This window comes from Pseudorasbora parva, chromosome 2 (assembly GCF_024679245.1).
Source record: "Pseudorasbora parva isolate DD20220531a chromosome 2, ASM2467924v1, whole genome shotgun sequence".
NCBI classification, from domain to species: Eukaryota; Metazoa; Chordata; class Actinopteri; order Cypriniformes; family Gobionidae; genus Pseudorasbora; species Pseudorasbora parva.
In genome coordinates, this window is record NC_090173.1 from 6,717,561 (window position 1) to 6,861,739 (window position 144,179).

The 144,179-nt window shown below is 39.8% G+C and overlaps 8 protein-coding genes across 11 annotated transcripts; 4 read left to right on the plus strand and 4 right to left on the minus strand.

Annotated features, from left to right (window-relative positions):
• Window positions 1–2,948: 2,948 nt before the first annotated feature.
• Window positions 2,949–32,946, minus strand: LOC137048363 (uncharacterized). The gene is made up of 12 exons (XM_067426502.1): window positions 32,766–32,946; window positions 29,661–29,790; window positions 27,209–27,273; window positions 26,012–27,136; window positions 15,281–16,234; window positions 14,765–14,914; window positions 8,711–8,816; window positions 8,381–8,443; window positions 7,321–7,959; window positions 7,127–7,159; window positions 5,139–5,192; window positions 2,949–4,977 (listed from the first exon to the last, which is right to left on the minus strand). The coding sequence occupies exons 3-12, from the start codon at window positions 27,251–27,253 to the stop codon at window positions 3,563–3,565; spliced, it is 4,584 nt and encodes a 1,527-aa protein (XP_067282603.1). The 5' UTR covers window positions 27,254–27,273; window positions 29,661–29,790; window positions 32,766–32,946; the 3' UTR covers window positions 2,949–3,562.
• A 5,232-nt stretch (window positions 32,947–38,178) lies between these two features.
• Window positions 38,179–46,207, plus strand: LOC137090973 (GTPase IMAP family member 8-like). The gene is made up of 3 exons (XM_067455008.1): window positions 38,179–38,340; window positions 43,180–43,767; window positions 43,876–46,207. Exons 2-3 carry the CDS (start codon window positions 43,188–43,190, stop codon window positions 45,174–45,176), a joined length of 1,881 nt encoding a protein of 626 aa, XP_067311109.1. The 5' UTR covers window positions 38,179–38,340; window positions 43,180–43,187; the 3' UTR covers window positions 45,177–46,207.
• Window positions 46,208–49,747: 3,540 nt separating this feature from the next.
• LOC137091107 (GTPase IMAP family member 3-like) lies at window positions 49,748–57,346 on the minus strand. 2 transcript variants are annotated; one of them, XM_067455273.1, is made up of 2 exons: window positions 57,193–57,346; window positions 49,748–51,293 (listed from the first exon to the last, which is right to left on the minus strand). In XM_067455273.1, the coding sequence occupies exon 2, from the start codon at window positions 51,156–51,158 to the stop codon at window positions 50,421–50,423; it is 738 nt and encodes a 245-aa protein (XP_067311374.1). In that variant the 5' UTR covers window positions 51,159–51,293; window positions 57,193–57,346; the 3' UTR covers window positions 49,748–50,420. The 2 variants fall into 2 exon arrangements, with proteins under 2 accessions (XP_067311374.1, XP_067311366.1); XM_067455265.1 differs by lacking the exon at window positions 57,193–57,346 and adding an exon at window positions 52,090–52,138.
• LOC137091101 (GTPase IMAP family member 9-like) lies at window positions 53,292–61,336 on the plus strand. The gene is made up of 2 exons (XM_067455252.1): window positions 53,292–53,354; window positions 59,518–61,336. Exons 1-2 carry the CDS (start codon window positions 53,342–53,344, stop codon window positions 60,408–60,410), a joined length of 906 nt encoding a protein of 301 aa, XP_067311353.1. The 5' UTR covers window positions 53,292–53,341; the 3' UTR covers window positions 60,411–61,336.
• Window positions 61,337–61,896: 560 nt separating this feature from the next.
• Window positions 61,897–73,704, minus strand: LOC137091009 (GTPase IMAP family member 4-like). Its single transcript, XM_067455078.1, has 3 exons — window positions 72,896–73,704; window positions 71,167–71,739; window positions 61,897–65,563 (listed from the first exon to the last, which is right to left on the minus strand). Exons 2-3 carry the CDS (start codon window positions 71,735–71,737, stop codon window positions 64,446–64,448), a joined length of 1,689 nt encoding a protein of 562 aa, XP_067311179.1. The 5' UTR covers window positions 71,738–71,739; window positions 72,896–73,704; the 3' UTR covers window positions 61,897–64,445.
• A 5,445-nt stretch (window positions 73,705–79,149) lies between these two features.
• Window positions 79,150–89,343, minus strand: LOC137090986 (GTPase IMAP family member 8-like). Of its 2 annotated transcripts, none has more exons than XM_067455036.1 (3): window positions 89,257–89,343; window positions 80,428–81,021; window positions 79,150–80,312 (listed from the first exon to the last, which is right to left on the minus strand). In XM_067455036.1, exons 1-3 carry the CDS (start codon window positions 89,264–89,266, stop codon window positions 79,153–79,155), a joined length of 1,764 nt encoding a protein of 587 aa, XP_067311137.1. In that variant the 5' UTR covers window positions 89,267–89,343; the 3' UTR covers window positions 79,150–79,152. The 2 variants fall into 2 exon arrangements, with proteins under 2 accessions (XP_067311137.1, XP_067311145.1); XM_067455044.1 differs by lacking the exon at window positions 89,257–89,343 and adding an exon at window positions 89,063–89,186.
• A 4,300-nt stretch (window positions 89,344–93,643) lies between these two features.
• On the plus strand, window positions 93,644–104,235 carry LOC137090998 (uncharacterized). Of its 2 annotated transcripts, none has more exons than XM_067455056.1 (3): window positions 93,644–93,713; window positions 102,400–103,011; window positions 103,120–104,235. In XM_067455056.1, the coding sequence occupies exons 2-3, from the start codon at window positions 102,420–102,422 to the stop codon at window positions 104,232–104,234; spliced, it is 1,707 nt and encodes a 568-aa protein (XP_067311157.1). In that variant the 5' UTR covers window positions 93,644–93,713; window positions 102,400–102,419; the 3' UTR covers window position 104,235. The 2 variants fall into 2 exon arrangements, with proteins under 2 accessions (XP_067311157.1, XP_067311166.1); XM_067455065.1 differs by having other exon boundaries at window positions 93,673–93,703.
• Window positions 104,236–125,304: 21,069 nt separating this feature from the next.
• Window positions 125,305–127,153, plus strand: LOC137089345 (GTPase IMAP family member 4-like). The gene is made up of 3 exons (XM_067452918.1): window positions 125,305–125,896; window positions 125,996–126,877; window positions 127,050–127,153. The coding sequence occupies exons 1-3, from the start codon at window positions 125,305–125,307 to the stop codon at window positions 127,151–127,153; spliced, it is 1,578 nt and encodes a 525-aa protein (XP_067309019.1).
• Window positions 127,154–144,179: the final 17,026 nt, after the last annotated feature.

The window sequence follows — 144,179 nt, forward strand, 5'->3', positions numbered from 1 at the left end:
TTCTTGAACTCATTTCTATGATTCAACAGCTCTCTAAGGCTCGCAGTTTTTGCAGAGAGGTTTCAAATTAATTTACCAATGAAGTTTACCATTCCCATTATCCTTAGTACACTTTTTTTATCCACTGGACTCGGCATATCCAGAATTGCCTGAATTTTGCTTGTCACCTAAAAAAGTTATTTCAGTGACACCAAACAGACATTTTGCTCTGTTTAACTTTAGTCCATATTTCCGAACTCATTGAAGTAGCTGGAAAAGTCTCTGATTGTGTTCCTGCAATGATGATCCCCAAACCACAATGTCATCAACATATGCATGCACTCCCTCCAGTCCTTCTATGATATGCTCCATGGCAGGATGAAAGATGTCTGAGGCTGAAATTATACCAAAAGGTAAGCACAGAAATTATTACAGTCCGAATGGTGTACTGTCTTCATGAAGCTTCAATTGCCAGAATCCCTGTGAAGCATCCAACTTACTGAAGTACCGTGCACCCGTCATTTCACTTGTGATTTCCTCACGCTTCTGGTAGTGCTCTCTTTTTATGTTTGCATTCAAGTCTTGAGGATCCATGCATACTCTCAGATCACCATTTTTCTTTTTAACACAGACCATTGAATTTCCCCAGTCTGTAGGCTCCTTCACTTTCTTAATTACTCCTTGAGCTGTCATTTTATCCAGTTCTTTTTTTAGCTTCTCTTTCAGAGGTGCGAAAACCCTTCTTGGAGCATGGACTATGGGGTGAGCATCTTCTTTGAGCTGAATTTTGTGTGTAGAGCTCCCAGTTCTTTGAAAACATCACCAAATTTGCAAACAACGTCATTTGTTGTTTCTTTTTGAGTTGCTGTTATATCATGACCTTTTATGCAGTAAACTCTTTTTACCAGTCCTAATTCCTCACAGGCTTTGTCACCAAGAAGAGACTGATGATCATCTGGGACAACAACAAAGAGCAGGCGATGAGTTTTGTTCTTGACACTTTGAGTCTGCACGCACTTTGAGTCTTTATGTTCTGTCCGTTGTAGGTTTTGAGCGACACAGGGTTTCTTTTTATCTTTGGCTTTATTTTCAGCTCCTTTATGTCACTTATGCTTATGAGATTGGCCTTCGCTCCTGTATCAAGTTTAAGCGGGACAATGATTCCATTGACTTGTAGTGACACGATCCATTTGTCCTTAGACACAGTTTACATCAGAGTCCTTTCTTCCATCTGCTTCATATTCTTGCTAAATACTTTGTGTCACTACTGATCATGCCCACAAAGAACAAATCTGACAACTACGTCTCTTCAACAACATTTACATTTGTCGATGCTTTTGTTTTATTCTTTGAAAAACCCTGCTTAGCAAAATGGTTCATGCCTTTGCTTTCCATATGCTTGGCATTGTTCTGGTTGATGCTTCAAGCCACATCTTTTACAGCTGAATGAATCTGTGCCTATCTTTGGTGCAGCTTTTTGACTCTGTCTTTTCATTTTGTGTGTAACAGCGCCAACTACTGGACTTTCAGTAACAGTGTTTCCTTCATCACTGAAAGTTCTAGAGTGCAACAAAGCAAGTTCGCTTGCATGGCAAATCTTGACAGCACCATCTAACGTTAGCTCTAATGTCAGCATTCTCTTATTTTCTTGACATGAATTCCAAAGATGATCTGATCTCTGATCATTGATTCTGTCAAGATTCCGAAGTTGCATGTTTTTGCCTTTAGTTTCAAATCCGTCAAAAATAAGTCAAAACTTTCTCCCTGTGATTGAATGCGTGAGAGAAACACATACCTCTCATATGTTTCATTTTTCTTGGGTGAGCAGTGCTCATCAAATTTCTTCATGACCTCGTCATATTTTTCTCTGTCCGCAGCATCAGCGAACGTGAAAGTATTGTATACTTCAATTGCTTGAGGTCCAGCAACTGTCAAAAGCAGCGCTATTTTCCGTGAATCCGGCTTGCTATCCAGCTTGCATGTATAGCGTGAACTGCTGCTTGAATGTCTGCCAGGTGCTATCAACATTAACCGGTGGTTTAACAGCATCTATCTTCGTTGTATCACGGGACTGTGCACTCCTGGTACCATGTGGTGTTCGTTGAATAAACACTCTCAAGAGCCATTTGTATGAACTGGCGTGTAGCCTCTTTATTTATCCACACTCAACCTTCAACTCCCTTTTAGCTCTATCTTACTTTGTTATCCGCCCATATCTTTTGTATCTTACTGCCATCTAGTGGACAACGATAGGAACAACTAATCACCACAAACACAAGTCGACTTTGCAAACATGAATTGTGTAGCATGAATGGTGTAGCCTAGTTCAATAAACAAGTAGCCTAATTAATATTAAGTTACTTCAATTTTAGACCCAAAATACTTGTCTTGTTCATGATTTCACCCATGATTTCACAGATGAAAATAGTTCCAAAGGAAAGCAACACTCAACTTAGTGTTTTGTTACTGAATGATTCAGCGTTTTGAATGAATCATTTGAATGAACGACTCAATGACTCACTCATTAAGACGATGACTTGCTGCCCCCATTGGCGGTTTAGTTTCATGTTTAAAAGTATGATTGCATATTTTTATTTATAACATCAATCTTATAACATTATTTATTGCAGCTGTATTTGTTACAGTTTAAATTATTTAATTTGATTGGTAACAGCCCTATAGTGTCTTTACTATTATATCTGAATTTATTAATCAAATGTAAGAATTTAACATGAAAGATGATGCATACATTTAATACAATTTGAAAAAATGGCCTTTATAAAATTAAATAACACCCTGGGGTGAATATCACAAATATGCAGATTTAAGTCGGCCTATGTTAAAGCTGACAGAACACTGATGAGAATATTACTTCAGAATCAATATATGTATACCACAAAAATCCCCCCCCCCCCCATATATTGTACAGTACATAAAATTTGCTGTACAATATTGTGACATTTGTGACAATGCCCAGTGCTTTAGTGTAAATGTTTTGTTTTTCCTTGAAGCAAATGTTAACTTTACCTTTATTTTCTTGTCAGAGTGCACCAAGATGTTATGTTATAATGTTAGGATTGAGGCTCTAGACATAACCTGTTATTTTATACCAAACCAAACAAAAGGTTAATGCCCTGGCATTGGCAAATAGGTTTGGTTTTATATTTAATTTGATTAAATTAATGTTTAAGTTGATATTTACAAGAAATATTGTAACTGTTACTAAATTTTAACTGCTGTAAAAAGTACCTTATTTGTTTAAAGTGTTTGCAATGCCAGCACATCATAAAAAATATTGTGTGAAAACATAAAAAATACTGTGTGCAACCTTATTAAATGTCATAATTGAATTAGTTTAATGCAAATGTCCTCTCAGGAAATATAAACAATTTGAAGATGTAGTCCTGTTAGCATTTCCCATGCAGTACTTTTGGCTGAGATTCAGCATTAGCATGTATTATCTGAGTCCAGTGTGAGACAGAGCGCAGCAAAATGAAACAACTTCATTCAGAGATGAACGGATATTAATTTAGCAGTGTCTTATGAAGGAAAATGTAAATTGAATCGAATCATGTATTATCAGTTATTGAAGCACACAGGCTTTCCCATGGCTCTTCTTCAAGCTGTCCGTGATTTGAGCATTTCTGTCTTCTATTTTCTTGAGTTCTGCAGCATACATATCAGCGGTCTCTTTGTATGTCCTCATGGCCTCCTCCAACCTCTGTCTGCATTCTTCCATTTCTTTATAATGCTGAAGCAGATGTTCTTTCTCTGCGTCTCTCTCCTCTTCAGATATTTTAGGTAAATCCTCGCTGATCTGTTGACCCGTGGCTGTATCTTTTATATTTTCTGCATTGTCTTCTCCACTTGCTGTTTCTTGTGTTTCACATTCTTCTGGCCTCTCAATCTTTTTCCTTTGCTTTTTGCCTATTTTAATTTTTTTCCATGTTCTAACATTCCATTTTTTAACATGTTTCTTATGATGTTCATCAGGTTCTCTTCTTGTTTCTGGTTTATCTCTCTCCAGAACTGTTGTTCCTGAAAGCTGATTTTCCAGCTTTTCAATCTGATCATCATCCTTTCTCTCATCATGGGACTTAGATTCACAATGATCTTGCGTTTGTTCAGCGCCTGTTGTTGCTGTGTCTTCTCTCTTTAGTCTCAACTTTTGTTCAGTGTCTTCTCTCTTTAGTCTCAACAGTGTGTTCCCTCTCCCCAGGATAATAAATTCTCTAACCTTTCCTTTTCCCTTTTCTTCCTCTAATTTCTCTTTCATGTCTTTGATTTCAGACTCATATTTGGCTTTAATGGCCTCTATCTCTCGTCTGACCTCCTCCTCTCTCTCTCTGTTGAACTGCATGAGTCTGAAGGCTCTCTCGGCCTCCTGAAACATTTTATCATTGTAGGAACTGGCGTTATTATCCCACATCATCTTATCGATCTTCTTTAACAGACTCACGACTTGACCAGGATCCTTCTGTTTATTATTGAACACATGAAATCGTCCTCCACAGTCATGTATCAGTTTCTGGACATGTGGATCTCCTTCTTTAATGTAGTCTTCGATACTTTGATCTGTGAGATTGTCTCCTCGTGTGAACAGAACCATAGTGTAGGTCTCTGCTTTCTGTCCGAAGGTCATCTTGATGAGCTGAAGGGTTTCCCTCTCTTCTTGTGTGATGGGGCCGATGGCGATGACCAGCAGAAACACGTGCGGTCCAGGAGCCGACAGTTCAATGCATCTCATGATCTCCTGCTGGATCTCTTCATTGCTGAGGCTTGTGTCGAAGAGCCCTGGTGTGTCCACCACAGTCACAGGTCGTCCACAGGCAACTCCAGTCTCTCTTTGGCATGTATTGGTAACAGATTTCATGCTTGGCCTTGATTTAAATACATTGCATCCGAGTATGGTGTTCCCGGTCGCACTCTTTCCCACTCCAGTTTTTCCAACCAGGACGATTCTTATACACTCCAAGGTTCTCTCAGTGCCAGCTGTGGCTGTGAATCATAAACACAAATGTCAAGATTTGTATTTATTTTATTATAAAGATGAAGTGTGTCATTTTAATGAGTTATGCGTATAAAAAAATACAGTAATCATCTATGAAAAGCCAACAATAATAATAAATACTCAATATGTTATTTTGTGTAATACTCACATTTTGATCGCACTAATTTTCTGGGATTTGGCTGAAACTTCTGTGTCTTGGGCTCTAAAGATGAAGAACATTATTAACCAATAATAATGCAATGCTTGCCTATTGTAAAATGTTTGTTGTTTTGATTTCCTGTCGGTTTTTAGAGTTCACCACCTAGAAAGGTATACATTTTGACAATTTTGACTATTTTAAATTATCTTTTGAATAAATGAAATGTAACTGATTTAAGAACTTTTGTAGATATACACTATATTGCCAAAAGTTTTGGGACGTCTGCCTTTACATGCACATTAATTTTAATGCCATCCCATTCTTAATCCGTAGGGTTTATATGGAGTTGGCCCACCCTTTGCTCTTCTGGGAAGGCTTTGTATGTGTGAGGTCAGGCACTGAGGTTGGACGAGAAGACCTGGCTCTCAGTCTCCGCTCTAATTTATCCTAATGAAACTCATCATCCACGTCTTTATGGACTTGTTGGAACAGGAAGATGCCATCCCCAAACTATTCCCACATAGGCACTGAGGTTGGACGAGAAGACCTGGCTCTCAGTCGCCGCTCTAATTTATCCTAATGAACCGACGCTTTGTGCACTGGTGCGCAGTCATGTCCATCCCCAAAATATTCCCACATAGTTGGGAGTATGAAATGTCAAAGATTTCTTGTTATGCTGAAGTCAAGTCATTTATATTGCGCATTTTACAATGCTGATTGTTTCAAAGCAGTTTACAGTGTTACTATTACAATAATGCAACATTTTTTGAAGCATTTTTTTTCCCTTTAACTGGGCCACCAAGAAAAAAACCACCTAGCATCATAATCCCCCCCTACACCAAACTTTGCACAATGCAGTCAGGCAAGTACTGTTCTCCTTGCAACCGCCAAACTCAGACTCGTCCATGGGATTGTCAGACAGAGAAGCGTGATTGGTCACTCCAGAGAACACGTCTCACTGAGTCCAGTGGCAGCTGCTTTACTTCACTGCATCCCACGCTTTGTGGGTGCACCATTGTGCACCATTGCTCTTGGTGATGTAAGGCTTGGATGAACTGCTCGGCCATGGAAAGCCAGTCCATGAAGCTCTCTACACTGTCCTTGAGCTCATCTGAAGGTCACAGAAGTCTGGAGGTCTATCCTTCAGTTATTTTGCTTGTTATCATCATGTGTTCATCATTAATGCTCAATCATCATTTATCTCATTAACTTCAACACTACGTTGGTTACTTTTAACACTGTAATGTGGACATGTATACCTTGTCATTTAACACTAAGTAATGTTGTAATGTGAGTTTTGTGGGTCACTATTGTGCTGAAGAGTAGGGCCTGTGCTTTAGTCCAGCAGAAGACCAAGAAACACTGGTGATATGCTGTATGTTGCTTTATCTAAAAGCCGTTGCTAATACAATGATAAAAATGCTTTGCTTAGTACATGCATGCATGCTATTGTTAGCTAATGGCACACTGCATGTGATTTGAGCTAAAGTCATGTTTTTATTTCACTATTACATAAGTGTATGAGAAATATTCATTTTAAATGTACTCCAATTAAATCAATTCCCAGCACTGACAGTTTTTTTTTTTTTTTTTTACTCAAATGGTCCAAAGAGATCGTTTTCCCAAAATGTAATTAACTTCAATAGTATCATGGTAAGATGCAGTAAAAAAAGAGCTGTAAATTAACAGTAGATTACTGGAAATCACAGCTGCCAGTAAATTAAAACATTTTTACAGCCCTTTTTTTTTGCAGCATGTTATTTACTAATTTGTTATTACTTTATATTGTTGCATGCCTTACTCACCCAAATGATTTTGAAATGCAGTGGTCATAATGTACTGCACGGACCACATGCAACATGGACCTTACATGAAATAATGTACTGGAATTTGATTAATTTAATCAGGATGTTGTAAAATAGTGGGAAATTGACTAATGTCAAAATAAAAGAAGAAAGTTCACTCTAATTTGATGGAAATATTCAATTCATACTTACTTTGATTCACGCTACATGCCTTTCTACTTAAATCTGGAAAGACAACATTAAAAAAAGAGCAGGAAAATATGTTATTTCATCTACAGATCTTAAAAGCAGTTTGTTCTAATGTGTCATGAAAAGAAAATCTTACAAATATATGTATTAATAAACCCTCTGTTCATATTTCAGATGAACTGAAGGTAAAGGTTTACCCTTATGTATCTTATTTGATGTTTGACAAACTGTGTCTTTTTTCATCAGGAAAGGCCTTGGAGCATCAGGAATCCTCAAACAATTGCCTCTGTTTTTCTCCACCATCTTCTCGATGCTCTCCAGGAGTTTCTGCAGCTGTGCTTGGTCTCCATTCTTCTGTAGATGATAGTGTGGATGTCTGGAGGTCTGCAGTAAATACTTCACTGATCTGTTGTCAGTGTCAGAATCTTTAACACTCACATACTCCATCTTCTCCTCGTGCATTAAGACCACAATCACATACTCAGATGCGCCTGCACCAAAAATGATGTTAATGAGTTTGAGAGCTTCTTTCTCCTGCTCTGTAAATGTGCCAGACTGCAGGACTAGTAACAGGGCATGAGGTTCAGCACAAGACAGATGGAAGCATCTCTTCAGGTCTTCTTCTTCAGGAGAGAGAGCAGGATTGAGCAGGTCAGGAGTGTTGATGACCACCACATGTCTCTCCAGCACCATCCCATCATGCCTCTCAAACAAATTCAGGGAGGACGGTGACTCTGAGAACACCGTTCGTCCAAAGATTGTGTTCCCACAGGAGGCTTTAACATCTGCATTTGACCCCAGCAGAACTATTCTTAACTCTTCTTTTATCACAGACACTGAAATGACACAAACAGTTTTACAGCTCCTTAAAGTTTTGTTAATTCCTTCTCTTAATCTAAAGTTTTGAGTAGATGATCGGTTTTTCACAATCTGAACTAATTAATGTGAATGAATGCTGTGTGCTGAGACAGCCGCTGTAATGACTGAAGATGGTAAAATGATTATTGCTGTTAGCCTAATGTAAATGAAAAAATAAACTAAATACACAAAATACATAGGTATATGTCTTGTACATGCAGGAGATTTTATTCAGTTCTGACTGAAGAAAAAAATCTGCTATTTATTAAATTCCAAGATAGTTATAAATATCCCCTGGAACCATTAAGTGGATTTGAAAAACCCTTATTCTAAAGGCATCAGTTTAATATCACATCTTGAATTACAACACATATTATTTTATGTAAATGCAAAACTCACTGTTTAGAGGTTGACGTTTACTTCCTCTTCTGTTGAATATTCCTGAACTTCCCTGATCGTCACCTGTTACAATAAAACAATTATCATTTAACGATTAAATAAGACATTTAAATGTATTATATTTTTTTTTATTGGTGAGTCTTTTCATTCCTGTTCATAATGTCTTTCCAATAATTATCATTAAAGATTAAATAATAAATTGAAATGTCTTATTGTAACAAGGAATCTCTCAATACAACATTTAGGTTTTGAATCCACAGGTCTTGTGGTCGCAATATCAAATCACTGCATTATTTTAAAGAACTTATGAACAGGAATGAAAATACTCACCAGGTTGTGTGGATGGTCCGCTCCAATGGTCCATCTTCACATAATTGTCACTTGTGTACAGTGAAGCACCAAAGACATTAAGAAACAACCTGTTCCAGCCACCTTTGCATTACTGTAAGTGTGTACTGTAAGTTATGCACTCACCACAAGTCAGAAACTGGTTGGACTACATAGTTGGCATACATTTTATACAACTCCCTGCCACATGAAACTGTCAGAGGACTGCCATATCATATCATATCTAGTCATATCCGAACAGCATGCTAAATTGCAGTGGCTTTAACTTTTTTCACTGCCAGCATTTTTTTTTTAAAGTTGCCAGCCACCCCCAGCATTTAAAAAAATATAATTGTCACAAAAGTTTCATGGACCCCAGAATATTTTGTTGCATGAATATCTGAATATGCAAAATATAAAAAGAAATTAAAGAGCATCTGCTTTTAAACAACAACAAAACTTCAAAGCTTCAAGTATTTTTATTTATCAAATCTTAAATGCTGGTAAGTTTCATAAAAAAGTAACATTTTGAGCAAAAAGCTGAGAAAACCGTGTTATTGTCAAAGGCTTCATCTGGATCTGATTCAGAACGATGATCAAACACAGATGGAGTCCATTAACACCCCCATAACCCCACAGTCCTGTAGCTCATCCTGGGTCGACATTTCATTCAGTAACATTAGGCAGTATTCATGTATATGCTGTTTAATGTTGATGATTACGTTATTTTACATATTCTATCACTTGGTTCTGCTTCTTCTTTACCTCTGTCCCCTCCACCATCTCAATCTGCAGATGAGTTTGCCCATTTCTTCACTGATATATATATATATTTTTTTATTTAACCTTTATTTAACCAGGTTAGTCTCATTGAGATATAGAATCTCTTTTTAAAGAGAGACCTGGCCAAGATAGTAGAAATTAAATCACACAATCACAAAAACACAGCAATAAAGCAAAAGCCATCAGCAGTTAATTCCCCACCCAATGCTGAACACCATCTCTCCTCCTTCTCTACACTCACTGAGGCGGAAGTGTCTAAACTTCTCCTCTCCAACCATCCCACTACCTGTCCTCTAGATCCCATCCCCTCAACCTCCTACAGACCATTCTGCTCAAAAATGTAGTTTCTGTAAAATACATATCTGTCAGATCAATTAACCTAAAATATGTGATCGAACAAAAAAAGTAAAAAAAAAAAAAAATGCATGCAAACTATATGATTTAATTTAAAATAAATTAAATATATTATAAGCATCTGGCAGTAATTGTAACATGCAATAAAGCCCCATCTTCTAGTCATGTAACTAGAAAACGTTACAGACACGTTATATCGCTTGTTCTCTGTGGATTGTCTTTAGCGACAAATGACATGCTGACACAGAAACAAACATGCCACTAGGGTCTGTGTAGTTCTTACGGATAATAGTCTGGTTGGAACAGTCCTTTCCTCATGGGTCATTTGTTGACCTAACAGGTTTCCGAATCATTAAGAATTATCTTCAGTCAACTGCTGTAATCATGAATGTCTTGGTGGTCAAGAACTCTTGAAAAAAAACCAACATGTTTGATTACACAAGTGAGTTCTGGAATGCAGCCATCTTCTTTTGTTAGGAGCTGAATTGTGTAGATGTAGAGAGCTTGTGGTGGAGTGTGTGTCTTCTTTGATAGCCTGTAGAACATAAACCAGGGTGCACCTGGTTGAATTGGCTGGGTAAGATGTTTTAGACATAAGTTCCACAAAACCAAATGGTGCTAGTTGCTGGAGGAATCATACTCCAATGATTCATTGCAAAGAGTTGAAAAAAGATGGCATCCATCCTTCCTGTGAAGGTGCTGCTCTTCTCTTAGTAATTTGGCACATAGTCTTAGAGCTAAACCTTGACTAACTAGACCCAGGTCAGGAAACAGACAAACTGGCTTGACCAACTGTTTGCTAGCTGTCTCACATCACAGAAGTCAAATAAATCCCAGCACATAGCGACTCTTTCACCTAGATATTATCACATAAAGACTATGTCTATTCCACGAATTAGTAAATACAAAAAAAAAAATCAAAATCATTCAACGGTAAAAAAGTAATTAATGTCCAACAAATATGCAACAGATATAATACTAATAGTTTGGCCGTGGTGATAAAAAATTGCCACCGTCACAGCATCTGAATATTTTGCACAAGTTTTTAGCACTATTAGAATACCAGGATTAAAACATTACTGACAGAAATACAAAAACAAACTAGCAAAATACTAATTCTGCGGATCAATCGCTGTCTGTAAAGTGGATTGTAGTTCTTAATTTACCTGTTAATGGGACGACATTACGGAAATGTAGTCTCCACAGAGAGCGAGCACAGGCCGCGAGCGATGCTGCGGAGCAAGCAGGAAAACACAAAGCAGATTAGCAGAATTACTGTATTTTTAGCATGACAGGGTGCTTTTATGGGAATCTTCTGGGAGTAAGGTAAGGGAAGGGAAGGGAAAGGGGCAGTTCAGCTGATGAAGAGGCAGTTGTGCTGTGCACGGCTCTGATAATCAATGCTTCTCATGACATAAGCAAACACAGAATATACTACATGATGATTACATCTGTATCATCAACAAGTAGAAAAACAAATCATCTGATCATGCTTTCTCTTGCTGCTCTCACCATATCAAACACAGCTACAGCATCAGAGAAAGTCTGATGTTAAACAGTCAAGGGTCAAGAGCCCAAATAAAGCAAACACTGATCTCCATAATGGTGACTATTTATTTCAATAAAACATCAACATCTAAACCTCTGATGATTCTCAATAAGAGCTTCTCTAGTCATTCCAACAGAAATAAAGTCAGTCTGGTTAGTAATGTGTGAAGCTGGTAAAGCTGTTTGTGGAGTTGTTTAATCCTCCTCTGATGAGATCTTGTGATTGTCAGTGTCTCCAGTTGTCCAGCACAGGTCAGCAGAGACTTTGAAATGTGATCAGAGGTGGAAAGTCCAGGTTCAGAAGATAAAAAGTCCTGCTCTGTATTTTGTTTCAAACACCTGGATTTGCTTAGTAGTTCAGTTTTTCAGCCAGGAGGTAGAATTAATGAGTGAAATCAGCTGAATGAGTTCATGAGTGGAATAAACATATGGAAAGACTTTAAAACACTTCATTAAACACTTTTTATTCATGGATGCTAGTATTCAAAAACACACAGATAACAGCGTACCTTGGCAAATACAATGGTGTACATTTCACAAGAATCCATTATGTGCATCTTTAATTCAATGGAAATACATTTAGGAAATAATGTTCAGTATCATCTGTTGGGTCCCACTTTATATTAGTTGGCCTTAACTACTGTGTACTTACAATCCAAAAATAAGTACAGTGTACTTATTGTGTTCATATTGTATCGGAATACACTTTTGCTGATATTGAGGTGGAAACGGGTAAAGTTAGGGACAGGTGTGGTGGTGTGTGTGAGTTTAAGGCTAGGGTTAGCTGTAAGGGATGCGTCAACTGTGTAATTATAAACTCAACTACAGAAATTAATTACAGACGTAATTACATGCAGGTCATTTTTTAAATGTAAGTACAATATAAGTGCATTGTATCAAATTATGAATTTAAATGTAAGTACATAGTAATTAAGGCCACCTAATATAAAGTGGGTCCATTTATTGTTTTAATATATGATGAATATCTTCTGTACTTTTAATTACATCAATAATTATTTATTATACTCTAACAATACTGATAATATAATAATACATAATACTGATGAAATAATACATTTTAGCAACAAAAAAATCTATAAACGATATATTTACAATTACATTTTTAAGATAGTAAACAGTTATGCCTAGTTCACACTGCAGATTTTAGCCCCGATTTTGCGTCGCCGACAGGTTTTGCGAAATCGCCGACAAATGCCCGAGATCATAAGCAAATCGGTGCTCGTGCATGCGAGTGACAATCACGCAGTTTGAACGATCAATGACTCGATCAGAGAGAGTCGCCGACGCCGGTGAGATATTTGGCATGCTAAATATCTGGAGCTGTCGGCGATTGAAACTCCTAAAAATTACATCGGCGATGACCGACAGCCAATGAGAGAGCAAGATACAAGGCAGCGGGAGGTTCAGGGAGGAGTTATAGACAGAATATCAGTATTTTAATAGATATACATTTACAATTCTATCAAGCAGAAACAAAGGCCAAACATTTGCACATCCAGCCACAGCAGCAGCGCATTACACAATGATTTATTTCCCTCAAACTCTCTTTGCAGAACACAATCCTGGCTCCCTCTGTCTCTCCAACAATTTTCTCCGCAATATACTTTTTTCTTTTTCTTGGAGCACAAACTTTATGGAGTTTTCATTTTAATAACAATTCCAGTTTCACACGAGAACAACAGTCTGACACACGTGTGATCTCGCATTGTTTACTGGTCACGTCACACGTTTGGTTGGAAACGTGCGGAAGCGTAGTTCGTGCACCAGAGAGAGAGAGAGTTGTCGGTGATTGTTCCTCCTGTAAAGTCATGCGGTGTGAACCCCTCTGTCCTGATCCACCGATCAGTGTGAACACAGCAGGGACTGAATGATACCGCAGATAGTCATGCAGTGTGAAAAGAGCAGGGTTTGAAAATCGTGCAGTCTGAACTCGGCATTAACGGAACATCAATAATAAAAAGCAGGTATGAAATTGACTCTTAAGTCTTAGTAAATAATACTGTGAATGGAGCAGATGAGTGAGAACACCAGATATCAGTGTTGCCAAATGGGCGGTTTTGAATTTGATTGTGAGGGTAAAAACGGGCTTGGGCGGGTGAATAAAATGTGTGCTAGTTTGGGGTGCGTTTTTTTAAACATCTAAATGTTATAGTCTAATTGGTTAATAACAAACTCAAGATTGCATGTACCCTGTTGGCCCTGTCCCAAAGGGCACCCTAAACCCTCACGGTCTTCTGCTGAGTCCGCACTTTCACAACGTAATGCCGCTATGACTGCTGGTTAGAAGTCCGCTGTGTAACCCGCACCAGTGTGGACTCGGCAGAAGTGCACATCGAGGGCACATAACGGCCTCAAATGGGGGCGCTCGAGAGCTGCCTTCTGGGACCTAAAATGACAAATAGGACACCCTGCGGCCTCGTGGACTTAACGGAAAAGAGCACACAGCGGCCAATGTAAGTCCACTAGACCAGAAGTGCACATGAAGTGTGCCATTTGGGACAGGGCCCATAAAATCAGGTATCATGACACACACTGGCCCAGAATAGAGTCAGCTGGCGTTGACGTCACAGACGAGCGCGCACTTTCGGCCAATCAGCGATCAGTAGAGTGACACGCTCATTAAAGGGGGGGTGAAATGCTGTTTCATGCATACTGATCTTTTTACACTGTTAAAGACTTGGAATCCCATACTAAACATAGACAAAGTTTCAAAAGTTAAGGTGGACGTTTGATGGGAGTATTTCTTTGTCAAAAATACTACTTCCGGTTAGTCATAAGTTTCGGCAAGTTTTTTGCGATCATGCGTCCACTTGACGTTAATGGGGGCGGAATTTCCTTGTATGGGCCTTACGGACAATTCTACCGGAAGCGCGTGAGAGAGAGAGAGAGGGAGAGAGCGAAAGTAACAGGCTACGCTCATCAAAGCGCTGGCTTGTAGGATGCGACGTCACAGACAAGCGCGCACTTTCGGCCAATCAGCCATCAGTAGAGTGACACGCTCATTAATGAATTCAGGGCGAAATTGTAGTTGGATATCAAGTGATCGCTATGCCAAAGTGACATAATATACAGAGAGTGATCTTCAGTAGTAAGTGGGAGAGTGAAGCAACTCTCAAAATGTGGATTACACCTGTGACTCGAAGACTCTTTATAAATATAACTAACTCTAAGAGAACAGTTGAATGACTTGAACTGTAATCGAATGTGTGACTCCTGTCCATCATCGTGTGAACACTGGCCTGATCAGGACATCTGCAATTTTTAAAACCCTCTAGACCAGTGTTCCTCAAATCTTGAGGAATCCAATATTCCTTAAATCCAATATCTCTGACCCTGATCAAACACACCCACCTGTGACTTTCTAGTGATCCTGAAGACATTGATTAGCATGTTCAGGTGAGTTTGATTAGGGTTGGAGCTAAACTCTGCAGGAAAGTGGATCTTGTGGGCCAGATTTGAGGATGCCTGTTCTAGACTGTGCTGTACTCGTCCTGTCAGCTGCTGAAAGAGGTGTGAGTCAAAGATTTATCCATTTTGACTGTGTTAAGGTCTGTGTTATATTCTACAAATATGTACTTCACGAAAGACATTACTGTAGTTCTGTCTGAAGGTATAAGCCCAACACAAAGGTAAACTCATTCTTGTCGTTGATTCGATCATTATTTTTGTATAATATGTATCAGGGATTGACACGTTTTGACAGTGGTGTTTGCATTAACGTATGTCACTTATATAGGGAAAATTTTGCTTTTTTAAAAAAAAATTTGGGTGGGTTTGAGTGAGCTTTTGGGCTGGAAATAGTCAATCCAATCTGGCAACACTGCCAGCTATTACTGCATTCGGTAAAGGCTGAATTCAGGAAGAAAGTCTTATAGCAAGAACAATTAATATGATCACTGCACATACAACTACACATACTCCTATTCCTGCCAGAATGTTCTTGTGCTGTTTTACAAAGTGTTTGAATCCACTGGCCTCTCTCTCTGCACATTGTTCCTCATATTCTCTCACAGGCATCTCTGTCTCTCTTCTGTCTCTCTCTCTCCTGTCTTTCTCCAGGTTCCCCTGTTCAATTTCTCTCCTCACTCGTGCCTCTGTCTCTTCTCTGGCTCTCTCTAATGTCTCCAGACGTTCTCTCTCTTTCTCCTCCTCTGCTCTCTTCTTCTCCTCCTCTATCCTCCTCTCGTTCCCCTTCATCATGTCTAGTGTGTAGCAGGAGTTTGTGTTCTCAGTCATGAGTCTGTCGATCTTCTCCATGAGTTCAGTCACCTGCCGTCTGTTTGCTGGAGCTTTAATGTTAAACTCATGATATCTCTGACCACATCGATTAATAAAATCAGATAACTGAGTGTTTCTCCTGATCATTTCTCCTAGTGTTCTCATGTGTTTCTGATCTGCATGAGTGAAGAGCACTAGAGTAAATCTGAGAGCTTCTGCTCCAAACTTCAGCTCAAACCAGCGAATGAAGTCCATCTCCTGCTCAGTGAAAGTGCTCAAAGACAGAAGAAGCAGGATCACATGAGCTCCTGCAGAACATAATTCAAGAGCTTTCTTCAGCTCTGAGTCTGAATCAAAGTCAGTGTGAGTGGAAAAGATGAAGTCTGGAGTATCGATGAGTGTCACGCTCCTGTTATTAACAGCAGCGGTGTGTGTCTGACAGACTCTGGTCACTGATGAAGATCTCATTTCTGACTCAAACACTCGATCATTAAAGATGGCGTTTCCTGTGGCGCTTTTCCCGGATCCGGTTTTACCGACCAACAGCAGCCGGAGATCTTCATCAACATCATCTCCTTCTCTCAACTCTGTGTTCTCAAAGGTCTAAAAAACACAAAACAACACAATGTCAGTTTAAACGCGTAGATATGCTTGTTAAATTAGTAAAAGTGTCACTCACCTGATAGTTCATGATCCTTTTTTGCTTCTTCAAAGACACTTTCACGAAATGTATTCACCAACCCCTAACAGAACAAAAAAAAAAATGGAAATATGCTGCAAAATATAATGCGATATATAACATAATATTCTCCATATATTGGAAACTAGTGCTTCTGTTTTTAGTTATACTGCAATATATGCATTGACCATGTATGGGTACGCAGTAAACTCCCCTGTGTTGAATTAACACCGCTCTGCGTTCACATAGGATCCACTGAAGCAGTGTTAGGCCGGTTCACACTACATGCATTAGCAGAACATAAGCAGCACTTTTTTTGAGAGCCCATGTTAACAGATTAGAGCGTTCACACTACGCACAGAACAGAAGCGGCAGTGCTTGTGAAAAAAATAAAATAAAAAAATACATGAAAACACTAGCCTGACAAGCCAGACCCATATCATGATGGAGTTGGGTCTGGGAACACCGTTAGAAAGGCTTAATCTGGGGGGCGGGACAAACGGTTGTCTTTCAAAGTCCCTCTGCACGCAATAGGATAGTGCTACAACCAACCAGAGCAATGAAGAAGGTGAAGCAGAGCTAGTTGATAGATTTAACTTTTGCCGTATAAGATCGGCAAAACTCTGAAACACATCTTCCTTTTTTTTAAAGAATGACTTCAGTGCCGTTTTTTGTTTTTTCTCAAAGAAAAGATTAACTTCAAGATTTCCAGAGTCACAGCCAAAGCCGATTCAAAAGACCGCTGTTCGCCAGCTTCTGTGGTTACAAGCTGAACATAGAACCGTCACAACTCTGCCGTCATTATGTTAAGCCCCGCCCACCGACTCTATACACGATGTGATTGGCCTGACCAGAGTTTGGTTTTTCCAGCTCGCAAATCTATTGACAGTTGCTAGATTACCTTGGCTGCAGATTAGATTTGCTGCCGCTAGGGTGTGTCAAGATTTCTAGGCTACGAAAACACATCACTGCGAGAAGTTTTTGCCCAAATTTCAAAGACCTGTTTAAATTATTAAAAGTAGAGGCAACTTAACTTTAGGGTTACTTTTATCATGTAAATTACCTATACAGCCTATTATATGTTTGTGTTTAGGACAGAGAGGAACACAGTTGCATTCACAGCAGATATATGCTGCCCATCATAAATCAAAGAACGAGACAGACTTTCCGGTGTTCTCCTCCAACCCCTGTCTGATACAATGCTCTCCAAATGCTCTTCTGCACTGCCACAGCACTGCTTTCTTTTGCTGTGTGAAACCGCAATTCGAGTTAATTAGACACTTAATTGATTAATTTAACGATGATTGAGCATTGATGATGAACACCTGATGATAACAAGCAGTATCACTGAAGGAAAGAGAAACACAAGAACTACAACCGAGTTCAGACACAGCCTTAGATTAAATCAGCTGTAAAAACATGAAATCTTTCTTATTACTAACCAGAATTACTTTGTGTCATTTGTCAACATGTCTTTTTGAAAATGAACAGGTTTAGATGTTGATGTTTTATTGAAAATGGTTGGTCACCATTATGGTGTTCAGTATTTCCTTTATTTGGGCAGTTTTACTCTAAGCCTTTTATATTAGTTTGTGGCCTTTAGGGGTCATCAAAATGAAATCTTTAAACAAAATATCTGGTGATATAGTTTATCATCAAAAAGAAAAATGTATGACTAAACTCATCATTGAACAAAATTGCTTATTTGTTGTTAATAGAGTTTCACCAGTAGTTCAGAACTTTTTTGACACACATAGATATCAAGAATAAGCATATGAATCTCAAGAATGGGGACATACTTAATGCTGCAGTGCATGCTGGGAGTAAGGAGTTTTATACTATGGTGGCTCTCAACATGCGTTGCCACATGAAACGTCACCGTTATTGACTTTCATACGCGGATTATTGATGTTTGTTTGGGTCAAAAAAAAATTGTCCCCTCCGAAAGCTCTCTGGCAAGAAAGCTTTGTTGGTAAGAATCTATTGTTATTAAGTAACTTATTTTGGTCAGTGATGAAATTAGTCAATAATTGTTTGATATGATGATAAAATGATATGATCTGATCATCTTTGTTAATGGCTTTTTTTGTAGCAACCTGTGTTTCAGTAAACACTATTACAAAAACTACAAACTGATATAAAAAGCCAAGTTTCAGTCTGCCCAACTAAAGCAAACACTGATCACCATAATGGTGACCAAACATTTTCATTAAATCATCAACATCTAAACCTCTGTTGATTCTCAATAAGAGCTTCTGCGGACGTCTGACAGAAATAAAGTCAACCTGGTTAGTAATGTGTGAAGCTAGTAATGCCGTTTTTCTGGAGTTGTTTAATCCTCCTCTGATGAGGTATTCAGAGATTTAATGTCATATTTCATCTTCATTTGACTTAAAGGTGCCCTAGAATGATTTGAAACAATATGTTAAATTGTTCTCCGATATCTACATAGAGGGTATGTGGCTTATTTAAAGGCAAAAATTGTCCAGATACAGTTTTACAGGTCCATTTACAACCCTATAAATTGTCCCTAGGATATAATGCTCTGTTTTTGCCTTATTTGGCAGCTCACAGCTCACAGCAGTTCAGTGAAGCGGCTTGTGAGTCCTGACAGAACACAGACCGACTGAAGGACACTTTAAGCAGAACATCTCAAATGGAGATTGATAAAATGCAGCTTACTTGTTTATTGTTTTCAGATCATCCACGCGCGAGAAAGAGCTGGCGTTCGTGCGCTTGCCAGATTTCAGTAATTAAATCCCCCAAACAGAGCTTTTCTGTGAAAAGAAACCTGTATACTCTCAGGTTTTTACCTAAACATGTCCAATCTGGCAACCATATGCACATGAGCTCTCTCTCTCTCACGCACGGACGATCTGAGAACACCAATAAACAAGTAAGCTGCATTTTATCAATCTCCATTGACTGTCGTTTTAACTTATATGGTGGAAAAGGTGACGTTTGCTAGAAGGATCGCGTGAACGATCTGTAAGCAAAGAATCTACGGTTGTATTTTGTAGTACAAAATAATATTACACTAGTTTTGTATGGTACTTACTAAAAGTTTCCTGTTGATACGGTCCTAGCATCTTGCGTTATCTAGACAATGCTGTCTCTCTAAGAAACTTTCAATTTAATCAGAAATTGTTTAAACAGTCAATAAGTGGATAAATCACTACTTACTGCTTGCAGTATAATAGTTGCCCCTTTCTTCAGTTTAAGACGCTGAGCGAAGCTTGCTTGAAATGGGCCGAACAAACGAATGATTTGTTGTGGTATCCGATTATAATAAACCTCAACCATGTGTCATGAGAGCCGTTTTTACTATCTTTGAGTGTCTTGTTTACCATCAGTAGATTCGGCTTGTTGGACAGATGCAAATGTTGGGGGTGTGCATATAAATGATCCCCAACGCTTGCGTCACGGTTGGCGTTATGTTGAGAAGCACTTTTTTTCCATTGAGTGTTTGATTTACGAGATTTACATCAGAAGTAGGAGGCAATGGTGTTTGAGACTCACAGTATGTGATGTCCATGCACTGAACTCTTATTATTTCACCATGGCAAGGTTAATTCAAATTGTCATTTTAGGGCACCTTTAAGCTAAGGCTGTATCTGAAGTCAGTTGTAGTTCTTGTCAGTGTTTGTCAGTTGCTTCGGGGTTGCGCGCATATACAGTAAAAGGTTCTGCGTGCCTCAAAAGATGACTTGTATATTCCTTCACACACAGACGAGCGTGTCAATATATCGCTTAATGCCAATCCGGAGAGAGACTCTATTCTTTCCGGTGAAATCACAAAACGAAATGCACACAAACATGTCCCTGCTCTTCATATACAATCATTGAAGAACATCTTTGATTTTAATAAACGGAAAAAAACACGAATTGATAGGTCTAATTGATAAGCCACCCCCAAATAGTCTATAAACAAAGCATCCGGCTGTCTTTGAGTTCACATGAACAACGGTTAAAGTTACTCGTCAGGCTACAGAAGAATACTAGCCTGACAAGCCAGACCCACATCAAGATGTTTGGTCTGGAAACTCACCATTGACAGCTCAATCTGAGGGGCGGGATAAACGGTTGTCTTACACACTTCCTCTGCACGCGATAGGATAGCGCTACACCAACCAGAGCAACGAAGGTGAAGCAGAGCTCGCTGACAGATTAAACATTCACCGTATCCGGTCGGCTAAACTACGAACACATCTTCCCTTTTAAAGAATGACTTCAGTGCCGCTCTTTGTTCTTTTCTCAGAGAAAAGCTTAACTCCAAGTCTTCCAGAGTCGCGGTCAAAGCTGATTCGAAAGACCGCCGTTCGGCAGTTTCTGTGTTTACTAGAAGCACGCAAACGCAACTCGGCCGTCGTCATTATGGCGCCGCCCGCCAACTCTATACACGATGTGATTGGCCTGTACAGATTTTGAGGAATACAGCTCAGAAGGGTATTGAGGTTCCTAGACGACACTTGCGGGCAGATTAGATTTGCTGCCGCTAGGGTGCGTCTAGATTTCTAGGCTAGAAGAATACCATAATTCCTCCGTTCAATAGGCTTAAGACATCGATAGTCACACATATCTATATCAACCCAGCCACAACACATAATTGGGAATAACATGCCTTAACACAGAATCGACCACAGAGGCCTAGGGTCAGCTTCCTTTGCTGTTCGTCCAGAAATCCAAGATCAAGAAGTGGATATTCGTTTGTTTTTTTCTACGAATCTTTGTGCTGACAAGTACTGAACAGTTCAGTACATGTTAACGCAAAGATTCGTAGAAAAAACTAACATGAGTGGAATATACACCGCAGCGCCACCACACCTTGATGGTCATGACAAGAACAGCATGTAGTTATCTTTATTGAAGTGAATTAGATTTAAATCGCCGTCATGAATTAATTATATATTTTTTATCAATTTTACATATAATAATCCACGATGATTACATTACACAAAACTGAAATTGCACCTCAAAATAACACAGGGTCAATTTTTTTTTAGACCCCCCAAAATTTCACAAATCACGTTTTCAGGAGAGCCCATGTCTTATTTAGGGGAGCCGAGCTCCCCCGAGCTCCCCCGTAGTTCGCACCCTGGTTCTTGTGTTTCTCTGTCCTTCAGTGATTCTGCTCATTATCATCAGGCTTCTTCAATAATCAAGCAATAATCACTCAATGAATCACTTAATTATCTCATTAACTCTAACACTGCTTCAGTGTTACTTTAATAGCCTGCTGGTGCTTCCCATATGAACACGGAGCGGTTTTAATTCATCACCGGGGAATTTATTGTTTGATGATACATATAGAATATTAAGTGATGAAGTGAAAAATATAATTACATTTAATATTAATAAAGTTTTATTCTTTAACATGAAAAACATAGATGAAAAATGTTGTGATATCTTACAAATATATATATATATATATATATATATTTTGGTACATTTATTTTTCAGAATAATTTTCACATGGCAACGATTAAATACTGTTAGTTTCATCATCCTGACCGAAGTGTGCAAAGTTTTAAACCATGAGTGTCACAACTAACCCCGCTTGTGGTACACATTTTAAAAATTAACATTTCAGTCTGTACATACAGTACAGTTACTTTATGTTTAATCAGGTCATCTTTGTTTTTCGAGCTGTTTCATAATATGCTCCGGATGTTCAGTTTGTGCATGCTAATCGCGTCCTGTGGTGCATAGACTCGTTTATAACAGTTTCCTTTAAAAAGACAGACAGTGACACAAACTTATATCTAACAAAAAATTGTCAAATAGGCCTAGTATGAGGTTCTGGTTAGTTTTAGGTTATATTTACCCAAACCTGAAAGCATATGTTCACCCATAGTATAAGCCTTGAAGCACAAACATTTCTGTAAGGTAATGTGGATTTAAGAATTCACAATTTCAGTAGCCTACAACCAGTTTGTTAAATATACATGAACATAAATGGACTTACAGAGACGCCCACAAAACAGTCGAGGTGAGATGCGTTCCGTTAGAAACGAGCTTCGACAAAATGTCCGTTGAAATGTTACTTTCACTTTCAACAGTTGCTCTAGCGGGATCACGTGACGCCGTGTGTGTCCAATAGGAGGCGCTGTGATCTCATCCGATGAAGCCGTGACGAATGAAAAAACCTGAAGGAATAATAACATTACTTTCACATCTCATTATAGGCCTATTATTAAAAAAGCTTTACACACTTCGAGGTATTAAAATGGTCACCTAAACTTCTGTCGGTAAATCTGGCCCAGCGATTAAGGAATAATGTGGGCTACAGACACCCAGTGGTTATGGCAACAAATAATGATTTCAATATTATGTACTATTTAAATATACAGAAATACGAAATACTGACCGAGATCAAACATGATATTTAGTAATAAAGTGATTTAGCATTTTATTTTATTGTAATTTGTTTACGCTCAACAATGACCCATATTAAACAAAAATATGATTTGACTCTTTAAATGAAAAGCTTTTGATAAATGAACATGAAGTCTAAAGGACATATTTGGATAAACTTAGAATATTCTCCACATGTTTTCATGAATTCTGCCTGGCAACAGCTGATCTCATTCTCATAGCCTGTGTTATTTATTATCACTACTGAACTGTGTGCTTTGATCAAAAAGAAATCAGATGTCAAATTATAATTACCTCTTTTTCTAAATATTTTAAATGTTAAGCTTTATTCAAAAGAGTTGATATTTTACTGTAACACTATAACATTTCTATACCAGTGGAGGCTGGTGTGGGGTTAAAAATAGAGAAGGCACAATACATTGTAGTGGTTCCCTCCCGATATGAAAACATTTAACCAACCACGATAATTAAGTCCTTCTCATGTAATAACGTAATTTAGTACAGTTAGAGAACAGACAGTAAAAACTGAACGAGTGTCACAGCAGGAGTCAGATCTCGAGCTGACAGGATCGCGGGAGATTTGGTTTCAAAACGTAATAAAAAATAAAAGTACCCGTTTAAGTGAGTTTGTCATTGTACTGTGTTGTTGTTGTGTGTTTTTATTAAGAACAATATGCATGGTCCACAATTCAAGCAACCGCCCCCGAATTGGCGCTAATTCAAAACCGAAACTAAAATGTGCACGTCCGCACAGAGAGCGCGTACACGGACAAACTGTCATTCACGGTGTGCGCGCACTGGCACATTTTCAGTTCATCCAGATGGAAGCTTAACTGTCACAAGAATTCATTGAAACCACTCACTTTGCTCTGCTCCGTTATGTGTGCATGGTACTTTCGGTTAGATAGAATGAGTGATTTAAAAGCCCAGTCAGTGATACCTGAATAACCGGTGTGGTCACACGTTGATTTACCGGTAGGAAGATTTTCACACCGTCACACCCCTAGTTGTATTAAAACTTGACGCCTTTCTCCCCTCTCTTGCTGAACATGCTTTGCAAATAGCAATAGCATTTTCCTCCGCTGCCACAGAGAAAAACTGGCGATGACGTAATGAGCGCGACTGGTTCCCTTATCAGTGCCCTGACTACTGAGCTAGGGAACTGATTGAGACGCACCTTCGGATAAATCAGACTGATTGACAGATTTACCAGCAAGCATACTTTATCGGATCTTGTTATCAGTTTGTTTGTTTTTTAATCGGAGCAATAAAAATGACGTAATTTTCAATCATATCGCCCGATAATTTATCTGTCCAATAAATATTAGCTTAATAACTGTTGATATTTGAAATCAACCCAAACAAACACACCCCTCTCTTCATTACTCCGCCGGTCTTGAAACTTAAGCAGCTCCAGACAAAGAATCACTATTTCCGCTTTTCCGGTCACGAGTATGAGGTAATAATATACGCTCTGTTTATCATATTAGATACATTAAATTGTGTTTAAAATGATGTTATGCCGTTACTCTGTGTATTCGCTCAGCGACTGCTGTGACACTTGTTCACACTGCTAAGAGTAAAGTGTTTCTGCAGAATAAAACCAGAAACCGAGAGTGACGCAATTGACAGGCGACTCTCTCAGACGCTATACTGTGACGTCCCGGCTCTTTGGTTAAAATAGCAATTTTCTCACAATTTACAAATAGTTGGAAACATTTGGGATATTGTAAGTACTCAACTGAACAAAATATATAACACTAGACTAGTGGTTTTTGGATATTTTACTGCAAAAATTCAACATAGTGCACCTTTAAGCCCAAAGTATACCCTGTCCGCATGCAGCCCAATTTTTGAGACCGCGCGGACGCTGCTCGCACAACAGAAAGACAGGCACAAAAAAACTCACAACAATTGTACTGGGCATGTGTCGAACTCGTCTGTTAGCTCTCTCCAGCACCGGAAAGCTTTTCTAATACTAAATATTAAAGCTCTTTCCTGATCATAACCCTTCATTTCCCAGTGATATTCTTATGAGCTTTTCTTTTTTGTAATGTCTCTCAGCCATCCCTCTTTCTACAGTTCAAATCTCCCTCTTGCTCGTTCCCTCTCCTCCACTGTCTAATGCCGATTGGCTACGTTTGTTCTTGTGTCTGGTTGTGTCTCTCCGGCTAACAGCATTTTTCTGATGTTTCTTACCCCACCTGTAAATGCTTTAAAATGGCCTTTGGGCACTTTTAGACTAAATGTAAAGAAAATTACAAAAGCACAGCAAGATAATGTAAATAGTGTAAAGGAGGCTAAAGGCTCGATGAGGTAAAACACTCATTTGGTTTTATTTTCCTCTATACCACTAGATGACACAAAAACATCTTCAAGATGCAGATGGATTTACAAATAGCATCTGTTAGAATCGCAATGAAATAATAATTTCAGGTTTTTGTATTTCTTTGAACAAACACACATCTAATAAGAAAACATAAAACAGTCTAAGCTCCCACAACAACGGTAAATCTGTTAGAGTGAATCAATGACTTTAATGCAGTTTATTTTTGACAACATTTTTATTTATATTTAAGTATGATTAATTGTTTATATAGTTATTTTCTGTAATTATCTTAGAGCCTTTGAAAATTGTATCTTTACTGCTCTTGAAACAACACTTTTGGTAACATGCAACTTACGCAATACAACAAATCCATAAATGATTAAAGCTGCAGTGAAGAACTTTTGCTGCTCATTCGCCATTATTTTATTTTAAAAAGTCAATCATTGGTTTTTATTGACAAAACATTTTAGTTTGATTTGGTTATTTTTTGTATTATTTTAGGTAACATAAGGTCATGTTATAATGTACTCCACCTATGGGGCATGTTGTCACATTTCACTTCCATTCTTTCAGGGTAAATCAAGAAAAAAAGTATATATATACACTGTATTAATGAAACAAAATCACATAATTGTCCTACACACAACAAAACAATGTGGGAAAGGAGAGAGATTAAGCACAGGCTTCTGTCGCTTTCTCTTTTTGACGGCAGACTCAGATGTTATTGACGACTGCCATTGAGAACTTTAGCGATTAAAAGCTGCCGTCGAGATGAAGAAAGAGCAAACTACAAATGCTTCACACGCGCATCATAGTAGCTGACAAATGACGTCAACTTACGGTGTGAGAGTTTTGAACAATGATGTTTTGAACAACTGTTTTTTGTAGATTCTTAACTAAAAAAAGTTAAATACTGCAGCTTTAACATGAATTGTTATGAATTTGACAATAAGTTGTAGCATTAGCATCACAAGCATCATCAGCGTCACTGTATTGCAGTGAAAGCTCCAGCAGCTCCAGCCAATCCTGCTAACAATGTAACAGGAAGCACATTTTCTCCTAGAAAGTGACCAATCACAGCTCCAGCTGATAAACCACACACAGCGCCTGCTGTCTTCATCAGTAACTGTCTAACAGCGCTGGGACGCTCAGGAGAAGATGAACACACAAACGGACTCTTCCACATCAATCTCCAGAGAATCCCAGTGAAAACTCCTGCAGTTGATGCAGATCCTCCTGTAAAGAAACCCCTCATGAACATCCATCCCTGAGAAGAGTCTTTACTCCACATCAACACACCTCCTGTCACTACAGCAAACACCAAAATCACACAGAAATATTTCAGCTTAATCTGTTTAAAGAACAGATATTTATCTCTCTTCCCAGCTCCATATTCTCTCAAACGCATCTCCTGTTCATATTCTCTCCTCACTCGTGCCTCTGTCTCTTCTCTGGCTCTCTCTAATGTCTCCAGACGTTCTCTCTCTTTCTCCTCCTCTGCTCTCTTCTTCTCCTCCTCTATCCTCCTCTCGTTCCCCTTCATCATGTCTAGTGTGTAGCAGGAGTTTGTGTTCTCAGTCATGAGTCTGTCGATCTTCTCCATGAGTTCAGTCACCTGCCGTCTGTTTGCTGGAGCTTTAATGTTAAACTCATGATATCTCTGACCACATCGATTAATAAAATCAGATAACTGAGTGTTTCTCCTGATCATTTCTCCTAGTGTTCTCATGTGTCTCTGATCTGCATGAGTGAAGAGCACTAGAGTAAATCTGAGAGCTTCTGCTCCAAACTTCAGCTCAAACCAGCGAATGAAGTCCATCTCCTGCTCAGTGAAAGTGCTCAAAGACAGAAGAAGCAGGATCACATGAGCTCCGGCAGAACATAATTCAAGAGCTTTCTTCAGCTCTGAGTCTGAATCAAAGTCAGTGTGAGTGGAGAAGATGAAGTCTGGAGTATCGATGAGTGTCACGCTCCTGTTATTAACAGAAGCGGTGTGTGTCTGACAGACTCTGGTCACTGATGAAGATCTCATTTCTGACTCAAACACGCGATCATTAAAGATGGCGTTTCCTGTGGCGCTTTTCCCGGATCCGGTTTTACCGATCAACAGCAGCACCGTGTTCTGAAACATGTAAAAACAACATTGTACACACGTGTTATTACTTACATTTTAAAGAAAAAGAGAGACACTGACCTGCTCCATCATCTGAAGGTCGTTTATCCCTTTGCTCAAAGACATCTCCACCGATGAAACCAACACTGGAAATACACCACAACAATGGCAAATAAGTCATGCATGTAAAACACTTAAATATTTTATTTTTTTAAATTTGTTTCAAAGATTAATTTCGTTTTACAGTGCTATGGTAACAAGAAACAAGAAAACAAAATAAAAACTCCCAAAAATAGGCTTAACGAGGTCCTATTATGCCTTTGTAAGAAATCTCGATTTTGTTTTTGAGGTGTGCTAGAATACGATTTTATGCTTGGTTATTAAAAAAAACATTATTTTTCACTAATTTCATATTATTACAGCTCCAGTCTGGCTCAAACACACCGATTTCAATGAAGCCCGTCCTTCGGAAATATGAAATGTGCTGTGATTGGTCAGCTGGCCCAGACTGTGTTGTGATTGGCACCGCTTAGCATGTGTTCAGGAAATGTCCCGCCCCTCCATAACTCAGAGTTCTTCTCTAGTGGAAATATGAATAATAATGGTGTTAATTAGTCAATTCTGACAATATTAACAACAAGAGGATCGTCCAGAACGGTCTTCATGCACAGGCTTGTAAGCACAGATTTTACAGGACATTTGATATTTGTAATTTCCTACATTATAGAGATGATGTTATCCAACATTTAATTGTGACATTTGTAATCAATCACAAAACCACAGCTACTTTTCCTAATGAGTGGTGAACCGTCTTTAAAAAGCTACAGAAAACAAGCTGTTCTCCATAAAATGTGCAGCATACAGATAAACGCTGGGGTTATAATGTTCAGAAACAGTGTTTAATATAAATGAGCCAGCCATAGGAAGGTCAAACAGAAGAGTTTTGGACATGTTGTGTGTCTTTGACAAAGCTGCAGCAACCAGGCCTTGTCCCTCCCCTTTTTTTCTGTGGGAAATTATTTTGAGTAACATTGCGACTTCATAAAGCCTGTAATAATTACGTTTGTTGTAGTTCTTGCAAAATGGAATTCGGTTAAATAAAATCCCAGATAGCCATCGAAACAGTGTTAAATAAATGTTAATGTGCATTGAATACACATCACGTTTGCTCCTGCTATTAGCCCAATGTTGAAGAAATTAGGGAAGGGCAACATTGGTCGATTACTCGAACGTGACAGCGGCGATCGATCATGAAAACGATGATCGCCCTGACTTTAAAAAATATATTTGTATATTTCTCGGATTGGTTATTGCGGCATTTTGGACAGTAACTGAGGTCTGATTGGTTAGCATTAGATGCTAACACGATTCAAGTGTTGTAAATTACTTGTGGTTTTAGTCGCCTGTGTATTAGCGTTGAAGAGCGCAGTCAGAATGAGTTTCGTTTTCAAGCCTGTTGGCCAAGTTCACGTGCGCATTTGCGTCCTTTTGAGCAGATGTTAACTGTAATAGGCATATATGTGATTAATCTCATATAGGATGCGTTTGACTGAGTTGATTAATTCTCTAGGAAAGTTCTGCGGGGTGGTGTATTCACAGTTACAATGCTCGATATCATTGACTGGGTTAGTTGAAACAGTTAGGCCTATTTAGTTTCTTTTTCTTTAAGACATTTATGTATCATAATGTAACAGTTTTTTTTAATATAGTCATATGTTCATATTTGCATAGACATCTCATGTTTTTGTCGCATACATTTTCATAAAATCCCTTAAAATATTTTCATATCTCCATGACGCCCCCCCCCCCCACAAGCCCCGCCCATGGTTGATCGATTACTCGTTTTTGAGACCTATCGATGATCAAAAAGAAAAATTGACAAACATGCCCATCCCTAGAAGAAATGTTGACATTCAAAGCATTGCTTGCTATATGGGAACTTCTCCCTTTAGAGGGGACTTTAGGCTTTATAACGTTGCAGATGTTATGCTCAAAAACCCTCACTTACACTATACACAAAGTTAACACACAAAGAGTACACACTACAACTAAAGCTGAAAAAGTGGAAATACATAGGACCCTTTTACCAGAAATTGCACTTTGGTCGCATGACATCTGCAGGATTCGCGTGGCTAGTCGTTTATTCCACTGGACATGAGGAATAATAAGTCAATATTTTTCAAAAATGAACAACTGCATCTTCCGTTTTACCCCGACGGCAGCTATTTCCCAACATTCAACATTTGCTTATTAATCAGGTACGTCGTATGATGATGCGATGCGATAAACAATCCATTGACAGTCTTTTTTTTTAATCATTTTAACAACGTGTGAAATACAGACATTATACCTTGTATAACGGTTTGCTTAGTTTTAGGTTATCTTTTAACTCCAGATATGGCCGACGTCGTATTTGTTTACGTTATTGAAACTCGAAACTAATGCCATTACTAATGTCTAACTTTATGCTACGATATAATTCATGTGAAATGAACGGTTAAATAAATATAAAGGATTGAATTGTTACACTTACCGTGCAGCACCGAAGGAAGTCGAGGCAAAATGCGTTCCCAGAGAGGAGCTTTACTTTCACTTATAAAGCCGAAGGCGCTTCATACTGTTGAGGCGTCCAGGAGTCACGTGACGCGCCGAGCCGCTGTTTGCTTGAAGGACAGAAGAGGGAGCTGTGATACCAGCGAAATACACCAGACAAGATGATAAATAATCATTTTATATCGCATCATGATATAAATAGGACATCATCTTTAAAATATTTACCTAAAATGGCCATTCTTGTGTTCATATTATAGCTACAGCTTGCATACAAACATGTACAGGCTACCTACACACATGACTGATTTCCAAAACATCACACACTTCTAATAAACCATGCATGACTCAAAAATCCTCTGGACTGACCAATCAAAAACGGCTTGTGCAAATTTGACCCTAATATTTATTACTATGTATTACTTTTTCTTTTTATTATTGTACTTGTTGTATTTTATTTGTTGTCAGAAATAACCTGAAATGTACCCTTTTCTCTTGGGAATATTTTAGCTTTTTGGATTTCTTCTGATATGTTTTATTATGTTATTGTTTATGCTCCATTTGTTTGCAGTTATATTGAAATGATGCAGCTGTAATAAAGGCATATTCTTCTAATATCATTAAATGTATCATACAGCTGTAATAAAGGCACATTCTTTAAAAATGTTTTACATTCATAAAAAACATTTAAATATAGCATGTTATGGGAACCAACAACTTCACATACATTTAGGCTATATTAATAATGTTTATAATGATTCACTTCTGGGTAATATATATATATATATATATATATATATATATATATATATATATATATATATATATATATATATATATATATATATATATATATATATATATATATATATATTCTATTACCCAGAAGTGATATATATAATGAAAATTAACTGCCAACTGAGACAAAAAGTTGAGGAAAAATACCAAGTAAAACACAAATTTGTAAATATATATATTTTTTATGTTTCCATAACAAACTACATCATCAACCTTGAACTCAAACAAAATTACAATCAGTAAAATTGCTTACTAGGGATGGGCGATGTCTTTTAGCTTGCGATATACCAGTAAAAAGTCTCCCCACAATAAGAATGTCTTCCCGTGATAATGCTAAAGCCTAGTTGATGACGCGACCCATTTGCACCCATCTTGCGTGCAGAGCGAAAACAACTCTGGCAGAAGCTGCAAAAGAATTTATAGCTAAACAAGGAGCTACGGCTACAATCTGGAACCTGATACACACATTTTCACTTGCTAATCACTTGGATTGAGCGTTTGAGAGATTCACTCTCTTTCAAGTGATCAGTAAAGCACACTATTTCAGTTCATCTCAGTAAATGCAGAGTGGATTTGTATTTGCACAGTAAACACTAGTGTGAGGCGACTGACAGAGCGGTCAGTGTTTCACACACTAAATGAGAGAGTCTCATACTACACAGAATTGACATGTAACAATATTCGTTGTTGTATTTTTCTGTAAATTAACAGCGTTCATTTGGAATTATTCAGCCTTTATGAACAAGAAGAAACTAATGCACAACCAACAATCTCATTGGCAGACACTTGCTGTCCCCGTTTCATTTTCAGCAAATCAGTTCGCACAAACGCTGACAACATGATTAATATTCATGAACCCAGCAGCTCATCAATCCTTAGAGCAGTTTACTTTTATTAGTAGTAGAATTTATAGCATTGGTATCTCAGTATTGTTTTTTGTTTTTTTTGACCAACCATGCCTTAAGCTCAACCACCAGTCCTGAGTTCTGTTAAAATGACAAATATGCATTCATACGTTTTCTTTCGCACATGAAAGTTTACAGATTACATGATACATTTAGTTCAAATTACTGTTCTATCATTAAATCATTATTAGCAACTTTTTGGCAATCTGAAGAAATGTTTGGGATAATTACTTTTCTGTTTGCACCAGGAGAATATGGATGATAACAGAATCTGTGTTTGCACCCATGGGTGCAGCGGCGCAATGATATATACGCTCCCTGTGCAAGCAGGTTGTCACATTGGTTAAGTTGATGGAAGTTAGCCTATTTTGCAATAATGAGAGTTTAGTTTCTAAACATTTCGGCCTAGTAAATTACAACTTTTAATTTCCGTCAGTCTTAGTACACAATGTAACTACAGAAGTTTTAAATAGTAAAAATATCAAAACTCTTTGGTAATTTTTTTTAGCAAGATGCTAACAGTCAGATCGGATTCAATGATTTATGTTAAGCTATCCTAAAAGTTCTCCGCCAGACCCGGAGATAGGCTGAATGGATTCGAAAACAGTAAAACTCAACTCTTTAACTCTAGAGGAGATGGAAAATCAGTCTATTTTCAAAAAAAGTGGAGTGTTCCTTTAAATGCTGAATTTTTTTTTTTTTTTTTTTACATTATGTATGTATGTTTGTTCAATGGTTATTTAAAAATGTGTACAGTCCTGCGTTACTATTTATGTATTTTTGTTAATTTTTATTTTATGTGTATTTGTAATATTAATAAGATCATATAGCAAAATAATTATCAGTAAACAGTGTAAAAAGTTATGATCAAAAGAACCAAACATCAAGGTAATAGATAATACATAATATGAGATATTCAAGTAAAATAATCAAAAATCACTAACTGTTTCTTTGCATTTATTTCACATTTATTGTCAGTGTTGCGCTTGCAGATGACCTGGGTAGGGTACTTTTCACTGTGTGTGGATGACCATGTCTGCCAAACCTAAGATCATATTTGACCAATAAAAACCCTGAGTATAGACACTGTGTGGTGAAATTAGGGCATTTAAGTAGCTTCTATAAAAGTGTCTTAGGAACAAACATTACTGGTGTGCATCTACTAGAGACAAAACATTGACACTGGCATAGTTTAATGTATTTCAGTGCGAGGAGCATTCAGTTAAACTATCTTAATCATTGTCTGTGAAACCAGGGGATAGTGATGTACGTTAACTTTACCCTATCATAGGTAAACAATCAAGCACTTGAAAAAACACTACAGCAGCAGATACCATGACTTTTCCGTTTTTACACAAGTCAAAATAAGAGTTAGGAAAACTTACCTTACAGAAAAGCAAACTTTGAGGTAATACACTTCACTTTTGAACTGAGCTTACAATCGTCGCGTCGTGCTGTACAAAGTACAAACTATTTCCATTTTGTTTTCAGTGAAACGACAAATGTCTGAGCTAGCATCACAAGCACAAAACTAGGAAAAGGAAAAGTAGGAAAAGTAAGCAAAGCCACTTCTTCCTTTGATTTGATTGTGGCTTGGCAACCAACTTAGAGGAGCATTAGCGCCATCTATCTGACTGGAGTGTGGAGTTCGTCAGAAATGTAATTAAATGTTGGTATTAAATCCCCAAGGAAGACTTTTAACAGTAAAATTTACATGAACTTACTTTAAATCTCAGAAAAGTCACTTAATCTTTTGAGGTTTTATTGGAAGGAAAACAACTTCAACTTCTTTTATAGAATATAAACTAGTTGCAATGTTATCTGTCTGAGATGTTGAATCAGAATGCTTCTTTCTGCCCATTTTTTTGTTTGTTTTTTGGACACTGGAGTATAATATTTTCCTTAACACTGTGCAGCATATCTGATCTATGCCTAAAGAAATGTTCTTTTAATTGGTGCCATATCTCACATGGAGTGTGGAAACTGGCTGAAACTAGCCTACTAATAATATTACTATAGTTAATTAAAAAATAATAATAATAATAATAAATATTTTAAAAAAAATAACCCCTTTACAACAAAAGAAAGGTTTTTGAGAAAAAAATATTTAGGGAGCTTCAGAAAGAGAAGCAGGAAAAAGATGAGGAGCTTTTCTTTTTATTTTCCCAAAATTATTTTACATTAATATCAAAATGTGTTCAACTCAAGGCTTTGATATCCAAACATACTGGGCACTGTATGAGCAATATTAAATAAGTAAACCTAAAAACACATCCTTCTCTTTCCTGCATTTCACCTCTGATGTAGCTTGTTTCTTTTTAATAAACCTGGCATTATATATTAAATATTGTTGGCTCTGAGAGAACTCACTTAGGTTCCCAAGGCACTATAATTCATTTTAATAACAACTCAAACATATACACAACTGTTCAAAAGTTTGAGATTTTTTAAAATTGTTTTTGAAAGATGTCTCTTATGTTCAGCAAGGCTGCATTTATTTGATTATTTAAGTTGCTGTATGTTAATATTATATGGTCAGTGCTTAGCTCAAGCAAAGTTCTTTTTTGCTTCCATGGCAGGTATGTGACAGCATCTAAAGTTATTTTAATTGCAAGGGGCTACAAAAAGTCATCCAGAAACAGCTTGAAAGGTTGACTGTCAATGACTCCATTTCGGCTATGGTGAATTCAATTCATTGGCTGCTGATATGCAACAAAGTTTTCACCGAATTGAATTCTTTAGCTTGTTGGCTGAGTGAACCCTGCTTGACCCAAGATTTAAGCAGAAGGGCTTTCACGATCCAGCAGCAGTAGATGAGGCCTGCAAGAGTATAACTGCTGCAGCTTCAGCACTCGGCTCCAGCAGGCAGGTGAATGAACCTCATGCTGAGCATAGGCTTCCTATCACCTCTTCTGAGCAAGATTCAGTGTGTGGGGACTTTGATGAGCAGGTGGCTAATTCATTTACTGTCAGGAATGCCACATCAGAAGCAATGGCAGCAGTGATGAGTTACTTAGCAAAGCCCCTGATTCAAAGAAATGAAGATCCACTCACTTGGTGGAAAGCACGAAAAGTTCTTTATGAATGCTTAACTGACACTATGAAGAGAAGACTTTGCATAGTCGCAACCTCTGTGTCTGCAGAGAGTAAAATAAAAACATGTAAAATGCACTCTTTAAGACCCCTGTGATAGACATTTACGCCCATGACAGCACAGCATGTACAGTTTTATCAGTCGTTTATACTACTCTGCGTTTTAAAGTAACTTTAGTGAAAATTCCAGATTTTAAGCTGCTCGACTCAGTCATTCACAGCACTGTTGCCCTTTCGACCATACTTCATTTCAAATGACACGCGAGCAAATACGCACCAATATGTGTGCTTAATTAACACATTTATTTCAGAAATATTCAAAGTTAGTCTCAAGTTGTTCTTAAAAGCAGAGAGTTACCAGCTGTCTCTGTTGTGGCGCTTGAGGAGGCCATTTCAGATCTGCAGACCCACTCGCGCAGATAATGGCGAGTTTCACCAGCTTCAGGTCGACGGTGGCCGTGCATGTGGAAACGCAGACGTGAAGTCGGACACAACTGCTTCCCGTAGAGAGATGCTCGCGCTGTGTCTGCCAACTTTATCCCAGCTGAAGTGAAATAAATGCAGTTTTTGTCAATACACAGATGTTTCAGAGGCATCGGGCTAGTTGTCTGGCGTCTGTTTGTGTAAGAATAAAGTTCATCATAAGCCTATCGATGAAGTGGGGTCAGATTGTAACACGGTTGTTACAATGTAAACGTATTAAACATTTTAAACTTAAATCACAACTACAGTAGATCGTATAGGCTACACTGCATAAAAATGGGCTTTTAATGCATTAGTCATAGCCTACATGTCAACACTTTCTGAAAGTAGAGCGAATTCAAAGCATGAATAAATAAACTTAAAATTTATACTAAAATTTAACTTTAAATATACTACAACTTCAGGGTACTAAATTTACTTTTTTTTTAATTTACTAAATGTACTTTCAGTGCATTGTTAGTTTTGAGCATACAGTTTAAAATATACTAAAATATATCACTTTAATTTGTAAATTTGGCTTTATATATATATATATATATATGTGTGTGTGTGTGTGAGTGTGTGTGTGTGTGTGTGTGTGTGTGTGTGTGTGTGTGTGTGTGTGTGTGTGTGTGTGTGTGTGTGTGTTTTTTTGATCAAAAACGGAAAGCATTTTACATAAGACATAATATACATAGACTTACGCTGCCTATTGGAGCGGATGTATCAGCGCGGCACCATCTTGGATGGGTCCCCAATGCGTTATTTCTACTGAGGAAGATTTATTCTCAACTACAATGATCATAACTCCCCGAGTTTTTACCGGATTTTCACACGGTTTGATTTGTTACAAACTGCAGAGACTTAGTTATGATACAGGATGCTGTCACACGTTGAAATATTTTGCTTTGATGTAGAAAGACTTTGTATTACGAGCTTTAACTAAGACATATGGTAGACAATGACATATTGATAAATGTATAAATTAATGAATTTCATATTTTAAAGCAGCACTAGGTAACTTTTCAACCTTCATAATATATTTTTTAAGACTCTTGTGATGATAAATTGACTTACAATAGGTTGAATGACACGTCTGCCATAGCCTGATGGGGTCTGTATCGTTGTTAATCGTACTTTTAAACTTCGGGTTTCGGGTAGTAACCCGAGAACAAAAAGAACTACAAAATTTGACTGCTTTACGGCATATACGTCACTTCCACCAACACACACACTTCCTTACATTCAGACGTGCGAGCCCAACTTTGTTCGTCGGATAATATAGTCATGTCCGAAGCAGCAGAGACAAATAAGAAAGAAAAGGTTTTGTTGGAGGAAAGCAATAAGAGGAAACGAAAAAGTGCTGTGATTAAAGACAGGACGAGGATCAACATGTGACCAGCGTTTGCTCGTCGGCGTGAGCTGAAGGAGGCGTGCCCGACCGATGCTGTCCTGCTTGTTACGGTGAGCTACCACTCAAACATTGAACTGAAGTATCATATAGATTCTGGAAAACGCTAACCAATAGACTACTATAATGACGCTGGCTTGTAAACGTGAGCATCGTGATTATTTGGCGTTTGAAAAAAAAATAAAACCCATGAAATTATATTCATATGACATGCTGAAACATATGCCACTGACTGTAACGTTACCTGGGATGAAGACATTTCACACGCGCCGCCAGAAGAACACCTGCATGTGAACTCCTCCTGCAGTGTTCAGGGGAACTGTTAGCGCTGCACCGACCCGCGGCGCCACTTTTATGAAGTTATTTGGCCCGCCCCGCACCACTGTATATATTTTTTTCAACCCGCCGCGCACCCGCGACCATTAAATAGACATACAGGGTCCGCGGGTTATGAGACGACCCGCGCATCACTAGTTCAGGGCTATCAGGGTTGTCATGTCAACAAATGTCAACAAATGCACGCGCGAGGACTGAGCTTACGACAGTAGTAGGACATTATTTTTTCCAAACTGTAGGGGGACCTCGAGAGCAAAAGTAGCCAAGTGCGGCTTTAATAAAGAAACCAGTTTGATTGTTCATTTGAATTTATTTCTCTCACACACTCACACAGGCATATTGATAAATGTATAAATGTATGAATTTTATATTTTAATAAAGAAACAAGTTTGATTTTTCACTTAGATTTATTTCTCTCTCTCTCTCTCTCTCTCTCTCTCTCTCTCTCTCTCTCTCTCACACACACACACACACACACACACACACACACACCTTCTGTAACACTAACAAGCTCCCATATACTGTACCAGCTCAGAATTATTATTTTTGTAAAGGCCTAAGTAAACGTTATAACTCCAGGTCATTCCAGCATCTTACATTACCCTGTCAGGCTTGCGACTGGGACTGGGGAGCTAAAATCCTTTTTGCACAGCTTCTTGCGTATGCTTGCTCTCTGTAACTCCAGGGTAGTTCATTTTGCGATGTGCTGCAGCCTTACTTTGTGAAATAGGCCTACAGACACCACAAATGACACAAGCATGAAATGATAATGATGTATAAATTGTAAAATAACCTAAATTATTGTTCAATCTTACTTATGAAATGTAATCCCATGCGATCTGGTATCAATATTGCTTTATTGCCACCGTAATTAAGCTGCATAAAATACGGGCATAATTGCTCGCTCTCCATTGACTCTGAATGCTAGCGTTGAGTGGAGAGACCCAACCAATATGGCGGCGACGCTGGATCACGCTGCAGCACATCATGGGGCGTCTATGTATATGATGTCTATGCATTTTACTGTCTGTTGTCAAAATGCCGGCTAAAGCGGAAACGTCAGAAATCGAAACTAAACATATATTAGAAAACATACTCAAATACAATTATTAAGTGTGTTAAAAGTTGTATTATGAAAATATGCTAATATACTTTTTTTATAGCTATTTAAAAATGGTAAACAATTGTTTTAGTGGGCTATATTTATTCCATTGAAAAGAGAATATATTTTATATAAAGAATATTTTCACTAGGGTACACATATTTGCAGTTTAATCCTTATTCCCATTTGCCTGAACGAACAGCATCACACATTGTCCTTTTTTTGTTTGTTGTTTGTGTGTGTGTGTGTGTGTGTGTGTGTGTGTGTGTGTGCGTGTGGAGCAATTGGCTCGTTTAATTACATACTGATGCGCGTGAAGGATGAGGGGTGGGGGGAGTGCGACCTCCTTTTTTTTTTTTTTTTTCAGTTTATTGGTCGCGTATGGGAGAGCCCAATAGACGTCCCGGCTAACACGGGAAAGTTGGCTACCCTGGTTTGAGCCTTTCCTTTCGCCACAGTGACTGGAAACGAAAGTGTTTTAAGAGCCACGCAGACAGTTCGAAGCTCGAGATCAGAGGCAAAATCCATACTTTACCAGAGTTATTTTCTCTGTGTGGTAAGTTTGAAGAAGTCTGAGTATGATTTAAAGATTTTGTGTTGTTTAAATGCTACAGCTGATGATCGATCAGAAGTGCGTTTACATTTAATGACGGTTTTAAAGAGCTAGACTTTGAAATAAGTAGCTTAATTTTAGTTAGTATTTGTTGTTTAATACGTTTATTAAATATGCTGTCAACGAGTCCTATTTTACTAACATTTTTAATAAACGCTTATTTTCAGTTAGCTGCATCATTTAAAAATAGCCTAGCTGTTGAGATTTACGACATGGTTTGTCGAATTTTGTTTAGAACACATTGTAAAAGATTTACAGTGGAAAAAACGGGGGGAAAGCGGTGCAGTTATCACAATATTTTTGATCAAAAACGAAATGCATTTTACTGTCTGTTGTCAAAATGGCGGCTAAAGCGGAAACGTCAGAAATCGAAACTAAACAGTTTCGATTTCTGACGTTTCCGCTTTAGCCGCCATTTTGACAACAGACAGTAAAATGCATTTCGTTTTTGATCAAAAATATTGTTAACCCAGAAGAACCCGGACCAATTTCTCATTATAGGAAAATTATGGGGCATTAACAGGGACCACTTGTTACGTTTTTCTGCAGTTGTTTTTGAAATACAACCCCTCCTTGTGAAAGATCTGTAATATTACATATATGTGATATTGGGCGTTTATTATACATTTTTGTTACATATGTGTTACATTGGACAATTATTTCTTAGTCAAGTATTACTTAGTTTCTTATTTCTTTTTTTTCTTTTCTTTAAAAAAAAAAAAAACTGAATAATAGTTTTTTTGTTTGTTTGTTTGATATCTTTCCCACAACATATATCAAAAGTATGCATATTATTCAGAATTATTAACAAAACTTAACTTTTCCTTTTAATTTCACTCTGGCTGCTTTAACTGTATTTCAATAAAATGTGGATGGTAATATTGGTTTCTTAATATATATATATATATATATATATATATATATATATATATATATATATATATATATACACACACATATACATAGTGGGTATGGAAATCATTCAGATCCCCCTTCAATTTTTCACTCTTTGTTATATTGCAGCCATTTACTAAAATCATTTCTTTTTTTCTCATTAATGTACACACAGCACCCCATATTGACAGAAAAACACAGAGTTGTTGACATTTCTGCAGATTTATTAAAAAAGAAAAACTGAAATACCACATAGTCCTAAGTATTCAGACCCTTAGCTGTGACACTCATATATGTAACTCAGCTGCTGTCCATTTCTTCTGATCATCCTGGAGATGGTTCTACACCTTCGTTTGAGTCCAGCTGTGTTTGATTATCTGTGTTTGATTATACTGATTGGACTTGATTAGGAAAGCCACACACCTGTCTATATAAGACCTTTCAGCTCACACTGCATGTCAGAGCAAATGAGAATCATGAGGTCAAAGGAACTGCCGGAAGAGCTCAGAGACAGAACTGTGGCAAGGCACAGATCTGGCCAAGGTTACAAGAAAATTCTGCTGCACTTAAGGTTCTTTAGAGCACCGTGGCCTCCATAATCCTTAAATGGAAGATGTTTGGGACGACCAGGACCCTTCTTAGAGCTGGCTGTTCTGAGCTAGCAGGGGAGTGTCACAGAAATGCCAGGCTCCAACGTCACGGTATCCCAGGGCACACCCTCACCTGAATACTAATCACCTCCACCTGCAACCCATTAGCACCCTCATTAGCACGAGCACTTAAACACCACAGTCACAGTCACTCTTTGTCCGGTCTCGTTAATGCAAGGTACTCTCAAACCCAGCTAAAACCAACAGACTCCAGCTACTAGTCTGACCTGTCTCCAACGTCTCCTCTGCGCATCCTTCATCTCCATCGCCTAGTGTCTCCGTGTTCCTCGATCTCCAGCGTCCAGTTGTTCAGTGTTCCTCGTTCTCCAGCGTCTCTCTCCATCAAAGTCCCCATGTCCCTCTGCATCTCTCACCTGCCATCACCATTGCAAGAACTCACCTGCGCTGCCTTTCCCTCTGCTCTAAAATACTGGTTCGCTCAATAAATCACATATTCACCATCTTTGTCTCCACAGTTCTGTACCATAACAGGGAGAATAACCTTTGTGAGAGAGGTAAAGAAGAACCCAGAGATCACTGTGGCTGAGCTCCAGAGATGCAGTCAGGAGATGGGAGAAAGTTGTAGAAAATCAACCATCACTGCAGCCCTCCAACAGTCGGGGCTTTATGGCAGAGTAGCCCTATGGAAGTCTCTCCTCAGTGCAAGACACATGCAAGCCTGCATGGAATTTGCTAAAAAAAAACACCTGAAGGACTCCAAGATGGTGAGAAATAAGATTCTCTGGTTTGATGAGACCAAGATGGTCTTAATTCTAAGCGGTATGTGGAGAAAACCAGGCACTGCTCATCACCGGTCCAAAACAGTTCCAACAGTGAAGCATGGTGGTGGCAGCATCATGCTGTGGGGGTGTTTTTCAGCTGCAGGGACAGGACGACTGGTTGCAATCATGGGCTAAAAGGTTCACCTTTCAACCAGACAATGACCCTAAGCACACAGCTAAAATAACCAAGAAATGGCTTCACAACAACTCCATGAATGTTCTTGAATGGCCCAGCCAGAGCCCTGACTTAAAATGAGCATCTCTGGAGAGACCTGAAAATGGCTGTCCACCAACGTTTACCATCCAACCTGACAGAACTGGAGAGGATCTGCAGGAGGAATGGCAGAGGAACAACCAAATCCAGGTGTGGAAAACGTGTTGCATCTTTTTCAAAAAGACTAATGGCTGTATTAGATCAAAAGGGTGCTTCTACTAAATACTGAGCAAAGGGTCTGAATACTTAGGACCATGTGATAATTCAGTTTTTTTTTTTTTTTTTAAATAAATCTGCAAAAATGTAAAAAATTCTGTGTTTTTTTGTCAAAATGGGGTGCTGTGTGTACATTAAAGGGGGGGTGAAACACTCAGTTTCAGTCAGTGTCATGTCAATCTTGAGTACCTATAGAGTAGCATTGCATCCTGCATATCTCCGTAAAGTCTTTATTTTTTTAATAATTATATAAGAAAGATTCCGAAAAAAGCAGAGCGGGTGGGGGCGTATCGTGTGAGCGGAGCTAAATAATGACGTGTGCGCGCTGCTGCTATTGTGTTGAGTCGAGTGCGTCGTAAAGCTGTGTCATCCCTAACAGCGGGAAAAAAACTTTATTCAAAATAAAAATATGGCTTTTAATCAGATACAGCCATACATCTATGATCCGGAATCAGACCCAGAGGCTGCAGTTGAACAGGAGCAGCAGCAAAAACGACTAGAGCAGGACGTCTCTATGTGGTACAAGTTATACACTAACTATATAATATGCTTAGCGGCTTGTGTTATTTACATATTTATACTTGAATTATATCGTCGTATTTTTGTCTTTGAAGGTGTACATGTGAGAAGTGCAGTTGTGCACGTGTGTTTGTGTGTTTACGCGTGGTTTGTGTAGACAATTGTAACGTTAGTAAGCGGACTGGTTTTGCACCGCAGGCTAAGTGTTTACATAGAAAGACACGGAATAGTAGCGCATTTGAATGAAGAAGCGTGCTTATTTAGTTCAAAATATTTCCCCACTCTTTGTGTATTGTTGTTTGGATTGCTTTTACAATACACAAACATAAAGTTACACATATAGTGGCCAGCTAAACAAATGTACACGCACTACACATCGCATGCTCCATTGATCAATTAACTATACGTGATCATGTTTGGGCTACTTGATGAGCATAGGCAAAAACACAGACATTTGAAGCAGTCTTACTCACCGCCTGCGGTTCTAACGTTGGGACCTTTATCGTTGGGACTGCTCCATCCTTCAGCATTAGGCGATTGGAAAATCCGGCGTCGAGCTGGGCCTTGTTTATGCAACAGTCGGCACCGAAATGCAGCGAACAGATATAAACATTCGCGCAACTCAGTTGCTGATCCAGAAAAGCAAATTCCATCCACTGTTGCCTTAACACGGGGTTTTTGGGGAATCTGTGCAGGACTGTCTTGGTCAGGCAACCAAAAACGCACTTTTTTGGTGACATTGTAATCACCTGTGCAGCAGCCTACGAGCCAGCGCTTTGATGGGGGTAGCCTGTTACTTTCGCTCTCTCTCTCTCTCTCTCTCTCTCTCTCTCTCTCTCTCTCTCACGCGCTTCCGGTAGAATTGTCCGTAAGGCCCATACAAGGAAATTCCGCCCCCATTAACGTCAAAGGGGACGCATGATCTCAAAAAACTTGCCGAAACTTATGACTAACCGGAAGTAGTATTTTTGACAAAGAAATACTCCCATCAAACGTCCACCTTAACTTTTGAAACTTTGTCCATGTTTAGTATGGGATTCCAAGTCTTTAACAGTGTAAAAAGATCAGTATGCATGAAACAGCATTTCACCCCCCCTTTAATGAGAAAAAAAGAACTTAAATGAATCTAGCAAATAACTGCAATATAACAAAGAGTGGAAAATGTAAGGGGGTCTGAATACTTTCCATACCCACTGTGTATGTATACATATCTATCAAGAGTCAGATCCTGAATAACAACAATGGTGACAAACTAAAAGCTTCATGCCACAATGTTTGCTGGGTGCCACCATAGTTCAAAACTCCAACACTGGGGAATGTACTGTGTTCTTGAAACTTTCTTATAGTCAAATAACATTAATATGCCATCTAAATTCTGTAAGCTTTGAACGTTCTAAGAACTTTCAGACATAATGTTTTTATAACCTATAACATTCTTTTAACCTAAGATTGTTAGCTGGATTGTGTGCTTTTCATATTTCATGTGTGCTTCACTTTTTATTTTTAGGCTAAACAATGACAGAAATGACTGCTGGTTTGAATTTTGTCCTGCTGGGTAAAACAGGAGCTGGGAAAAGTTCATCAGGAAACACAATCCTGGGACGACAAGCTTTCATCGCAAAGAAAACATCAAAATCAGTCACTCAGAACATAGCCGTGGCATCTGGTGCTTTTGGTGAACTACCAGTTCATGTTTATGACACACCGGGGTTTTTTGACACAAAGCTGAGTGAAGACGAGATTAAGAAGAAATATGAAGAGGTTCTTCAGAAATGTGAATCTGGTCCCTGTGTGTTTCTGCTGGTCATCAAAGCTGACAGATTCACTGAAGAAGAGAGAGAAACTGTGGAGAAGATTGAGGAGCTGCTGGGGAAAAAACGACTGGAGAAAACCTGGATTCTCTTCACCAGAGGAGACGAACTGGAGGATGAAAACATGACTATAAAAGAGTTCATCGATGACACCGAACCACTGAAGAGACTCGTTCAGAAATATGAGCAGAGATACCACGTGTTCAACAACAAGAAGAAAGGACCCAGTGATCAAGTTACAATGCTACTTACAAAAATTCTTCAGACATACATTGACATACAGGGTGAGTCTTTAATAGCTATATTAAACCTTCTGGACATCTTTAAATGAAAAATATTTGCAGTTGAGCTTAAAATGTAATTTATTTATTTTCTGTTTCTTTTGTATACAGTGGGTGAAGAGACGCTGGAGTCGAATCCACTGAAGAGAAACATACCAGAAAATGATGAACCAGCCGCTCCTGTCTCCGGTCCTTCATCCAGACGGATTGTTCTTCTGGGTAAAAGTGGTGTTGGGAAAAGTGCAGCTGGAAACACAATCCTGGGACAGAAAGAGTTTAACTCAGTCATGAGTACGAGTTCAGTAACCCCAGAATGTTCAGATGCTCACGCCACTGTTTCAGGCAGATCTGTGTCTGTGGTTGATACTCCTGGATTATTCGACACAGAGATAAAGCTTGAGGACTTAATGACAGAGATAGCGAAAAGTGTTTATATATCCAGTCCTGGACCGCACGCTTTTCTCATTGTGTTTCCTGTGAACATGAGATTCACTGAGCAAGAGCAGAAGATTCCTCAGATCATTGAGATGATGTTTGGTCAGGAGGTGTTAAAATACTCCATCATTCTCTTCACTCATGGAGATCTGCTAGAAGGACAGACAGTAGAGGAGCTCATTCAGGAGAACTGTAGATTAAGAGATCTAGTTGATCAGTGTGGAGGCAGATTTCACGTCTTCAACAATAAAGCTCAGAATAACAGAGAGCAGGTGAAGGATCTACTGCAGAAGATTGACTCAATGATAGAGCAGAATGGAGGAGGACACTACAGTAATCAGATGTTTGAAGATGCTCAGAGATTCAGACGAGAGGAAGAAGAGCAAGGGCTGAGAGAGGAAGAGGAGAGAAAACAACAAGAGGAAAGACGAATACAAGAGGAAATGGAGAGAGTGAGAAAGGAGGAAGAGGAGAGAATCAGAGCAGAGATGAAAGCTGAATATAAAAAAAAGAGTGAGGAAGATCTGAGAAAACAAGAGCAACAAAGAAAAGAAGAGCTTGAGAGAAAGATAAAGGAGACTGAAGAAAGAATCAGAGCAGAGTCTAAAGCAAGCCAGGGTGGATTTAAAACAAGTTTTTTAAAATTTTGTTCCAAGTACAAGCGTCATTTTCAGATTGCAGCTGTTGTTGCTGGAATCATTGTTGGAGCTGCTGTTGGAGCTGGTGCTGGAGCACTTGTTGGAGCTGCTGTAAAAGCTATTTGTGCTGGAGGAGCTACTTTTTCTTTGCTTGGATTTAATCTTTCTTTTGGAGCTGCTGCAGCTGGAGCTGCTGCTACTGCTGCTGCTGCTGCTGGAGCTGCTGCTGCTAGTGGAGCTGTTGGGATTGGAGCTGTTATTGGAGCTGTTGGTGGAGCTGCTGCTGGAGGTATTGCTGGAGCTGTTGTTGGAGGTGCTGTTAGTGAATATGACAATTGAGCAGTCACTGTTGGCACTCTAGTCTTTAATCAGGACTTGTGTAATTAATGATTTTATAGTGATTTTATAATCAAAAAAATATTTTATAATCAAAACATTGTCACCCTAGTTAAGACATTAAGTAAAGTTAACTAGTTAGAATCACTGTTAGATTTTACAGTGTAGAGAAATCTATTTCACTAAATATATGACCTATATTAGCCTATATATTAATTGTATTCTACTGAACCTGTTAGTGATCTTGATTATTTAATGTGTTTAAATAAATCAGACTGTCACACTGTGTCAAATTGTATATACATGATTATATTTTAATAACGAAATTGAATGAAAACATAATTTTATAATTGGATTTAGAATTAATGTAAAAACTGCCTTATGACAAGTTTGCATGTGTAATTTGAGTGTTGATTATTATGTATATAAATAAATGCAGAATTTAAGATAATTTGGGCTCTGTTGTTATATTATAGTAATGCGCAAGGAAGGGCTCCCTGTATAGTTTACACTTTACAGCACTATCAGAGATAATTGTATCTTTAAGAAACATTCAGTTATGACAGACACAATTTGTTAATAAAATGATTGTTTAATAATTGAAAAAAAAAATCTATTAATTTTCTCTCCGGTGCTGTAAAGAACCTGTACCAAACCAGCAGTTTTGTGTACCGGCCTTTTGAAATAAAACATATCTACTGTTTCATGGTGGTATTACTGATTATTTATGGGGGAAAAAAGTATTTTCTTCCTGCAAGATTCTTTTTTTACCCCTTTATATTAGGTCAATCAATCCATCAACTTTATTTATATAGCGCTTTTACAATCACGATTGTGTCAAAGCAGCTTCACAGTGTCAAACAGGATAATATTGCGACAAAATTAGATTTGGCTGTACAGTCGTTCTGGAGAAAACGCTTGGGGTTGCTTGACTGTAACCCTGTTCCCTGATAAAGCGGAACGAGATGCTGCATAAGCTTATGCAAATGGAAAGGCTTATCACGACCGGCTGTGAAAAGTGTGTTTAAACACGTCAATGAAATTGACCTGGAGGTATCATAGCCTCGGTCAGTGACGTCATTAGCGCGTCTACACGAGGCTATACATAGATGAGCTCCAGCTGTAGCCATCAGGTCTCTTTTGTTTGAAGACCAGTCCTGGAGCATCATCAGCATGGCCTAGCGATGCAGCATCTCTTTCCACTTTATCAGGAAACAGGGTTACAGTCAAGTAACCCCAAGTGTTCCCTTTCAAAAGCTACACTCAATGCTGAATAAGCTTATGCAAATGGGAGCGAGAATACCCACGCTGCCGTGCTTGATGGTGTCCGGAACCCTTACGGTTGTTTAGGTGTGCACAAGGACGCAAAAGGCCTCAGACATAAGCTTCTGATGTCAATCCAAGGACATGAGAGCCCGGAGTAGCATGAGCATCCAAGCTTTAAAATCTTATGAATGTGTGCGGAGAGAACCAGCCTGCCGCATTACAAACACTTTGTAAGGGAGCCCCCCTTGCTAACGCATTAAAAGAGGCAAATCCCCTGGTGGAGGGAGCCCTTTATCCTATAGGCGAAGCTTGACCACACGCCTTTTAAGCAAGGGCAATAGCATCTCTGACCCAATGTGACATTGTTCGTTTGGTGGCGGCAGAACCTCTGTTATGGCCCCCATAGCAAACAAACAATTGCTCTGACTTACGCCACTGTCTGGTGTGGTGGACGTAGGCCTGAGGAGCATGGACTGGACACAGTCTATGAAGTCTCTCCTGACCCGGTGCTGTGAACAGCGGAAGGCAGAAGGTTTCAAGAGTGACAGAAATTACATTCAAAAAAATAAACTTAGGAAGGTAGTCAGGATGAGGATGCGGAATCACTATCACCATTCCTGGGGCAAAATCTATGCAGGATGGTGATATTGACAGAGCCTACATATCCCCAATTCTCTTTAGAGAAGTTATTGCCATGAAAAAAAAACATCTTTAGGGTCAGAAGTCTGTCAGACGATGATTGTAGAGGTTCAAATGGGGTCTCAACCAGCCATTGAAGACTATAACCAAGTCCCATGAAGGAACCATGGTTCTCACGAGAGGCCTCAACTGCCCGCCCCGCGAATAAAGCGAGCGAGCAGAGGATGCCTACCAAGCGGCGCCCCATCCACCAGGGCGTGGCAAGCCAAAAGAGCGGCCACATAACCCTGAGAGTGGAGGGGCAAGTGCTTGACAACCTTCCTTGCAGGAAGTCCAGAGCTGAAGCAACCTGGCAGTTAGCTGGATCTACATTATGTGTTTTCAAAAGACACCCCATGTATAGGCATAAACTTTCCGAGTGGAGAAAGCCCTAGCACTTAGGATGGTCTCAACAACTGCAGGCGAAAGCCCAGTGTCCCTCAGTTGGTTCCCATCAGGGGCCAAACATGGAGGTTTCACAGGTCAGGCCTGGGATGGAATATCGTGCCCTCTGCGTGAGAAAGAAGGTCCTTCCTCGCCGGAATCGCCCATGGCGAGCCGTTGAGGAGAGACACTATCTCCGAGAACCATATTCTGTTCGACCAACACAGCGCTATTGATAAGAGGCAAGACCATTGTTGGCAAACCCCGGTTAGAACTCCCAGGAGCAGAGCGACTGGAGGGAAGGCATACAGGCACATTCTGGGCCATGTATAAGCCATCGCATCCAGGCCCAGCAGGGCTGGGTGACAGAAGTAGAGAGGACATTGTCTGATAAGAGGCGAAGAGGTCCATTTATACTTCATAAAATCTGATACAGCTCTGAGACATTACTTCTGAGTGAAATTATATTCCCTCTTCTGTAAGTCTGTCTAACTAAGCGAGAAGTAGAGGGGACATTGCGCTGTCTGATAAGAGGCAAAGAGGTCCACTTCTGCTTTGTAAAACCTCCAGTTCTGTCATTTGGAAGAGAACATGGAGTAAAACAGCGTTTACCCTGCTGACTCATTTTCAACTGATATTTCTTTTAACTCTTTTCACTAATGTTTTCTTTTTAACAGAAATGAGAAAGAGAGAAATCTGCGCACTGCCAGTTGAAAACTAACTCCTAACAAAGATCTCAAGTCAAGTCTGAAAAGTTTAGACAAAAGTTTGTTTGCACACCACACAGTAACAGTCTGAAAAAAAAAAAGACCTGATGGCTACAGCTGAAGCTCATCTATTTATAGCCTCGTGTAGCAGGTGCGCTGATGACGTCACCGACCAAGGCTATGATACCTCCAGGTCAATTTCATTGACGTGTTTAAACACACTTTTCGGTCGTGATAAGACACTTCCCATTTGCATAAGCTTATGCAGCATTGAGTGTGGCTTTTGAAAGGGAACAGTGATGTTATCAGCTTATTTTAATTTATCATATAGCGAGAATGTTGGCAGATCTGTATTATAGTTTATAGAATTAATTAAAACCTAATTCATTAATTTTATTTGTATAATTAGTTGAATAACTTTGATCATAATTTTAGTGTCCCCAACTAAGCAAGCCAAGCCAAAGGCGACAATGGCAAGGACTTTCTCCAGCTCGTGTGCCTGTTCCGTTTCCCGGACCACTCACTGTGTTCTACTACGCTGGCCTGAGCGAGCGGCCGAAGGCACACGTTCCAGTGGCCGGTCCAAAGGAAGACTTTGTGGAGTGGGTACTGGTAAATAACCACTCGCCATTTACCATCAAAAATCTATAGTATGATTGGTACAAACGAATCACTCAACCACTGCCAGACTGCAAGAGGTCGCTAGCAGTCACATGGAAAAAACTGAGGAATGTATGTAAGGTGGATTTAATTTACTTTTTTGGAGAGGTCTTCCCTGTGCCCCCTGTATCTCCAGTGTTCTCCGAGTCTCCAGCATCCCCAGAGTCTTTTGGACTTTCTGTTTCGAGGACGCGCCTATTCGGATGGGGCATAATGTTGCATGTTGCCCTGTCTGATGTGTTCTTTGTGTTCTGAGTTTATTCCCCGGTGACCTAGTTTCTCTCCAGTTTGTATAATGAGTTATAGCCATCACCTGTGTCCCGTTAATCACCTCGTTTACCCTGTGTATTTCGTTCTTAGTTTGCCCTGAGTGTTTGTCCGTCAACGTTCCTGTAAAGTAGTGTTCCTGAGTGTTTCATGTGTATCAGTTTATTAAAGATTCCTGTTCCAAGTTCTCCTTTGCCACCGTGAGTTTCATCTACACCACGATTTGTAACACATGGATACAGTTAATGAAACTAATGTGCAGTTAATGATATGAAATTAGGTCCAGTCCATATAATGTATTGTTAGAGTACTATAATGCAAAGGCTCTTTGACTAAGACAGGCATAACTTCTAATGAGATGAAGAAGACTGAAGTCAAAGCATCCACCACATTTCAGACCGCTCTATAATATTTTCACTTTTTTTAGCACTCAATTACAGCACAGTCCAAACCTGTTCAGAAGAGATGGAAAAAAGTTTCAGTCACTCTAGTACATAAAGCTGAGCCCTGCTTGGTAGTATGGCCAAATATTATCACAACATTCTTCTCATATTGTTCAATATTTGTATTTTATTATATCCAAATGATCAGATCACAAATATGTGGGTTATATGCAGACAGTGGTAAGGATAACTGTCATTTCAATTTAGTGAGAAAATGAACTTATGTCTGAACTTGTATCAATATCACCTCATGGATTTAACAAAAAAAGAAAATATCTTGATCATGTCACTCCAAAATTTGACAGATATAATAATATGAAACATGGATTTGCAGACACATTGATCCAAAGCAACTTGCATTCACGGTACATATTTTACATTTTTTGTCAGTTTCTGCTTTCTCTGGGAATCGAACCCAGGAACCTGGAAATTGAGCTCCAGGAAAGCAGGCTTCAACTTACATGCATCTGTAATACCATAGAAATGAAATATATTAAAATATAGTGTTGAAATATATTATACATTTATTAAATGTACTTTAAATTACATTCAATAATTAATTCATCATAATGATTACATACATAATTTTGGCAACAACTAACATATGATATGATATTTCTATGATCACATTTTGCAAGTTAGAGGAACATCAGTAATCAAAGCTAACAGGTCAGAAATTGATTCTCCAGTCTAGTAAAGCATATTGAGATCTGAGCAGGTCAGTGGAAACACCAGATATTACTGTTAAAACTGAGTTCAGGAAGAAAGTCTTACTGCAAGAGCAATTAATATGATCAGTGCAACTAAAACAAAGCCTGTCAGAATGAAGATCTTGTGCTGTTTTACAAAGTGTTTGAATCCACTGGCTCCTCTCTCTCTGCACATTGTTCCTCATATTCTCTCACAGGCATCTCTGTCTCTCTTCTGATTCTCTCTCTCCTCTCTTTCTCCAGCATCTCCTGTTCAATGTCTCTCCTCATTCGTGCCTCTGTATCTCTTTTGACTCTCTCTAATCTCTCCAGACGTTCTCTCTCTTCCTCCTCCTCTGCTCTCTTCTTCTCCTCCTCTATCCTCCTCTCGTTCTCCTTCATCATGTCTAGTGTGTAGCAGGAGTTTGTGTTCTCAGTCATGAGTCTGTCGATCTTCTCCATGAGTTCAGTCACCTGCCGTCTGTTTGCTGGAGCTTTAATGTTAAACTCATGATATCTCTGACCACATCGATTAATAAAATCAGATAACTGAGTGTTTCTCCTGATCATTTCTCCTAGTGTTCTCATGTGTCTCTGATCTGCATGAGTGAAGAGCACTAGAGTAAATCTGAGAGCTTCTGCTCCAAACTTCAGCTCAAACCAGCGAATGAAGTCCATCTCCTGCTCAGTGAAAGTGCTCAAAGACAGAAGAAGCAGGATCACATGAGCTCCGGCAGAACATAATTCAAGAGCTTTCTTCAGCTCTGAGTCTGAATCAAAGTCAGTGTGAGTGGAGAAGATGAAGTCTGGAGTATCGATGAGTGTCACGCTCCTGTTATTAACAGCAGCGGTGTGTGTCTGACAGACTCTGGTCACTGATGAAGATCTCATTTCTGACTCAAACACTCGATCATTAAAGATGGCGTTTCCTGTGGCGCTTTTCCCGGATCCGGTTTTACCGACCAACAGCAGCCGGAGATCTTCATCAACATCATCTCCTTCTCTCAACTCTGTGTTCTCAAAGGTCTAAAAAACACGAAACAACACAAAAATCTCTGTTGAAACTACAAATACTTACACTTGTTAAATTAACACAAGAACTGCCACAGGGGTAAAATGTATCTAATGCCTTTATTTTTGCACTGTCATTTTTGCGCCGCTGATGTTTTAAAGGGGTCATGTGATGCCATTTCTTCCTTTCCTTTCTATAAGATCTGCAGAGTTACAAAGCTCAAAGTCTCAAACCCAGAGAGATATTCTTTGAGAAAGTTAAGTCTCAGCCACAGCTTCTTAAAACGAGTTTTGAGCAGTATATGTAACAGAGGCCAGCTAGTAGTAGTTGCTGTGCGAGTAAACCTCACTCCTCTGACCTCAACAGAGGCTCTAGCGACTGATGCTAGAGGTTGCAGCTTTTAGCCTCCTTGTTAAAGCGTCTGACTCTCATGCCGGCAGACCCAGGTTCGAGTCCTGTTCCGAACAGAAGGGGTTACATTGGTGCCGTGACCCGGATGGGAGTGAGGTTTAGGGGGGTGAGTGTAACAGAGGCCAGCTAGTAGTAGTTGCTGTGCGAGTAAACCTCACTCCTCTGACCTCAAGAGACGCTCTAGCGACTGATGCTAGAGGTTGCAGCCTTTAGCCTCCTTGTTAGAGCGTCTGACTCTCATGCCGGTGGACCTGGGTTCGAGTCCTGGTAATTGGGTTAAAACAACCCAATTGTTGGGTCGGTGCATTTTCAACCCAACTTGGGTTGTTTTTAACCCAGCATTTTTTAGAGTGTATATATATATATATATATATATATATATATATATATATTACTCACGTGACACATCGCTGTCCCTTCCTGCTTCTGTCAGGGCTTTATATTCACAGAGTCTGAAACATGTAAAAACATACAGATATTTATGCATACAATATTATGAGTATTGCATTACTAATTCTGTATTTTTTTTTTTTTACTGCATTATGTTTATTTATAGCATTATTTGTAGCATTAACACTGTATAAATGCTTTAATAATGTAAAATTAGACATACAGAAATCGGCTGAACTCAGCAGAGCAAGTCAAAGTCAGATAATATAGAGAACCTGCAATATAAACCTTAAAAAAGGAAAGTATAAATAGTTAAATAAACAATATAATCAACTGCATATGCAGTTTTTTTAGCACTGGTTGTGGATTTTTTTTTTTTTTAATATAGTCTGTGTTTTAAACTATAGATGCAGAAGATCACAATTTGCTCTGCGTTTTAAGGTCTATTACGAGGATAAAAGATTGAATTAATCGTGTTAATTACGTCCTACGATCTTTTGACAGTGACAAAAACATTCATCATACAGAAAATAAGTCGGCCTCAAAAGCATCATAAGCCTAAATTAATTTTAGACCATCGCCACCAATAATCTCCGCGGTCACTTCAGGTTTATGAAGCGCAGGTTATTTTTAGCTCACAGTTCCCCAAACCTGAAAGCATTCGCGTGCACCCACAAGCCGAAAACACAATTTCTAACGATTGTGAATTGGTGAAGAATTTACTAATCAAATTTAGATGCTTCCAGTGAAATGAGTTTATTTAATATACATTCATATGTTTTACTTACAGAGACGCCACAACACAGTCGAGGTGAGATCGTGAGAATCAGCTTCAACAAAATGTCCGTGTTGGAAGGTTACTTCCACTTTCAACAGGCTCTGACTGGATCACTTTTATTAAATTAATTTAGCTAAGTATGTTTTGTATAAATGTTCTGTTGTGATGCATATATTAGGCTACTGTTTAGCCATCATAGTTTTAGATCAGCTGACAAAGAAAAGCTCAAGACAACCACAACATTAGAAGGAAAATATTTAAAATAAAAAAATATTTACTATATATATTTATAATAACTTTTTATTTGAAAATATGTGAATTGGAAAGAACCAGCTAATGGACCGAATACACCAGCTATCCTATTTTCAATCACTGATCTGTTTGGCCGCTGGGGGCGCAAGTGAGTTTTTGTGTTTGTTTTAGTCGCTCGTCACATCGATCCTTTTTACTTTCGGTTTTGAACATTAATGTATTTAACATAATATGGAGTATACAGGTAGGATTTGATTTTGAATTTGATTTATACAAACATTTTAAAGGCTTTTCAAACTTATCAGATCTAATCTAATTTAGTTTTAAGGTAATATCGCGTGTTTAGTTTGTGAGTAGCCTATTTATTATGTTTAGCATATCAGAAGCTAAAACGAGTACATTTTAGTATATAAAACTGGCAGATATATTTCATAAAAATGCATGTGTCTCTCATAATATCCACCCAATAGCCTATACTGACGTCTGTTTGTGTGCAGGCAGAAGCAGTCACTCTAAAAAGAGTTCAAAATGAGTGTGTGCTCAGGGACAACTCATGTTTGTAGATTTTAACACACAACATGTGTCGTTTCCTAACACATCTGTGTTTATAAGGACTTCTACACATTTTGTGTTGCCTGTAACTCAACTAACGTGTTATTCCTCATCATTATCAGAGCTTGGCAGACAGAGTTATTATATATATTTTTTAGACATTAGACAGGTTAATTAATGTTTGTATTAATTTATCATTTAGCTAGGCAATATTGATCATGTATAATAAATAATCATTTCATATAAAGTTTATGACACTTGAGAAAATAGATAAAAATGGGAAAAACCATAATTTATGAGATTTTATATTCATTACATTTTTGTATTAATTACATTTTATGAGAAATTCTGAATTTCAGAACAGTAAAAAAGTGATTTTTGGTTCAGAATTGCAGCTTAAAGGGACAGAATACCCACAAATAAAAATAGTATTTTGAACAGCCTGAGGGGGAGTAAATGAGGAAAGCACCCTCAAGTTGTTGCTGTTCTTCTTCTTCTTCTTCTTCTTCTTCTTCTTCTTCTTCTTCTTCTTCTTCAGGGTTTTACGGCAGCTTTACATCTAATTTGTTGCACTACTGCCACCTAATGTACTAAATACTATATTCTCTTGTCCAGTCCAGTTACTTTTAAAAAGCTAATAAATATTCCCTTCCTTCCTGTTTATCTGCACATTCTAAAATACATTTCAAATTTCTCTCAACTAATCCTAAACTTTGTAACTGGGTTATCATTTACTGTCTTTCTTGCTTAAACCTCCCACTATATATTAAAACATGCTCAACTGAGTAGATTTGCTAAGTAGCTCAGTTTTTCAGCAGGAGGTGGAATGAATGAGTGAAATCAGCTGACTGAGTTCATGAGTGGATAAACATATGGAAGGACTTTTACTTTACACCTGATGTAGACCAAAGAGTTGCAAATAAAAAAAGTATGGCTTATTTCTGCATTGACGGCAAAAATGAACTGCTCACGCTCACCTTCAAAACCCGATCCGACATTACATTTCTCTATACTGTAAGAGTATTTATCTAGTATCTAGTTGTACCCATTATAAAATATATTTAGTTTCATATTTATGTTTAATTATGTAATTTTTTTTTATTGAATCTATGTTGAGTATGAAAAGGGAACAGCATGAGTAAGATAGAGCACGTCATACGATGCGTAATGTAGGAAGACCTGGAGTGGGTCAGAAATGATTTTGAACACTTCATTAAGTTTTGTTTTCTAGAAAGCCTCCTTTAAAGTGAATTTGGTTTGGTATAAATTGTAACTTAGTTTTAATTAATGTTACAGCAACCAATTGCTTGGATTTAATAAATAATAATGAAATGTGCCGGCGCGATCACCTGCATTGTGTGAACTGGATGGCGAGTCAGCATCTTCAACTTCATCTTTGCAGCTGACACTGACACTTTTTGACATATTTATAATCATTACTTTTTGCCGGTGTTTTGTGGCAAGCTTTATGTGTGCTTGAGTGCAGAATAGGCTAATACATTAGTTAAGCGTATATAGTATAGTATAGTATAGTATAGTATAGTATAGTATAGTATAGTATAGTATAGTATAGTATAGTATAGTATAGTGCCTTGCGAATGTATTCGGCCCCCTTGAACTTTGCGACCTTTTGCGACATTTCAGGCTTCAAACATAAAGATATAAAACTGTAATGTTTTGTGAAGAATCAACAACAAGTGGGACACAATCATGAAGTGGAATGAAATTTATTGGATATTTCGAACTTTTTTAACAAATCAAAAACTTAAAAAAATTGGGCGTGCAAAATTATTTGGCCCCTTTGCTTTCAGTGCAGCAAACTCTCTCCAGAAGTTCAGTGAGGATCTCTGAATGATCCAATGTTGACCTAAATGACTAATGATGATAAATAGAGTCCACCTGTGTGTAATCACGTCTCCGTATAAATGCACCTGCACTGTGATAGTCTCAGAGGTCCGTTTAAAGCGCAGAGAGCATCATGAAGAACAAGGAACACACCAGGCAGGTCCGAGATACTGTTGTGGAGAAGTTTAAAGCCGGATTTGGATACAAAAAGATTTCCCAAGCTTTAAACATCCCAAGGAGCACTGCACAAGCGATAATATAGAAATGGAAGGAGTATCAGACTGCAAATCTACCAAGGCCTGGCCGTCCTTCTAAACTTTCAGCTCATACAAGGAGAAGACTGATCAGAGATGCAGCCAAGAGGCCCATGATCACTCTGGAGGAACTGCAGAGATCTACAGCTGAGGTGGGAGACTCTGTCCATAGGACAACAAGCAGTCGTATACTGCACACATCTGGCCTTTCTGGAAGAGTGGCAAGAAGAAAGACATTTCTTAAAGATATCCATAAAAAGTGTCGTTTAAAGTTTGCCACAAGCCACGTGGCAGACACACCAAACATGTCTAAGAAGGTGCTCTGGTCAGATGAAAAAATTGAACTTTTTGGCAACAATGCAAAACGTTATGTTTGGCGTGAAAGCAACACAGCTCATCCCCCTGAACACACACCATCCCCACTGTCAAACATGGTGGTGGCAGCATCATGGTTTGGGCCTGCTTTTCTTCAGCAGGGACAGGGAAGAGGGTCATAATTGATGGGAAGATGGATGGAGCCAAATACAGGACCATTCTGGAAGAAAACCTGATGAACCTGCAAAAGACCTGAGACTGGGACGGAGATTTGTCTTCCAACAAGACAATGATCCAAAACATAAAGCAAAATCTACAATGGGATGGTTCAGAAATAACCATATCCAGGTGTTAGAATGGCCAAGTCAAAGTCCAGACCTGAACCCAATCGAGAATCTGTGGAAAGAACTGAAAACTGCTCTTCACAAACGCTCTCCATCCAACCTCACTGAGCTCCAGCTGTTCTGCAGGAGGAATGGGCAAACATTTCAGTCTCTCGATGTGCAAAACTGATAGAGACATACCCCAAACGACTTACAGCTGTAATCGCAGCAAAAGGTGGCGCTACAAAGTATTAACTTAAGGGGGCTGAATAATTTTGCACGCCCAAATTTTCAGTTTTTGATTTGTTGAAAAAGTTTGAAATATCCAATAAATTTTGTTCCACTTCATGATTGTTTCCCACTTGTTGTTGATTCTTCACAAAAAAAAATACAGTTTCATATCATTATGTTTGAAGCCTGAAATGTGGCAAAAGGTCGCAACGTTCAAGAGGCCGGATACTTTCGCAAGGCACTGTATATATATATATATATATATATATATATATATATATATATATATATATATATATATATAAAGTATATACATTGGAAAACACTAGTATGGACAGAGAGCATTTTGAAACGAAAGCTCAATTTTCAAATCTGGATTAATGTAGATGTAGGAGTATCAGAAAAGTATGATTTCTGCCAGGCAATTGTATATATTACATCCTGCATTAGGCAACGTATAACCATTATAGTGCAGCACTGTGTCGATTTTCAAAATAGCCCATTTCATCCTCAGTAAGGATTTGTAAGTGAGAAAATGGAAACTTACTACTTTACTACTTACCAGGATGTCTTTCGGAAAAAGAGTAGGGGTGTAACCCCGGCATCCTGGCCAAATTTGCCCATTGGCCCCTCTCCATCATGGCCTCCTAATAATCCCCATATCCTGATTGGCTTCATCACTCGGTCTCCTCTCCACCAATCAGCTGGTGTGTGGTGAGCGTTCTGGTGCAATATGGCTGCCGTCGCATCATCCAGGTGGTGCTGCACATTGGTGGTGGTTGAGGAGATTCCCCCCTTCAATGTAAAGCGCTTTGAGTGCCTTGAAAAGCGCTATATAAATCAAACACATTATTATTATTATTTATCTCTATGATATTAATCAAAACACCAAATTCTATTCAATCAGCATATTAGTGGATTAACATAAATAACTGTTAGATAAGAGATATGTCCACAAACAGTGTGTCAGAGGACACTCATGACAAGTTCAGGATTGGGTATTATTAAATGTAATACTTTCCCATTTAAAAGTTAAAAAAAGTATGTATATATATATATATATATATATATATATATATATATATATATATATATATATATATATATATATATATATATACAGTATTGTTCAAAATAATAGCAGTACAATATGACTAACCAGAATAATCAAGGTTTTTCGTAAATTTTTTTATTGCTACGTGGCAAACAAGTTACCAGTAGGTTCAGTAGATTGTCAGAAAACAAATGAGACCCAGCATTCATGATATGCACGCTCTTAAGGCTGTGCAATTGGGCAATTAGTTGAATTAGTTGAAAGGGGTGTGTTCAAAAAAATAGCAGTGTGGCATTCAATCACTGAGGTCATCAATTTTGTGAAGAAACAGGTGTGAATCAGGTGGCCCCTATTTAAGGATGAAGCCAACACTTGTTGAACATGCATTTGAAAGCTGAGGAAAATGGGTCGTTCAAGACATTGTTCAGAAGAACAGCGTACTTTGATTAAAAAGTTGATTAGAGAGGAGAAAACCTATAAAGAGGTGCAAAAAATGATAGGCTGTTCAGCTAAAATGATCTCCAATGCCTTAAAATGGAGAGCAAAACCAGAGAGACGTGGAAGAAAACGGAAGACAACCATCAAAATGGATAGAAGAATAACCAGAATGGCAAAGGCTCAGCCAATGATCACCTCCAGGATGATCAAAGACAGTCTGGAGTTACCTGTAAGTACTGTGACAGTTAGAAGACGTCTGTGTGAAGCTAATCTATTTTCAAGAATCCCCCGCAAAGTCCCTCTGTTAAAAAAAAGGCATGTGCAGAAGAGGTTACAATTTGCCAAAGAACACATCAACTGGCCTAAAGAGAAATGGAGGAACATTTTGTGGACTGATGAGAGTAAAATTGTTCTTTTTGGGTCCAAGGGCCACAGGCAGTTTGTGAGACGACCCCCAAACTCTGAATTCAAGCCACAGTACACAGTGAAGACAGTGAAGCATGGAGGTGCAAGCATCATGATATGGGCATGTTTCTCCTACTATGGTGTTGGGCCTATTTATCGCATACCAGGGATCATGGATCAGTTTGCATATGTTAAAATACTTGAAGAGGTCATGTTGCCCTATGCTGAAGAGGACATGCCCTTGAAACGGTTGTTTCAACAAGACAATGACCCAAAACACACTAGTAAACGGGCAAAGTCTTGGTTCCAAACCAACAAAATTAATGTTATGGAGTGGCCAGCCCAATCTCCAGACCTTAATCCAATTGAGAACTTGTGGGGTGATATCAAAAATGCTGTTTCTGAAGCAAAACCAAGAAATGTGAATGAATTGTGGAATGTTGTTAAAGAATCATGGAGTGGAATAACAGCTGAGAGGTGCCACAAGTTGGTTGACTCCATGCCACACAGATGTCAAGCAGTTTTAAAAAACTGTGGTCATACAACTAAATATTAGTTTAGTGATTCACAGGATTGCTAAATCCCAGAAGAAAAAAAATGTTTGTACAAAATAGTTTTGAGTTTGTACAGTCAAAGGTAGACATTGCTATTTTTTTGAACACACCCCTTTCAACTAATTGCCCAAATGCACAGCCTTAAGAGCGTGCATATCATGAATGCTGGGTCTCATTTGTTTTCTGAGAATCTACTGAACCTACTGGTAACTTGTTTGCCACGTAGCAATAAAAAATATACTAAAAACCTTGATTATTCTGGTTAGTCACATTGTACTGCTATTATTTTGAACAAGACTGTATATATATATATATATATATATATCTTTCACCATATTATTGTTGTTGATGTTTATTTCTAGACTGCACAATCAAAATAAAATACAGATTAATGTAAAATAAGTGATTGTGTGATCTGTTTACTTTTTTCATACAGTGTCAAAAAGAATGCAAAGAATTATTTTCTCCCGTGTCTCATCCAGACGGATTGTTCTTCTGGGTAAAACTGGTGTTGGGAAGAGTGCAACTGGAAACACAATCCTGGGACAGAAAGAGTTCAGATCTGAATTTAATACAATTTCTGTAACCAGTGAATGTTCAGATGCTCACTCCACTGTTTCAGGCAGATCTGTGTCTGTAGTTGATACTCCTGGATTATTCGACACACGGATGAGACATGAGGAGTTAATGAGAGAGATAGCCAGAAGTGTTTATATATCCAGTCCTGGACCGCACGCTTTTCTCATTGTGTTTCCTGTGAACATGAGATACACTGAACATGAGCAGAAGATTCCTCAGCAGATTGAGATGATGTTTGGTCAAGAGGTGTTAAAATACTCCATCATTCTCTTCACTCATGGAGACATGTTAGAAGAAGAGACCATAGAGGAGCTCATTAAGGAGAACTATAGATTAAGAGATCTAGTTGATCAGTGTGGAGGCAGATTTCACGTCTTCAACAATAAAGCTCAGAATAACAGAGAGCAGGTGAATGATCTACTGCAGAAGATTGACTCAATGATAGAGCAGAATGGAGGAGGACACTACAGTAATCAGATGTTTGAAGATGCTCACAGATTCAGACAAGAGGAAGAAAAGAGGAGACAGAGAGAGGAAGAAGAGAGAAAACAACGAGAAGAGAGACGAATACAAGAGGAGATTGAGAGAGAGAGAAGAGAGACAGAGGAGAGAATCAGAGCAGAGATGAGAGTTCGAATGATGCTTGAAATACAAAATGAAATTATAATGGAGATAATGGAAGATCTGAGAAAACAACAAGAAGAGAAACAAAGACGAGACAATGAAAATAGCCGATGCACAATACTTTAATTTGTTTCAATACTTACCCCCCCCCCCAGTTCTTTATGCAAAAAGAAGAAACAGTGCCAGGCGTGTCCCCCTGCTTAAGCCAGTACATCTACAGGCCCGTCTGAAGTTTGCTAGAGAGCATTTGGGTGATCCAGAAGAGGATTGGAAGAATGTCATATGGTCAGATGAAACCAAAATAGAACTTTTTGGTAAAAACTCAAATTGTCGTGTTTGGAGGAGAAAGAATGTTGAGTTGCACCATACCTACTGTGAAGCATGGGGGTGGAAACATCATGCTTTGGGGCTGTTTTTCTGCAAAGGGACCAGGAATACTGACCCGTGTACATGAAAGAATGAATGAGGCCATGTATCGTGAAATTTTGGGTAAAAGCCTCCTTCCATCAGCAAGGGCATTGAAGATGAAATGTGGCTGGGTCTTTCAGCATGACAATGATCCCAAACACACTGCTCGAGCAACGAAGGAGTGGCTTCATAAGAAGCATTTCAAGTTCCTGGAGTGGCCTAGCCAGTCTCTAGATCTCAACCCTTTAGAAAATCTTTGAAAACCTGTGTTGCCCAGCAACAGCCCCAAAACATCACTGCTCTAGAGGAGATCTGCATGGAGGAATGGGCCAAACTACCAGCAACAGTGTGTAAAAACCTTGTGGTGACTTACAGAAAATGTTATTGCCAACAAAGGGTATATAACAAAGTATTTAGATTAACTTTTGTTATTGACCAAATACTTATTTTTCACCATATTTTGCAAATACATGATTTAAAAATCAGACATCTGATTTTCTGTTTTTTTCCCCCTCATTCTGTCTCTCATTGTTGAAGTGTACCTATGAAGAAAATTACAGGCCTCTCTCATCTTTTTAAGTGGGAGAACTTGCACAATTGGTGGCTGACTAAATACTTTTTTGCCCCACTGTATATAGTAAAAAGCACTATATACTGTAAATAAAGGTGACTTGACTTTGATTATTGTTGTGATTCTACAGCAAGAGACTCAGTTTAATCAGAAATGATCAGAATGCATTGTACACTAAACACTTTGACCTCTTGCACGATGAACTCACACTCAAACAACAAGAATCAGCGTATGAATCTCAATAATGGTGACGTTTCTATCCCGCCACTACATTCTGAGCAAACACAAAGAATACACTACATGATGATTACATCTGTATCATCAACAAGTAGCCAAAACCATCTGATCATGTATTATCTTGCTGTTCTCACCATAACAAACACAGCTACAGCAACCAGAGAAAATCTGATGTTAACTAGGCAAGGGTCAAGAGCCTAACTAAAGCAAACACTGATCTCCATAATGGTGATCCACAATTATTTTCAATAAATTATCAACATCTTAACCTCTGTTGGTTCTCAATAAGAGCTTCTGTAGATGTCTGTAATGACAGAACTGGCTAATTTGTGCCAAAATCACAATGCTTAGTCAGTGTAAATGAAATCACAACTAGTCTTATGATCAGCTGTTAATTTACAAATGTAACAAATTTAACAATGTCACATACAATTGGAGTCAAATCAAATAATTCATGGAGTCAGAGTTAAAATTAGATATCAATAAATTAATTGAATTTCACAGAAATGCTGAAAAGTCTTACACACAGAATTCCTTCAAGCCGTTAGATTCTGTTCTTGGGCCGACGGATGGAGCTTACAAATATTTGGTTGAAGTCCTAAGGTCTTGGCCCACTCCTTCAGTTTATACAGTAAAGACGATGCTGTGTGATTTACATTTGGTTAATGTATTGGGTTTCTTTTAGGCTATTATTTACCTGAATACTATTGTTAGACCTTAGTTAGCCTAGTATATTTTCTTTAGTATATATCAAAACTACATATAAACTTTAGTTATTGTATATATAAAAATGCCTTCGTGCTGGTGCATTTACAAAAAGATTTTTATAATAGTAATTTGGTCAAACATGCTGATGGGTTGCCATAGATTTTAAATAGAAATATATTATAAGAATACCATTAAAACCTTAACGATACCATCCCTACATGTAAGTCAAAAGGAGATCCATTTATTAGTTTTTACTTTTACTTCATTTTGTATTTTGCTTTGAGTAATTATTGATTAAATGTTGCCCAATAATTATTAATACATTATTATCTTTACTTTATATATTTTATCAACATCTTTTATGTCTGCTGAATGGCTAATCTGTTTTAAGTCCATAAGTCCATAAAAGTGCATCTATCCATCATGTTGCATGTTTTATACCACTGTAACATCCTAAAACATCCTCAACATCCCCATAACCTCTAACAATCATCGTCGTTCTCTCCTGCAGGATAAAGATGTCAGGAGCAGGTGTTGCTTTAGGGTCCTCGGCGGTGTCCTTAAACCAGCTTAATCTCGAGTTCCAGTGCACTGGGCAGGTTAATAACATTAATATTATTACAACAAAATAAAGATATCTGTAGGAAAAATCACTCTGAGACTTGATTTAAAAGTTCTCGAATCACCACAGAATGGTTTCGTTTTACTCAAAAAAGAAGATTCGGAATAATACAAAGAATAATACAAAGATTAATACAAAGATAAATAATCCAAAAAGGCAAACATAACAAAACAATGTTTAAGTCTTCACCCGAAGAACAATGCACAAAACTTTTTATACTTGGAAATGTCCTGAGGCGCGGCCTTAAGAGGCTATGACTGTTCTCACAATATAATAACTCATCTCAATCAGACCTCAGTTACTGCCCAAAATGCAGCAATAACCATAATCAGAAAAAATAGACAAATATATTTTTTAAAGTTAGGGCGATCATCGTTTTCATGCTCGATCGTCGCTGTCACGTTCGAGTAATCGACCACTGTTGACCATCCCTACTTGTAACATCATTCATTAAATTTCTTGTTCAAATTTTCCATTTGTCTGATGACTCTTATCATCATCTGCTGGCCCCTCCAGATCAATCCTCCTCTGCTATAACTCCTCACATGCTGCCTTCATCCTTCTTTTCTCTTTCTTCTCTGCTTTCCAGAGGTGTCTGGTTTGCTCCTTCTTGAGTCGTTCAAATAAAAGATTGTCCATAAACATTTCAGTTTTATCTGGCACGTGTAAATTTGATATCAAATTTAGGGCCAACTTGGCAATATATGAAGAGTTCAGATGTAAAAGCCTCTAAAAGCCACTTCGGTCAAAAATAATATAACAATACTGAGTGAATGCTTAGCTGACTGAAGTTACGAATTGGTTCCTTACAAATCAGCATAAACTAAATCTCAAGAGATGATTGTTGATCGCGGCTTTGTCGAAAGAATTCAAGAAGTCTGTAGTGCAAGCGGTCTTCTGTGTGGGTACAAAACCACAACTGAAAAGGTAACTTTATTCTTCAGAGAAACCTTGAATCATTATTCCCGGATTTGGTTGTGTTGGCCGTGGGTAAATGTGTTTTGTCACTTAAACGCCTTTATAATGATCATGGTAGTTGCATTGCCATCCAGAGTATCTGTCGGATTTACATCACGTAAATTCATAACTTTTTCCCGAAATACATTCAAGTGGCCGGTGAACTAGAAGAAAAGTGTAATCTTTGTTCTTTTTTGTTTCATACTCAAACTCAGATGTGTCCCAGCAGGCCCAGAATATAGACTGGAACATCAGCATCAGTCAGACATTGGATTTTGGTTAAAAATGAAAATTGGTTTGACGTCTACATGTCAAGCTCCAACGTTGGGCATTTTGGTTGGAATAAATACTTCATGCCGCAATGCATTCTGGGTGCATCATACAAAACTAGTGTATGGCTCCCAGAATGCTTTGTGGCATTAAGCACGTCTCCATTATTGAGATTCATATGCTGATTATTGATGTTTGAGTCTATTAGATGCTGGAGATCAAATGTTTAGTGCACATAGTAGAATTACAGGCTTGCTATAATGTATGCTTTTTGATGTTAGAAGCATTCATTAAACAAGATTGGAATAATTACTCTGGTTTCTTTGTCTGATTTAAGCATGGACTAGGGGTAATGTGTGGACAATCTTTGTTGGAACAGTGTCCCACATTAAGAGAAAAAATCCAGTACTGCTCCAACAGCAGCTCCAGCTATTCCACCAGCATATGCACCAGCAGGACCACCAATAATTAATCCTAAACCTGCACCATATGCTCCAAAGACACATTTGTCTATACCAATACTATCCACTGTACTCTTTAAAATGGCTGAAGAGATAGACCTCTGCCCATACTGCACATAAAATTGATCAAATTCTTTTTGAAACCTTTGCTTTCTCTTAAACTCCTCTTTTATTTGTTTCTCCTCTCGTCTTCTCTCTGCTTTAAGTCTTTCTAGTTCAGATTCCATCTCTGCTCTGATTCTCTCCTCTGCCTCTCTTCTCACTCTCTCAATCCTCTCTCGTCTTCGTCTCTCCACTCGTTGTTTTCTCTCCTCTTCCTCTCTCAGTTTCTGCTCTTCTTCCTCTCGTCTGAATCTCTGAGCATCTTCAAACATCTGATTACTGTAGTGTCCTCCTCCATTCTGCTCTATCATTGAGTCAATCTTCTGCAGTAGATCATTCACCTGCTCTCTGTTATTCTGAGCTTTATTGTTGAAGACGTGAAATCTGCCTCCACACTGATCAACTAGATCTCTTAATCTACAGTTCTCCTGAATGAGCTCCTCTACTGTCTGTCCTTCTAGCTGATCTCCATGAGTGAAGAGAATGATGGAGTATTTTAACACCTCCTGACCAAACAACATCTCAATCATCTGAGGAATCTTCTGCTCATGTTCAGTGTATCTCATGTTCACAGGAAACACAATGAGAAAAGCGTGCGGTCCAGGACTGGATATATAAACACTTCTGGCTATCTCTGTCATTAACTCTTCAGGGTCCATCTTTGTGTCGAATAATCCAGGAGTATCAACTACAGACACAGATCTGCCTGAAACAGTGGAGTGAGCAACTGCACATTCACTGGTTGAAGAAATTGTATTAAATTCAGTTCTGAACACTTTCTTTCCCAGGATTGTGTTTCCAGATGCACTCTTCCCAACACCAGTTTTACCCAGAAGAGCAATCCGTCTGGATGAGAGACTGTTTAGGATGGCAGGAATTCGTCTGGATGAGAGACTGTTTAAGATGGCAGGACTCCGTCTAACTAGCATCCCTCCTTCAGATGCTGTATAAAGGAGATGTTTAAAAAAATGGATGTAAGCAGTCGTTTAGAAACAACTCAGCAAAGAACAGAATGAAATCATTAAAATACAGGTAAAGGCTTTTGCAATAATTTACAAGTATTAATCCATCAACTCTATGGCTATATATTAGTCTGATTTTATTGATTACAACTTGCAAACCTACATGAAAAAAGGGCATACACAACTATGTATATTCCACTTACAGTAATCTTTTTAATCAGTGTAGTTTTGTATTGACAATTTGAAATCAAAATAGTTGTTTTATAGTTATTTTATCAACATGCTCAACATTTTTTTTTTAAAGAAGACACCCTATAACCCTGAAGATGTCTGGATCATTTTTAACAATATAATTTTAAATTGTGCTCCATTATGTTCTGTTGATCATGTGGTATCTCTGATTACATTTCTGAACTAATTTTTTTTTTTTTTTTTGTGATGGATTTTGAGCTTTTCTTTGATTTGAAAACTTCTTGGGCCTGTAGTGCGTTTCCTGATGAACTTTCCTCAGCTCCTTTTATCTTCAGTAAGACCAAGTTTAAACTTGCTTTTGGCTCCAATTTTTATATGTAGCCTAAAATGTCATGATAATAATAGAGAAAATAATAATATGTAAGACAACACAGAGTGACTTATAACAAGAATATATAAATACTTGCAAAATTAAATATAGTTTCTTACTAATTATTACATATACTTTATCTATGTATTCTTCTATATCTGTGAGCATATGAATGTGAACAATAAACCTGCAGCTTGAATGGTTGTTACTGCAAGATATAATTTAATAAAATAAAATGTGAAATTGTTTGTAAATATTAATACCCAAAAATTATCTTCAGAATATTTTCACTTTAAAATAAAGTTTGATGGTTTTGAAGTCAATAAAGTCTGTCAGAAAGACAGACAAACAGACAGACAGACTATATGAAAGAAAGTCTCTGTTTACATTTCGAAGTCTCTGCTGTCCTGTGCTGGACAACTTGAGAAACTGACAATCACAAGATCTCATCAGAGGAGGATTAAACAACGCCACAAACAGCTTTACCAGCTTCACACATTACTAACCAGACCAGTCGTTCCCTCTCACCCGCTGACGGTCACAATCACTGCCTCACACGTTTAGGCGTTCAACACACTGAGGCAGCGTTTGTGGAAAGTTCATGTTCTCACTGCGGGAACATGACTATCTCTGAGCTTAGATCGAGACTCGCCTACCTTCGGGAAGGTGGGGTCCCCCTCCGCGTACCTCGATCTAGTGCTATTCCTGCCCAACAGCAGGACAGACCTACTTGGACAGATGCCTGGGTTGATCTCAGGATTATGATCAGGGCAAACCCGCCGAGCAAGCCTCCGCGGGCCCCAGATCCCTCACAAGCTCCGCAGCCAGTGGTGCTTCCGAGAGAAGCTTCTGCCCCCACCTGCACGAGGGTAGGCCTGAGCCAGAGCTCCTCCGGGAGCTCCGGACGGTGACGGAGCCGCTCGTTCCATCGTCAGGCGATGTCCACCTTTGTGGTCCAGGAACGGCATCTCTGGCTCAACCTGGCCGACATGAGAGAGACCTACAAGTACCGGTTCCTGGACTCCCCCATCTCGCCGGCCGGGTTATTTGGCGTTGCGGTTGTGAGCTTCACCCAATAGTTCTTGGCCAACCAGAAGCAGACGAAGGCCATCAAGCACATCCTGCACCTCTACCTGCCGCCGCCTCCGCTCCTGCCCCAGCAGCAGCCTACATCGCACTGGACGCTCACATGCCTTGTCACCCTCAGACGCCTCTCTGTTCACCAGCAGGGGGTGCCGACTGTGGGGATGCACTTAAGGGGCCTTCCCACACTCGCACACACCCTCAGCGGAAGCAGTGTTGAACTGCTTGAATTCATTCAAACGCAGAACAGCGGTACCACTGAAACATTTTCAGAGGCTCCTGGGGCATTTGGCATCTGCAGCCGTGGTAACGCCGCTCGGATTGCTTCATATGAGACCGATTCAACGCTAGCTATACGATTGAGTCCTGATATGGGTGTGGCACACGGGTCCAAGTGACGCCCCGTTGCCGCCAAACCTTCAGCCTGTGGTCGGACCATTCATTTCTACAGGCAGGAGTCCCCCTAGAACAAGTGTCCAGGCATGCTGTTGTCTCCACGGATGCCTCATCCAACGGCTGGGGTGCCATGTACAACGGGCTTGGAATTTCAGGTCTGTGAAAGGGGCCCCAACTGCAATGCTATATCAATTGCCTAGAATTGTTAGCAGTTCGTCTTATGCGGCCGACGAGCTCTCACGTCAGCAGGTTCTCCTGGGAGAGTGGATACTCAATCCCCAGGTGGTCCAGCTAATATGGAGCCGCTTCTGTTTGCTGCCCCGGACTCGGCCCATTGCCAGTTGTTTTACTCTCGGCACACACGCCCTGGCACACTGCTTGCCCCGGGGCCTACGAAAGTATGCGTTTCCCCCAGTGAGCCTTCTCGCACAGACACTGCAAAGTCAGGGAGGATGAGGAGCAGGTCCTGTTGGTAGCATCCATATTGGCCCAACAGGACTTGGTTCCCAGAACTGGTGCTCCTCGCGACAGCACCTCCTTGCCCCCAAATCCCTTTGAGGAAGGACCTCCTGACTCAGAGACGGGGCACCCTCTGGCACCCGTGTCCGGACCTCTGGAAACTTCATGTCTGGTCCCTGGACGGGATGCGGAGGTTCTAGGTGGCTTACCACAGGCTGTGGTGGACATCATCACTTCCGCTAGAGCTCACTCTACGAGACAACTCTATGCGTTTAAGTGGAACCTGTTCGTTGACTGATGATCTTCTCACAGAGAAGACCCCCGAAGGTGTACGGCCGGTTCAGTGCTTTCCTTCCTACAAGACGGGTTGAAGCGAAGGCTGTCTCGCTCCAGGTGTATGTTGCCGCTATCGCCGCAAGTTATGACATTGTAGATGGTGAGTCCTTAGGAAAGCACAATCTGATTGTCAGTTTCCTGAGTGGGGCGAGGAGACTAAATCTGCCTCTCTCCCTCTATACCCTCTTGGGACTTAACTCTGGTGCTTACTGCACTGCAAGGAGTGCCCTTTGAGCCTTTGCAGTCAGCTGAGTTGAGTTCTGTCACTGAAGACAGTACTCCTGACTAAATTGGCCTCCATCAAGAGTGTAAGGGACCTGCAGGCATTTTTGGTCGACAAATCGTGCCTGGAATTCGTGCCTGGTAACTCTCATGTAATCCTAATACCCCGGCCCGGATTTGTGCCCAAGGTTCCCACCACTCCCTTCCGGGATCAGGTGGTGAACCTGCAAGCACTGCCTTCGGAGGAGGCAGACCCAGCCCTGGCTTTTCTCTGTCCCGCCCGTGCCCTACGGACTTACGTGGACAGAATGCAAAGCTTTAGGACCTCAGAGCAGCTCTTCGTCTGTTATGGAGGACAGCAGAAGGGAAAGGCTGACTCAGAGGATGGCCCACTGGATAGTGGATGCCATCGTCTTGGCATATGAATCCCAAGATGTGCCTTGCCCGCTCGGGGTTAGAGCCCACTCCACTAGGGGTGTGGCCTCTCCCTGGGCGTTGGCTCGTGGCGCCTCGCTGTCAGATATTTGTAGAGCTGCGGGCTGGACGACACCTAAGGCCGGAGACACACTGCAAGCGTGGCGTTTCTGCTGCGTGTCAGCCGCGGGCGGCTGCCTGGCGTTTTCTCTGTCTTTGCACACCAGAAGCGTGTCTGACGCAGCGCTGCTGCTGCTGCTGGGAAGCCCTATACTTCATGTTAAATATAAATAGATTGCCTATTGATACAGCAAAGACAAAGTCGGCAGTAGCCTATTGACCATACATATATATGGTATTGACGGCAAAATAGGCTACAGAATATTTCGTTCTGTATTGACAGGTTTAATATTTCAAAATCGATAATTATGTTGTTTTTTATTATTACAAGTAGGCCTATATCTGCATTTATGTTAACCTACAGACTTTCAAACATGAAAATGTCATGTATTAATATGTATTCGTGTCAAAATGGCATATAAACATCTTTTCCTATGCTATTTTGCCTAGAAACGCTTTCTAACACGCTCGCGTGTCGCGTGAAAAATAGGCGTCTCTTCTATTTGAAGCATGCACGCGGTTCCGCACAGCTCAGACCGCGCGTGAGCCGCGCGGCTGACGCAGGCAGTATGCAAGCTCTAACCGGTTAACATGGGAGCCGAAATAAAAATGGACACGCCACGCAGCCGAGACGCTCACGGCACGCTTGCAGTGTGTCCCCGGCCTAACACGTTCACTAGATTCTATAGCCTACGTGTGGAACCGGTAGCTTCCCGTGTGCTCGCTTCCCATAGCCAGTAACACCGAAGTGCCCGTTTTAGTGTCGGCTTGCTGCGCCACTCCCTTCCTCATGGAACGGATACGTGTGCTTATCTGCGCAATATATTTGTTTGGAATAATGCAACAATTCTACCCCCATAGAAAACGTTTGCACATTCATAGAATTCATATTATTTATATGATTATTGCTGCTGCTTATAGATTTCAAAATACCTGCAGTACTATGACTTTGCCACAAGGAAAAGTGCATTTGTCTGCTCAGACCCTGACGTGACGGTAAGCACTTTTCCATGTCAAAGACCATCTTTATAAATGTGAACTTTGCCATGGATTTCAGCGTAAGCACAGTCTAAGATCATATCATATTTTATAAATGAGGCCCCAGGGACCAGCCAAAACGGATCACACCGGTGTGATTACAAAAAAATCCCTAGAGTTAAATTAGCTCCAGTCAGAGTACATATGGCCCCTCTCTTATTATGGTGATCAGTGTTTGCTTTAGTTGGGCAGTTTGACTCACATCTTTTTAAGCCAGTTTTAGGTCCTTGTAATAGTTTTTACCAATACACATAAATCGTTGCAAAAAATATGATAAAGTTTAATATTTCATGAAGTAGAATAAAATAAAGTGTTATTTTTTTATTAGATTATGTTCCCATTCATTTATACAAATTTGAAGACAGACATTAAGAATCAACATATGAATTTCAACAATGCTGCAATGCATGCTGGGAGCCAAAAGTTTTTACAATAGTGGCTCCCAGCATACATTGCGGCATCAAACATGTCACCATTGTTGAGATTCATATGTTGATTCTTGATGTCGGTGTCCTAATATTCAAATTAATTCTACCTCCTAACTGAAATACTGTGCTGCTTAGCAAGTACAGGTGTTTGGACTTTGTATTTTCTGAACCTGGACTTTCCACCTCTGTTCAAACTCTCTGCTGCCCTGTGGTGGACAACTGGAGACACTGACAATCAGGTAATGTTGTGATTCGTGACTGCAGAAACTTTGAAATGTGAACAGAGGTGGAAAGTCCAGGTTCAGAAGATAAAAGTCCTGCTCTGTATTTTGGTCCAAACACCTGGATTTGCTAAGTAGCTCAGTTTTTCAGCCAGGAGGTAGAATTAATGAGTGAAATCAGTAGACTTAGTTCATGAGTGGAATAAACATATGGCAGGACTTTACACCTCTGGCAGGGACAAGCCAAGACTGATTATTTCTGGAAAATATGTCCAGAATATTTAATATTGTTATAAAAGACTCACCCTGTATGCCGATGTATGTCTTACGTATTTTTGTAAGCAGCATTGTAACTTGATCACTGGGTCCTTTCTTCTTGTTGTTGAACACGTGGTATCTCTGCTCATATTTCTGAACGAGTCTCTTCAGTGGTTCAGTGTCATCGATGAACTCTTTTATAGTCATGTTTTCTTCCTCCAGTTCGTCTCCTCTGGTGAAGAGAATCCAGGTTTTCTTCAAGCGTTTTTTCCCCAGCAGCTTCTCAATCTTCTCCACAGTTTTTCTCTCTTCTTCACTGAACCTTTCAGCTTTGATGACCAGCAGAAACACACAGGGACCAGATTCACATTTCTGCAGAACCTCTTCATATTTCTTCTTAATCTCTTCTTCACTCAGCTCTGTGTCAAAAAACCCCGGTGTGTCATAAACATGAATTGGTAGTTCACCAAAAGCACCAGATGCCACGGCTATGTTCTGAGTAACAGATCTAGAGCTTTTCTTTGAGATGAAAGCTGGTCGTCCCAGGATTGTGTTTCCTGATGAACTTTTCCCAGCTCCTGTTTTACCCAGCAGGACCACAGTCAAACCGGGAGGCATTTCTGTCATTTTCAAGATATAGTGTGAAAAAATAAAAATGCATGAAAATAAAGCACACAAATAACTATAACATTTAAGTAGTTAGGCACATAAATAGTCTAAATGACGGACTACCTGTCAAAATGATTTATTACCTTATGAGTTATGACTTTATGACATGATTTATGACACATATTTCCGGACGTCCAAAAATGTGACCTTTTTATGAAGCTTTATGACCCCCAACAGGTGTGGGTCATCGCCACGTCTGGAACTGTTTGTGTTTGGGGGTCATATTTTTATCATTTTAATCAGAAAGTGATTGTGCAGGACTGTTTTGATCTTTGACACAGTATATTTGAGCTCTGATTTCAGGTCTCTAGTAGGGCTGCATGGTAAATCGCAATTTACATGAAATCGCACATATCACGATTTGACTAAACACGATTATGAAATTGCAAAAGCGGCGATTATCTTTTATGCGCAATGATCATAGGTGTAAAGTCCAGGGGTCAGAAAGTAAAATTTCTGCCATATGTTTATTCCACTCATGACCTCAGTCAGCTGATTTCACTCCGATTTCACTTGCTACATGGCAAATTCAGCGGTTTGGAACAAATTACAGAGCAGGACTTTTTATCTTGTGAACCTGGACTTTCCACCTCTGTTCTTTATATGTTCATTATAAAGTCTCTGCTGCCCTGTGCTGGACAACTTGAGACACTGACAATCACAAGATCTCATCAGAGGAGGATTAAACAACTCCACAAACAGCATTACCAGCTTCACACATTACTAACCAGACTGACTTTATTTCTGTCAGACGTCTGCAGCAGAATCAGTGGTAGAAAAATACGATGTGACATCAGCTGTTGCCAGGTAGAATTCTTATTTATGTTCCAATCAGAATTACGAACGGATGTGGAGAATAAATGTCCGTCAAAATTGTTCCGTTACCCCATTTCCCTTTGACTGTACAAAAACGACTAGGCCTAGGGTAAAGATAAATATATCTTTAATGACTATTGTTAATAGAATGGATTTGCATTCGCTGCTGTGTCCTAGCACTTCGTGTTTGGAGTTAATGATAAAACCTTCGACTTGGACTGGTTTCAAATGTAATTTTGTCATTTCACAACTTAATTACAATAAAGGAAAATGTGAGGTTATTAATCTTACCTTTAAAATAAAGTAGTTCGAGATACAAGTTGTCTTCAAATGCGTTTGCGATGTTTTGTTTACAGCCTGAGATGATGTCCGCTTTCCATTTCGAACTAATGAATCTTTTGAACCGGTTCTTTTTTGGTGAACCGGTGGACCCAGTTCATCAAATCGGACTGAATCGTTCTAAACGATTCGCGTCTCGAATCAGCGCTGTCATGAGTGACAGTACCTTTGACTAGAAATAAACAAATATCCTTAAATATATGTTAGGCCTATAATTTAAAAGTTTGGAAACACAATGCATGGATGTAAAACGGTCAAACTAAACATTTATGTTTTATCAATAATGCATGATATTTTCATGAACAGCTTAGTTAATTTCTAAATATATTGATGTAAATCTTAAAATGTATTAAAGGTGCACTATGTAGTATTTTTGCAGTAAAATATCCAAAAACCACTAGGCCGGTGTTATATATTTTGTTCAGTTGAGTACAATATCCCAAATGTTTCCAACTATTTGTAAATTGTGAGAAAATTGCTATTTTAACTGAGGACCGGGATGTTTCAGCATAGCGTTTGAGCGAGTCGCCTGTCAATCAAGTCATATCTGCGTTACCCTCAGTTTTATTCTGCAGAAGCGCTTTACTCTTAGCAGTGTGAATAAGTCACATCAGCGCAGAGCGAACGCACGAGTAACGTCATAACATCATTTTAAACACACTTAAATGTATCTAATATTAACAACAGAGCTGCTTTACCTTATACTGTAGTCATGACCGAAAAAGCGGAAGTGTGCACGCCTGGCGACTGTGTCCCATCCCGTCATAATAAAAGTCCCGGTACTCTCGAGCCGTGTGTTTGTATAACAATCACTCCAGCGGCCGTGCTCGGCTCCACAACACTCGGTCTTACCAAAACGGTTTACCAAAACCTGCTGCAAACATCTGTATAGTGAAACTGTTGTGTATCCGCTGAAGCCATTCAAATGCATTGACACCGCGCTGGAAGTGTTGAGCGCTCATGAGCCACGTGACCGCGCGCGCCGCAGAGAGACGAGCATCCCGCAGCTCTGCTTTTCAACGCCTCTGGCTTTAACATTATACCACATTAGCGCCAAAACGCTATTTATTGTTTGAATTTCACATTAAAACACATAAACAAAATTAAAAGCTTAGCTTTGTTTAATATCACAAGCAGGTTTGGCAATTTGGCGTGAGATTGAGTTGTGCAGAGAGTGTGACACAGAGCCTGAAAGCGTGAGAGTTGGCAACCCTGTTGCAGCCTTTATGGTACGTTCACACCAAACGCGAATAGAGTGTCTGGGGCAAATGATTTCCATGTTAAGTCAATGGAAAGGCGCGTTGACGCGCGTTTGGAGGTCTTGCGGCGCAATGGATGCGATTCCGCCTCATTCATGTGTCCAGTTCGCGCGAATAACGCGAATTTGAAGCGAATTGAGCATCTTGCGCTATACGCGCGAGTGGTGCTTTTTGTGCATTCAAGCGTTTGAAGCGAATTCGCGTCTACGCCCGAGTTGAAAAATTTGAACTTTGGCGTCAATTCGCGCCGTATTAACCAATGAGGAGCCTGCTGTCACGTGTCACGTGATAAACCCTGCATATAATTAAAAAAATACTGATATTTTGCCACTTAATGTAGTTTTAATGCTTTTCAGTTGATAATGTAGTTGTTTAAAGCTAAAATATGTGGTTTACCTATAAAGACAGTGCCTTTAAAAAGAACACTCGTTTTTGGAGTTGTGAGATCCAGGCGATCTCCGGGCGCTCGGCGCTCGTTAACCCCAGCGAGAGCAGCCTTTCCTCGGCCAGTCCTTCAGGCGTTTGCCGCTGGCTCGGATGTCTCTGTAGACTGTAGAGGTTAAACATGACATATACTTCGTCTTGTGTACATCTAATGTGCGATCTTTGGTCCAATTAATCTATTGTTGCCTACCAAATCATTTTGACTGAGGGCAAAGTGAAGTTTCATAACTTTATATTTTATTTAAATATACATGCAGGGAAGATAATCCAGGAAGTGCGTTGGCTGAACCATATGTGTGGCTGTTAATGCTTAATATATTTCACCTGGAGCACCTTTAACGCACGTCTATTTCGCTTCAAATGCTCGATTTCTACGCGCGTCCTATTAGCTGCGGACGCACGAATGGATTCAAAATGTTCACGCTTCAAACTAGACGCGGTAGACGCGATTTTGACGCTCAATTCACGTTTGGTGTGAAATTAGCATTAGCCTCCTTAGAACGTCTTACTCTCATGCCGGCGGACCCGAGCGGGCGGTTCGAACCAGAAGGGGCCACATGGCGTCAGGTGACCAAAAATCAATGTCTAATGCCAATGTTAATTTGACGTCCAATACCAATATCAGCTGACGTTGATATTTAGTTGTTTTGAGGTTGTGTTGTAAAGTAACCAAAATCCAATGTTGAGCCAATGTCATAGTGGTCCACACAACGTCAGATTCTAACAACATTAGACGATGCTGTGTTCCTCGTGAGTCGTGACCTCGTGGTGTTACTGTAGGGAGCGCTATTACACATAGTAATAGCATTTCCTGATAAAACAGGCGAAGAAGAAGAAGCAGAACCGGCCATGGGGAAACAACCGGTATCATGTAAGCAATAGGCCCAGTATTGTTTTAGATCCACGTAACCTAAATAAATAAGGTTATGACTCCAAAAACTACTAGCCTAACTCTTATATATTTTAAATATTGTTAAAGACAACAAATAATCAAATTTCGAGCAACAGCACAAATCAATACAGCAATACAAACATACAAATTAAATATGGAGGTCTAAACTAGATTTTCAGGTACAAATATAGTAATCAAATGTAAAATATCACTGCATAGTCTGCATTAAAATGAATTATTACACTGCATATAAATATAAATTCACCCTTATTAAAAGTTACTCAGTCAAGAGTCGTGAGTCTTTTATCTCAACGATATTTTCCACTTTCCATGTCATACTGTAGGGAGCGCTATTACACATATCCTGAATGAGTACAGCATTTCCTGATAAAACAGGAGAAGAAGAAGAAGCAGAACCGGCCATGGGGAAACAACCGGTATCGTGTAAGCATGCATATGAAAAATAACACAATCATCAGCATTAAACCACATATAAATTCGTTGTACGCAAATATTTTTATTTAATATCAATTTTAATTGACACCAGACTCAATTTACACCAGACAGCTCTTCATCACTTCTAAACAATAACATAAGAAACCACACTCACATCTAAAAAGTAAACTTTGTTGCAAGGCAAGTTTGAGTTACACTTATGTCTTATGTTTCAAGAAATTCAAACTTCTCTCACAAATTAAATATTTCACAATTGAAGCATTCAAATTGACTTTCAAAGTTATGTAAGCATAACTTACATAACTTTGCCAGCATGTAAATTTGAGATCAAATGTAATTTGATCTCAAATTTACATGCTGTCCATTTGGGGCCAACTTTGAAATATATGAAGAGTTCGGATGCAAATGCCTCTAAAATACACTTCGGTTAAAAATGAGATAACGGTACTGAGTGAATGCTCTCTGCATATAGTATACGTTCATAAAACCCTTCACTTCAAACCTACTAAATCCCAGCCTCAGCCCATTCAGAAGCACCGGTACTTAAAGGGTTAGTTCACCCAAAAATGAGAATGTGATGTTTATCTGCTTATCCCCACTGCATCCAACATGTAGGTGTGTCTGTTTCTTCAGTAGAACACAAATGACGATTTTTAACTCCAACCGTTGCTGTGTGCCAGTGAATAGGGTGAATAGGTAACAAGTCTATGAGAGCCAAACAAACAAACGACATTAATTAACGACAAAAAACATGCTTATAGGCAACGTGCACAAAAACGCTGCTGCTCCTGATGGCACATTGATGTCTTAAGACACGAACCGATCGGTTTCAGAAACACAACAGTATTTATGTTTTTTTTTTTTACCACATATCCCGACGAGTCTCATCAAGTTTTCCCATCGGCTGTAACTTCCGTTAGGTGAGGTCAAAAACCGGCGCGATCATGGATATATATAGATTCCTCATTAGTGCCTGTGTGGATCGGATGAATGAGGAATATATATATATATATATATATATATATATATATATATATATATATATATATATATATACATATATTATTATAATCGCACCAGCTTGACCTCACTAAGTTCTCAATGCTGCGGTTTGCATGTAGGGACCCTCATTATGCTATAGTGTGAGGCTATTTTGAGCCTTGTTAGTGGTATTAACTAGCGATTTAATTTCACTTACTCTGTGCCTCATAGACAAGCGCTATAAGCTAATCTGTTTTTAGAAATAAAACTCTTTACATATGAGCAGCAGGGTTTTTGTGCATGTTCTCTAAGCATGTTTGTTTTGTATGTTTGTTTTGCTCTCATAGACTTGTTACCCATTCACCCCATTATATGACTGGCACACAGCAACGGTTGGAGTTAAAAATCTTCATATTGGATGCAGTGGGGATAAGCAGATAAACATCTAATTTTCATTTTTGGGTGAACTAACCCTTTAAGTAGAAACCTATACACCGGAGCCTGTAAAAATGCCTATTTTAATGAAAAATCAGACTGACTTAGACGCTTTTGCATTTGAAGTCTTCATATATACGGTGATGCAGAGTATGCCAGGCAGGCCCCAAATCAACACTTTTTTTTGTGTGTGTGCGCGATTTTTTTCCTTACATACACAAACAGGTTAAATAATAATATTGTAATAAAATTAAATTAAAACTGTGAATTATAGAAAGTAAGAAGTGAATATGAGCATGCTGTAAATAATAAAATCTTTAAAAATCAGACATCTGATTTTCTGGATTTTTTTCTCATTCTGTCTCTCATAGTTGAACTTTACCTATGATGACAATTACAGGCCTCTCTCATCTTTTTAAGTGGGAGAACTTGCACAATTGGTGGTTGACTAAATACTTTTTTGCCCCACTGTATGTGGCATAATTTTTGGAATGACTTATTACGAGAGGGAAAAAAGTGCTAAAGAAAAAAAGTTTTAGTTGCATAACATCGGTTATTGGAAATCGGTCATTTTCGGAAATTCTGATTTTTATCAACATTCAGTTGTGAAAAATTGTTGGGTAGAGTGTGTGTTTTAGTATTATTTGGTATGGATTTTTTCTTGATACATTACAGTGAACATCTATAAATGTCTCTTCGATATACTTGAGGGGGGCGAGGTTAGGGGGACCTGTACAATTTATTTTGCATATGGGCCCGAGCATGAGGGCGTCGCTAGGCCCTTTTTAGGGGGGCTTCAGCCCACGTCAAAAGCAGAGGTGTGTGTGTGTGTGTGTGTGTGTGTGTGTGTGTGTGTGTGTGTGTGTGTGTGTGTGTGTGTGTGTGTGTGTGTGTGTAAATTTGGGCGTCATTAGTCTGTCATCGCTTGTCAATGTCAAAATATTTGACAAAACCAATCAAATCAGAGTAGGCGGGCTTTATGTTCACACAGAAACTGCTGAGGCTGAGCGCAAATTTTAGCAGCGCAACTCGACGTCAAGTAAGATAAATGCAGCTAAACTAAACATTCATGTTTGACAGCTGCTGCTTTAAGTCAGGTATGTTAAACAAAAGACAAAAATATTCAGGCAAATCAATAAACTTTTATCTTACAAATATCTGATTCATAATGTAGGCCTAATTAATGAACAAGAAATATTAACAAAGCCATTTTCATCAGATTAGGCATAAGATTAATAATGAATGTGTATATATTGTAAATTAATATAATTCTATTTGTAACATTCAGTAAATAAAACAAAACTAAGCTATTTTCAGCCTGTATTGAGCATAGGATTAGTAATGAATGTGTTTATATTGTGAATTTAATAAACTTAACTTTAATACACAGTAAATTAAATATCAGTATGGTAATATGTAAACCATATGTTTACTTTATTCACTGACGAAAATGGAAAAAGTTATATCAGTCTAAGCTCAGCGTTATGAAGAGACAGGGCGAGATAAAAACAGAGAAAAAGAGAGATGTGGAGATAAGTCAGACAAATAATGTAATGCCCAGTGACTTGGCTATTGTTATCTAATTTTTTGGCCTTCAGAACATCTTAAAATGCACATATGTAGATCTTAGAAATCAAAATTTACCATTTTTTTCCATAAGCCCCCTCACTGGGGTCTGAGCCCCCCTAGAATGAAAATCCTAGAAACGCCCCTGGGCCTGAGACTGACTTGCTACACCAACTTCAATTAGAGCTCCACAGCGCTGCAGCAGCAGCTCCAGCACCAACAGCAGCTCCAGCAGCAGCTCCAACAGCAGCTCCAGCAGCAGCTCCAGTACCAGCATAAGCTCCAATAGCAGCTCCAACACCAGCTCCAACACCAGTTAAAATCAAAACTCCACCCACAACATAAGCTGCAATCTGAAAATGACGCTTGTACTTGGAAAAAAAATTAAAAAATCCACCCTGGCTTGCTTTAGACTCTGCTCTGATTCTTTCTTCTGTCTCCTTTATCTTTCTCTCAAGCTCTTCTTTTCTTTGTTGCTCTTGTTTTCTCCGTTCTTCCTCACTCTTTTTTTCATATTCAGCTTTCATCTCTGCTCTGATTCTCTCCTCTTCCTCCTTTCTCACTCTCTCAATCTCCTCTTGTATTCGTCTCTCTTCTCGTTGTTTTCTCTCCTCTTCCTCTCTCAGTCTCTGCTCTTCTTCCTCTCGTCTGAATCTCTGAGCATCTTCAAACATCTGATTACTGTAGTGTCCTCCTCCATTCTGCTCTATCATTGAGTCAATCTTCTGCAGTAGATCATTCACCTGCTGTCTGTTATTCTGAGCTTTATTGTTGAAGACGTGAAATCTGCCTCCACACTGATCAACTAGATCTCTTAATCTACAGTTCTCCTTAATGAGCTCCTCTACTGTCTGTCCTTCTAGCAGATCTCCATGAGTGAAGAGAATGATGGAGTATTTTAACACTCCCTCTCCAAACATCATCTCAATGATCTGAGGAATCTGCTGCTCCTGCTCTGTGAATCTGCCCAGAGGAAGCACAATGAGAAAAGCGTGCGGTCCAGGACTGGATATATAAACACTTTTCGCTATCTCTGTCACTAATTCCTCAGGTTTCATCTTTGTGTCGAAGAATCCAGGAGTATCAACTACAGACACAGATCTGCCTGAAACAGTGGCGTGAGCATCTGAACAAACACTGGTGACTGAATTCATTCCAAAGACAGAGTTAAACTCTTTCTGTCCCAGGATTGTGTTTCCAGATGCACTTTTTCCAGCACCACTTTTACCCAGAAGAACAATCCGTCTGGATGAGTGACGGGAGACAGGAGCGGCTGGTTCATCATTTTCTGGTATGTTTCTCTTCAGTGGATTCGGCTTCAGCGTCTCTTCACCCACTGTATACAAAAGAAACAGAAAATAAATAAATTACATTTTTAAGCTCAACTCACTGCAAACATTTTTCATTAAAAGATGTCCAAAATATTTAATATATTGCTATGAAAGACTCACTCTTTATGTCAATGTATGTCTTAACTACTTTTCTAAGCAGCATTGTAACTTGATCACTGGGTCCTTTCTTCTTGTTGTTGAACACGTGGTATCTCTGCTCATATTTCTGAACGAGTCTCTTCAGGGGTTCGGTGTCATCGATGAACTCTTTTATAGTCGTGTTTTCATCCTCCAGTTCGTCTCCTCTGGTGAAGAGAATCCAGGTTTTCTTCAGCCGTTTTTTTCCCAGCAGCTTCTCAATCTTCTCCACAGTTTTTCTCTCTTCTTCAGTGAATCTGTCAGCTTTGATGACCAGCAGAAACACGCAGGGACCAGATTCACATTTCTGCAGAACCTCTTCATATTTCTTCTTAATCTCGTCTTCACTCAGCTTTGTGTCAAAAAACCCCGGTGTGTCATAAACATGAACTGGTAGTTCATAAACAACACCAGATTCTACGGCTATGTCCTGAGTGACTGATTTTGAGCTTTTCTTTGCGATGAAAGCTGGTCGTCCCAGGATTGTGTTTCCTGTTGAACTTTTCCCAGCTCCTGTTTTACCCAGGAGGACCAAATTCAATCCAGCAGTCATTTCTGTCATTGTCAAGATGTGGCCTAAAAATAAAAATAGAAGCACACATGAAGCAAAGCACAAAAGTAAAAACGGTTATTTTTGTGTCTTTCCATTTTTACTTATAAAGACAGCGGACATTCCCAACCAGCACAGTCATGTGTGGCCCAGATGTGTTTGATCTGTGCTGTCTAACTGGAGCCCAGTCAGTTTTGTCCTCAGTTTCCATGTAGCCTCCACATGGGTTAGCCCATATGAAATGAACACTGCTCAGTGTGACACTACAGGCTGTTAAATACAACACTGAATCAGTTTATTCTAATGGAGTTAATGAGATAAATTAGTAATTGAGTGATGATTAAGCATTATTTAAGACACTTGATGATAACAAGCAGAATCATTGGGTGCGTTTACATGCACGTTCTTAAGACAACTATGCCTAATAAGCCGACAATGAACATGGTCATGTAAACGCGGTAACCTGTTTTCTTTTATCGGAGTAAGGTCATAAAGGGCGTAAGCATAAACCGGTCGTTCTGCCAGAAAGACTCAGGAGAATAAATACTGTGACAATTATCCATTTATTAACAACCCAGCAAGCAATAAAGTACTTTGGCACAGGCCCCGTCCGTAGCTCGCAATCAGAGGGTACCGCGTCACTACATATCCTGCCTGAAGACGAAGGCAGAGGCGCAGCCGACCCCCCAGTAAGGTATGGAAGGGACAATCCTGGTGGTGGTGGAGTGGAGTAGGGAAGGATTTGACTTGGAGGTGGTGGGGAGGATGGCGGTGAATTGGGGCGTCAGCTGCGAACTCAAACATGAGTAACCTCCGATCTTTTATACCCACGTATTAGAAGGAGATTGGATAGATAAAAGTTGAAGTGGCGTAACAATTGTCTTCCCGGCAGAACTTATGCTAAAGCTTTCATGGACAGGTAGTTTTTTAACTCTTACCTTGATTTCGCGCTACGTGTAAACGCATTAACCTGCTTTCTGTCGGCTTATTGACGTGCGCTGATGTGTGATAGGTGACAAAAATGCAAACTTTGAGCAGATTTAAACGCATCCAGACAGAGCGAGCTAGCGTTTTGCATGAAATAAGGACATATATCACAAACGCAGACTCTTTTAAGACCCAGAAAATTGTAAAGATGTGTTCTCATCTCATGCAGCATAAGTAGAAGAGGTTCAGTCAGAACGCTTCATCTGTATCTGAATGAGAGATAATATGAGCCGTAAATCTCCCGTTGACACAGTGCACGCTTTATTTAACATCACAACTAACGTAACATTTCAGATACGGACATTTTTATGTTTGACGTAAGGAAATAACCCGGTTTAGTCAGGTAAATGCGGTTTACTTGCGTTGTCAGCTTACTGGTGTGCATGTAAACCCACCCACTGAAGGACACAGATCAATGAGTCAGAATTGGTAGTCTATCAATTCTTCAGTAAGGATATTTTCCGTGACCACAGAAAAATAACTCTCTTAGCATGTAGCTGTGATCTTATTGTTAACTTGATATTGATTTATAAGCAGAACAGAATCAACTTATTTAACTAAAACACAAACACATAACTAATCTAAACAAAAACAAAAATACATACACACAATAGGGCTGGGCGATAAAACAATATGTATCGGGATAGACGCTTAATCGATATCAATAAAAAATACATTCTATACAATTTTCAATTTTTTTTCTCTTCGTCGGAAGAAACCAGAGGTTTGCAAAGTATCTTTGGTTACATGAACAAAGGCAATCACTCTCTAGCCTGGCTCTGCCCTCCTACGTACTTCCGCTCAATTTTCATTTTCCTTCAGTACTACGTCTGGGACTGCTGTGTATTCTTAGGTTTTCTCTGAACACATTTTTACCAGTCCAATCAGCGAACAGAGGGAGTGGCTGAGAACGATGACGTTGATGTCGTGCGCTAGTTTGAGATGTAGTTCAGTAATGGCGGCGGAGAAAGATGCAAACTAAACCATTCATTCCGTTGTGGCACCACTGCCGAATATCCAGAAGTTAAAGCCGGAGCAATAACAGTCTTTGCTGGGGTTTGTTGGTGGCCAGGATGTTGTGGCCCTCCAACAGGGTACACTCTGGAAAAGTTTGATTTTCCAGATCGCTTCGTTAGTGATGAAGGAGTTAGCGGAAGCTATTCGGACGGTAACTGTCCCTCGTGGGGTCGGAAGGTATTGCCATCATTTAATTTACAGGGACTGGTCAGTTATTTTATTGCCGTCCGTCTCTCACCACAAGCGGAAAAATCCCCGGCCGAGTTACCGACAAGCCTAAGCGAGAGAGACCTCCCCTCCATATTAGGTGCTTTTTTCTATTTATTTATTTATTATTTGAGTGCATGGAACTGCAAAAGGCGAATATCCACACAGCGCAGCCGCTGACGTTTAAATACTGCTCTATGATCGGCACTTTGACTTATTTTGTTTTATACAATCGTGTGATATGGAAACATTACAGTTCTGTGTTGAATCATCTGAAAACAGCCGCGAGCATGTGTTCATGACGAGATAGTGGAAAACGGCAATACACACAAACGTTTCACTTTAGCAGAACCACAACTTACTCTGCAGCTACTAACAGCAAAGAAATATGGTGTTTAGGAAGAAACATTTATTAAAAATGTTGCTATATTACATAAATTAATATTGCAGAATATAAATCACTTTTATAGAGGCTGTTTTCGTATTTTCTACAGGTGTTTACATTTATTTTACTTACAAATATAATAGTTTATTATATATGTTTTATATAGTTTTGGAAACCATATAACCATATAATGAGGAGCAAGGTTTGTACAGTCTATGTGTTTTACCCTGTGACTTCCATGATCTTACATTTAAATGAAACTGGTCTACAGTTAAACTATAGTCTAAACAGTTTTAAGTCTGGATCCCATGAATTAAGGACAAAGCTTTGTTTTCCTCTTTAAAAGTGTTATTAACTTTTTTTTAATAGATTTAATGAAATTGAATAGCCTCATGAAAGATAGATATCAGTGTCTTACTTAAATGATGTGTTAACTCTTGAAAAATATGATTGTTCAACCCCAAAATGTGATCATTTACTCACCCTAATGTCATTCCAAACCTAAATGAATTTATTTCTGTGTAGCATAAAATAAAATAATTTGAGTCTGTTTTTTTGTTCATACAATATTCAAATGGTAGTCTAACCCAGTGGTTCTCAAACCTGTCCTGGGGACCCCCAACCAGTGCACATTTTGCATGTCTCCCTCATCTAACACACCTGATTCAAATCATCAGCTCATTAGTAGAGACTGCAAGACTTGAATTGGGTTTGTTTGATGAGGGAACATGCAAAATGTGCAATGGTGAGGGGTCCCTAGGACAGGTTTGAGAACCACTGGTCTAACCAAAATGGCTTGTTTGCTAACATTCTTCAAAACATCTTCTTTTGTGTTTCCCAGAAGTCATACAGGTTTGGAAGGACACGAGAGTGAGTAAATGATGACAGCATTTAAAAGAAGAAGATTTACTTTACTGCAACCTAGCTCAAAATCATCAGTGCTTTACTGCCAAGGGCATTTCTGTGTGACAAAAAGAGCAATATTAAGTTTATCTGCATTTGCAGCAAATTCGATAATATCTATCATTATTTGTCCTTGTCCTAGTTTTATTTATATACGCCAATTTAAGGCCCCAAACCCAGCAAAAACATTCACGGGGAACTCTTGGGCCGGTTGTGCTGGGTATGCCAGAGCCGAATTTGAGCCCCGAACTCACACACCAAACACCAGTCTTTATTCAGTGTGGGGACTGAACTCACACACCAAACGCCAGTCTTAAGTCAGTGTGGGGACCGAACTCACACACCAAACACCAGTCTTTAGTCAGTGTGGGGACCGAACTCACACACCAAACACCAGTCTTTAGTCAGTGTGGGGACCGAACTCACACACCAAACACCAGTCTTTATTCAGTGTGGGGACCGAACTCACACACCAAACACCAGTCTTTAGTCAGTGTGGGGACCGAACTCACACACCAAACACCAGTCTTTAGTCAGTGTGGGGACCGAACTCACACACCAAACACCAGTCTTTAGTCAGTGTGGGGACCGAACTCACACACCAAACACCAGTCTTTAGTCAGTGTGGGGACCGAACTCACACACCAAACACCAGTCTTTAGTCAGTGTGGGGACCGAACTCACACACCAAACACCAGTCTTTAGTCAGTGTGGCGACCGAACTCACACACCAAACACCAGTCTTTAGTCAGTGTGGGGACCGAACTCACACACCAAACACCAGTCTTTAGTCAGTGTGTGGACCGAACTCACACACCAAACACCAGTCTTTAGTCAGTGTGTGGACCGAACTCACACACCAAACGCCAGTCTTTAGTCAGTGTGTGGACCGAACTCACACACCAAACGCCAGTCTTTAGTCAGTGTGGGGACCGAACTCACACACCAAACACCAGTCTTTAGTCAGTGTGTGGACCGAACTCACACACCAAACACCAGTCTTTATTCAGTGTGTGGACCGAACTCACACACCAAACACCAGTCTTTAGTCAGTGTGTGGACCGAACTCACACACCAAACACCAGTCTTTAGTCAGTGTGGGGACCGAACTCACACACCAAACACCAGTCTTTAGTCAGTGTGTGGACCGAACTCACACACCAAACACCAGTCTTTAGTCAGTGTGTGGACCGAACTCACACACCAAACACCAGTCTTTAGTCAGTGTGGGGACCGAACTCACACACCAAACACCAGTCTTTAGTCAGTGTGTGGACCGAACTCACACACCAAACACCAGTCTTTAGTCAGTGTGGGGACCGAACTCACACACCAAACACCAGTCTTTAGTCAGTGTGGCGACCGAACTCACACACCAAACACCAGTCTTTATTCAGTGTGGGGACCGAACTCACACACCAAACACCAGTCTTTAGTCAGTGTGGCGACCGAACTCACACACCAAACACCAGTCTTTAGTCACTGTGGGGACCGAACTCACACACCAAACACCAGTCTTTGGTCACTGTGGGGACCGAACTCACACACCAAACACCAGTCTTTAGTCAGTGTGTGGACCGAACTCACACACCAAACACCAGTCTTTAGTCAGTGTGTGGACCGAACTCACACACCAAACACCAGTCTTTAGTCAGTGTGGGGACCGAACTCACACACCAAACACCAGTCTTTAGTCAGTGTGGGGACCGAACTCACACACCAAACACCAGTCTTTAGTCAGTGTGGGGACCGAACTCACACACCAAACACCAGTCTTTAGTCAGTGTGGGGACCGAACTCACACACCAAACACCAGTCTTTAGTCAGTGTGGGGACCGAACTCACACACCAAACACCAGTCTTTAGTCAGTGTGGGGACCGAACTCACACACCAAACACCAGTCTTTAGTCAGTGTGGCGACCGAACTCACACACCAAACACCAGTCTTTATTCAGTGTGGGGACCGAACTCTCACACCAAACACCAGTCTTTAGTCAGTGTGGGGACCGAACTCTCACACCAAACACCAGTCTTTAGTCAGTGTGGGGACCGAACTAACACACCAAACACCAGTCTTTAGTCAGTGTGGGGACCGAACTCTCACACCAAACACCAGTCTTTAGTCAGTGTGGGGACCGAACTCACACACCAAACACCAGTCTTTATTCAGTGTGTGGACCGAACTAACACACCAAACACCAGTCTTTAGTCAGTGTGGGGACCGAACTCTCACACCAAACACCAGTCTTTAGATAGTGTGGGGACCGAACTCACACACCAAACACCAGTCTTTATTCAGTGTGTGGACCGAACTCACACACCAAACACCAGTCTTTAGTCAGTGTGGGGACCGAACTCACACACCAAACACCAGTCTTTATTCAGTGTGGGGACCGAACTCACACACCAAACACCAGTCTTTAGTCAGTGTGGGGACCGAACTCACACACCAAACACCAGTCTTTAGTCAGTGTGGGGACTAAACTCACACACCAAACACCCGTCTTTAGTCAGTGTGGGGACCGAACTCACACACCAAACACCAGTCTTTATTCAGTGTGTGGACCGAACTCACACACCAAACACCAGTCTTTAGTCAGTGTAGGGACCGAACTCACACACCAAACACCAGTCTTTAGTCAGTGTAGGGACCGAAATCACACACCAAACACCAGTCTTTAGTCAGTGTGGGGACCGAACTCACACACCAAACACCAGTCTTTAGTCAGTGTGGGGACCGAACTCACACACCAAACACCAGTCTTTAGTCAGTGTAGGGACCGAACTCACACACCAAACACCAGTCTTTAGTCAGTGTGGGGACCGAACTCACACACCAAACACCAGTCTTTAGTCAGTGTGGGGACCGAACTAACACACCAAACACCAGTCTTTAGTCAGTGTGGGGACCGAACTCACACACCAAACACCAGTCTTTAGTCAGTGTAGGGACCGAACTCACACACCAAACACCAGTCTTTAGTCAGTGTGGGGACCGAACTCACACACCAAACACCAGTCTTTAGTCAGTGTGGGGACCGAACTAACACACCAAACACCAGTCTTTAGTCAGTGTGGGGACCGAACTCACACACCAAACACCAGTCTTTAGTCAGTGTGGGGACCAAACTCACACACCAAACACCAGTCTTTAGTCAGTGTAGGGACCGAACCCACACACCAAACACCAGTCTTTAGTCAGTGTAGGGACCGAACTAACACACCAAACACCAGTCTTTAGTCAGTGTGGGGACCGAACTCACACACCAAACACCAGTCTTTATTCAGTGTGGGGACCGAACTCACACACCAAACACCAGTCTTTAGTCAGTGTAGGGACCGAACTCACACACCAAACACCAGTCTTTAGTCAGTGTGGGGACTGAACTCACACACCAAACACCAGTCTTTAGTCAGTGTGGCGACCGAACTCACACACCAAACACCAGTCTTTAGTCAGTGTAGGGACCGAACTAACACACCAAACACCAGTCTTTAGTCAGTGTGGGGACCGAACTCACACACCAAACACCAGTCTTTATTCAGTGTGGGGACCGAACTCACACACCAAACACCAGTCTTTAGTCAGTGTGGGGACCGAACTCACACACCAAACACCAGTCTTTAGTCAGTGTGGGGACCGAAATCACACACCAAACACCAGTCTTTAGTCAGTGTAAGGACCGAACTCACACACCAAACACCAGTCTTTAGTCAGTGTGGGGACCAAACTCACACACCAAACACCAGTCTTTAGTCAGTGTAGGGACCGAACCCACACACCAAACACCAGTCTTTAGTCAGTGTAGGGACCGAACCCACACACCACACACCAGTCTTTAGTCAGTGTGGGGACCGAACTCACACACCAAACACCAGTCTTTAGTCAGTGTGGGGACCGAACTCACACACCAAACACCAGTCTTTAGTCAGTGTAGGGACCGAACTCACACACCAAACACCAGTCTTTAGTCAGTGTGGGGACCGAACTCACACACCAAACACCAGTCTTTAGTTAGTGTGGGGACCGAACTCACACACCAAACACCAGTCTTTATTCAGTGTGTGGACCGAACTAACACACCAAACACCAGTCCAGCCCAGGTGGACATCATAATGTTACATCTCACCCCAGGGTATATTCCAACTAACCCAGACTATGGGGTGAATTGTAACATTTCACTCCTCGTGTTTGAAACGAAACCATTTTCTGTTTGTGTTGCAAAGATAATAGTTATCTTATTTAATAGCAGACACTTGTAACTAGTTTGAATCACATTTTGAACACACTGGCTTAAAAGTACTCTAAGATATGAGACTCTGAGACAGAAAGGTAACAAATGTTACAACCATCCCCGGTCTCCCCTACTTTAGGCTTTGTGTGCATGTCTAAACCATCAAATACACAAAACAAATAGCCTATGTCAAAATGACCGCTTGGAGACTAGGCTATTCACATAAAGATTTAATAGTGTCATATGAACTAATAATATCTCAAGTCTTTAACACAATCGCTACGAATTTAATTGTCATTTCACGGAAAATGTGCTGAGGTTATTAACCTTACCTTTACGAGAAAGTACAATACAAGTTGTTTTCTGCGTTTGCGATGTTTTGTTTACAGCCTGAGATGTCCGCTTTCGATTTCAAACTAATGAATCTTTTGAACCGATCGACGCAGTTCACCAAATCGGACTGAATCGTTCTAAACGGTTCGTGTCTCGAGTCAGTGCAAATCCACAAGTTACTAAAGTTACTCACTTTCTGTCATGAGTGACAGTCCATTTGACAAGAAATAAACTAATATCCTTAAATATGTTACTCTAATAACTCCAACAGTTCACTGCGCTGAGACATGTTGTTCTGAGAGAACTGAAGAGCAGCTGGTAGGCTACTGAGCATGCGCGTTTTCTACCGAACCTAGGATCACCATTTATTTGTTTTATCGATAATCCATGATATTTTCAGGAACAGGTTATTTCATTTCTTCAAGTCCTCACCACCAGGCTCGGCTTTGGAACCTCCTCCCCAGTGAGCTGAGAACAGTACAGAACCTGGACCATTTCAAAGCAGAACTGAAGACTGTTCTTTTCAGAAAGGCTTTTAAGTGTTGATTGTTTTTATTATTCTATATTTTTACTTGTTTTTAATCATTTTTGTCATTTTCCTGTGTAGCACTTTGAGATTCTTCGGAATGAAAAGTCTGTTATAAATAAAATCTATTATAATTTAATATTAGTTGGCTATTATATAACACAATGTGGATAGAACAGCACTGGGTGGAGATATTATATATATATATATATATATATATATATATATATATATATATATATATATATATATATATATATATATATATATATATAAAATGGTATCCCATAAAAAAGCTTTAAAATAGATAAATCTATACAGTAAATTAAAATAAATATATAAATTCTTAATTTATAAAAACGAGGCTGCCAATCATGGTATGCCTCTTTTTCAGTGTGTAATGAATAAGATATTATATTAAGTTCAATAATAAAATAAGGTATATTTGTGAACACTATTATCCTGTGTCGTGTCTGACTGTGCCTGTGGATATTTATTTGATAAATGTAATGATTTATCTTAATAGATAAATAAATAATACAATTGCGCATGCTTAAAGTATTATATCATATATCTGAATTTGTCTAAAAATGTGTATCTTATAATCCCTGGGGGACAGAAGTTATGAAAGAGATTTATGCTTGTGATAAAATAACTCCTGCATTGAGCTGAGTGAGAGCGAGATTGGGTGACCAAGTTTAAAGAAAAGTTTCAGCAACAGTCAAAGACATTTTGCAGTAATCTTAGTAAATGGGACTTGTTGATTCACATTAAAGTAAAATGAATTCCTGCTGGTTGAAGAAACCTTTATTCACCATTACTTATTATTTTATCCCAGCATGTGAATATAGAAGAATGAAAATGATTTAGTTGTATATTACACTCAGATCAGTAAGATAGATTATTGTCTCTCTATTCTGCATACTGCAACAAATAACTTGTTTTACTAAACGTAGAATGAGGGAACTGCTGTAGTCAACCAGTGGCAAACTAGTGAAGAAGATGGATACAGAGCTGAGTGCTCAGATACAATTATAATTAGAAGTTATAAAAGTTCAATTTGACTCATGCAGATCTCTGAGTGTTCACATTTCAGATGGCTTCAATGGCAGAGCCGTGACCACTGGAAGCAGCGAGTGGGGAAAGGTGAAGACACGGCTGCAGAGAGAACAAGAGAGAATGGGTGATGGACTTTTTTCAGCTCCCCTCCTGAAAGGAGAAGATAATAGTTTCCAAAAGGTCAGCATTAAAAAAGACTGATTTAATGCAGGGAAAGGTGAAACTTTCACTTGAGGCTTGGGAACTGTGCAAAGCAGAAATGATCAACCCAGACTTTCCAATGGACGCTTCAGCCCTCAAACAGAGCTTGTAACAACTTAATAATAACCCCAACAGAACACAAATTGATTGAAGAGGAAAATATGTCAAAGCAACAAAAAAAGGTTTTAGAAATATTTAGGGTATAAAGACTAATTAAAGATTTGCCAGTGAGCATCAGAATAAGTTATAAAGACCTTGAAATAAAGAGCTTATGAACAAGATCCTAATATAAAATAGACTCAATTGGCATTTCCAGGAGTATACCTAGGCTTTAGAGCAAAAGTGAAAGACAATGGTTTGCTAAATTAGGGATATTTTTAGGAGTTGCAATATAAATAAGGGGTTATTGTTCTGTTCTCATTAATATCACTAGTTGTCAAAGCCACAGTTAAGCACATGTTATTGCAATGATGTTAAGATAATGAGAGAATAATTTAGAGGGCAACCAAAGGATATATGTTAAGATTGGCTGACAAACCAAATTTAAGTTTACAAACATTAGATGCAGATTCAAGTGAGGACAAAGAAGACAAATACCAGAAAAAATTCTGGGTTGAGGATGTCACATTGCAAAAAGAACTTTTAGTGGTAGTTTTCTTCAGACAGGTGTGTTGGAGCAGTGCTGGAACTGAAATCTGCAGGATGGTAGCTCTCTAGGAGCAGGGTTGGACACAGCCTGACATTTTTAAGTACAATCGACTTGGATGTTTAAGTTATTTCAAATTAGATTATGTTAAACTGACTTAAAATAAGTTGCATCTTGTATAACTTATAAAAAAAGGTTTGTCATAGTGTTGTCATAACTTATTAAACTTTTTTTTAATTTTCTTTTTACAGTATACACCGTCATCGTTTCAATGCTTTCCTTTTGAATGCAAAACCCATTTTCTGACAATACTCCTCTTTTACAATGAAGTTTTATTGCTTTCTGATACAATAGTGTTGAAAATGGTTCATTACTCAAAGCTTCATTCAGATAGAAATTGCAGCACCATCACCTGGTGAAGTAAATGTAATGCATCAAAGCTGACAACCATAAAATGCAAGTAGGCTTATGTTCACGCCCCGTTTGTTACGGGTTTACCGAGACGATCAAAGATGAAAACAGTGTTAGTGCTGTGAGACTCATTTATGTGGGTGAATTTTACAGATACTGATAAATTTCATGTGTCCACCTTGATAATAAAACATTAATTATGATATGTGTGTGTAATCATTTGTTGCAACAAATCAGACCAGCTTAAAAAGAGTTGCAAACCATCACATTAATTCTAATTGTTTCTAACAAAATACCCATAGGAACCACTGGCTTTTACCATATAAACCACTACAGAATTTATTTGTAGTGTGTTTGGGACATATTTCATTAGTATTTAATCCCCCCACCAATAGACCCCCACACACATCTAAGGAGCCCCGCACATGACATGCAAGAAAAAAAAGGTAAATCGTGCGCATAATTGCCTTTTTTTTTTTTTTACTTTTTTGTTCCAAACAAATTAGTAAAACGAGGCATGATTTATAAGTCGAGGGAACAAAATACTAAATTGTGCGCACGATTTTGCCTACTAGTTTTTTTACTGCATGTCGTGTGAGGAACATATACAAATATATATATATATATATATATATATATATATATATATATATATATATATATATATATATATATATATATATTTTGGAAAACAAATTACCCTACTTTGTTGAAGAAGTAGTTGACTTTGACATGAAAAAGAAAAAGAGGAAATGTTCCCAAATAAAATATTTTTCCCCTATATATATATATATATATATATACACACACACACACGCACGCACGCACGCACACACACACACACACACACACACACACACACTTTGAATGACCATAGACCAGCTGGAATTTCAACCTTGATTTTCAACATAGAAATTTTTTTTTTTATATAAAACTTGTAATAACCTACAATAACACTCCATGGTTGAATGTCAAAGTGAGTGCCATATAAAGGGTTAATATCTATAATTTATTTATTTATTTATTTATTTATTTTTTACTACACAAAACAGCACAAACGAAGCACAAATTACTGAAACTATTTTTCTGACGTTTTGCGTCGGGTGGTGGCATCTTCACACAGGACCCTGAGCGTCTTACATCTTCTGAAATCTTCATGGTTACATTACAAACACATCCTAGAGGTGGAAAACTGTGAATTCTTATTACAGATAATACAATCATTTAGAAATATAATATAATTATTTAGAATAATTTGGGCTACTTAGAATGTAAGCTTTACATCTAGGTATGGCATAGCTGGTTCTGAAGAAAAAAGAAAAAAAGCTTTATTCATTGATTGATTGATTGACTGATTGACTGATTTTCATATTGTAAATTACACCGACCAGATATGAAAAGTGCATATGGCAATAGTAGTAAGGTGTGACATCAGATGTTGCCAGGCAGAATTACTTCTGATATGTTCTGTTACTGAACAGATGTGGAGATTAATGCCACTAGTGATCAGTTTCTCATATTTTCCCCAAACGTGCGACTGATTCACTTGGGCCGAATTTATTTACATCATTTTAGGTTAAGATGTAAATCCCTCAGACAAGCTTTTTTTCTGATATGATATATGACATATATACAGGCTATAAATCTCTCATGTAATTTAATTTTTCGCTGCTTCATAACGGAATGCGCCTCCTATTGGAGACAAACAGCTTCACATGAAAGTGTGTTTGTTTAAAGTGAAAGTAAAATTACAATACGCAACACTTGGACTGTTGAACAGAACCTGGACTGTCTTGTGTGCGTCTCCGTAAGTAAATGTATATTAATGTAGAGATGTGACACATATTTTATGTCAATTCACTTATGTCAAGTAAAAAGTAAATTCTTATCAACCCATGAGATGGGACTTTAAGTAAAGTTAGTGATTTAAGGAGCAGTGAATGCTTTGGGGTTTGGGTAAATGACACCAGAACCTGATAGTAACATTAAATTACATATAAACATGTTTCTTTTTGAAAGATAAAGGTTGTTCTGCTGTTTAATCCCTTAAGACAACAACTGAATGTGTTTACATTAAATTCACGTCAAAAGCATTTTGAGATGCTCGCATTTAACCCCTACACGGAGTCGGACTCGCGCACACCAGTCAGTGAGTTTCATATCATTATATGAAAGTCGGCCCACAAACAAAATAGATAGATAGAGAGAGAGAGAGAGAGAGAGAGAGAGAGAGAGAGAGAGAGAGAGAGAGAGAGATAGAGAGATAGATAGATAGATAGATAGATAGATAGATAGATAGATAGATAGATAGATAGATAGATAGATAGATAGATATGGAGCCAGAATGGTGACTTTAAAATTTGGCATCACAAATTAAAATTGTCATTGAAAACAGAAGCAGAACTGAAAAAGGAAACATTGGCATTGAAACATTTGCATTGAAAACAGTTGTATTGGCACTGAAAAAATAAAATATTAAAATATTACAATCGTATTCTTTTATTGAATTGGGATTTATTTGTATTTTTCAATGACAATCTTCAGATTTTTTCTTCATGTCACTCTTTTTCAGTGACAGTTTTTTTTACAATGTCAGTTTTTTTTCAATGTCACTGATTTTCAGTTTCAACTTTCTGTCACTGTTTTGGCGTGGAGAGGGGCGGGGTCTGAGGGGAGGGGTAAGTAGAGCGTAGTTTGCATATCATTTGCATATAGGTATACTGAAGCCGTCACCAGCTCTGAAGCCGCATGACAGATGTCCAGTTTTTAAAAAAAACCCAGCATAACGGCCGTTAAAAGTTAAGCAAACCGGCCAGGTTGCACGTGAATAAACATGTAAATGGCAGATAAAAAAAACAGACTTGCGGCTTGGAAGTTCCCGGTAAACTGGACATCTGTCATGCGGCTTCAGAGCTGGTGACGGCTTCAGTATACCTATATGCAAATGATATGCAAACTACGCTCTACTTACCCCTCCCCTCAGACCCCGCCCCTCTCCACGCCAAAACAGTGACAGAAAGTTGAAACTGAAAATCAGTGACATTGAAAAAAAACTGACATTGTAAAAAAAAACTGTCACTGAAAAAGAGTGACATGAAGAAAAAATCTGAAGATTGTCATTGAAAAATACAAATAAATCCCAATTCAATAAAAGAATACGATTGTAATATTTTAATAATTTTATTTTTTCAGTGCCAATACTTGTTTCAATGCCAATACAACTGTTTTCAATGCAAATGTTTCAATGCCAATGTTTCCTTTTTCAGTTCTGCTTTTGTTTTCAATGACAATTTTAATTTGTGATGCCAAATTTTAACATAGATAGATAGATAGATAGATAGATAGATAGATAGATAGATAGATAGATAGATAGATAGATAGATAACGTGTCACTCCATCCAAAAAACACTTAAAGGGTCACTTCAGTAATTTAGCATTAAGCTTTGTATCAGTAGAAACCCGGTAGTATATTTGAATTATCGTACTTTCCCCTCTCATATCCTCATATCCTCCTGCTGCGTTTGTGCTGTGACACTCACTCGGCTCACTCACACTTTATTGAACAGACACGTTCAGTTTTTAATTGTAGTGTCTATTCTCTAACTGAAATAAATTATTTTATTAAATCAAAACGACAGTGGGGGCGTTGTCATGGTGGGCAAGTGATAACCAGTAGCAGTGGACTTAGGAGTGCATTCTGGGAGTTGTAGTCTTTCATCCACATGAGACAAATATACATGTTCTGTCTTTTCTCAGTCTAGAGTGCCCCAAATTCAAAAATAATTTCAAATTTTCTACTACATTAATGACCCAATTTAAATACACATTTATCTTCCCAGCACTAAATACCACTTTAACCACTGCGGGTTACAATGGGAGACTTCAAGCTCACCCAAAAATGAAAATTAGCCCATGATTTACTCACCCTCGAGTCCTCCTAGGTGTGACATTCTTCTTTCAGAGAATAAAATTAGTTTTATTCGTTATCGGGATGCCACTATTCTCAATATAATATTGAACCGTTCGGTACGTCATTCACGGTTCAATACGCGCTTCTGAATTGCATTTTTTCCCCGGTTTTGCATTTAACTAACTATTTATATTTCTCTCTGTTTGAAAATATTTCTCTCAGTTTATTTCGGCTCTACACAGTCTACACACTGAGCAAATATCCAATCATATGCGCTAAAGTCCGTAGGTGTTAACTATTAATGTACCTGAATTAAGTAAGGGATAATGTTCACCCATATTGCTGAAAAGATTTGTTTTTATTATGTATGTTGAAATTAAAGCTGAAAGGGATATGTTGGGGATTGCCCCACCGAATGCCGGTGAATGTTATTGACCGCTACAGAACTCTGGTTAGTGAGTCATCAGATTGAATTTGGTCGTTTATTATACAAGATGTGACCATACACATTAGTGTCGTTGAGGTAGTTTCTGAAATAAATAAAACAAACAAATAAATACAGACTATCTGCTTGAAGTACAACAAATTGCAGCCTCAATAATAAACTCCACATAATGCACTGATACATAAATACAACCCATTCTCACTCCCAAGGCGTCAAAAACCGAAGCATGGTCAAGTGCCTTCTGCGTCACAATAAAGACGCTAAAGGTGCCCCAAGGCGTCATGTTTCGACGCGCTGGGTGTTTCATTCATTTCAGTGAGAAACCTTTGGCGTCATACACAGACGCGCTGGGTATTAGTAATGTTATCGTCATGGTGAAATTGTATTAGTTTATAATTTTGCCATTATGACATGTTGGAGTGTGTTTTTCAATTTAATCAGCAAGCATAATTTTATTTACATTTATTTTATTTACGCTATTTAGACATGCTTAACATGTAACCCAACCCCATCCCATCCCTAAACCTACCCATTTGTCTGAACATGATATAAAACACAGGATATAGCCTGACATATACGACTGCATACACAAGTTATTCAAAAAAGTTAAATAATCCAAGTTTTCCGAGGCCAAACGATTGATTTGTATGAAGAAAATCCCCAAAAGCGATCAGCATCTCCATCCGCAGAAGATCATCAACAAACACATCAAATTTCAAATATTGGCGCCGGTTACGTGAGATTTCATAGTGAAATTGCATTGGCTCTCGTATGTCTTGTGACCAATTGCGTCATTACGTCAGCATTGATTGTAAAATGTCATTGGCTCTCGTGTGTCTTGTGACCGATTGCGTCATGCTCAGGAGTCTTTTGAATTATTTGAATGAGAAATGAATGAGTTCGTTCACGGGGCAGCGGGATCATCATTTCAGCGATTAAAACATCAAGATCGACTCTGTTCTTCACATGAAGATATCGTATGACTTCAGAAGACTTGGAATGCAACATGAGTTAATACTTTTATACTGCTTTGGTCAGTTTTTGCAATAAATACCTGTGTCTGTACATTTATTTGCCTGTTATGTGTTTTATACATAGACCGTAAAAAAAGGTTTTATATTGTTTAGATATGGGTAGGTTTAGGGTAGGAGTGGAGTTAGTTGCTCCAAAATATAAAAGTAGCCTTTGAATATTAATAAAATCATGTCTGCTTTTATAAACGCAAATAATTAAATGCGTCTGTGTATGACGCCAAAGGTTTATCATTGTAATGAATGGAGCACCCAGCGAGTCGCAAAATGACGCCCAGGGGCACCTTTAGCGTCTTAATTGTGACGCGGAAGGCACTTGACTATGCTTCGGATTTTGACGCCTCGGGAGTGAGAACGGGTTGATAAATATAGCCAAAAAATATACTAGCATGAATCTGCAATAATAACAAACTGTACAGTGCAATGAAATTGCCAGAACCAACAAATATATAGAGTATATATAAAAATTGACTGTATAATTAGTACAGACAGTAATAATGAGATCAAGAAAGGATACTATCACACTGTGAAAAGGTGCGCTTTGAGGTAATCACTTTGTAAACATGATCTATACGAGCCGTGCTGCTAGCGGGACGAATCTGCTCGTTAAACAGGATCAAATTACACTCAGAAAGATCGCTAAGCACCAACGTGGTCGTAAACCTTGTCTAACTCTGTGTTGTTGCTATACAGAGTAATCATCTGCGTTATTAACAACATGTGTGAAATCAACTTAAATTCATCACAAACTTTCTCTTGCACATAAACGCTGCAGCTGAGTGAGAGCACGCGATCTGATATCTCAGCACCGCTGAGATAAGTGAATAGGCAGATACGCTAAGACCGTACGTACTGGAGTCATAACTTAAAACGTCACACACATAGCCAACTTTAAACTTAAAGGGAGAGAATTCACAACAGGATAGTTCACCCAAAAATGAAAAACATCCCATGATTTACTCACCCTTAAGTCCTCCTAGGTGTGTATGACATCCTTCTTTCAAACAAGTGCTTTCTCGGAGTTCAAGTTGCGTACGCAACGTCTGACGAGCGTAACTGATAGCATAAGCTTTTGAACTGCAGAGGCAATTTCAACACTTTTCCCATAAATTGAATACGGAAGGCGACCAGCCAAAACTTCACTTTATTAAGTTTTAAATATGGATATTTTTCTTACACAAACTCATCGATTTGCATCAGAAGGCCTTTATTAACCCACCGGAGCCGTGTGGAGCAGTTATTTGATGGACAGATGCACTTTTATGGACTTTAAAAACAGAACAGTCACTTCCATAATAAAGCTTGGAGGAGCCAGGACTTTTTTAATATAACGAATTAAACTAATTTTATTCGTCTGAAAGAAGAATGCCATATACACCTAGGATGACTAAAGGGTACGTAAATCAAGGGCTAATTTTCATTTTTGGGTGAGCTTGAAGTCTCCCACTGCAACCCGTGGTGGTTAAAGTGTTTTTCAGTCACAAGATGGCACCAGACAGTCGACGACAGCGGAGTGACATGTTAAGTATATAAGTAGCACCGGTCAAGATAACTCGTAGTACCTGGATTAGCGTGTTTTTCACTTTGGCAGTTGTTATCTGGGAATAAGATGCGCAAGAATCAAGATTTTCAAGTATCCATAAATCAGAATCAAGTATTCCACAGAGCCGTATAATAAGCACTAGTAAAATAATTAAATTATTATATATCAATTCTGAGATTTTGAGAATTAATTTGGAGCTTTCAATTCTCAAATTCACAGATTTTGTTCCAGAATCATTGGGGAGAGAATCACAATGCCCTAAATACTATCATAGATGTAAAGTCCTGCCATATGTTTATTCCACTCATGAACTCAGTCAGCTGATTTCACTCATTAATTCTGCCTCCTGCTGAAAAACTAAGCTACTTAGCAAATCCAGGGGTTTGGAACAAAATACAGAGCTGGGGTCTGTTCTTCGTACGTGGCTAACTTTGATTGTTGGTGATTTCGCTTGATCTCTGATTGTTTGGTTCTTTGATGCTCATCCTGGTCTTGCTGTCATAGCAACAGGTCCATTAGCTTAAACCTGCTCAGGAGCTCATTTCATGTAAACAGGATTAGATTGCATCTCGAGATATGGGATGGCTTGATAAAGCGAAAGAGATGCAGATAATTTGATCTTGACCTTTAAGAAACTTTAATTAATGCTGTCATGTAACAAATCTACTTCAAATTGAATTAAAGGGGTCATATAATGCCATTTTTGCACAAGTTAATATGATTCTTTAGTGTCTAAATGAAAACTTTGTTATATACTTTAATTAAACATTCTCACTAGTATTGTAAGAAAACACTCATTTTACCTGCTCAAAAACAGCTCTGTTTTCAGCAAGCCATTTCAGTGCATACAGCTTTAAATGCTAATGAGCTTTGATCACCCCGCCCCTCTGTTCTGTGGGGCACTTTCACGTGGAGTCATTGCCAAGGGGGTAATCTAGCGCTTGCAAAGCGTTCCACCCCTAGGGGCTGCCATTGCTAACCAAGCCATCACCTGCTGTTAGCATCCCATTGACTCCCATTCATTTTTGAGTCACTTTGACAGTGAATAACTTTACATCTGAGGCGTTTAAAGACTCCATTTGTCCATTGTTTATTTCTAAAGAAACACGACAATGCATAAAAGGCTCCGTTACCTTGTATCTTACACTATCGCCCCGCAGAAGCTGTTTTTGTAAAAATAGGCTAACGATTGCGTCATAACCAACGCAACTCTGTCGCACAGTTGAGAAATTACCATATAAGCAGGAGGAGACGCTCGCAGGCAATCTTCTACTGTCTATGAGACAGTCGGGGGGACGTGGAGACATAAAGTCTGGGGGAAGAATGGGGAGAAGCCCATAGTGAGCCAAAAGCAACGGGAGAAAATATTTAAACAACGTGATTCAGATTTCACTTTCCACAACTACTAGAAGACCTACAGCTGTCAGACAGGAGGCTCACGTCACATCTACGTCGTCAAGCTCAGTCTGAGCCTGCGCAGTTCGCTCAGCCATCAGGAAGTGAGTGCCCCTAGGTTGACATCATTATTTCGCCGTTGACGTCAATGGGATCGCTCTGTCCATTTCTTTTACTGTCTATGGTCATTGCCCTTTGACAGATCTGTGCAACTCTATCAATTTGAACCGGAGTCTGACCGGAACAAGACGACAGCTCCAACGAAATTCGACAATTAAGGCTAGGACGTATCTGAATGGTTGGTTAATGTAACGTCACTTTGATTTGTCTTTATGTACTGGCAGGGTAACGTTAGCGTAGTGAGACACGAATGCTATGTGTTTACTGATGTATACGTTAGTTCATTGACAGATTGATGTTACATCTAATGCCAATAAAAACGTTTTTTTTTCTGTTAATATCGGTTTGTCAGTGATGTGTAACGTTAACTATGCATTGTAAAAACTGTTACAACACGATTTTTTTTACAGTAACAGACACCGTTATAAACCATCTACATAACTATCTACTTAAGCTTAGTGTTACCACATCCACATCAACTTTAAAACCAGCGTACACAGTTTGTTATAAGACGTGGGATTATGAATTATATTGAGAACGTCATACATAGAAAGTATGCGGTAATCAAACTATACTCACTTCTGGAGGGGAAGCAGGAACACGATAGATCTGAATCCTTTACTCAGGAGAAGCTTCTTAGCAAAACCTGCTTCATACTAACCGTCGGTTATAGAGCAGTCTGGTGAGAAATGCTTCACGGTTCGCACAAACATAAAAGCATTGACGAAAACAAAACTCACCACTGCGTCTTGAGCGGTTCAGATTTAGGAACATCAGAATGACTGCTGTGTTCATTATTACACCTAAGATCAGAAAACTACAATCGCTTAGACGCCATTCTGCTCCAGCGTATCAATGGTGGACTATGAGGACGACAGCTTGAGCTCGCTCAGGGCAGGTCTGAGGTGAAACTGCTTGTCAATCAACAGTCGTGGGAGGGGTGTCGGGTCGTGTGACGTCACATGGCCGAACGGCTCGATTTGAGACAGGGGAAAACATATAAGGACATTAAAAAAATAACCCTTGATGGATTTTTATCATTACAGGATGGTTGTGTACAGGCACTGCCAACACACATTTCCATACAATCAGTTTGTAAAAGAGCATGTACCATTATATGACCCCTTTAAAAATGTAATTACAACATTGAAATAAAAATGTAAAAGGTGTACAAATACTATAAAATTGTGAATTTGTCAAGTTTTTTACTAGGTGGCTTTTTTAATTATATGATGTCATTACGCTGTCTTGACGCCAGCCAATCGCTGCATTGCTGATCGTGGTTTCGAGTATCGATGCATCTGCCCTCTTCAGGGAACACAGGAACGCACAGTAATCTTAGATATCTTAATCCAGATATTTTAATCCAATCCGTAAATGGTTTAAAGAACCAAATTAGCCAGAGATCATTTATCGCGATTAAAAGATCTGGGAACTGTCAAATCATCTCAGATGTATTAAGTGAGGAACGAAGAGTGGACCCCAGGACTTTTGATCTTCTGAACCTAGACTTTCTGGCAATCACAAGATCTCATCAGAGGAGGATTAAACAACTCCACAAACAGCATTACCAGCTTCACACATTACTATTTATTGAAAAAAATAAAGTTACCATTATGGAGATCAATGTTTGCTTTAATTGGGCTCTTGACCCTTGACTTTTTAACATTATAAAAGCTGTTTGTTAGCTGAAGAGCTTCTGTAGACGTCTGACAGAAATAAAGTCAGTCTGGTTAGTAATGTTTGAAGCTGATAATGCTGTTTGTGGAGTTGTTTAATCCTCCTCTGATGAGATCTTGTGATTGTCAGTGTCTCCAGTTGTCCAGCACAGGACAGCAGAGACTTTGAAATGTGAACAGAGGTGGAAAGTCCAGGTTCAGAAGATAAAAAGTCCTGCTCTGTATTTTGTTCCAAACACCTGGATTTGCTAAGTAGCTCAGTTTTTCAGCAGGAGGTAGAATTAATGACTTCACACCTCTGATAGCTAATAATGAATATTAGAAAACACATAATACTTGATTCTATCTCACAAGAAGTTGTTTTATTTAGTTTTAGGTTAAACACTGAAAATGGGGGAAACAAATACAGACAAAACATTCTGTTTGAATGTGGTCATGCTGGGAAAAACCAGAGCTGGGATAAGTGCAACAGGAAACACAATCCTGGGACGGCAAGCTTTCATCTCAAAGAAAAGCTCTAGATCTGTCACTCAAGATGTTGCTGTTGAATCTGGAACTGTTGGTGGCATTACACTCACTGCTTATGACACACCAGGATTCTGGCACACAGAGCTAAAAGATGAAGAGATTCAGCAGAAATATGAAGAGGTTCTTCAGAAATGTGAATCTGGTCCCTGTGTGTTTCTGCTGGTCATCAAAGCTGAAAGATTCACTGAAGAAGAGAGAAAAACTGTGGAGAAGATTGAGGAGCTGCTGGGAGAAGAACGGCTGAAGAAAACCTGGATTCTCTTCACCAGAGGAGACGAACTGGAGGATGAAAACATGACTATAAAAGAGTTCATTGAAGACACCGAACCACTGAAGAGACTCGTTCAGAAATATGAGCAGAGATACCACGTGTTCAACAACAAGAAGAAAGGACCCAGTGATCAAGTTCAAGGCCTGCTTATAAAAATACTTAAGCCATATTTTGAAAAACAGGGTTAGATTTTATAACAATATTAAATAAAAATACACTTTTTAATTACAATTCTTAGTGGTAAGTGACTGTTAAAAATAGTATTCAATTATTTTGTTTCTTTTTATGCAGGAGAAGTAGCAGAGATACTGAATCCACTGAAAAGAAAAATTCAGACAGATGATGAACCAGCTGCTCCTGTCTCCGGTCCTTCATCCAGACGGATTGTTCTTCTGGGTAAAACTGGTGTTGGAAAGAGTGCAGCTGGAAACACAATCCTGGGACAGAAAGAGTTTAACTCTGTCATGAGTATGAGTTCAGTAACCCCAGAATGTTCAGATGTTCACGCCACTGTTTCAGGCAGATCTGTGTCTGTAGTTGATACGCCTGGATTAATCGACACAAAGATGAAACCTGAAGAGTTAGTCACAGAGATAGCGAAAAGTGTTTATTTATCCAGTCCTGGACCGCACGCTTTTCTCATTGTGTTTAGAGTAAATGACAGATTCACTGAACATGAGGAGCAGATTCCTCAGAAGATTGAGATGTTGTTTGGTCAGGAGGTGTTAAAATACTCCATCATTCTCTTCACTCATGGAGATCAGCTAGAAGGAAAGACAGTAGAGGAGCTCATTCAGGAGAATTGTAGATTAAGATATCTAGTTGATCAGTGTGGAGGCAGATTTCACGTCTTCAACAATAAAGCTCAGAATAACAGAGAGCAGGTGAATGATCTACTGCAGAAGATTGACTCAATGATAGAGCAGAATGGAGGAGGACACTACAGTAATCAGATGTTTGAAGATGCTCAGAGATTCAGACGAGAGGAAGAAGAGGAGAGACTGAGAGAGGAAGAGGAGAGAAAACAACAAGAGGAGAGACTAAGACAAGAGGAGATTGAGAGAGTGATAAAGGAGACAGAGGGGAGAACCAGAGCAGAGATGAAAGCTGAACTAGAAAGACTTAAAGAGAGACAACAAGAAAGAGAGAGACTCGCAGCAGAGAAGAAAGCTGATGAATCAAAGACAGGATTTGATAAATTTATGTGCAAGTACTGGCCTCTTATTTTAGTAGGTGCAGTTGGAGCGGGATTGGTTGTTGGTGTACCTGTTGGTCTGGTTGTTGCAAAGGGTGCTGGACTCTGTGCTGGACTCTGTGCTGGACTCGGTGCTGGACTCGGTGCTGGAGGAATTGCAATTGGCATTGGTGCTTACTGTAACAAAGAAAAACGTAACATTTTGAAATAATCTCATATAAAAAAATATTTAATGATTTGTAAACTGTGATGACATTTAATGGGACAAGTCATGAGCCAATCAATCTTTAATTTGCTCCTCAATCAGTCGCTGATGATAATATAAAGGGTAAACGACCATGCAAATTGAGAAAGGTATTCTTCCATTTTTCATCATCTTGCCTTGCCATCTCCATGAAGGATGTTCCTGTATTTACCATGGCTGGCCCCATTCCTTTGGTTTGTTATCTTTAAACATATAATGATTAGGGAAATGTATTACTTGCGAATGGAAAAAGATGCAAAGCATTTAAAATATATAGACTTAATAGCTGTATTTTAGCTTGTAGTGCGTGATCAGTGTCATGGCTGGGCAAGAATTCATGGCAAATCTTGTAACATCACCTCATCAATACGGCTCTGTGATTCCACACAGCTTGCACTGGATCTCTGATAAAAATAAATCTCTACTGATCCTACAAAATGAATAAATAACTCCAGATGAGCACATACTATTACAAACACAAATAGTAACTTAACATTATCCTCTTTAAATGCAAAAAGAAAAAATACATTACAAGCATTATTTCTAGAGGTGTTATTATTACTGGTCCTTAAAATATGGATTATATGTATTCTAATGTTACTAGAACAGGTCTTTGAATTCCATTCAGCAAATTTAACTTCAATTAATTCATGTTTACCTTTAAGATCACTGAATTAAGCCACAACATGATGATTATATTATTATCATCACTGAGCCAACATTAACTGATCACATTTGATCTTTCTGTTCACACCATAACAAACAGCAAGACAAAAAATAATGTTAAAAAGTCAAGAGCCCAACTAAAGCAAACACTGATCACCATAATGGTGACAAACATCTAAACCACTTTTGATTCTCAATAAGAGCTTCTGTGGTTGCTGACAGAAATAAAGTCAGTAGGGGTGTATTCCAGAAAGCAAGGTTAACTTACCGTCATGTATACCTTGAACTCTCGATTGATTAAACTAAATCTTGCTTACTCGAGGTTTGCTGGTTCCAAAAACGAGTCTCGGAGTAAGTTCAGCCAACTCAGAGTATGTTCCCGGGTTAGCACCCAAGACATTCTTAACAGAGCGACAAATCAATGATTCCCCATAGAAACAGACGCCAAGAAGAAGCACGCCATTCTACTTCCTTCTTCCTTCTACTTCCTTCCTACTTCCGTCTTCTTTTATTTAATGGCAAGTTACATAACCTGTTTAGAGCACATCGCCTACTGTTTAGTGTTTATGCAGTGATTTTTTTGAATGTTTTCGTTTAATAAATAATCTTTATTCACTGAAAATTATTAGGGTTATTGTTCAAAATAAAAAGGATTATTGTTCAAAAGGCTCCTCAAATATTTGACCAATCGCATCCTCTAACGTCAACACAGATCACATGACAAGGAAGAAAGGCACGAAGAAAGCAGGTGTGCTGAGTAGATGTAAGCTATTTCCCACAAGGGCACGCACTTCGAAGGCCGCGTTTGAAGTGTGATTGCGTCATAGCTGCACTACGAAGGCTGTCCTATTGTGAAAGTATATACGTGACAGTTTCATTCTGGACCCTGTACAGGGTCTATGGAGTTTAAGTGGTTAGAAACCTCTTGGTTTCTGATCACAAGGCCATCTCAATGGAGCTGCCACGTCCCTCTTTTCACACCAAAGTCATCCGTCAAATATTCTTTAGAGACCTGAAAAAGATCAACTTAAACACATTGGGCCCTATCTTGCACCCAGCGCAATTGACTTTGTACACCGACACATGTGTCATTCCTATTTTGCACCCGCGCAAAGCGCGCTTTTCCCTCCACAGAAGCACGTAGCTAAACTAGTGAATGAACTTGCGCTCCCTGGGAGGTTCAGCGCAAATAAAAGGAGGCGTGTTCCGGCGCAAACAATCCCTGGTGCTATTTTGCTGTTCCATTAAACAGTTGCGCCACTGACCAGAAAAACCTCGTCTAAAGTCAGTGGCGCGCTGCGCGTTGTCCATTATGCTATTTTAAGGGCGCATGCTTGACCATAATGTATAGCGTGCACAACGCGCATACACTTTGCTCATGTAATCTACACAGATGCAACACATGAGATGATGGAAATCATTGTGGTGTGCTGGCGTCAGATCCTGAGTAGAGGCAGATTGTGGTAGTTGAGGCCAAGAACAGGCAGGACAGAGAGTAGAAAAGAAATGGAAGTTTATTGCTTCCAACACAAATAATTATATACAGGGGCAGATTCCAACAGAAGTCATACAAAATCAAAAAAACTTAAGATTTATGCTAACTGAAATTAACAAAAATCAAACAGGCCTGAAAAATAAATCTCCCCTGTAAACAAAGTAAACAAATCAAAATCTAATTCAAAACCAAAGGTCAGAAGGCTAAGGTGGCTGGACAATACTGACTCACTCTACTTCTCCCATAATGCTATATATACCCATTTAGCCTCTACCAAAAAAAAATAAGGTAAATATCAAAATAATACAATTACCAAATAAACTCAAAACAATTAACCTTTACAACACAATATCATTATCACACCTAACCTTAATACAATCATATAACAATATATATGAAAAGAAAATATTCAAATCAAACCAAGATATAACTGAATGAAAAAGTCAAAAGATCCCCTCTAAATCAAAATGGAATGGTACAGTCCAATTTCCTCTGGAACAGCATAAGTTTGCAGGCTGATGCCCCGCCTCTTCCTTTATCTGCTGCCACATGGAATGCGGCCGTCACTCCATGGACCAGAAGAATCTAGGGCTCAGGTATAGTCAAACAGCACAGGAAAATATAAGAAGTGTGCACCCTTCTGTATATTTAAGCTTTGAATAAACTGTTAACTCATGTTCTTGTCGTGTGGGTTTTTGTATATGAGGGGATAAATAAACATTAAATTAAACTACAAATGTTTGGTAAAAGCCAAAATATGTGAGGTAGGCTACGCACCCGTCACACTCTCCCCCACCTCTGGTTCCTCAGTCACATGACGGGAGAGGAAATCCGCTGCAAGGTTCTCTTTTCCTGGTCGATGGAGAACTGTAAATTTATAGGGTTGCAGAGACAAGTACCAGCGAGTTATCCTGGCATTAGAGTCCTTCATTTTATTTATCCATAGGAGAGCTCTATGGTCTGTCTCCAAAGTGAAGTGTCTGCCCAAAAGATAGTATTTAAAAGAGTCCAAGGCCCATTTTACCGCCAGGCATTCTTTCTCAATAGTCGAATAGCGTACCTCCCTAGGAAACAATTTACGGCTAATATAAGCCACAGGATGATAATTTCCCACTTCTCCCTGGAGTAACACTGCTCCTAGTCCAACTCCAGAAGCATCAGTCTGTAAGACAAATGGTTGATCAAACCTGGGACTGTACAACACTGGGCCTTCCTGTAGAGCTCCTTGGATATCCTGGAAAGCTCTCTGAGCCTGCTCAGTCCACTGAATCTGGTTTGGAGAACCTTTTTTAATCAGATCTGTTAGGGCAGCCGCTCTGGAGGAAAAATTGGGCACAAATCTACGATACCATCCGACTAGTCCAAGGAAAGACCTCACCTGTTTCTTGGTCTTTGGTAGGAGCCAGGACTTAATAGCTTGCACCTTCCCCACTTGAGGCCGAATGACTCCATTCCCCAGGACATAGCCCAGGTATTCTGTCTCTTCCTTCGCCAAGACACATTTACCCGGATTGATGGTCAGTCCTGCTTCTTGGATGCGTCTTAAAACCACCTGCAAGTGCTTCAGATGCTCTTCCCAGGTTCCACTAAAAATCACAATGTCAGCAAGGTATGCTGAGGTAAAGTCAGACAAGCCATACAATACCTGATCCATCAGTCTTTGGAAAGTGGGCGGAGCCCCATGCAGGCCAAAAGGCATGGTCTTAAAATGATGTAGGCCCCAAGGAGTCCGGAAAGCAGTCAATTCTTTAGATCTGGTACTCAAAGGCACTTGCCAGTATCCTTTACACAGATCAACCGTGCTAAGATATTTTGCATTACCCAGGCGTTCAATCAACTCCTCAATACGCGGCATTGGGTAGGAGTCAAATTTTGAAACAGAATTCAAATATCGAAAGTCAATGCAAAATCTTGTAGTTCCATCCTTTTTTGGTACTAAGACCACAGGACTGCACCACTCACTTTTAGAAGGTTCAACCACCCCCAAAGAAATCATCAGGTCTAGTTCCTTTTTAAGAGCTGGAAGTAGACTTTCAGGGATACGATAACTCAGTCTCTTTGGAACTGCATCCTCTTTCAAGACAATGTCATGCTCCACCAGTTCTGTTAGACCCGGCCTTTCCTGGAACAATTCTGGATGACACAAAGGCTGAAGTTGTCGCTGCTGGAACACAGAGAGATGATTTAATTTAAGCACTGCCGAATTCTGAACAGGAAAATACTGCTCCTCCACCTCTTCCTCGTCTTCCACAGACCGAATCAACATACAGTCCTTCCGAGGGGACCACTCCTTCAAAAGATTTACATGCAAAACCCTTCTTGACCGAGCTTGTCCTGGGGTCGAAACCTCATAGGTTGTAGGTCCCAACTTCTTGAGGACTTTAAAAGGCCCTTGCCATTTGGCTAAAAGCTTACTGGACACTGAAGGCAACATTACAAGCACCTGCTGACCTGGTACAAATGAACGGGATCTTGCAGATTTATCATACCAGGATTTTTGTTTCTGCTGTGCCTCTGCCATATGCTCTTGTGCCAGGGATGTCATCTTTCGCAGCTTTTCATGCATGGCCACTACAAAGGATGCAACATCCATTCCTTCCCCTTGTTCCTTCTGGCCAGCCCATGTCTCTTTCAGCAGTGACAATGGTCCTCTTACTTCATGGCCGTATAACAAGTCAAAAGGGGAAAACCCTGTGGAGGCCTGGGGTACTTCACGGTATGCAAATAACAAATAGGGCAACCATTGATTCCAGTCCGAGCCAGCCTCATTTATAAATTTCCTGAGCATACTTTTAAGGGTTTGATTAAACCTCTCTACTAATCCATCTGTTTGAGGATGGAACGGCGTAGACTTTAAGCCCTTAATGCTCAACAACTGATAGACTTGCTTCAAGAGCTTTGAGGTAAAATTGGTCCCACAATCTGTAAGAATCTCCCTAGGGAATCCTACCCTGGAAAACAACTGAATCAAACAGGATGCCACTTGCTTAGCGCCAATTGTCCTTAACGGAAACACTTCTGGATATTTAGTAGCATAATCACTCACAACTAACATAAACCTGTGGCCTGCCCTACTTTTCTCAACTGGACCAACAATGTCCATAGCAAGTCGTTCAAATGGAACTGCAATAACTGGAAGAGGTTGAAGGGGAGCTTTAGAGGGGAGTCTATTAGAGGTCATCTGACACTCTGGACAAGTTTTACAGAATTCTACCACATCTCTCCTGAGACCAGGCCAATAAAAATGTCTCCTAATTCGGGCCAATGATTTTTGCCTCCCCAGGTGGCCTGCCCAGGGAATGGAATGTCCCAAAGTTAGAACTACATTTTGAACTGCCTTGGGTACTACCATCTGCAAACTATCTCCCTGTTGCCGATACAACACCTCCTCCTGGAGGACAAACCTCTCTACTATTCCTTTCTTTACGCACCCCTCACCTTCTCCTTGGCTAGCCAACTCAGCTTGTTGATACAACAAAGACACCACAGGATCTTCTTTTTGCATTTCAGCCATGTTACTAGGAATCTTAAACCCAGTCATGTCCTCCATCTTACCATCCTCTGCCTGACCCTCAGCTAACAGGTATCTGTACTTCTCTTGCCTCCGCTGTTGTCTAGATTTCCTCACCTTACCCGGTCCAGCCACCAGCTCAGCGTCAAAGAAAGGGAGACTTTTAAGCGTTTCGGATTCATCCGCACTCTGCTTAACCTGAGCCCGGGTCATCACCATACTAGAAACAGAGTTAGGAAGCAACAAATTTAACAGTGAAGGAAAATCTTGACCTAAAATCACAGGATACGGTAATTTTTCTACTACTCCTACTCTCAACAAATAGGGTAGCTCATGTACCACTACCTGCACTCTAACTATAGGGTAAACCTGCTCTTCACCATGGACACATTTAATGACCACCTTACCTTCCTTCTCTTTTAAATGCTTTGGGACCAAATGACTTTCCACCAGCGTCTGCATACTACCAGTGTCTATCAATGCCATCACAGTTTCCCCATTTACTTCTACAGGAACGGTCAAGTTTTGCGACTGAGTCAGCTTCTCTACCCCTGATTTTGGCACGGTGCATATGTGGGAAGTTTTAGCCAATAGCTTAGGACACATGGGCTTTTTATGCCCTTCCTGGCCACAATAATAACAAATGAGCACCTGACTAACCTGATGTAAAGGCCTAGAGGACTGATTTTCTTTTTTAAACTTCCTATTAGAAGAATTACATTTTAAGTCACCTCGACTAGATGTTAACAAAGGCCTACCTTCACCACCTTCTTTAGGAGCTTCACCCCAAGCTTGTGAACGAGACCGGGCCGCTACGAACACATCAGCCAGGGTAGCAGCCTGACAGGCTGTACTAGGGTTGTGTTCTCTTACCCATACCTGCAATTCTGGTGAAAGCATTCTCAAATACTGCTCTAAAATAATCACTTCCCCCACAACCTCTACAGTCTTTCCCTTGGGTTGCACCCACTTTTCATACAGTTCTCGAAGTCGTACATAAAGTTCTTTTGGAGTCTCATCAGGCTCAATCTCTAATGAACGGAATCTTTGACGGTAAGTTTCAGGATTAATGGCATACTTGCTTAAAACAGCAGATTTTACTTTTTCATATTCTAATGACTCCTCAATGTCCATGTGCACATAGGCACTCCTAGCCTTACCAGTCAATAAGGGCACTAACCTAAGGGCCCAATCAATTTTTGCCCACTTACAGGCCAGAGCAATTCTTTCAAAAGTGGTGAGAAAATGTTCAATGTCATCAGAATCTTGCAACTTCTGCAACTTAGGCTCAATCATACCTCGGACAGGATCTGGAGCAGGAGGCACAGAGACATTGGACACATTATCAGGCATTTCAGACTGTTGATCCGGTCCTGATAAACCCCGGAGATCAGAGGTTGTACGGACATCCACTTCCTCCCTAAGAAGGTTGAATTGATGCTGCATTGTTTTCCACCGTTGATCTTGCCGAACTGCCTCACGCTGCATCTGGGCCTCTTGTCGTTGCTGAAACTCCATATTTTTCCGAAACATCTCAGCCAGGTCTTGCAGAGTCAGTTGTCCTGGATCATCAGCCACCTGAGGAACTCCTCCCACTGCTGCAGGCTCATCCGCCAACTCCTCCACCAAAACTGCTTCATCTCGTTGTTTGAACGCTGCCAATTTCTTTGGGGCCATATTGTTACTACTCAACACTGTCCTTCACTGGCCAATCCCACCGCTGCCACCATTTGTGGTAGTTGAGGCCAAGAACAGGCAGGACAGAGAGTAGAAAAGAAATGGAAGTTTATTGCTTCCAACACAAATAATTATATACAGGGGCAGATTCCAACAGAAGTCATACAAAATCAAAAAAACTTAAGATTTATGCTAACTGAAATTAACAAAAATCAAACAGGCCTGAAAAATAAATCTCCCCTGTAAACAAAGTAAACAAATCAAAATCTAATTCAAAACCAAAGGTCAGAAGGCTAAGGTGGCTGGACAATACTGACTCACTCTACTTCTCCCATAATGCTATATATACCCATTTAGCCTCTACCAAAAAAAAATAAGGTAAATATCAAAATAATACAATTACCAAATAAACTCAAAACAATTAACCTTTACAACACAATATCATTATCACACCTAACCTTAATACAATCATATAACAATATATATGAAAAGAAAATATTCAAATCAAACCAAGATATAACTGAATGAAAAAGTCAAAAGATCCCCTCTAAATCAAAATGGAATGGTACAGTCCAATTTCCTCTGGAACAGCATAAGTTTGCAGGCTGATGCCCCGCCTCTTCCTTTATCTGCTGCCACATGGAATGCGGCCGTCACTCCATGGACCAGAAGAATCTAGGGCTCAGGTATAGTCAAACAGCACAGGAAAATATAAGAAGTGTGCACCCTTCTGTATATTTAAGCTTTGAATAAACTGTTAACTCATGTTCTTGTCGTGTGGGTTTTTGTATATGAGGGGATAAATAAACATTAAATTAAACTACAAATGTTTGGTAAAAGCCAAAATATGTGAGGTAGGCTACGCACCCGTCACACAGATCCACCTCCTGTTACACAGCGTGCCCGATTGATGCTGGCAAGCTTGGACTTTCCCCGTCTTCTGATGTCATTGTAGCGCTTGCGGCACTGGTGCGACGTCCTGGGGATGCCAGCTGATGAAACAATTGTGGCTATTTCCTCCCACGCCTGTTTAACTGACGCTATTTTGGGTGGGTTTCTCCCATCCCCATTCAAAAACAACTTCTCTGTCTTTCACTGCTCTTACAAGAACATCAGTCTCCTCGGCTGTGAACCGCTCCTGCCGTGTGCCTGGTAAATACGGCATAATAATAGCGATCCATAATGGAACTTGCGCAGCTGCTTTTAAAGGGAATGTTGGATGACGCTCTGATTGGTTTATTCACGTTACGCCCAAACCACACCTATGAATAATTAAGCTACTTCAGACCAACCCATTTTAGATTTGCGCCGGGCGCAAGAGCCATTTATCCCGCAGGGAAAATAGCAACAGCGCCGAGATCCGCCCACAAAGTTACTTGCGTTTCAGATCGTTAATATATGGCCCTTTAACTATGGACCTCCAGCATCTCTCCTCTGTTGTTCTCACCTCAGTCATGGAGTCGGCTTTACATCTCCACAGCCCTGTCTGAGCTAGAACTGTCACCTCCTCCTGCGACAATAAACCATAGTTTTTTGGTTTTATTTGTAGTAAAACCATAGATAATTTCCATAAGGGAAAACTGCACACATCAACACATCACTATGGAAGTTCTGCCACATAAGAAAAAAAAATCATAATTATGGCATGAAAACTGTTGAGATAAATGTTTAAATTATTACGACTTTTTGTAATAATTTCTACTTGTCATAATTTCAACTTTTCATGTTATTATTAGCTTAGTATGTCATAATTTCAACTTTTCATTTCATTATTATGCTTAGTATGTCATAATTTCAAATTTTCATTAGCTTAGTATGTCATAATTTCAACTTTTCATTAGCTTAGTATGTCATAATTTCAACTTTTCATATCATTATTAGCTTAGTATGTCATAATTTCAACTTTTCATGTCATTATTAACTTAGTATGTCATAATTTCAACTTTTCATGTCATTATTAGCTTAGTATGTCATAATTTAGACTTTTCATATCATTATTAGCTTAGTATGTCATAATTTCAACTTTTCATGTCATTATTAACTTAGTATGTCATAATTTAGACTTTTCATGTCATTATTAGCTTAGTATGTCATAATTTCAACTTTTCATGTCATTATTATGCTTAATGTCATAATTTAGACTTTTCATGTCATTATTATGCTTAATGTCATAATTTCAACTTTTCATCCAATAAATATGAATTAGTAAATCATAATTTCTACTTTTCATGTCATTATTATGCTTAATGTCATAATTTCTACTTTTCATGTCATTATTATGCTTAATGTCATAATTTCTACTTTTCATGTCATTATTATGCTTAATGTCATAATTTCTACTTTCCATGTCATTATTATGTTTAATATGTCATCATTTCTACTTATCATGTGCATATTATGCTTAATATGTCATAATTTCAACTTTTCATCCAATAAATATGAATTAGTAAATCATAATTTCGACTTTTCATGTCATTATTATGCTTAGTATGTCATCATTTCATTTTTTCATCGAATAAGAATTAGTAAATCATAATTTCGACTTTTCATGACATTATTATGCTTAATGTCATAATTTTGACTTTTAATGTCATTATTATGCTTAATATGTAATATTTTAGATTTCTCATGTCATTATTATGCTTAATAGGCAATCATTTCGATTTTTCGTGTTGTTATTATTATTATGTACACCAGCAATCTCCGGAGGATAAAGATGGTTGGTCGTGTACATGAACGGCGTCTAAAGCTCTCAGGACTCACGGTTCATAAGCAAGCCTATAGAGAGCATCAGAAGGCCTGGTCTGAGTGACCTCAGAATGACCTTAATGTTCTTTTAACCCTTTTTAACCCTTTTTCAACAGCATTGAATGTTGCTGTAATGAATGTCCACTGGAGGCGAGGTTTGGATGAACCTAACTGCAGTTGCTTTTATTTAATCCAAACTCAACATAAAATCATATACATAAAACTAACTTGAACTTTACTAGACATGAACAAACACTCACCAACAGCAGGTTACATTGAGATTCAATATTAAACAAGACTCTTCTTCTTCTTCTTCTTCTTCTTCTTCTTCGTCTTCTTCTTCTTCTTCTTCAGGTTTATTGGCGGTTGACAAACAACGCAATGGTGTATTACCGCCACCGACTGGTATGGAGTGTGGAACAAAATGACACATGCTCTCCTTTATATTCTATTCCATAAATTAGCCACTTTTAGATATTCAAAAAGAAAATTATAACATTCATTTCCTGATTTATTTTGTAAAACATTTTTATTCTTTCTAGATTTTGTATTAAAACCCTCCTTTTAGTCTCATATTCCTGACAGTATAACATAACATGTTCCACGGTTTCTTCTTGCCCACAAAATTCACACTTTCCTGTATCATGTTTATTCATTTTATAAAGTGTATGATTAGTCTTGTGTGTCCAAATCTCATCCTTGATATTATCATCTCATCTCTCCTATTTTTCCCTGCAATTCTCATCTCTCCTACTTTCCTTTGAATCCTCTAAAACCATCAACCTTTCTTCTCCTGATCCCATTGTTTTTGCCATCTTTCCTTCAACCTTTTCTTAATAATACTCCTGATTTACTCCTGATGTCTTTGTTTTTAATGGCTTCTTTGCTTCCTTATCTGCCAATTGATTTCCTTGAACACCAATATGAGCTTCTTCCTTCTAATTTTATTAAAAATCCCTCTTTCCACATCATGTTGTATACTTTTTCAACATCAAAAAATACTCCTACTAACACTTCCTTATTTACTTGCGTTACGGTCACTCCTTTGCTCAAGAAGCCTTCACTGGATCCTTCTGTTTTTAAAAAAATTACCGGCCCATCTCTGTCCTACCTTTCATTTCCAAGTTATTGGAGAACGTGTTGGATCAGTTTTTGTCAAATAACTGTATGAGGTCTTTCAATCTGGTTTTAGGACTGCCCACAGCACTGAATCCGCTCTCCTGCGAGTGCTAAATTACATTTATCTCTCCACTGACTGTGGAGACACTGAGGTTCTGGACCCACACACAATCGTGGACACACTCTAGATTTACTTATCAGTAAGGGTCTAAACATTTCATCGATTGTTATTAAGGATGTGGCACTGTCTGATCATTTCTGTATTTTCTTTGACATATCAATCTCTCCTGCCATTGAAGCTAGATCTGTCTCTGTCAAAAAGAGATGCTTAAATGAGAACACTAATGTGCTGTTTATGAAGGCTTTATTTCTAAAACCAAGCATATCTGCAGACTTTGTTGATTTTCTCCTTGACTCCTTTAACTCAAAAGTTAAGAGTGTAATTGATGATATTGCTCCTCTGAAAGTCAGGAAAAAGAGTACCAAACAAAAGGCACCATGGAGAAACTCAACAGCAAAACAAATAATGAAAAGACAATGCAGAAAATCTGAACGCATGTGGCGGAAGACAAAACTTGTAGTCCATTATAACATCTATAAAGACAGCCTTCATGCTTTCAATGTTGAACTTGGCAAAGCTAGACAGACCTTCTTCTCAAATATTATAAACAGAAACATAAACAACACACGCACTCTTTTTGCTACTGTCGAGAGACTAACAAACCCCCCGAGTCAGACTCCTAGTGAAATGCTCTCAGTCAGTAAATGCAGTGAGTTTGCTTCCTACTTCTCCAAGAAAATCAATAATATCAGAAAGGCGATCAGCACATCCTCTAGTTGCTCTGGGGTCAGACAGATCATACCAAACCCTCGGAAAATTACCATGTCAGATTTCGAAGCTATTGACTGCAAAATTTTAGAAGACACACACTCCCCACTTCTTTTTTCAAAAGTGTGTTTTAACTGTTTGGAAGCAGATCTCCTAGAAGTGGTGAACTCCTTACTTCTCTATGGGACTTTACCAACCTGCATTAAAACTGCAATAGTTAAGCCTCTTCTGAAAAAAAGAAATCTGGATAAGTCCATACTTGGCAACTCAATCTCAAATCTCCCCTTCATAGGCAAAATCATTGAAAAAGTTGTTTTCAATCAGCTGAACAAATTCTTACGCTCGAATGGATACTTTGACAATTTTCAATCGGGTTTCCGTCCACATTACAGAATAGAGACAGTGCTCCTAAAGATTATAAATGATATTCGCTTAACACTGATACAGGCAAAACATCAATTCTGGTACAACTGGACCTCAGTGCTGCATTCGACACTGTTGACCACAACATACTTCTCGACAGGCTGGAAAACTGGGTCGGGCTTTCTGGAATGTTCCTCAAAAGGTTCAGGTCATACTTAGAAGGGAGAGTATATACTTATATTATGTGAGTATAGGTGACCATAAGTCTGAGTGGACATCTATGACATGCGGAGTCCCACAAGGGTCCATTCTTGCACCACTCCTGTTTAACCAGTATATGCTGCCACTGAGCCAAATAATGAAAAATAACAATATTGCTTACCACAGCTATGCTGATGACACCTAGCTCTATTTAGCACTATCACCTAATGACTACAGCCCCATTGACTCCCTGTGCAAATGCATTGATGAAGTTAACAACTGGATGTGCCAAAACTATCTTCAGCTAAACAAAGACAAAACTGAAATCACTACATTTGGAAACAAAGATGAAATTCTCAAGGTGAACGCATATCTTGAGGCCAAAGGCCTGATAACAAAACATCAAGTCAGGAATATTGGAGTGATTTTGGAGTCAGGCCTGAGTTTCAGTAGTCATGTCAATGCAATAACTAAATCAGCATACTATCATCTGAAAAATATTGCAAGAATTAGATGCTTTGTCTCCAAGCAAGACTTAGAGAAACTGGTTCATGCTTTCATCACCAGCAGGGTGGACTATTGTAATGGCCTTCTCACCGGCCTTCTCAAAAAGACCATTAGATAGCTGCAGCTCATACAGAACGCTGCTGCCAGGATTCTGAGCAGAACCAGAAAATATGACCATATCACACCAGTCATCAGGTCTTTACACTGGCTTCCAGTTACATCTAGGACTGATTTTAAAGTGCTATTACTTGTTTCTAAATCACTCAATGACCTAGGACCTCAATACATCGCGATATGCTGATTAAATACAAACCTAACAGATCACTCAGATCAGCAGGATCAAATCAGTTCGAAATACCAAGAGTTCGCTCAAAGCAAGGAGAGTCTGCTTTTAGCTATTATGCCAGCCGTAGTTGGAACCAGCTTCCTGAACAGATCAGATGTTCTCCAACAGTAGCCACATTCAAATCCAGACTTAAAACACATCTGTTCAGCTGTGAATTTACTGAATGAGTTCTGAGCCACTGTACATTCGACTGATTGCATATATCTATGCATCATTTTTTAAAATCTTTTTATAACTTTTTTAGTTTACCTTTGTTCTTTTCTTTGGTTATCATAATGTTATTTTTTTTATTAATTCTCTTTACATTGTATTGTTTTTCTGATGCATTTGTTATCCCTATTTTAATTCCTTTCTATGTAAAGCACTTTGAATTGCCATATGAAATGTGCTATATAAATAAACTTGCCTTGCCTTACTCAGAAGTCTAGTTTCAAATATAATTCCTTTGAAATTGTGGTTCTTTATTTAACGTTATGTAGTGTAAATTGTAACAGTCATAGCCTATTTTTATTACTATTATACTAAAAGAGTATATTTGTGCATTTCTGTTTTGTTGGTTGGTTTTTCATTTCCTCTTTATTTTGATCTCTGGGATACTTTGTATCCTTTCCTAGGTATTTTGCAAATATGATCCCTCCCTTTTATTTCTTGTAACCCATCGGTGCAAGGTAGCCAAGACAGTTATAAAATGATAAATCCTGTTTGACATTTGTGTTGGCTACTGTATACAGGCCACCGTATACAGGCCACCATGTTGATACAGTGTTGAAATTCTGCAGCAGAGCGATGACATCTCAGATCATTACCTAGTTTCATGTACACTTAATTTACCTAAGGCTGCAAAGCCATCCCCTCACTTCAAATATAGCAGGACGATAACCGCTGCGACTTTGTGCATAATCTTCCCCATCAGTTCCATCTCCTCAGCATGCCAGAAAACTTAATTGGAACTCGATGTTGCAACAGAAACTATTGACTCTCTCTTTACTAGCACTTTAGACACAGTTGCTCCCCGGCGCTTAAAGAAAAAAAAAAGAAAATAGTCCAACACCTTGGTACAACGAGCACACTCAGGCCCTTAAAACAGCAGCCAGAAAAATGGAGCGCAGCTGGAAGAAAAAAAAACTAGAGGTTTTTCGCAATTCGTGGAAAGAGAGCATGATGGCATATAGAAAGGCCATAAAAACTGCTAGATCTGCTTATTTCTCAACTCTCTTAGAAGAAAACAAACACATCTTAGGTATTTATTCGATAGAGTGGCTAAATTAACAAAGAATAAATCTTCAACTTCTGATGTTTATAAACATCACAGCAGTAATGACTTTATATGAACTTCTTTACTAGTAAGATTGATAATATTAGGAATAAAATTATAACCATGCAGCCGCCTACTACAGTATCACTTCAGACAGAGCATTGTAGTGTCACTGAGGAAAAATTACACTCATTCACTACTATAGGAGGAGAAGAATTGGCTAAACTTGTTAAATCATCAAAATCAACAACATGTATGCTTGACCCTATACCGACTAGGCTATTAAAAGAGATACTTCCAGAGGTCATAGATCCTCTTCTTATTATTATTAATTCATCCTTGACATTAGGATATGTACCAAAAACATTTAAGTTGGCTATAATTAAACCACTTATTAAAAAAACGCAACTTGATCCTAAAGAATTAGTCAATTACAGGCCAATCTCAAATTTACCGTTTCTATCAAAGATACTAGAAAAGGCTGTGTCTTCACAATTATGTTCCTTTTTAGAAAGAAATGGTATCTGTGAGGATTTCCAGTCAGGATTTAGACCGTATCATAGCACTGAGACTGCTCTCATTAGAGTTACAAATGATTTACTCTTATCATCTGATCGTGGTTGTATTCTCTATTAGTGTTACTCGATCTTAGCGCTGCATTCGATACTATCGATCACAATATTCTTTTGAATAGACTTGAAAATTATGTTGGCATTAGTGGAATTGCATTGGCATGGTTTAAATCATACTCATCTGACCATTATCAGTTTGTAGCAGTAAATGAAGAGATGTCACACCGAACGCAAGTTCAGTATGGAGTACCACAAGGCTCAGTGTTAGGACCGTTGCTCTTCACCCTGTATATGCTACCACAGGGAGATATCATTAGGAAGCATGGCGTTAGTTTTCATTGTTATGCTGATGATACTCAGCTCTATATTTCCTCACGCCCTGACGAAACTTACCACGTCACAAGATTAACAGAATGCATAGCTGATATAAAAAATGGTTGAATAGTAATTTCCTGCAACTTAATTCAGAAAAAACTGAATTTTTAGATATTGGACAAAAAAAACTCCACAAGTAGTAACCGAGAATACTGTCTAACACTTGATGACTGCTTTGTCAAGCCCTCGCCGTCAGTGAGGAACCTGGGTGTGCTCTTTGATACCAATCTTTCATTTGAAAGCCACGTTTCTAGCATCTGTAAAACCGCATTCTATCATCTTAAAAATATATCTAAATTACGGCACATGCTTTCAATGCAAAATGCTGAACAGTTAGTACATGCGTTCATGAGCTCAAGGCTAGGTTATTGTAATGCTCTACTGGGTGGTTGCCCTGCTCGCTTAGTAAACAACAAAATGGTCCAAAACGAGGTCTTACTAGAACCAGGAAGTATGATCATATTAGTCCAGTTCTGTCAACACTGCACTGGCTCCCTATTAAACATCGCATACGTTTTAAAATCTTACTTATTACTTACAAAGCACTAAATGGTTTAGCTCCAGTACTTAAGCGAGCTCTTAACACATTATACTCCATCACGTCTATTGCGGTCTCAAAACTCTGGCCAGTTGATAATGCCAAGAATATCAAAATCAAGAGCAGGTGGTCGATCCTTTTCCTATTTAGCTCCTAAACTCTGGAATAGTCTTCCTAGCATTGTTCAGGAAGCAGACACATTCTGTCAGTTTAAATCTAGACTAAAAACACATCTCTTTACTATGGCATACACATAGAACATTTTTAACTTATACTATTTCAAATCAATTGACTGATTGTTAGGCTGCCTTAACTAGGTCAGCCGGAACCGGGAACACTTCCCATAACACCTGATGTACTCGTTACATCTGTAAGGCCGATCAAAATCGTCCCAATGGAGGCTAACGATTGGCGAATGAAGGTCGCTGTGTGTTTGTCTTTTCAGCAGGGAAAAGGGATTTTATTCCAATTCCTCGTTATCTGACTCCATTTAATCATAATTTTGAATTTAGGTTAAAATGCCAATAGTTTATTTGGTCATTTATATTTTCAGCATTACGAGCTGACCTGAATACAGAATCGAGCCCTGAGCTCTTTGCAACATTTCCTTAAATACCCAGAACCAGATGCATACCCAGAACCATTTGAAACTCTTTCAAATGGAAACACGAGTTCACAATAGGAATTTGCATTAATCAAGTCCTATAGACTTGAGAAGAGAGGCCAAATGGCTGAAAGCCACACCCACCATACACCAAGGAAAGATATCTTTAAACTCTTAAAATATTTAGGATGTTCTAGTTTACTTCTGTGGAGTTGAGATATTTGTACCAGTCGCACTGAGACATTTCAAATGATATCAAACACATATAATACTGTATCGTGAGGATTGACATTGTAACAAAGAGATTTCTGGTGCATTTCAGGTGATCTCAAGTTTGGGGGAAGTTTCATGTGAAAGGAAAGGCATGTAAATTAGAGTCATTCATAGATGGTTCACTCAGTGTGATGTCGTCTCGGACAGAGACACTAACTGTATGAATGAGTTCAGACGCTAATTTCCTTTGTTTTCTCAGAGCGATTAGACATTTCAGCATCTACTAGGTTTTTCCAGCCTTACACATCATAAGAAGAGTGGAATCTACGCTAATGTTAGTAGTCAACTAAATATCAAAATAAAATTAATTTATTAGGTCTTAATTAACTGTATAAACTACAATACTGATCTGCCAACATTGTCGCTATATGATAATTGAAATGAGCTGATAACATAACTTTTCTCCAGAATGACTGTACAGTCGAATCAAATTTTGTTGCAATATTGTCCTGTTTAACAGAGTGAAGCTGCTTTGAAACAATCGTCATTGTAAAAGTGCTATATAAATAAAGTAGGGCTGTCAAACAATTAAAATATTTCATCGCGATTAATCGCAATTTAATCTCAGATTTTTATGTTGTAAATGTATCTTAAATTAAGTTTGAATTAAGTTTTTAATACCCTAATCAACATGGGTATATGGACAAATACGCATGCTTTATGCAAATGTATGTTTATTATTAGTAATATTATTAGATATATTAGTATATCCTTAATCATCATTGTGTTGACTGTCATAACACGACGCCGCAGCAGAGGGAGGGAAGAGTTTAAGTGAACTTGAATTCATTGACTTTAATATTCATCTGTACCTCACATTAACCTATGAAAAAGCTTAAGATAACTGTGTGTAAAGGCTTGAACTTTCATGTACATTTTCATGTCATTTCACAATGCCATCATTAATAACACATTCATCGTTTCAAAGGACCATGCCACCGCTTTAGTTGAAGGGCCACAAACATGATGAAGTCTTGAGAAGCTAATGCTTAGTTAATGATGACTACTGTATTATAATGTCAACAGAAATCATGTGCTATGTGCTGTGATTGACCAATTTTGTAGGCTACTATGACATGATTATGATTAATGAAAAACTTTAGTTAATCACATTAATTGATATACTGGTCTAGCCTGTGTGGGAATACAAATTTATAAATTGTTATATCAAGGTTCCAATGTAATAGTACACAAAAAGTTTGTTATGTACATAATGCTTTACAGTTTGGAGGTACAGGCTGACTACATTCTAAGGAGATCAAGCTAATCAGTCTTTTGTCTTAATGCACTTCCTGATCTATAAGCAACATTGTCAGAGTGATCACATTTGCATCTATTCGTCTGATTGGCACTGTTATGCTGATAGGATTTGGATTGGTGGTCTGATCGGCACTGTTATGCTGATAGGATTAGGACTGGTGACCTGGAAATGTATGGGGTGTGTCCCTTTTACCTATACAACATGTGCATTCCTTTGTTTAGATTGTCTCCTCCTCTACTGTGTAAATCCCTCCCACTGAAATGTGGATAAATTACAATGTATAGTGTTTAGAATTAGACTTGGACGACTGCAGCCACAGACGGCACGTGTGTTTCTCAATAAAGAGGAACGCCTGCCAGGAAGATATACCCAAGTTCTCCTGGTCTTCACTTCTGAGTTTCCAACACCTGTGCATGTGTAAGGTAATGTTGATTTTTCAATGAAAGTGATGCGTGACATAACGTTGAATCTTTCTAGCAGAACTTACGCTGAAGCTTTAATTTCCTGATTCATGATATATTATTGCATGTAGTAATGCATAAGTCATGTATGAATTCATGATAATTCATGTACCCTTTACCATAAAGTGTTACCAAAATTGTAATTAATAAAATGTTTGTTGTTGTTTGTAATTAATAAAATGTTGAGATCATTACTGACAAAAAATATTAATAGATAACATTCACCAAAAATACTTTCTTGCCACAGATCAGACATTCTGAATTTTGATTTCTAAATAGAATGTCTATTTTTGTATGTATGCATACATTATATGTTTATAACCACTGGCTGCCTGTACATTATTCTTTAGTCCTGGGCTGAATTTATTCACAGAATTTTAGGTTAAGATTTGAATCCCTTAGACAAAGCATAGATTTTTTTCTGATATGACATGTGAACACATATATACAGAAATCCCTTAGTTAAGTTAATTCTTCGCTTCTTCAAAACGGAGCGGGCAACCTATTGGAGACAAACAGCTTCACAAGAACGTGTCATTGTTGAAAGTTAAAGTAACATTACAATACGGGGAGATTTTGTTAAAGCTCTTCTGGAAGACATCTGACCTCGACTGTCTTGTGTTAGTCTCAGTAAGTAAATAATAATAATCTGACTCCAGGGAACATTTCTGCACTGGTTTGGTTCGGATCGGTCAAAACACCAGGGACTACTTTGCAAAAGTAGGTTTTTCAACAACAACAAAAAAATCTCAAAATTGGCACCTGAAGACCGAGCCAATTCGAGGCATGTGTCTTGTCCATCTTGAGCCAAGGATTCCAACTATATAAGGCACTAGAGGCTACGGCCAATGGTCTAGGAGTTATGAGCAGTTTCGTGCAATTGATTGTTATAGCACCACCTATAGGCCAATCCGGCTCATAATTTGATAACCTCTACTCGATTTTTGTACTACCTATTGGCCAAGTTTCAAGTCTCTAGCCCTTACGGTTTGGTCTGCACGATGCGTTTTACAGCAGAATAAAAACCGGCACAAATACAATAGGTTTTTAAAAATGTAAAGAAATAAACATTTGAAATATATCAGTCTGTGTGTAATGAATGAATATAATATACAAGTTTCACATTTTGAACGGAATTAGTGAAATAAATCAACTTTTTGATGATATTCTAATTATATGACCAGCACCTGTACAAGTCACCCAATCAGTGCCAAACTCAGTCAGCATGAGGTCAAGGAATTGAGGATGCTAAATTGCAAGCAGATTTTTAATATCTCAAACAATTTGGCAGTAGTGAGGAGACAAATTTATGGCAAGAAAATGGAAACAGGAAGTGTGTTATAACTTATGCATACATTTATTAATTTTGATGAAACTTCAGCTGTGTTCATTGTAAGAGGCCGATCACATGGATAGGACTTTTGTGAGTCAAAGTTATAGCGCCACCAACTGGCAGCAGGAAGTGTGTCACTTTCAAAAATACTTTAAATCACCATCTTATTTTCACCCAATTTACTTCAAACTTCCAAAATTCCTGATATTTTAAATACTGTTGCCTTGGAAGCGCATTAAACTGTAATATTCTTTTTCGATGCTTTTGTGACTTACAATGCTTCAAATTGCATGAAACGCGACACACACATCAGACTCAGTCAGGGTGCCAGTTCTCCTCTGGCCTATTAACACACAGTGTATGATTATTATTCTGGTAATCTTACACATCAGAAATCATATTTGATCGGAATATTCTAAAGTTCGAGGTATCACGCCAGAGACGGGTTTATTGAGGATGACGCTTTGATTAAACAATTATTAAATATATGAATATTCGAAGGATTCGGCAGAAGTCACCACGTTTACTTCCTGTCTGTTCACCATAGATATGTGTCAGAGTAACATTAGACCTTAAACAATTATTCACTACATAGAATAAGCACTAGTAAAAAATAAAATAATATATCAATTCTGAAAATTTGAGAATCGATTTGGAGCTTCTAATTGATTCTAAAATTCTCAGAATTGATCCAGAATCGTTGTTCAGAGAATCACAATGCATTTTTTTTCTCTCCTCATGAACAAGGTTCATGAGTGGAATAAACATATGGCAGGACTTTTACTTTATGACCCCTTGACTTTCCACCTCTGATAGCTGATAATTAATATTAGAAAACTTGTATAATACTTGAATCTATCTCACAAGAAGTTGTGTTATTTAGTTTTAGGCTACACACTGAAAATGGAGGATACAAATACAGAACAAAATGACTGTTTGAATGTGGTCATGCTGGGAAAAACCAGAGCTGGGATAAGTGCAACAGGAAACACAATCCTGGAACGACAAGCTTTCATCTCAAAGAAAAGCTCTAGATCTGTCACTCAAGATGTTGCTGTTGAATCTGGAACTGTTGGTGGCATTACACTCACTGCTTATGACACACCAGGATTCTGGCACACAGAGCTGAAAGATGAAGAGATTCAGCAGAAATATGAAGAGGTTCTTCAGAAATGTGAATCTGGTCCCTGTGTGTTTCTGCTGGTCATCAAAGCTGACAGATTCACTGAAGAAGAGAGAAAAACTGTGGAGAAGATTGAGGAGCTGCTGGGAGAAGAACGGCTGAAGAAAACCTGGATTCTCTTCACCAGAGGAGACGAACTGGAGGATGAAAACATGACTATAAAAGAGTTCATCGATGACACTGAACCACTGAAGAGACTCGTTCAGAAATATGAGCAGAGATACCACGTGTTCAACAACAAGAAGAAAGGACATACTGGACAAGTTCAAAGGCTGATTTTTGAAATACTTAAGCCATATTTTGAAATACAGGGTGCGTCTTTTATAATAATATTAAATAAATATACACTTTTATACAATTCTTAGTGGTAAGTGACTGTAGTATTCAATTCTTTTGTTTCTTTTTATGCAGGAGAAGGAGCAGAGATACTGAATCCACTGAAAAGAAAAGATCAGACAGATGATGAACCAGCCGCTCCTGTCTCCAGTCCTTCATCCAGACGGATTGTTCTTCTGGGTAAAACTGGTGTTGGGAAAAGTGCAGCTGGAAACACAATCCTGGGACAGAAAGAGTTTAACTCTGTCATGAGTATGAGTTCAGTAACCCGTGAATGTTCAGATGTTCAAGCCACGGTTTCAGGCAGATCTGTATCTGTAGTTGATACTCCTGGATTCTTTGACACACGGATGAACCTTGAGGAGCTAATGACAGAGATAGCGAAAAGTGTTTATATATCCAGTCCTGGACCGCACGCTTTTCTCATTGTGTTTCCTGTGAACATGAGATTCACAGAGCATGAGCAGAAGATTCCTCAGATCATTGAGATGTTGTTTGGTCAGGAGGTGTTAAAATACTCCATCATTCTCTTCACTCATGGAGATCAGCTAGAAGGACAGACAGTAGAGGAGCTCATTAAGGAGAACTGTAGATTAAGAGATCTAGTTGATCAGTGTGGAGGCAGATTTCACGTCTTCAACAATAAAGCTCAGAATAACAGAGAGCAGGTGAAGGATCTACTGCAGAAGATTGACTCAATGATAGAGCAGAATGGAGGAGGACACTACAGTAATCAGATGTTTGAAGATGCTCAGAGATTCAGACGAGAGGAAGAAGAGCAGAGACTGAGAGAGGAAGAGGAGAGAAAACAACGAGTGGAGAAAAAAATACAAGAGGAGATTGAGAGAGTGAAAATGGAGACTGAGGGGAGAACCAGAGCAGAGATGGAAGCTAAATTAGAAAGACTTAAAGCAGAGATACAGAGAGAAGAAGAGGAGAGAAAAAGACAAAATGAGAGCAATGGATTTAAGAAGTTCTTTTCCAAGTATAATAAACATTTTTTTAAAGGCATTGCATTTGGAGTATTAATAGGTGTTATTAGTGGTGTAAAAACGGCCATTAAAGTCATAAGAATAATATGCCTTCTGATAAAAGCTTTCTCTGTTTGCCGAGATTGATTGATGCCCAGCATCCAGCACAGCAGCCAGTCAGCGCTCACAGATCTACGTGCAGGCGAACAGCCCGCCCACAGCGCTTAGTGTGAACTTGGGACTGAGCCCGTCAGAGCGCTGATGCCGATGCTGAACTTTACCTTTGCATTTGCATTACATATAGTTTACTTTATACATTGTCCGGGTGTTGTGCGTCTATTCAAAGTAAGTGTATTATTTATATTTGTTGCGAACGCGTGACACGCTGGACCAAGCGGTCTGTTCTATTTGCGATTATAACACGTTAGTTTATTATGGCCAATGATGAGAGATAATTCGGTCTTTAGCATGATGTTGTGATATATATATATATATATTTCCTTTATTTATAATTGCTTATACTGATGTTATTCATGTATATTCCATTTGTATTTCGGTGTAATTTGGTTTCTAAGTGCCCGTTATTGAGATATTCTAAAGTTGTAAACAACTTAATGTGGATGCGCGCAGAACATGTCCAGACAGAGCACCGCTGATATAATGTTGTACAAATTAAGATATTTACCGTTTAAATTAGTGTGTATGACATAGCGAGTTTGTCTTTATTCAATCATTACACTTTTGATACTGTATTTCACTGATTATTCATCTTGTTTATTTCTGTTAGAACATTTAATGTTATTGTCATGTATATTTACTCTGTATTTTCTATGTTTATAGAAAACCACACACATACTAAACACCCACAACTAAGGACAACTGTTTACCATCACTAATCCCTGAGTTGTTGTGGTGACTAATAAACGGGTTACTCCCATATTCCAAACATCTTTTCCAAGTCTCTTACCGGACACCTTGTGGCGGGTTTCAAACCTAACCAGCAAAATGCAACAAATGATTATGCGCTACTGATAGCTACTTCATTTCTACAGGTGGATTAGTTATTGGAGTTGGGTTTGTTGGTGTAGTTGCTGGTGTAGTTGCTGGTGGAGTTGCATGTGGAGTTGCTGGTGGAGTTGCTGGTGGAGTTGTTGGTGGAGTTGCTGGTGGAGTTGCTGGTGGAGTTGCTGGTGGAGTTGCTGGTGGAGTTGTTGGGGGAGCTGCTGGTGGAGTTGCTGGTGGAGCTGTTGGGGGAGCTGCTGGTGGAGTTGTTGGTGGAGTTGCTGGTGGAGTTGCTGGTGGAGTTGTTGGGGGAGTTGTTGGGGGAGCTGCTGGTGGAGTTGCTGGTGGAGTTGCTGGTGGAGTTGCAGGTGGAGTTGCAGGTGGAGTTGCTGGTGGAGCTGTTGGGGGAGCTGCTGGTGGAGTTGTTGGGGGAGCTGCTGGTGGAGTTGTTGGTGGAGTTGCTGGTGGAGTTGCTGGTGGAGTTGTTGGGGGAGCTGCTGGTGGAGTTGCTGGTGGAGTTGCTGGTGGAGCTGTTGGGGGAGCTGCTGGTGGAGTTGCTGGTGGAGTTGTAGGGGGAGCTGCTGGTGGAGTTGCTGGTGGAGTTGTTGGGGGAGCAGCTGGTGGAGCTGCTGGTGGAGTTGTTGGGGGAGCTGCTGCTGGAGTTGTTGGGGGGGCTGGTGGAGTTGCTGGTGGAGTTGTTGGGGGAGCAGCTGGTGGAGCTGCTGGTGGAGTTGCTGATGGAGTTGTTGGGGGAGCTGCTGGTGGAGTTGCAGGTGGAGTTGTTGGGGGAGCAGCTGGTGGAGCTGCTGGTGGAGTTGTTGGGGGAGCAGCTGGTGGAGCTGCTGGTGGAGTTGTTGGGGGAGCAGCTGGTGGAGTTGTTGGGGAGCTGCTGGTGGAGTTGCTGGTGGAGTTGCTGGTGGAGTTGTTGGTGGAGTTCTTTGTGGAGTTGCTGGTGGAGTTGTTGGTGGAGCTGCTGGTGGATTTATTGGTGGAGTTGCTGGTGGAGCTGCTGGTGCTGCCTTACTTCATAAAATGTTAGCATAGTAATCAGTAGGGGTGACCCCGAATAGTCGAAGATTCGATGTATCGCTATGTGGAGCCTGATTCAACCACCGATCTCACGGTCGAATCTTTGCGGGTGTTATGAAACGAGGATCATACCATTTTGGCAATATGGGGGTGCTCAATATTTTAAAGACGTGTCGCGGCGCTGAGCTGAGCTGAGCATCGGTGTGCGACCCCTTTAAGGGTGCTGAGCTTCGCACCGCACCTTTAAAATTAGAACACATTCAATGAGTGTACACACACCGGCGGCAGCATTCAGCGCCTGTCCACGGCCACTCAGGAAGTTGTTTAAAATCCTGCTGCACCACAGAGCGCTTTCGTGCAGCTCATCTGTCAGTCAATTCAAAATTGAGCTTGCGACGCACGTGTATATAATGTGCGCGTCAGGTGGTGGTGTGAGTGAGATCCTGAGGTGTGAGGGGCTGAGCTTCTCGTACGTCTTCACCCACTTTAGGCACAATCGGCTTCAGAACGTGCATGTAAATGCACTCAAAGTGTTCTTTTCCTCTCTAGGCAGGTATTTTTTTAGGTTTATTTATCAAAATGTTCTTTTATATATTTGTGTGATGTTCTGTATTTCGATCATGGCTTTAACATGTTATGAGAAAAAGGTTTATGAATGTTTATCCACCACATTACCTTTCAGGCTATTTAAACCTAAATAAGAAAGCCATTGTCAGTTCGTCTGTCAGTTGGCAGGCAGTTTTGGTCGCTTTATTAAGAGTTGTTGCTGTGTGCAGTGTGTAAAGGAAAATAAAAATAGAAATAGTTTTACCCTTCTGCTGACAGTGTCGTGCCCCTCCCAACCCATTCACACACACACACACACACACACACACACACACACACACACACACACACACACACACACACACACACACACACACACACACACACACACACACAGATGATTCGACTATCAGTCGACCTTAGAGAGATTCGACAATTCTGATTCGATTGTCTAAATCAGCCTTTCTCAAAGTGGGTGCCGCGGCACACTTGGGTGCCCCCTGACTGTGTCAGGGGTGCCACCAAAAAATTACTTAGGCTAAAAAAAAAAAAAAAAAAAAAAATCTGAAATTTCATATATAAAATATATTTGAATTTATATAAATACATTCTTCTTGTATCCCTTTCGCACGTACGATCACACATTCACACGTGATTAGAACGGTCAGTGCATCACGTTCATTCAAATGTAAATTCAAATGTGCTTTCACGTTGGCTTGCACTGAGCCAGAGACAGGCACGCTCAGAGCTGTCATATAGCACAACTTTTCAGTGTTTTCAGCCACATAATGTTTATTTTGGGTTTCATACATATACGTACTAAAAAAACAAGTTCACCTGCCACTTACTTTTATGTATTTTGGGAGAAGTGGATGAATTCACGTCTTGTAAATCCAACAGATCCGATTTTCTGAACTGCGCCCTTCGGCGGTGATGGCGGCGCCCATCGTGCATACAGCTCAACTAACGCGATCGTTATAAAGGTGTTTAAACGACAAAACACTTCCACTTGTATATATTTGACAATCGCAATATCAGATATTTCATGCCATATCTAACAAATTTGTGAATATTTTGAATAAAAAAGGAAAAATGACAAAAGCAGATCATCATTCATTCAGTTCTGTTGTTGCTGCGGTGTGTCACATGACAAGCAATGACGCGTCACCATGGAAACCATAAAGCGACACATTAATAACGGTCGCTTTGAAAAACTCAAGCTGGGGGGTCAGCCAGAAATGTTTTACATTTGCGTGTGAAAGGGTTAAACATATGAGCGGATTAATAAAATTGTAAATTAATTTTAGATAAATATATATATATATATATATATATAAATATATATATATATATATATATAACAACAAAAAATGAATAACAAGTAAAAATATAGAATACTACAAACAATCAACCAACACAGAAAACAGAACAGAAACAGAGCTGATGGTTAACAGAAACAGAGCTGATGGTGGACAGAAAACAGCTGATGGTGGAAGTCTCTGTTAGCTCCGCAGCACTCTGTGGTCCACTCCATGTTTCAGATTTCTCCCAGCGGCAGTGTCCCAATGACATCGCCGAGGCACGACAGCTGAAGACCAGATGATGGGTCTTCTTCATGATGATTCAAACGATGGGGATCGCTGCAGCACCATGCAGGAGGCAGAATATATATAATTAACCATAAAAATCCGTCTCACATCAGTAACTGTCATGACGTCCTCACCGGGGTCGCGTGACTGTGCAGTTGGCTACATTGTTTTATAATTTAACCGCGAAAATACATTTGATTTCACAAAGAACAAGAAACAAGCAACAGCAGCATGGATCGTTTTAAAAAAAAAAAAAGCCCCACAAGAACCGGACAGTTTTTACTTTAAAATGGAGTATTATGCTCTGTTCATTACTGTCCGGTCTAAATAAACAGGACATTTGCATTTAAATTTGGGTTATGCAGTGTTTTTAAAATATATTTTAAACTGGGGTGCCTTGAAATTTTATGCACTTTTGAAAGGTGCCCTGACTGAAAAAAGTTTGAGAAAGGCTGGTCTAAATCCTTAGTCGAGGACAGCCCTAGTAATCAGATATCTGTTTAATTTACTTGTTCAGTGTTTACTTTTACTTATATTGTAGGCTAAGTATCATGAAAGATAAAAATAATACAAAATAAAATGCAGGTTAAAGTTGATAAATCACAATAAGTAAGAAATGAATCCAGTTATTTTATCAGAATTTCATAAAAACGGTTATCACAAATTTCACAAACTCCAAATCTGCATCTGTGTTGTGTAATAAAATCAGTAATTTTGATGATTCAGTGATGATTTAATACACTGTGTAGGAATATGTATATTCCAGCAGTGAGTCGACACAACAAAGCATTCTAGAGACCCCCTCTCCGAAACCTGAACCGATCATAAAACTAATTAAGGCTGGCCCAACTGGACCAAAGACAACATCTCTCCCCCTTTACCTGCGTTATCTCAACCAGCACAAGGACAAGATGAGTCACATGGCATGTTTCCTCTTTGTTCTACAAGCGTAACAGCGGGTAGAACCTCACGAAGAAGGGGAGCATTTATTACCGACAGGCATAAATTCAAGTTCGTTATCGGGACACAGAGTCGATAAGAGCTTTTCAAAGGCCCAGAATCAACCTAGATACTATACAGGACACCTCGTCGTGCACCGCCTTTCTTGTCCCATGCATTCCAAAGGCTCTTTGAACATCACACAAAGACCTCACACCAATGCAGACATGAGAAGTTGACTCAAACCATAGATTCAATAACATGAATTAATCCATCCAACGGCGCCTTAAACACATACCAAGGTATTATGTATATTTTCATGTAACTTGTTAAGTTTCTCTGTATGCGAGACATGTGTTACATATGAATCTTTACTATCTCTAGGGGTTTTTTATGTCTATGTGATGGATAAATGATTCTCATCATTTTGATGCAAGGTACATTTGTGTAAAATGTAGTGATCACAATAGGAAAGTTGGTTTCTTAAAAGTGTTTAATCCGACATTAGGCTAATGATATGCATGAACAGGAGAAGTGGGCAGGACACCCTCCCACAACAATATCTCATTGGCTGGAGACGCCCCCAAGGAGGGACCTTTGGGCCCATTTAAAACTCCGGGCAACAAGATATCTTTGCTTTCTGTTTTGCTTCGTGCTTTACTAACTGCCATGGTTTTGCGGTGACTTCTGCTTCTATCGTGCGGGCCTTTCCTGTCGTCACGCAGCGTCCTCAGAGCTACCCAGAGCTCTTCATCACCACACTCCAAAACTCCGTCTGAACCTCGCCGTAGAAAACTTCCTGGAGTCAGCGCAGTCGCGCACCAAAGAGATGCCCGTCGCGTTGCAACCAGCTAACGCCATCCGCCATCCCGGCTTTTCAACCCCGCTAAACCAACTATTCATCCCCCTGAACACAACAACTGACCACCAGCCGAGCAACGCCGTGCTTAGAGGAACCCATGCTCGTAGGAGCATTCATACGCAAGTACATGACTCTTCATTCTGGCTGAACTGGTAAAAATCGTATCTAAGCGAACAAACTAAGGTTGACCTGCTAGTATATTGATTCTCAGGTTGTGGCTAAGAAATCATTGGGACTTTCCATTAACAAACATCCCTTTCCCAGTAACTGTATGAATGTGTGTTGTTGTTCGTTTGTGTGTGTTTAGAATAGTTCAATAAACTTTTGTTTACCTTTTTCATATATACATGTGTCTTTGGCTATGTGTTTATAAGTTACTGCCTCAAACTGATCGAATGTGTTACCTAAGCGCACAAACAGTGAACATAAAATTGATATTATTGCCGTTGTAACGGTTAATATCCCGATTCAGGATTGATAATGTACAATAATTTCAACATATCGCTGGACGAATAGTTGATAAAGTGTTAAATATTAATTTTGAATCATTTAATATCAGTGTTGTGCAAGTTACTTCCAAACTGTAATATATTATAGATTACTTATTACTGCTATTTAAAAGTAATTCATTACATTACAATATTACTGTCTCAGAATTGTAATGCGTTACATTACTCCTGTATTACTTTTGAGTTACTTTCACCAAAATAACTTCAGAAGTAGCTCTTAACATTCTAAAATGTAGGCAGAGAGCATTTTACATCCAGTAGAAGGCGATTGTTTTCATATTGTTTTCTGTATGAACAGAAAACAATAAATCGGATATAATTCCACAGGTAAAAAAAGAAGAAAACTGAAACTAGTAGAACTGCAATAATGAAGCATTTATTTATCTTTATTAATGTTAATTTCAACATTTACTAATGCATTATTAAAAACTTGTTAACATTAGTTAATGAACTGTGAACTAACATGAACAAACCATGATCAGCTGTGTTTTTATAAACTAACTTTAACAGAGATTAACTAATTAACTAGTTAACAGAGATTAACGGGCGTCCAGTATGGTTTTCCAGCCTTGACCCTTTCGCACAGAGATTGTTCCAGATTCTCTGAATCTTTGGATGATATTATACACTGTAGATAATGATAAATTCAAACTCTTTGCAACTTTTCTCTGAGAAACTCCTTTCTGATATTGCTCCACAATTTTTCGCCGCAGCATTGGAGGAATTGGTGATCCTCTGCCCATCTTGACTTCTGAGAGACACTGCCACTCTGAGAGGCTCTTTTTATACCCAATAATGTTGCCAATTGACCTAATAAGCTGCAACATGGTCCTCCAGCTGTTCCTTATATGTACATTTAACTTTTCTGGCCTCTTATTGCTACCTGTCCCAACTTTTTTGGAAAGTGTAGCTCTCATAAAATCCAAAATGAGTAAATATTTGGCATGACATTTCAAAATGTCTCACTTTCAACATTTGATATGTTATCTATATTCTACTGTAAATAAAATAAGTCTATGAGATTTGTAAATTATTGCATTCCTTTTTTTTATTCACAATTCACAATATGTACAGTGTCTCAACTTTTTTGGAATCGGGTTTGTACATAGTAATGGCAATTACATTTAAAGCTGCAGTCTGTAACTTTTTACACTCTAGTGGTAAATAAACAGAACTGCATGCGTCTTGCGGAAGAACATTGCAGCCGGAGCTACTTCTCTCTGGTTATGTCTGTGGCGGATCACGCAGGGACTGTGCTCCTCCGCAGCGGTACGTATGAGTCTGGCCTGAAATAGTCCCAACATAAATACTTATTATAAGTGTACCGTAATGATTCAGGGTAAGACAAAAACACGGTTTGGAAAATGGATTCATGTTGTACAGTCTCATTATATAATTTTTGTAAATCTTGAACATAAAAAAAGTTACGGACAGCAGCTTTAAGGTCCAAAATATACTATACAGCTCTGGAAAAAAAAATAAGAGACCACTTAACATGGATTTCTTAGTTATGACTGATACTATAGCTGACTGATGTTGTAGCTGGCTATAAAAAAAAAAAAAAAAAAAAAAAAAAAAATCAGTTGTGTATTGTGCTAATTAATTGAGATTTCTTACAGCTCTTACAGGTTGTTGGCTTTGTTTGTTTCGTTGCTTCTATTACTCTCCCCTTTTTTGTAAGTCGCTTTGGATAAAAGCGTCTGCTAAATGATTAAATGTAAATGTAAATGTACTAGAAAATAAACAGTAAAAAAATAATTATTATTAATAATAGTAAATAATAATAAAATAATAATAATAATGAATAATAATTAAATAATATTAATTGCATTCTTCTCCAAAGAAAAGGTTTATGTTTTGTGACTGTACTGAATATACGTCTATATGCGTAATCTTTTAGATATTTACATTATGTGTTGCTGCATAAATATTCTGTATAAGCATGCATAAAAAATAATCACACACTCATTGTGTTACACCATGAAAGGCAATCAATTTATAAAACCATGCGGACGCCAGAAGCTGCGCAAAAAACCCTTTATAAATCACAGCCAGCAGCAGATTGTGCGTAGGTGCTTCTCCACCCTGACTCCACCCCGAAATCACCTTATATGGAGCTTACAACGCCTAGTGTTACTATGCATGACCTCATCTGCATATCATTTGCATATTCCCATCCACTTGACACCATGTTTAACACTGTCAAAGGTAAAATACATTGACAAATATTAGATGTGGACTATAAATGCCATTTGTGCCTTACACATTACAGTGCTGAAAATCATTCAATATCCTTTTTATGTTGTAGAATATATATATTAAAACATCCATAAAAAAACATAAATAAAGTGTTATTTTGTAGGCTAATTAAAAATATTTAGTTCATTTCGTTTATTTTAAACACTTCAAATTAAAAAAAAGTTTTGCGGTTAATGTCCTTAGATGAAAACTCGTTCCCTCCTTTTTCTGCCATTGGCGTAATCCTCCAACAGTGCCAGCAGAGCTATCCTGAAGCATTACATACCCTGGGCCCTCATTTATCAACAGTGCGTAGAAAAGGTTCTACATTTCGTCATAAGACTGAATGTGTCTTAGTACAAGAAAATCTGTATTTATCAAACGTGCGTACACAGTTCTTACGCACATGAGTAAGCAATCGCTGTTGATAAATCTCACATGTGTGTAAGTGCCATGCTCGTTCACGTTCACAGTCATTAGCATTCAGAAACGCCTCCAAAGAACCATATATGGAGAACACATCCCTTTAAATATCACAAGATTGTTTTTTTTTTCTGTCACCGCAATTATGGCAAAACTTCACAAACACAAAATGAGTCAATCATTTTGACGTTGACGGCAATGACAATGACGACAATGACGTTTAACAACAACAACAAATTTGCAACACAAATGATTATTTGTCTAACAGAGAACAGAAAGAAACACTTTTCTTTTTACATAATTAAATGTGTTGGTTTATGATGGTGCTTTTATGGCGATGTGGGCGATTTCTGTGGCTCCAAATCTGTTTGGAAATCTGGCGATAGCATGCAAGCCCCATTTTATTTTGGTTTGTTGAGGATTTCAGTAAGGGAACTGTGGGTTGGGTCCAAGGAAATAATTGCATCCAACATTTGTCACAACTGTCTTTTTTAGGGTTAGAACCCAATTACACATTGTGTTTAAAATGACTTTATATCTATATCTATATATCCATCCATACATCCATCCATCCATATATAGATAAAGATATAGTCATTTTAAAGACAATTTTATATATAAATTTAGTGTCAAATAAATTTAGCACGATCATTCGAATATACTCCCAGGTTTCTACTGATACAAAGCCATATGTTAATTGCTGAAGTAACCCTTTCCATGCTGTTTTATGTGTAGTATCGCTGTTCTACCACTAGATTCTCTGCGTGAGCATGCTCAGAGGTGTGCTTATATTTACACACATATCTACGTACAAGTACAAGTTGGTAAATCCCACACTTTGCGTGAAAACTGTTCTTACGGACTCACTACGCACAGAACTGTGCGTACGCACCCTTGATAAATGAGGGCCCTGGTTACCGGAGGATTTATGTTTCTAATAAATAGACTGACCGTTAACATCTCAACAAAATCATAGAATTAATTTGTGGGCTAAAATTTACGACAAAAATGTTATAGTGAACACATGCTTCTTCATGATGGTTTTGTAATGTAATAGAAGGCTAGGACCGATGATGAGTAGCGATTATGCTTCATGACTGTATTTGCAGACTTTGTCATTTTATGATATATGGACATTAAGATAAATATTTCATTATTACACTGTGCTCTGCTGTTCTCTAATTAAAGGGTATTTCATGCTATTCTGTATCACATGTAGTCACACCATCTCCTCCTGCACTCCCGTTGTGGACGATGTTGCTGTAAGGCAGCGCTGATTATGATTTTTTATATTTTTTAAATACATTTTGAATTACGCTTGGATTTTACTAGATACATATAACCTACTACAACCAGCACAAATAACACTGTTGGATTTAATCTTCATGATAATGTGGATATAACGTATGAAATGGAGTGAAAATTAAATGTCATTAATTCTTATAATCGTTCTTCTCACATTTATTTTCTACAATCTAACTTCAGTTCACGACTTCACCATCTGTGTCGCCAATTACCTTTGTCTCCAGAATGTGCGTACTCAAAGTTGTGCTCAAAGTTTTGCTTAAAGTTCGCAAAATTTTTGAACAGCCACAAATTTTCTTCTTTAGTTTTACATTAATGTTTAGCATCCGTTAACCAAACAAGAAAATTACACAAAAAGTAAAAAATACTGAATTATTGTTAAAGGGATAGTAAAATGAAAGCAGATCTCGCCTTCCATTGTAGGACTTTTTTTTTTTTTTTTACTATGGTAGTTAATGCGAGGCAAGATCTGCTTGGTTACAAACTTTCTTCCAAATATCTGTCTTTGTATAAAGCAGAACAAACTAAATATATACAGGTTTGGAACAACATGAGGGTGAGTAAATAATGGAAAACCCTAATTTGGGTTTTTCCAATTTCCCACCACTGAATAATGTCTCTAAAATCATTTTTCTGCATTTGCCATTTTTGCCAAAAATAATTAAAATTTTCACAAAAAACAGCATCTTGTAACAGCTTCTTATTAAAATGCCAGTATGAACCCACATTTTTTTGCTTTGCTAATACACAATCTATTGTAATCATTTTATGATCTGAGATAATATTAGGGATTATATCAGCATTACAGACTCTATTCCTTGAGTTATTTGAAATATAAAACCTGTCTAATCTTGCCGCATAAACCCTTCCTTCTGAAACCTTAACCCAGGTATACTGTTTTAAGGATGGATTTTCAGTTCTCCATACATCATTTAGCTCTAACTTTTTAACAATGTTTGCCAAAACGTCCCCGGTTACGTATGTAACCTTAGTTCCCTGAGAACAGGGAACGAGACGCTGCGTCAGCTGACGCTACGGGGAACGCCTTCAGCGTGACAGGTGTCTGAAATCGCTATCAAATCACAATCCTACTGACCGTCGGCAGCTGGTGATGTCATCACCGTGCGACCAGGAAGTATAAAAAGGCACCGTGCCAACATGACAACATCCGCTTCGTCTGAAGGGACTGTGGGCAGGAACACCTTAAAGCATGGCCATGTGACTCAGCGTCTCGTTCCCTGTTCTCAGGGAACTAAGGTTACATACGTAACCGGGGACGTTCCCTTTCGAAAGGGAACTCGCGCTGCGTCAGCTGACGCTACGGGGAACGATATACCCACGCCGCCATGCTGAGGGGAGTGCACGCCCCTTACTGGCAGTGAGAACTGCCTGGACGAGTGTTCGCGGAAAGTCTGAACCACTCCCCCTCTAGCCACACAGGCTGCCAGTGACATCATTCCCTACGGTCATAGCCCAAGCTATATGCCTAAGAGAGAACCTAAACAAGTTTTAACTGAGGTTTCCTACTCTCGGCTTGCTCCAGGGCCTGGGACCTACTACTTTCGAAGGAAGGAGTCCCTTAAGGGAATGTAGCTAGGGGACCCGAGGACGCCACCAGCCGTCACTAATTCGGAAAAAACCTTCACCGAATGCCACCAGGGAGGCCTCACCTGGCATCACTTCTGTGGGACACCCCAGCTTGGCCAACCCTGTCTGTCAAAACAGAGCCTCCAGACATCGCTCTTACTTATGAGCATCCAGACTGAGGGACTGCAAACTGGCAATGTCCTCTTCAGACCGGAACTCGGAGACGGGAATCCTGGAGAGCAGTACTTAGCTTAGTGCTTCTTACCCTTGCCATCGAGGGGAGTCTCTTCTGCTCGATCCTAGGATCTACTGAGCACATTTATTACAGGGGTGCTCAGGAGGCCTAAAAAAGGCCTATGGACTGATCTACCCGGGAGGCCCCGAGGGGGGCCTGCCCGTCTGATCAGACTCAAGCGGCTGTAAGCTCGCAGACGACCCTCAATGAGGGGAGCTCTTAAGCCAGCTTGGTAGGTAACCCATGCTGTAGGCTAGCCAGTCCCTGTCCTGAAGGGACTGCGCAGCAGAAACGGAGTCTCGTTGTGCTAGGGCATGAGCCCGCCCTTGAGTTATACCGGCCCAGGCCGGGACCCACCGGCGGGCAGCCGCTAGCTGTCAGCCCAAAGCCAGTTATACGTTCCCGTTCCAAGGAACCGTTTCCCCTCCAGGGAGGCCATGAGGCGCCTCCACCCAGCACCGTTAGTGTTAGCTGTTTGCTGTTAGCTGTTAAAAGCCGCAGGAAGGTGGCTTTACTGGTTCCTCAGGGGGCTCATGAGGCTATAACGCCAGAAGCCACCCGCGCTAATGGCTAGCGTGTCACAGAGACCTTGGTCCGGGAATCCTCTCCCAAAAAGGCCCAAAGAGGCCTGACAGCATAATACACTGGCCTAACGAGCGTCCCAGCTCGGGGCTCACCCTCAGGCGGCCTGCAGGCAGGTGGCTTTACTGGTTCCTCAGGGGGCTCATGAGGCTATAGCGCCAGAAGCCACCCATGCTAATAGCTAGCTTGTCACCGAGACCTGGTCCGGGAATCCCTCCCAAAAAGGCCCAAAGAGGCCTGACAGCATAATACACTGGCCTACCGAGCGTCCCAGCTCGGGGGCTCGCCCTCAGGCGGCCTAGAGCGGCCTACTTCCTGCCAGCCAACGTGCAAACTGTTGGGAGCTGTTGTGTTCCCGGGGCTCGCCTCCAGGGAGGCCTGTTTGATGCCTACGTACAGTCCGGTCTTTTTTAGGGCGGCCCGGAGAGGCCTATTGCCGAATGGCAGCTCCCTATAAGATTGGTGACATACGGTGCTTATCCGATGGCAAATCCCACCGGAAACCCCGCAGGGCCGGGAAAAGACCATAGGACGGCCTGAAGCGGCCCGTCCCTGATAGCAGACTATCCTAGCCGCCTGGCTAGCACCCGCGCACACTGTTGCAAGACCTGGGAACCGGGGCTCACCCTACAGGCGGCCTCAAGCGGCCTAGATCCTGTCAACCAATGGTCGGAACCCTAGGTCACCCCCTCAGGGGACGCCATGTGAGGCGTGCTGAAACTCAGCGAGCCCTTAAAGTCGGGCTGACATTGGCTGTCTGCTGGCTGATGAGGACTGGGTATCCAGTCACTACCTGGGGACTCATCCCCAGGGAGGCCGTTAGGGGCCTACTTATGACGAGGTTTCTACTGCAGCCGACATCGTTAGGGAGAACCCTCCCCGCTCACATGGGCCACGATGTCGGAACTCACCCGCAGGGAGACCTACTGAGGCCTACCACCTGACCCAGAGTTAACTGCCCGGACTGCCTCGGCTGGCGTCTCCCGCCAGCCAGCCTTCTATAGTCGGTCCGCCCCAGTGGCCCATAGCAGCCTTCTGCGACGGCGCAGTCTCTCAGGCAGCGCCTACCAGCGTGGACCTAAAACACAATGCCCACAGCAGTGCACTCAGCATAAAGCGCCTTGAACCCTCTAAAGCGAGGGGAGTACAACTTATGCCACCTGCCTCCAGGGCGGCCGTCTGGTCGTCCAGCGGTCCGCCGTCCGCGCAAGGGCATCAGCCGTGACAGTGTTTCGACTCCAGGGGAGCATCCTACCAACCGATGCTTTCAGATGGTTGCGAAGTACAGCTCGACCCGAGCCTAAAAGGTGAAGCAGAAGACACAGAGCAAAAAGTGAAAGATATTGAACACACACACACATAACCGGCCATTTCCTGAACCAAGCCGGGGGGGCGCCCAGAAGTGGCGGCCGCACTAGCTCTGGGGGGCGGGGCTAGCAAAACCAGTCTAACTGCGCACCGCGAAGAGACGCCTACCCCGTCCCCACGACCACTGGCTGAGTCGCGATTCATTCTGCTAAACACCTTTATGCATTAATAATAACCCCCAAATGCAGAAGGGGGGTGGGCATTGGCCGGACGACCCTACTGCGGGGAGGCCGGGTAGGGATATAAAGCTCCTGCGGGACTACCGACAGGAGCCCGGGGCAACTGCCAGGGCGATATGCCACCGCGAGACGCCACCGTCATCCCATCAACAGCCTAGGCCAACTTGATGCACTAGCATCGGTCTGATAATCCCACACACAACGGCCCTAAACAGGGCTGGGACAGACCTTACTGTAGTTCATGCGCTAGCCTAACCTCACAAATTCATCTAGATATTTCACAAGCAGAGGTGCCACCGCTACCCAGAGGTGGCTACAGCTAAAAACGTTTGCCAGGAGAACATACGTCAGTTTATATCGCCGCTACATGCCCGCGGCATGTGCGGTGGCCTCAACTGCTCATATTACACATATCCAGAAGAGAAAACAGCCTTATAAACTACTGTTGCTACACTAGCAAACATACAGCCTACATAAACACACTGTGTTTATACAAACATCGTTCTAGCCACCTTTACCGGGGAACTACAGGCCCACTTCTCCAACTGTTACACTTTTCTTCATCTTTTGTAGACAAAATATCCCTCAGGGAAGCATAGAGTCCAAACATACGGCATTAAAAAGAAGAATGTTTGCCCTAAAAGGGGACTCACCCGCTGTCTTCAGTGCCTCATCGCTTCATGTAACATGCATGCTTCGGCGCACTAACCTGAGGGTGGGGCGCTTTATTCTCAAATAAGGCCGAGGAGGTGGCCGCGAAATTCCCGCTATTCCCAGAGACGATGCACTGTGTGCGGGCAGAGCACACACCGGCCTGGCAGGCCGTCAGAGTCTCACATCCGCTCATCATCGGCCCGCGCGGCCTGGTGTGAAGCGTGCCCGGGGAGAGAAAAGAAACACAACAGAAAAACAAAGGAGGGGACACATTTACATCACTTCCGCGCCCTCGGGGGCGGAGACTCACCACCCCGCTTCCGGCGCTGGAAGCGGCTCTTCTCCCCGATGTCCCTCCTCCTGTTGCGGGTGTCCCGCCTCTTCTGCGTCCTACTCCTCCACGGAGGAGAGGCTACGCTGCTGCGTTGGCCCAATCGATGATCCTCGGACCTCGAAGGGCCAGGGACACCCTCCTGCCTGGGCGCCGCCCCGGACCTCAGGGGAATACACGTTCTATACGCCGCTGAGCGCGCCCTCACCTCTCTGAACTTTCCCACCACCGCCTCGACGGAGGTGCCGAAAAGCTCAGAGGGCGAGACCGGGGCATCAAGGAGAAAAGCCTTTTCTTTCCCCCCGATGTCCGCCAGGTTCAGCCACAGATGCCTCTCCGTGGCGACCATAGCCGCCATCGACCGTCCGATGGCGACTGCTGTGTGTTTGGCCGCCCGGAGAGAGAGATCCGTGGTGCGGCACAACTCAGCCATCGCATCAGGGGGTAGGCCCTCCCCCTGATCGAGGTCCCTCAGCAGATCGGCCTGACAGGCCTGCAACACTGCCATTGTGTGCAAGGCCGCCGCCGCCTGACCCGCCAACGTGTATGCCCTGCCGTTAAGACGCGAGGTCGTCTTTAATGGTTTAGACGGCAGGGCAGGAGCTCTTAGTGTCGATGGCCGCCCAGACGCGAGATAGTTCGCGAACGTCTCGTCGATGGGCAGCATCGACACATACCCTGCCTCGGCCAATCCCTTGACATCAGCGAAGTTAAACCGCTGATGCCGATGGATTCGCGCCGAGTAGGGTTTCTTCCATGCCCCCACGACCTGCTCGTGAAGGTCGGGGAGGAATGGAAGGCTCCCGGGAGCTGGGCGGCTATGGTCGGGGAGAAACCGATCGCCCAATCTGTCTGGGCGGGCGGCCTCTCCCCTGGCTCTCTGCCACGGCAGCTGAAGTCTCAGCGCCGCGCGCCCCATTACATCGTACAGCTCCCCATACACGGGGCAGGATGGCTGGGAGGATTCAGCCTCAGCTTCATTTTCCCCCTCATCCACAGCCATCCTCTGATCGACCGGAAGAGCATGGGCTGACGACGAGGAGGAGTCTCCATCCGACTCCTCCTCCGTCAGCCTGCTCTCGCGACCTGGCTGATCATCCGCGAGAACTGTACTCTCCAGACGATGAGCCAGGTCCATCTGGGAGCCCCAGGACAGACGGCGCCGCTCAGCCTCAGCTTGAGCGGGACCGCTCCCAGATGCTGGCTCTTCTTCCCTCGAGAAGAAGGCCAGGCGAGAGCGGAGCGTCCTCAACGGAAAACGCTCGCAGTTCGCGCAGGAGGCCCCCTCGAGAACCTCCCGCGCGTGCTCTTCCCCCAGGCAGAGCACACAAAGGGTGTGTGTGTCCTCAGGCGTAAGAAACCTGGGACACGGATCAGCGCACTTCCTGTACGCTCCCTTAACCTTGCGTGTGCACTTCATTGTACGACTTTCCAGCGAACCAGACAAAACAGTCCCTGAAGACGAAAGGATGTTGTCATGTTGGCACGGTGCCTTTTTATACTTCCTGGTCGCACGGTGATGACATCACCAGCTGCCGACGGTCAGTAGGATTGTGATTTGATAGCGATTTCAGACACCTGTCACGCTGAAGGCGTTCCCCGTAGCGTCAGCTGACGCAGCGCGAGTTCCCTTTCGAAAGGGAACAGATGAAGACTGATAATGTATTTCTTCACTATTCCTGTCCATGCTAAAATCTTAAGTACAATTAAAATCTCCTCCCATAATAACAATATCTTTTGATTTTAATGCACTTAAAAACGCCTCAATTTTCTTAAAAAGGACAATTCTCTCAGACCCTTTATTATGTGCATAGATATTCACAAAAAATATATTAAAAGTATTTAATTCAGCTTTTACAACTAATGCACGTCCAGGCTCTATCTCATGTTCAGATAAAACATTAACCTTG

What these genes read in the sequence shown, in the direction of transcription:
- LOC137091009 (XM_067455078.1), bottom strand. Translation starts at nt 71,737, where the DNA reads ATGCCTCCCGGTTTGACTGTGGTCCTGCTGGGTAAAACAGGAGCTGGG. An exon ending in GACATACATCGGCATACAGG is followed by an intron (nt 65,564 to 71,166) that starts GTGAGTCTTTTA and finishes TCCTTTATACAG; the next exon opens with CATCTGAAGGAGGGATGCTA.
- LOC137048363 (XM_067426502.1), bottom strand. Translation starts at nt 27,253, where the DNA reads ATGTCTTTGAGCAAAGGGATAAACGACCTTCAGATGATGGAGCAG. An exon ending in ATCAAATAAGATACATAAGG is followed by an intron (nt 7,160 to 7,320) that starts GTAAACCTTTAC and finishes TTGTCTTTCCAG; the next exon opens with ATTTAAGTAGAAAGGCATGT. An exon ending in AAAATTAGTGCGATCAAAAT is followed by an intron (nt 4,978 to 5,138) that starts GTGAGTATTACA and finishes TATGATTCACAG; the next exon opens with CCACAGCTGGCACTGAGAGA.
- LOC137090998 (XM_067455056.1), top strand. Translation starts at nt 102,420, where the DNA reads ATGGGGGAAACAAATACAGACAAAACATTCTGTTTGAATGTGGTCATG. An exon ending in GCCATATTTTGAAAAACAGG is followed by an intron (nt 103,012 to 103,119) that starts GTTAGATTTTAT and finishes CTTTTTATGCAG; the next exon opens with GAGAAGTAGCAGAGATACTG.
- LOC137090973 (XM_067455008.1), top strand. Translation starts at nt 43,188, where the DNA reads ATGACAGAAATGACTGCTGGTTTGAATTTTGTCCTGCTGGGTAAAACA. An exon ending in GACATACATTGACATACAGG is followed by an intron (nt 43,768 to 43,875) that starts GTGAGTCTTTAA and finishes TTTTGTATACAG; the next exon opens with TGGGTGAAGAGACGCTGGAG.
- LOC137090986 (XM_067455036.1), bottom strand. An exon ending in GACATACATTGACATAAAGA is followed by an intron (nt 80,313 to 80,427) that starts GTGAGTCTTTCA and finishes TTTTGTATACAG; the next exon opens with TGGGTGAAGAGACGCTGAAG.
- LOC137089345 (XM_067452918.1), top strand. Translation starts at nt 125,305, where the DNA reads ATGGAGGATACAAATACAGAACAAAATGACTGTTTGAATGTGGTCATG. An exon ending in GCCATATTTTGAAATACAGG is followed by an intron (nt 125,897 to 125,995) that starts GTGCGTCTTTTA and finishes CTTTTTATGCAG; the next exon opens with GAGAAGGAGCAGAGATACTG. An exon ending in GAGAAAAAGACAAAATGAGA is followed by an intron (nt 126,878 to 127,049) that starts GCAATGGATTTA and finishes ATTGATGCCCAG; the next exon opens with CATCCAGCACAGCAGCCAGT.